At 45.6% G+C, this 140636-nt stretch overlaps 1 protein-coding gene and 1 pseudogene across 5 annotated transcripts; one reads left to right on the plus strand and one right to left on the minus strand.

The window, feature by feature from the left end:
- Positions 1 to 2208: 2208 nt before the first annotated feature.
- On the plus strand, positions 2209 to 95862 carry Nedd4 (NEDD4 E3 ubiquitin protein ligase). 5 transcript variants are annotated; one of them, XM_059268223.1, is made up of 28 exons: positions 2209 to 2338; positions 8201 to 8368; positions 9492 to 9565; positions 17919 to 17997; positions 18095 to 18133; positions 25608 to 25661; positions 51627 to 51677; positions 53247 to 53308; positions 55980 to 56085; positions 62042 to 62205; positions 65927 to 66044; positions 66135 to 66299; positions 69471 to 69536; positions 75745 to 75825; positions 76077 to 76131; positions 76223 to 76281; positions 77311 to 77376; positions 81277 to 81506; positions 82953 to 83074; positions 83163 to 83233; positions 85579 to 85674; positions 85938 to 86011; positions 86486 to 86546; positions 87732 to 87791; positions 88633 to 88740; positions 89377 to 89473; positions 92603 to 92675; positions 93117 to 95862. In XM_059268223.1, exons 1-28 carry the CDS (start codon positions 2294 to 2296, stop codon positions 93217 to 93219), a joined length of 2547 nt encoding a protein of 848 aa, XP_059124206.1. In that variant the 5' UTR covers positions 2209 to 2293; the 3' UTR covers positions 93220 to 95862. The 5 variants fall into 5 exon arrangements, with proteins under 5 accessions (XP_059124206.1, XP_059124207.1, XP_059124208.1 ...); XM_059268224.1 differs by lacking the exon at positions 66135 to 66299 and adding an exon at positions 71628 to 71747; XM_059268225.1 differs by lacking the exon at positions 69471 to 69536.
- LOC131915793 (U4 spliceosomal RNA) lies at positions 53085 to 53161 on the minus strand (annotated as a pseudogene).
- Positions 95863 to 140636: the final 44774 nt, after the last annotated feature.

Below are 140636 nucleotides of genomic sequence, written 5' to 3' on the forward strand. Positions count from 1 at the left end.
TAAAACACCAGTAATGGAATTGATTCCTGATCTTGTTTGAAATAACATGAATGACCTACTTAAAATTAAATATAAAAAAAAATACACAGTGCCGGGTGTGATGGTGCATGTCTTTAATCCCAGCACACAGGGAGCTCCAGCAGGCACGTCAGTGTGAGTTTGAGGGGCTTCTTGGTCTACACAGTGAGACCCTGGTAATTTAAAACACAACAAAACAACACAGTGAGATATTAGGAGAAAGTATTACTCTAAAAATAACAGACATATGGAATATATTCAGATTTTCTTCATCGTCTCCTCCTTCTCCTCTTCTTCCTCCTTTTGAGACAGGTCTCACTAGCTCTGGCTGCCCTGGAACTCACTTTGTAGATCAAGTTGGCCTCAAACTCAAGAGATCCTCTGGCCTCTGCCTGAGTGCTGGGATTAAAGGCAATCGTCACTGTGATTAGCTTATTTTATTCTTAACACCTAAGAACACAAGATATGTGAGTTTATAAAGCTAAAGAGTTGATTCTACATCTGCCTGTTTATTTACTTATTTGTGAGGCTGGGGGCTCCAGCCTAGGCCTTGCACATTCTACCAGTAATGTACACACTAATCCCACGATTGTGGTTAGATCTTGACTATTTAGGAATACTGTGCCCATATTTACTTGTCCCATCTGTTCTAACACAAATGATAAAATATGGATTACATATTAACAGAATTCCGACAGCTAGGATGAATGAAATGGATTCTGACAAAGTTCAACGAAATATTATGTAAACAATCAATTGCTCACACTTGTCAACATTTTAAAAGGTGACTCGTAAATTCAGAACTTGTTTAATTTTCTTTGGGAAAATTGCAATAGGAGCTGTAAAAAGCATTTATTTATTTTGTAGGTACGCGTGGAGGTCAGAGAACGACTTGCTGGATAGAGTCAGTTCTCGCCTTCCTCCATGTGGGTGTGGGGCGCCGGGCTCCTTTGTTGTGAAGCTTGCTGGCTGACCAGGGAGGGCCTTTACCTCCATTAGCTCTCTCGCGATCCCTGAAATCAGGTCTGCGAGTCTCTATTTCGGCAACATTTTGTAACTATAGAAAATACAAGATATCATGGTGGCCTGTAATCGAGGCTCGGGAGGGGTGAGTCAGAAGGAAGCTGAGTTGGAGGCTGGCCTGGGAGACACCCCAAGCCCTGTCTCCAAACAAGAGGAATAGCGGCTCTCTTTCCCTCCCCCACCCTTTCTTTCTTCCAGCTAGGCGCGCTTGGATGGCTTCCTAAGCCTGGTGGCTGGAATGGGAGCCGACTCTCCCACCCCCACCCCCACCCCCAGATTTAGGCCTGCGCATTCCCTTCCCGGGTCCTAAGATGGCTTCGGACCCGCCAGACCACGTTTTCAGAGGTGGATCCTGGCTGGGACTAAGCACGCCTAATCTGCGGGCTCTCCACGCGGGGCCGAGTCGTGCCGGGCTCCCGGGGAGACCCGTTGTGGTTGTTGTCGAACAAAAACCGCAAGATTTGCTTTACTCTGCGGAAAAGCGTCGTCGTCGTCGTCGTCGTCCCTGCGGCCTCCCCTCCCCCCACCTCCCCGCCCCCACCGACTCCCCCCTCCTTCCTAGGCGGGGGCTGCGGGCTTCAGCCACCCACCTCCCCCGCCCCCGCCCCCCGCGCGGGCGCGCGCGCCCCCGCCGCGGGCCCCACCACGCGCAGGCGCGCTGCGGAGGGGGCGCCTTGTGTCTGGAGGCCCCCGCCACGCTGGCTGCAGCCCAGCCCCCCGCGCCCGGCCCCCCGCGCCCAGCCCCCCGAGCCCGGGCCCCGCCACGCTGGCTGCAGCCCAGCCCCCCGCGCCCAGCCCCCCGCGCCCGGCCCCCCGCGCCCGGGCCCCGCCACGGTGGCTGCAGCCCAGCCCCCCGCGCCCCAGCCCCGCCACGATGGTTGCAGCCCAGCCCCCCGAGCCCGGGCCCCGCCACGATGGTTGCAGCCCAGCCCCCCGAGCCCGGGCCCCGCCACGATGGTTGCAGCCCAGCCCCCCGAGCCCGGGCCCCGCCACGATGGTTGCAGCCCAGCCCCCCTTGCCCCAGCCCCCCTTGCCCCGGCCCCGCCACGCTGGCTGCAGCCCAGCCCCCCGCGCCCCAGCCCCGCCGCCCGCGCAGCCGCGGTGCGCCGCGCCCCGCCCCTTCCCGCCGCGCGCCCCTGCACCCCCCCGCGCGTACCCGGGGTGGGCCTCAGCCGCAGCGCCCGCCTCCTCGCTTTCCTCTCCCGCCGCTGCAGCCTGGGCGGGGCGGTTCGTCCAGCGTGTGAGCTCGGACATGGCAGCCGAAGAGGCGGAGGCGCCGGGGCTCCCGGAGGACGAGGTGCGGGGCGGTTGCGGGACCGCTCGGGGGGACCTCCATCGAAGCGGGGGAGGCGGGTGATCGGGGCCCGGGCCCCGCCGCGCGCCCCGGAGCGGGCCCCGCGGGCAGGGAGCGGTGGAGAGGGGCGAGCACGAGGCGGCTTGCGGGAGCTAGGCCGCCCACCACCCCCACCCCCACCCCGGGGCCTGCTCGCCCCGCTGCCCAGGGCCATCGCCCTCTCGGGCGGCCTCCGGGGGCCCTGGCTGCGGCCTGGGCGAGCGCACCGTGCCTCTCGGGGAGGGCGATGGCTTGGGTGGGGCGCCATCCCGGGGGGCCCCCCGCATCCCGCTCCTGCCGCAGCGGGAGCGGACAGAACTTGGCGCCTTGCCCTACGATGGCTTCCCGGGGAGGCCAGGGCCAGGGTGGGAGCGCGGGGCGGTGGGATTCCTTGGACAACGTGGCAGTTGTCGGGTGGGGGGGAGCGCATGCTTTGTTTCACGGCCCTTTGTTCGGGTAAAAAAAAAAAAAGGCGAGGGCCGGAGAAATATAAATACTTTAAAGACCCCCCCACCCCACCCCACAGCTGTTGGCTTTGAAAAACCGCAGTCCTGCGATGTGAAGCAGGCGAAGCCCTCTGTTAGGAGTCGAACAACTTAATCGCGACTTGGCCTCGCGCTCACGAAATTTTCGTGAGGCCCCCTTGAGGGAGAGCTTCGATGGAGCTGGCGGTCGTCTTAAATGGGTGGGGCATGGAAGGCCTCGCAGCGTTTCACAGTGACCCTTTCAGATTGTGTGTGCGTGTGTGTGCGTGTGCCCGTGTGCGCGCGTGTGCATCAGATCTGCGAGTTCCTGCCGCTCAATCGAGCGGTCACATGTACCTTTTATCAGGATCGGACCCCGTTAGCCCGAAATCCCCAACCCCCCGATTTCTATTCTTTTCTCAGGTACCTCCAGACGCTGTTGCAATGCTGCATTCTCTGAGCAAGTTGGCGCCCTCCATTTTCCCCCTTCCCCGAAAGCTTTGTGTTTATCAACAGCGGGCACTTTATTAATGTAGAATGATGGCTGCGGGGTATTTTGAAAACCTTTTTTTTTGTGTTGCGGTTAGAATAAGATTTCTTAGGCCATCCTTGGATTTTTCTACAAGGGTGGAGTGGAAGACATTACGTGAAATATTTGATTTCTTAGGCGGTCCTTTGTTTTTTTTTCCTCCATCGGTGGAATGGAAGACATATTACGTGAAATATTTGGTTTCTTAGGCGATCCTTTGTTGTTTTTTTCCTCCATCGGTGGAATGGAAGACATACTACGTGAAATATTTGATTTTTATTGTTTAGGCGATCCTTTTTTTCTTTTTTTCTTTTTTTTTTCTTTTCTCCATGAGTGGAATGGCAGACATTTTACTGAAATAAGCCAAGCGTAGAGAGATGGGTATTTAAGATTCTACCCATGGGAAACCTAAAACGTTTTTGTTATAAAAATTGTAGGTAGAGGGGCTGGAGAGATGGTTTAGTGATTAAAAGCGCTTGCAAAGGACCGAAGTTCAGTACTCAGCACCCTTATGGGGCAGCTCATAACCTGTAATTCCAGCTCCAGGAGATCTGATGCCTTCCTCCTGCCTTTGGCTCCTGCGCAAGCGCATGGACACACACACACACACACACACACACACACACACACACAAAAGAATAGTCTTTATTTAAAAAGTTGAGAGTAGATTGGTGATTACCAGAGGCCTGGAAGAGCAGTTTTGGGGGCGTGGGAGGCAGGCAAAGGCTGTTAGTGGGTACTGAGTCACAGTTGGAAGCAGTGAGTTCTTAAATGCACGGTGGGTTGAATGTCTACATACTTCAGAATGGCACAGGAGGGGCTGTAGAGATGGCTCAGCAGTTAAGAGCAATTGCTACCTTTGCAGAGGACCTGGGTTTGGTTCCCAACATCCGCATGGTGGTTTACAACCATCTGAAATGATGCCCTCTTATGACCTCTGGAAGTCAGCCATGGACACGGTGCATATGAATACATGCAGCCAAGACACTCTCCTCCACACAAAATAAGTAAACCTTTAGAAAAAAGTTGAGTTCTCAGGTCACGCTCAGACTGTGGTGATGGGCAGAGGGATGGTTCTAGTCCCTTAGTCCCCAGAAGCAGTCCTCAGCCTGCTCTAGCTAGGGGTGATAGTCTGACTAGTGCCCGTTACTGTTGTGTAGACGGAGTTAGATAATGCACACTGCGTAACCACCCAGTGTGCAGGACCTCAGGCTGGCATCCTGCCCTGTCCTGGGGCTTTCTCTGGCTACATGGAGGCTGGCTCTTCCCTCACCTCCTTCCAGCAAAGCCAGCTGATCACAGACTAAATATTCCCCCAATCTCTTGTCCCCGTATCTGTATTCCTGATTACCTTTTTCATTTGCCCAGCTGAACTAAAAATCGGAGCGGCACCTAGTAGGTGCTCAGCAGTAACTGGGGTAGAAACTCCACCTCTGTAGTAGGGACTGTTAGAGTCCCACGATGAAGGAAGGTCTAGATGTGTGTTCCATGGCTCAGATTTCCTCCATCTTTTTATGTCTATTCGTGCACATTAAGGAAAGCCAGTGAAGTAGGGGATAGAGACAGACATGGTGAGCATCTTCCTCTGCGGTGGTAATTGGGTTATTAATATTTACTCAGCAGACGTTCATTACTGTTCTGTGTGCATTGTGCCAAGCACCAGGGATACGGAAAGGGTAAAAGACTGCCAGCCTCCAAGGACTTCACTGTCTGGTGGAGAGACAGAAGTGTTCTGCTTTCTAGTTGTCGTTGGCAGCTCATCGATGTCATTTGGCATTTATTTTCTGGTTTATCACAAAACTAAATGGGGGCCTGGAACCTATACCACCCTCACCCCACACCCCCACCCCTCCACACTTTTATTTAAAGAAGGAAACATGGCTGCTTTGCCACCTTTTGAACTCATAGACGAGTCTGGGAGTAGGCAGCCCTCCGCTGTTGATTAAAAGTGGTTGGGCTGAGGGTGTGGCTTAGTTGGAGTGTTCGCTTAGTATGCCTGAAGCTATGGATTGGATCCTCAGCACTGCATAAACAGATGTGCTAGCCCATACTTTAAATCCCAGGACATGGGAGACAGGGGCAGGAGGATTTCTGTGAGTTTGAGGCCAGTATGGCCAGGACAACCAGGGCTACATAGAGAGACCTTGTCTCCGGGGAAAAAAAAAGTCTAAGGTATTTTATCAGTCCATCATAGCACACACCTGTAATCCCAGCACTTGGCGAAGCTGAGAGCCAGACAGTCACCTGACTGTAAGACCAACCGGTGCTAATACCGTGAGCTCCTATCTCCAAAAGAAGGAAATAGATTCAAACCCATTTGAAACAAGGAGAAATGCATAGAAATGGCATGAAATGTGCAGAATTGTGAGGGTTAAAGCATGCTGAAGTGGATCTAACGCCTCTCCCACTTTCCACGAGTCTTCGTTCTTCCTTGTCTGCCCTGTGGAAAGAGGTCCTGTTTGCAGACATTTTACATTACAGCATTAGCTAAGTGAAGAAGTGTGATAGCTTACACGATGTGCTCCAGCGGCCCTTAGGATTTACAGTGGGAAGCAGCTCCTGTCACCCTCTTCGTCCTGAAACGGGCTCACTGTGTAACCTGGGATTCTGTGTGTAGACCAGGCTGGCCGTGAGCTCAGAGACCTGCCTGTCTCTGCCCCCTAGGAGCGCGCCGGGATTGGAGGTGCCAGGCATTTCTCACCAGTCATTGATGGGAAGGAAGGAAGTGGACCAGGGGATGGTTACCTGATATCCTTCCAGCCTCCTCCTCCCCGGGGTACTGCTGCCAGACCTCTAGAGGCTGGAAACTTTCCTAGTTAGTGTTGGTGAGAAGTAGGTTTCTTAGTTAGATGCACCTGCTGCAGATGGGGGTGGAATCAGATGATTACCACTCCATTTTTGACTTTCTCTGCTGACAAGCATCTGTGTGCGAGGATTGAATTTTCCTACAAAAGAATTACAGTGTTGAGGCTGGAGAGAAGGCTGAGCAGTTGAGAACACTTGCTGCTCTTGTAGAAGACTGAGTTCAGTTCCCAGCACTCATTAGGCAGCTCACGATTGCCTGTAACTTGAGCTCCAGGGGACCTTGTACCACCCTCTTCTGGCCGCCACAAGGACCCCCACACAGACACACACATACAATTAAAAATACTAAGAGTAAACCATAACAAAAAAGGAGGCCAGTGTTCGAGGCTGGAGGAGAGTGGTTTATGGATCAAGTGCCTGTCTGGCAGGACTGGTTTATGGAGGTGATAGTACACACGGCACAACTGATTTATGGAGGTGATAGTACACACCTGTAATCCAAGTGTCTGGAAGTGGAGGCGGGGTCACTAGAGTTCAAGATGAGATTCTCCTGCCTGCATCCTGCATGTAGGCATGCTCTCTACCAGTTCAGCTGTGTCTCCAGCCCTGACTCTTTCCTAATTAACACAATAGGAATACTAGGAAATTCTTTTGATTTTTTTTCTGAAATAATAGAAATTAAATTTACTCTGTGTGTGTGTGTGTGTTCATGTGCCATGGTGCATGTGTGAAGTTAGAAGACAAGCTTATGGGAGTCAGTTGTCTTCCGCCCTGTGGGTCCCAGGACATGAACTCAAGTCACAAGACTTGCAGCAGGCACCTTGGAGCCATTTTGCTGACTCTCGTGAGCTTTTAAGGTTTTCTTTTTCACTTTATCCTTACCTGGAATTTTGTTTCTTTTTTTTTTTTTCCTTTCATGATTTTTTGAGATGGGGTTTCTCTGTAGTTTTAGAGCCGGTCCTGGAACTCACCTTGTAGATCAGGCTGGCCTCAAACTCAGAGATCTGCTCAGCTCAGCCTTCCTTCTTACAGCATCCAGGACCACCAGCCCAGGAGTGGCCCCACCCACGGTGGGCAGGGCTCTCCCCCATCAATCACTAGTTACGAAAATGCCTTAATGGGGCTGGAGAGATGGCTCAGTGGTTAAGAGTGCTGACTGCTCTTCCAAAGGTCCCGAGTTCGATTCCCAGAAACCACAGGGTGGCTCACAACCATCTGTAATGAGATCTGGCGCCCTCTTCTGGCCTGCAGGGACACATTCAAACAGAACACTATACATAATAAATAAAAATAAATCTTAGAAAAAAAAAGAAAATGCCTACAGCCTGATCTTAAGGAGGCATTTTCTCCACTGAGGTTCCCTCTTTCAGATGACTATAGCTTGTGTCAAGTTGACATAAAACTAGCCAGCATACATAGCAAATAACAAGTTGGATGTGACTATGTCTGTGTGTCCATAAATTAAAGAGAACGAACACAGTGTTAGCAGGCTGTGGACCGCGTTTGTGGAAGTGGATGTTGTATGAAACTGCCCTACAGATCCCTTAGGCAGGGGTCCAGAACAGTGGGAGGGAGAGGAAGCTGACGGAGCCAGCCAGCAAGCCAGGTTACTAAGTCTCTCATCTTGACTGTGGATTCCAGCCTTGATTTCCCCTCTATGATGGACTGAGGAATTTGTAAGCCAAAAAAAAAAAATCCCCTAAGTGTATTTTTTCTCAGAAGCCGAAATGAATCCATACCTATCCTCTTTTGATTTAAACTGTTTCTAATTTATAGGACAGTTAAGAGAGGGTGTATAACACATACTTCCATAGCCATGAGCTCAGTCCACAGCGTGATAACATTGTGTTCATGCATAGACAGACTCACATTTGACTTTTTATTTGCTAAGCTACTTGAGAATTAAGTTACAGAATTGGTGCCGTTTCCCCCTAAATATTTTGATGTGTACCTTTTTAGATAGAAAATACAATATTTGGTTAATTGGTTGAGAATTTCATAGAATGTATTCTTTTTAAATTTTTACAGGTGTGGGAATTTTGCCTGGATAAGAATGAGGAAGATGGTGTTGGATCCCCTGGAAGTAATGTTACAGACGATTGTGAACCACCTTGTGGGTGCTGGGAGTTCAATCCGGATTCCCTGGAAGAGGATCACCTGCTCTTAACCACCGAGCTGTCTCTCCAGTCCCACAATGTATGTTTTTAAGTTTTGATTTATGCGTACGAGGGTTTTGTCTGTCTGTGTGTTTGTATACCATGTGTGTTCCTAATGTCAGTAGAGACCAGAAGAGGACTTCAGATTCTGGAACTGGAGTTATAGACAGATGGTTGTGAGCCACCATACAGGTGCAGGGAGTTGAATCCAGGTCCTCTGGAAGAGCAGCTAATGCTCTTAACTGCTGAGCTTAACTGCTCAACTATTTCTCCAGCCCTACAACTCTCTTTTTCTTTCTTCCTTTTTTATCTTTTCTGGAGATGATCTCACTATATAATCTTGACTAGCCTGGGCTATCTAGACCAATCTGGTCTCAAATTCAAAGAGATCTGCCTAGTGATTCCTCCAAGGGATTAAAGTGGTGTACCACCACACCCAGCCATATACAGTGTATTTTGATCACATTCACCACACTAACTCCTTCCCCTAGCTCCCCTCAGATGATATGTCCTTTTTTTTTTGTTTTTTTTTTTTTTGTTTGTTTTTGTTTTTTTTTTGGTTTTTCGAGACAAGTTTTCTCTGTGTAGCTTTGTGCCTTTCCTGGAACTCACTTGGTAGCCCAGGCTGGCCTTCCAACTCACAGAGATCCGCCTGGCTCTGCCTCCCGAGTGCTGGGATTAAAGGCGTGCGCCACCACCGCCCGGCTGATATGTCCTTTTTAAGACAAAAAAGTTCTCTCATAAAATCTCATCCTACTATGATAAGCAAAATAATTGGTATTTGACATAATACAGTATGTGTACTGTTATTTATACCTATTTGATGAGACTTTAAAAATAATTAACTTTTCTTAGTAATTATTACAAATGATTGTGAGCTTTTGATTTATGAACACAGCAACAGTGGTAACTTCACTAGTTACAATTTGTCATTAGATTTTTCTTGTAAATGTTAAATTATTGATTGTAATAACTTTAGTTCTTTGCATGTGATCAACTTTATCTAAAAATAGTAATTTCTGTTTTTTCCTTTATGTAACTTTTAATCAGATTAATTATTTTAAAAGTCTTCTCTAATTTGAGTATTACTATTGTATTAGGTTATTATTGTACTAGGTAACTCACAGTTACATGAAAATAAAACAGAACTGTGTGTGTTGTAGGATAACACGCGCGTTGTGAGAGTGAAGGTCATAGCGGGCATCGGCCTGGCCAAGAAGGACATCTTGGGAGCCAGGTACGTACAATACATGGGCTTGGCAGTTTAAAACTGGGCATTTCTTAGGTTTTTTTCTTGAACTTTGATTAAATAAAAATTTGAATGATAATATTAGCAAATTTTGAGGCACAGCGAAATCATTCCAGATTATATTTCTTGGTATCTGAATTAATGAATTTGTAAAATTAAAGATTTATTATTGAGTTCTGCTCCAAGAAATGTATAAAATCTCTAAACCCTTTAGCGGATAACAACCATACCCGGGATAGACTATAAAAAGTAGCTCTCTGGGCATAGAGTGAAGAGAGAAGGCCGTCCTGGTAGGATCTACACCTGGAGGAAAGGCTAGAGTCATTTGTCATTTTAGCAGTTAGTCTGAGCCAGGCGGTGGTGACACACCATTAATCCCAGCACTTGGAGGCAGAGGCAGGTGGATCTCTGAGTTCAAGGCCAGCCTGGTCTACAGAGGGAGTTATAGGACAGCCAGGGCTACACAGAGAAACCCTGTCTGGAAAACAAAAAGGAATTAGTCTGAAGCTTCATAGAATCATAAGCTGGAGCAGTGGCTGGTCGTTGCCACAGCCTGAAAATCTGGAGGGTGGTGGGCTCCGTGGGGGAGAAACAGAAGATGGACTCTGAAGGAAGCATGGCAGTGGTGCAGATTCTGGAAGAAAAAGGGCCGCACTCCGCTGATGTCAAAGGTCTGAGCCGAGGGTCATTGCCCAACAAACAGGGTTTGTGACCCTTGTCCACACAAGATAGATAAACAGAGGAAACATTCTCTGCAGCCCAGCTTACACTGTCCATGGTACAACATGTCACCACCTGGTCTGCAAAGATCCAGGGAATGGAACACAGAAAATAAAGAGTATATGAACAGGATCGGGTGGCGCATGCCTTTGTTCCCAGCACTTGGGAGGCAGAGGCAGGCAGATCTCTGAATTTGAGGACAGTCTGGTCTAGAGTGAGTTCTAGGACAGCCAGTGCTATATAGAGAGACACTGTCTCCAGAAAAACAAAAAATACAAAAAAAGTAAAAAAAAAAAAGAAAGAGTATATGCTCAAGGTAAGTCAAAACATTAGAAGTCTCGGGTATGAAATAGAGACCAAATAAATAAACAATGAATTAAAAGGAAAATTCTACAGGTATAAAACGGTATTTGAAATTAAAAATGCATGGGTTGGGCTGGAGAGATGGCTCAGAGTTTAAGAGCAATGACTGCTCTTCCAGAGGTCCTGAGTTCAATTCCCAACAACCACATGGGGGATCACAACCATCTGTAATGAGATCTGGCGCCCTCTTCTGGCATGTAATCATACATGCAAACAACACTGTGAATGTAATAAATAAAAAAAAAATCTTAAAAACATTATGCCGGGCGATGGTGGCGCACGCCTTTAATCCCAGCACTTGGGAGGCAGATCCAGGCGGATCTCTGTGAGTTCGAGGCCAGCCTGGACTACCAAGTGAGTTCCAGGAAAGGTGCAAAGCTACACAGAGAAACCCTGTCTCAAAAAACCCAAAAAAATAAATAAAATGCTTAGGTGGTTGTGGTAACAGAATGTAGAGCAAAGATGAACTGAATGTATATCAAGAGGAATCATTTACCAGTTAGAAGTTGATAGATATAAAGGAACAATCTGTCATCACTAAGCTCCAGAAAGAAGGGAGAGCTAAATAATGAAAACATTTTTAAAGAGTAAGTTTTGGCCAGGCAGTGGTGGCACACACCTTTAATCCCAGCACTTGGGAGGCAGAGGCAGGCAGATCTCTGTGAGTTCGAGGCCAGCCTGTTCTACAGAGCGAGATCCAGGACAGGCACCAAAACTACACAGAGAAACCATGTCCCAAAAACCAAAAAGAAAAAAGAAAAAGACAATAAGTGTTGAAGCTGGGCAGTGGTGACGCACATCTTTAATTCCAGCACTTGGGAGGCAGAGGCAGGTGGATCTCTGATTTGTGGTCTACAGAGTGAATTCCAGGACAGCTAGAGCTACACAGTGAAACCCTGTCTGGGGTCGGGGGAAAGGATAAGTGAAATCAGTGAAACACAGTTTTTTGTATTAGCAAAAACATCAGGGGCTGTAGATGGCTGTACTGCTCTATAGAGGACCATTCCCAGTGAACTGCCTGTGACCAACTCCAGGGGATCTGATGCCCTCATCTGGCCTCAGCAGGCACTGCACTTAACATGCACATGCATCACTGAATTACTGAATTTGTAAAATTAAAGACAGTGATAAATACAGACATTTGATGCCAGATGGAAGATCACATCCTCAGAAAGGAAAAAAAGATCAGAAACAATATCTGGAATCTACAGATACTTTTCTTTTAATTAAAATTAAATTTGTGTATGTGGGTGTTCTGTCTTTGTGTATGTATGTGTATGTGTGCCTGATGTCCACAGAGGTCGGAAGAGGGTGTTGAGTCACCTGTAACTGGAGTTACCCATGGGTTTGAGGTGCCATGTTTGTGCTAGGAATCAAACCTGGGTCCCTTGCAAGAGCAACAAGTGTTCTTAACCTTATCCAGGGTGCATTGGAGTCATGGTTCCCAACCTTGTCTTTTGGATTCATATTATAGATAAAAGGAACATCCATGGCAAGTACAGCATAAAGAACGGGTGTGTCTGCTGTGACCCTGTAGGGAAGAATAGTGTAAGAGCAGAAAGCATGAGTGAAGGGAGTCATTAAGGGTGTGGGATAAAGACTTAGATAAACCACCCACAGGGACGCAAGGAGTTACAGGTTTGTAAAAGCACAAGTTTGGTTTCTGTTTTTTGTTTTTTGCTTGTTTATTTTGAGACAGGAGACAGAGTTTCTCTGTAACAGCCCTGGCTGTCCTGGAACTCACTCTGTAGACCAGGCTGTCCTGAAACTCAGAGATCTGCCTGCCTCTGCCTCCTGAGTGCTGGGATTAAAGGTGTGAGCCACCATTCCTGCCTATAAAAGCAAAAATTTTTAAAGTACAAAACAAATACTGTTTTTTGAAAGGGAGTAGGGTTAGGGAAGGAAAACATAGAATGAGTTATGACTTGTATCCAGTCATGTCAGTAATTCCATGAAACGTTAATGGAGAGAAGTAACACAAGGTGGGGTTATTACAGGAAATTAGAAAGTAACACTCGTTAGACTGGTTAATACGTGTCCCATTCCTGTTATTCCAGCACTCGGGAGAATTGTGAGTTCTAGGCCATCCTGAGCTATATAGTGAGGGACACCTTCAAAAATCTGGCCTGGGGTGGTCTATGATGAATCCCTGGTAGTGAGAGATGTATGGGGGTGGGGAGGGCAGAAGGATCGTGCCATCATACCATCAAGTAGAAGGTATGTTGGCAATATTTAGAGGCTGGGGAGATGGCTCAGGTTTGGTTTCCAGGACCTACCTCACCTGGCGCACAGCTATCTAGAACTCCAGCTCCAGGAGATCTGCTGCCCTCTTGTGGCTTCTGCAGGTACTGCATGTGTGCACATATTAAGTGAAGCTACTCTTTAAAGATAGACTTAAAACACTTAAAATAATGACACAGCTAAGTTAGGAAAAATGGATTCAAAACTGGTATGATAAAGATTAAAGAGTATACTTTTAAAATCTGATGATAAGGGTTCACCGCGAAACTTTCCAGATCAGGATTATAATAGTTAAAATGGGCTCAAAATTTGACAATTCAAGGAAAAATGGAAAATTCTATAATGGTAAAGACACTCATGCCTTTCAAAATTGTTAAAACAGATACTTTAAGAAATATCACACGAGCCTGGAGAGAGAAAGCTCAGCAGATAAGAGTGCTTCCCAACACCCATGTCTGTCGGCCCACAGCTGCCTGGGACTCCAGTGCCAGGGACTTCCAAAGCCTCGGCCTCTGCAGGCACCAGCACTGGTGCACAGACCCCTACACACAGACACAGACACAAATCCCCCTGTACACACACAGACCCCTACACACAGACACAGACACAAATCCCCTGTACACACACAGACCCCTACACACAGACACAGACACAAATCCCCCGTACACACACAGACCCCTACACACAGACACAGACACACATCCCCCTGTACACACACAGACCCCTACATACAACACAGACGCACAAATCCCCCCGTACATACACAGACCCAGACACACACATACATATAATTAAAAATGAAAAATCAATCTCTGAAACAAAGGTTTAAAACAAATTTGTATAGTCTTTGTATAACTGGCCTGAAGAACACCCTAATGGCTGCAAATGAAACATTCTTGACTGTAAGTAGATGTTTAAATGCACACAGTAAGTTGACAGTCACAGGACATGTGAGGATTATGTGTCTCTTGCTGCCTGATGATAGGAATTCACAGCTCAGTGTCCCACCTGAGCACGTGCTTATGATCTCAGTGGGGGTGGGGTGTCAGAAGCTCCTTGATTCTTTAGTTTGACCCACTGCTTCAGGGTCTTACCAAGTGGCTGTTGTGTGTTTGTTTGTAATTTAGTCACGAGGTCTTGCGGGGATGTCTATAAACACCAGCCCTGCCCTCATGGTGCTCTGGGTATCTCGTATTTTCAGAGTGCCTTTGTGGTCCACCCTCCTGTTGTAGAACCTCAGGCCACCGGATGTGCTTCAGGAAATTTGTGTATCTTGGACAGTGTGCTGTGACTCTTGTCTGGTCTGTGTCCAGGTTATTCCCACCTAGGGAGCCAGTCTCGGGGGAGAAGTTAGTTTCAGATTGTCATTCAGGTAAACACAAATGAGGCAACTCAACAAAATCACAGAAACAGGTTATAACTTACTAGATCTCAGAACAGCAAAGTGCGCCTCACCGGGCCAGTGATAACTGGGGAGGCCCTGGGTGTGTATGTGCCAGTGTATGTGGGCAAGGGCATGGCAGGCTGAGGTCTTTGGGGGGTCAGAGTGTAACCCATGTTAATTTCCATCAGGGAGTTCTAACTGATGGAGTTCAGAGCAGGCTGCTGTGAGTTTTGTGGGCCATGCTGCCCTGAGAAGTGGTCACTATGATGCATCTGCATATTCCATACTGAGTGTGGGTTCAGTGGGCTCACGTATTGTCTAACTGATGTGTGGCTCCCAGGAAGTAAACATATAAGTCAACCACACCGAGGAAAAGGAGGGAAATAGAGGTCTGTTACATTGTATTTATTTATTGTGTGTATGTGCAAACACTGAACATGAGCACATGGCATGGCATGGCATGTAGATGGAGGCCAGAGGACAGCTTGTATGAATCAGTTCCCTTTTTCCACCATATGGCGTCTGGGGGAATTGACCTCAAGTTGTAAGTCTTGGAAGGTACCTTTACCCACTGACCATCTCACTGACCGAAGACTGTGACCTAATGTGTTGTACACTTAAAGACCTAAGAGATATCTTGGGTCAGATGAAATGTTCATACCGAAGGCAAGAAGCAGTCACATATCTGCCAAGACTTTTAATTTTAACTATCTTATATATCTTACAACTAACTCAATAGTAATATAATTAAAACCAGAACCACTGAATGGACCAGACATTAGAAAATGTCTAAATGGCAATCTATATCTAGGTAGGTTAGAGTTAGGGTTTTTCTTTTCTTTTTTAAGATGGTCTTCCTATGTAGCCCTTGCTGACCTAGAGCTTCTATGTAGACTAGGCTGGCCTTGAACCTAGTAGCGCCTGCCTCTACCTCCTAAGTGCTGGGATCAAAGGTGTGCGCCATCACACCCAGCAGTTTTTACAGTTTTTATTTGACGTTATATATTTAGTCGTGAAGACTATGGATCAGATTAGAGAGATACAGAGGCAAGGAGGCCAGGTGAATACCTTAGGGAATATCAGCATGAAACTTGCAGCCAATAGGAAAGAGGCTTAAGAAAGACTGAGAGAGGGAGGGGTGTGAGCTTGCCTAGAATGCACAAAGTCCTGGGTTTGATCCACAGCACCCCGTGGACTGGATGAGGTAATGCGTGCCTGTAGTCCCACACTTGAGATGGAGGTAGGAGATGGAGGTCCTTCTCAATTACACGGAGAGATGAAGGGTATCTGGGCTACATGATAGCCTGTCAGGGGGAGAGGAAGAGAAAAGAGGAGTTTAGGGTAGGGTAAGAACCCAGAGATGAGTGTTTCAGAGCATTTTCAGAATAGATCTGAGGACAGACAGACAGTAGACTTCGTGGTTCTACAGAGCCTTAGGAATGTAGGGGGGAGGAAGGGAGGTCCCCAAGGTGGTGGTTCTTTTCTGTGGAGCAGGGGCTACAGCCTCAGCCGCGGCCCTCCCCTACCGTGTAGAACGTGGAGAAAAGGATAATAGCTGATCCTGATCCACAAAAGCTGTTTTGAGCAGTGTTTGGTGTGGAGTAATTGCTGTGTGAGTGTTATTACCAAGCATTCTCTTGCACAGTTTAACCGAGAAAGGAAGAAAAAACGTGTTCCACTTTGCTAGAGGAAGGAGGGTGAATCAGGAATAGAGTAGTTTGAAAACAACACATTGGTAGACCTAGAAAACTAGGTCTAAGGGGAAGCTGGAGGGTAAAGAGGTTGGTGAAATGCCCGCTTCTGGGCTGGAGAGCGCTGGACAAGTGGATCAGCTCCACACAGAGGAGAACAGGAGGGAGGGTGGGTTCTAATTAGTGCCAGTGTGTTGGGAGTGGGCTTTGTGAGTTACAGTGTGAAGGAAGGGTCTGAGCACACGGATTGGAGAGGAGGAGGGAGTGAGAGGGGGGTCAGTACCAGCTCTGAAATACACAAGAGAAAGTGGAGATTTGACGGGGTGAGCAGGCTGTCCTTACTCAGTCTCTGTACTCTGCAAAAGCCCATGTGTCACAAGATTGTCCCCTTTCATGTCTTCTTTTAGTAGGGTTTCTGGGATTGGAGAGATGACTCAGCTGTTGAGAGCACGTGCTGCTCTCGCAGAGGACCTGAGTTTTATTCCTGGTACCTATGTCAGGTAGCTTTGTGACTATAGCTCTAGGGGACACACACACAAACACACACACACACACACACACACACACACACACACACACACAGAGGAATAAAAAATAAACTAAGTCGCCGGGTGGTGGTGGCGTACGCCTTTAATCCCAGCACTTGGGAGGCAGAGCCAGGCGGATCTCTGTGAGTTCAAGGCCAGCCTGGACTACCAAGTGAGTTCCAGGGAGGTGCAAAGCTACACAGAGAAACCCTGTCTCGAAAAACAAACAAACAAACAAACAAACAAATAAATAAACTAAGTCTTAGGCCAGGCAGTTTTGGCGCACGCCTTTAATCCCAGCACTCGGGAGGCAGAGCCAAGCAGATCTCTGTGAGTTCGAGGCCAGCCTGGACTACCAAGTGAGTTCCAGGGAGGCGCAAAGCTACACAGAGAAACCCTGTCTCGAAAAACAAACAAACAAACAAACAAACAAACAAATAAATAAACTAAGTCTTAGGCCGGGCAGTTTTGGCGCACGCCTTTAATCCCAGCACTCGGGAGGCAGAGCCAGGCGGATCTCTGTGAGTTCGAGGCCAGCCTGGGCTACCAAGTGAGTTCCAGGAAAGGCTCAAAGCTACACAGAGAAACCCTGTCTTGAAAAACCAAAAAAAAAAAAAAAAAAAATCGAAACAACAACAAAACCCAAAAAACTAAAAAAAACCTAAACAACAAAAAAAAGAAAACCGAAAAACTAAGTTTTAAAGAAAGTAGAAGGGCTTCTATAACATGTAATTTTATTTTATTTATTTATTTATTGAAGTGGGGTCTAACCCTGTAACCCTGGCCAGCCTCAAACTCACAGAGAGCTTCCTGCCTCTGCCTCCTGACTGCTGGGATTAAAAGGTGTGCCCCACCATTCTTGGAAATACGTAATTATTTTTAACTGCAGTGTATTTTATTTTAATGTAATTAAAAATTTAATTTGACGACTTAAATTGAAGATTTACTTATTGTCACTCACATATATGTCTGCATGCTTACATGAGCTGATTGCCCCATGTGTGTGTGAATCTTTGCTATATGTAACAAGGTTTACACCCTGAGATGGTTTGGAAACACCTGTGGTGGGGAAAAGCTGGTTTTACAAACCCCTGAGTTAGCCGCCTACGCTCAAAAGAGACACTAGGGTTCAGAGACACTTTCAAAATACCTAAAAAGTTTGTAAGTCACCAGAACTATGGGTAAGAGATCTGCACTCTAAATTGTTGCTGGTTTTACTGACCTGATACTTAAGCTTTTTAAGAAAATGTAAGTTTTTGCAAATGCTTAGCCTGCATACAGATCCCTGGCTTTTAAGCATACAAAGTAATAGAAATAATAAAATAGTAGCAACTGTTAACAGAGAAAACTCTGAAAATCTGATAATGTGAACAGTTGGACTGAACTACCTACCAAAATGTCTTTGTTTTTAACAGTGATCCTTACGTGAGAGTGACATTGTATGACCCGATGAGTGGAGTCCTTACCAGCGTTCAGACGAAAACCATCAAAAAGGTTAGATTTAGCCAGCTTCCAAAAATTTTTAATAAACTTTGTTTTTAATATGACAAATTATTAACAAATAAATAACACTGTGTTTATTGTCTTTTAGTCTTTGAATCCGAAATGGAATGAAGAAATACTATTCAGAGTAAGTATGCATTTTCTTTTATTAAAAAGAATAAAATACATTTTTTCTCCATAGGTAATGTTAAGTACTCACAGTATTTTAAAATACATCTTAGAATTTGCCTCGCGTTTTGATTTTTATTTATTAGTTGTGTGTGTGTGTGTGTGTGTGTGTGTGTGTGTGTATATGTAATGTGTGTGTGTGAGTGAAGGCATGCACTTGACGTGGCGAGGTCAGAAGACAGCTCGGGGCTTGGCTCTCCGTCCACCTTTTTGTGGATCAAACTTAAGCTCCAGGCTTGCATAAAAAATCTATAACCTGCCGAGACATTTCACTGGACCCCCCCCCCCCCAGTTTTTTTTTAAAGATTCATTTATTTATTATGTATGCAGGCCAGAAGAGGGCACCAGATCTCATTAAGGATGGTTGTGAGCCACCTTGTGGTTGCTGGGAATTGAACTCAGGACCTTTGGAAGAACAGCCAGTGCTCTTAACCTCTGAGCCATCTCTCCAGCCCTGGACCCAAAATTTTTAAAAGAAAATTAAATTTTTTTTCCCTGAGATAGGGTCTCACTGTGAACTGTGACTTTCCTGGGACTAGCTGTGTAGACCAGATTGTCCCTGAACTTACAGAGATCCATCTACCTCTGCTTTCTGAGTGCTGGGATTAAAGGTGTGTGTGTCACCATCGCGGTGGTGGTGGTGGTGGCGCACACCTTTAATCCCAGCACTCGGGAGGCAGAGCCAGGAGAATCTCTGAGTTTGAGGCCAGCCTGGGCTACAGAGTGAGTTCCAGGACAGGCTCCAAGTTACACAGAGAAACCAAACAAACAAACAAAAGGTGTGTGCCACCATGCCCAGGTACCCGGCAAACATTTTTAAGGAGAGTGAAAATTAGGGGTTGAAGAGATGGCTCCGAGGTCAGAGCACTGGCTGCTCTTTCAGGAGACCTGGGTTCAATTCCCAGCACCTGTGTGGTGGCTCGCAACCATCTGTCACTCCAGTTCCAGGGGATTCAGTGCCCTGTTCTCATCTCTGAGTGAACCAGGCACACATGCACTTACACACTTAAAGTAAAACTAAATACATCTCTTAAAAGAGTTAAAATGAGGAACCCCTCTGATGACGTGGTAGGAACCATTAATCTTACTATGAAAAATAAATGTCATGTGATGGTGGGTGAAATATACTCTCGTGAGGCTTGGATCACCCCGTTCTAATAAACTCAAGTGATGGAAACACTTTGAGTCTCTTTCTGCACTTCAGCAGAACCATGGGGGTGGGGAAGCTGCTCTGGTGGCTGTGGTGAGTAGATGCTGCTGTTACACACCCTTCCTTACCCTGCCCCCCTCTCACCTCACCTCAGAGTCCAACCCCGTTATTCCAGCTCCCAGCAGATTCTCGGGCCTGTCTCCCCACAGGTGGGAGGTGCATTACCAGAGTCTTGCCTGAATCCTCTCTGCTTGTATTACTTAAAAGAGTTGTCCTGCTTCAGTTTCCCCTTTGCCCATGGGTTCTTCCCATTTCATTTCTCTGGTGAACTCTGCACCACGCGGACCTCGCTCACACCCAAGGTCACAGTGATCCTCATCTGCAGAGCTCTGATCTTTCCCACTTGGTGCAATGCTCTTCGGAGTAAATATTATTTTGTTTTATTAAAGCAAAAAGGAAATTTGAATGTGGCTGCAACTGGGGGACACACTTAGTTTCAGACAGGGAAAAGGAGCCTCCTGCCTGCGTTGTTCAGGCCAAGGTTACGTTTGGTTTCCTGAGTTTTGCTCCGGGGAAACAGAAGGAAGACATTGCTGAAGCTGCACACAGGAGCCTCTCTCTGAAGGTCCAGTGCCAGCGCCAGCAATGTGCTTCTGGTGTCCACGTTCAGAGACAGCTCTCCTTCATCCACTCAGCACAACCAGCATTTGAGGCCGGTCTGAGACTTTGGATTCTTGAAGAAACGCCTGGTGTTGGTTAGAGTCACTGGGGAAAAGTGAAACTTACTTTTGGGTTACTCTTGGAGCCAGAGGCTGCCCTGGATGGTTCCCTTGGCATCTCTATTGCTTAGGGATTTTCAAAGTCCTCCCAAGGTGGCTCAGTTGCTTATTTAAAATTTATTATTACTTTCCTTACTGTATTTTGCTGTGAAGTTTGTGCATTTTTCAGTGTACCAACATTTTCTTTGCACACCATTCTCTCTCTCTCTCTCTCTCTTTTTTTTTTTTTTTTTTTGAGAGGATTTTGCTCAGGCTCAGCTCTTTAGAGATCCACCTCTTCTACCTCCTGAGTGCTGGGATTAAAGGTGTGTGCCACCACACCCCGCTCTGCTGTTGTTTGACTAGTAAACAGCATATCTGTGTCTGTCTTGTTTCCATTTTCATTTATTTAGGTTTTTAGGACAAGACTTTGCTGTGTAGATTAAAGGCATGCACCACCACACCCAGCTGTTTATTTTTAATTCATTTACTTCTTCCACGAAAGCGCTGACATAAAGATGTTACAGAAAGGAATGATCTAAAAACTCAAATTCTTCTGTTCACCTTCATCTCTGCCTTGAGATTACTTCTTTGTTGTTCTTGCTTTTTAACCACAAGAAAACGTGAAACTTGACTATAAAAATGTCCTTAATGACTTTAGAGTTTTTTTTTAAATTAGTTTTTTAGGTTAGCATACAAACTAAGTCGTTCCCTAATGGTGTGTTCAGATATTTGTCTTTGTTCTTTGTTCTCATGTCCCCTCCCCCACAGCCCTCCTGGCACTTCCTGCCAGCACCCCACCTCCCCGCTGGCTCCCTTCCTTTCTCTTTCTACTTTGTGACCACAGGGCTTCTCTTGCCCTCTCCATTTCCCGCCCCGTTCAGATCTCTTCCTGCTTACTGGTTGGATGAGTTGATTCTTTCAGAGTTTAGTTTTCCGGCTCCTTGTTTACACAAGCAGTTCACCCTCTCCTCAGGCTCTCTTTTCTCTGGCAGTGGTTTTCTTTGCTCTTCAGAAGCTTTTTAATTTCATATCATCAATCCCATTTGTCAATTTTTGTGATGATTTCTTACATAATTAGCATCTTTATTTTATTTATTTATTTTTTCCTGGAGCTGAGGACCGAACCCAGGGCCTGGCGCTTGCTAGGCAAGCGCTCTACCACTGAGCTAAATCCCCAACCCAGTTAGCATCTTTATCAGCAGCAGAAAGTCCTTGCCTGTGCCTGCATCTTGAAGTGTGTGTGTTTCCTGGGCAGATTCAAAACTTCAGGATTTACATCAGGTCTGTAATGGATTTTGAGTTGATTTTTGCACAAGACAAGAACAAGAGATAAGGGTCTGGTTTCGTTCTTCTACTTTGGGAGTCCACCCAGGATTAAAGCAGTTGTATTTTCCCCAGAGAATTTCAACAGTTTAGTCACACATTGGGTGGCTCTTTGTGTGGTTTGAGTCGTCAGTCTATTCCCTTGGCAGCATACCTGCTTAGGTGCCAGGACCATGGCACTTTGTTACTATGTAACACTCTCCCTTCTGCTTAGCATTGATTTAGCTGTTTAAAGTCTTTTTATTTCCAAGTGAATCTTAGGATTTTTTTCTAATTCTATGAAGAATTTCATTGGGGTTTTGATGGGGATGGGATTGGTTTTGAAGATCGCTTTTGGGACCAGCCATTTTCACAGCATTAAATCTTTGAGTCTCTGGGAGATTCCCCCCGTTTTCTAGTTTCTTCGGTATCTTGAACTTTTCATTGTAGGGGCCTTTCACCTCATAGGTTTTTGAATTTTTTGGTTAGATTTTTTTTTACTTTATTTTATGTGTATGAGTATTTTTCTTGCATGTATGCATGCAAAGCACACATCTGCCTGGTGCCTCTAGGTCAAAAGAAGGTATTACATCCTCTGGACTCATTGTGACCCACCATGTAGGTGCTGGGCACTGAATCCAGGTCCTCTGCAAGAGCAGCCAATGCTCTTAGCTGCTGAACCAGCTCTCTCTGGCTCCACAGTTTTTGGTTTTTTCTTTTTTAATTACTAAAAAAATTCTTGCTGATATCTAGAAAATCTATTGGATTTTGCATGTTGATTTTTCTGGTGGAGTTTTTAGGGCCTTTGAAATAAATCATCAGTCACCTGCAAGTAGCCACAACCAGACTTCTTCACTGTGCACCTTTTCTTTCTTACTCTTATTGCCGAGGCCGAGACTTCTAGTGCTAAACAGAACAAGAGTGGAAAGTTGGCACCCTTGTCTTGCTCAAGATTTTCGAGACTGCTAACAGTTTAGGGTAATGTCGGCTATAGGTTTGTTGTGGCAGCCTTTGCTATGTTAGGGTATGCGGTTTCTACTCCTACTTTCTCAGGGAACTTTGCCAAAGGCCTCTCTACATTGGTTGAGATGATCACGTGATTCTCCCCTTAGGTCTATGTTCTGATTCAGCTCACTGATTTGCCTGTGTTGAGTCAAGCTTGTTTGCTCTAGGGATCAAACTCAGATTGTCAGGCCTACATGCAAGTGCTTCTACCCTCTGAGCTGTGCATCTCACCAGCCCCTTTCTGGGTTTCAAGAAAAGATTTATTTTAAATTTATGGTAAGGTGTGTAGGAGAATTGAGTGCGATGAGGTGTAGGATTTCCTGGAGTTGGAGTTAAACCAGTTGTAAGCCACATGATGTGGGAGATGGGAACTGAACTCGGGTCCTGGAGGAGCAGTAAGTGCTTTTAACCACTGAGCCATCTGAGTCCTTCTCCTCCTTTTTAATATAAGCATCTCCATACCTGTAAACTTTCCTCTTAGAACTGCCCTACCTATACCCCAAAGACTGATAAGACTTCCTTTCATCACCATTGGTTCAAAGCCCTTTCAGGTTCCTCTGAGTTCTTCAATGATGCAATGGTTGTTATTCAAGAGTATCTCAGAGTGTGCGTGTAATTTCTTAATTTCTGGGTATTATTACAACAATTTCTATTTTAATGGCACTATGGTCTGATAAGATACAAGAGCTTACATTGATTCTTTTGTATTTAGTAAGGCTTAATTAATTCATAGCTTAGAATGTGATTCTGTTTTAGAGATGGTTCCAAGGGCTGCTGAGAAGGATGTATATCCTGTATCTTTTGGATAGAATATCCTGTAGATATCAACTAAGTCAGTTTGATCAGTGACAGACTTTAACTCTGAGCTATCTGTGTTGATTTTTAGTTTGGACGATGATTCTAGAAGTGAGAAGGAGTACTAACTAAATCAACCACTCTTACTGTCTGAGTCCTATCCGACAGTTTATGTCCTTTTGTGTTTGTTTTATAGAATTGGGAGGAGCCTTAGTATTTGCTGTAAATACATTTACAAGTGTTACATCTTCTTGATGAATTGTTGCCTTTATTAGTATGTAGTCTTCTTAAAAAACAAACAAACAAAACCAGAAAGAGCTGACTAATTTGGCAGGACTTTACCTTGTCAGATACTGGAAGAACTGTACCAGTTTGCTTTGTTTCAACTCACTGCGTAGACTGTGCAGCGTCCTTTGTTTTGAGGAGGATGTGGGCGTTTTGTTTGTTTTGTTTTGGAAACCGATCATTAGATCTAGTTTTAAACCAGTCAGCCGGTCTGTGTCTCTTTGTTGGTGAGTTGAAGCCAGTTACATTTAAGCTTATTATAGAGAGTCCTGTACTGGTTTCTGTAATTTTGTGGTTGGTGGATTGCTGTGTTTCTTTACTTGCTCCCTGTTAGTATCAGGGTGCCCCTGTGTACTGTGTTAAACATGATGGGTTCCTTCCTAGCTCTCCATTGTTCGTCTGGTCCTCTCCTGAAGTTACTCTTTCCTGTGCTATTGAGAGTGACTATCTTTCCACCTCGTATATGTAAAGCATCTTCTCTAACCTGGCTTGATGATCTTGAATTGCTTGTGTGGCAATGTCCTTCTTTCTTCACCGAAGTAAATAGACAGCTTTGCAGGTCTAGCACTGTCGGTGGTGCGCACTTACTTTCAGGACTTAGGATGTATCTTTCCACACTCTCCTGGTTCCAAGCTTGCTAATGAGAGACCTGGTATTATTCTGATGTTTCTGCCATAGGTGAGCTTTTTCTCTTACAGCTTTTCATGTTAATTCTTTGTATTCGTGTGTAAGACGAAGATCAGGAATAGGACAAGCCACAGCCAACCTCATCTCACCAATACCTCAGTCTCCAAAGAGATCTACTTCCTGTATACCCACGCCTCTATGCCTTTCTGTTCTGCCACCTCATTTCTTCTCTCCACCCAGCTACATCACTTCTTTTCCTGTCCAGCTCTGTCACTTCCTGTCTGTCTGTACAGATCTCCAGACCTTTATGGTTAGTGCTGGGATTAAAGGTATGTACTACCACGCCTGGCTCCGTTCCCAGTGTGGCCTTGAACTCACAGAGATCCAGATGGATCCCTGCCTGGCTTTTTCCTCTGATCCTCACATAAGCTTCAATTGTGCACAATATTTTGGGGGACACAATATATCACCACATTCTTGTGTGTGTGTGTGTGTGTGTGTGTGTGTGTGTGTGTGTGTGTGTAGATGTGTGACCGTTCAAGGGTTAGGATGGAACAGGAAGCACTCTTATTTGAAGAAGAGCCCCCCCTTCATTTCAATACTTTCTTTGGCTGATGTGATGGTTATCTTTGTCAGCTTAATACAATGTAAGGTCTGCTAGACAGTGGTGGCACACACCTTTAATCTCAGCACTCCGGAGGCAAAGGCAGGCGGATCACTGAGTTTGAGGCCAGCCTGGGTTACAGAGTGAGTTCCAGAATACCCAAGGATTCACAGAGAAACCTTGTCTCTGAGCTTCCCCACCCTCAAATACAATGTAAAGTCACTTGGGAAGAGAGTCTCAATGAAAGACTATCTAGATTGAGCTGGCTTGTTGGCATGTCTTGGGATTGTCTTGATTACTAATTGATGTAGGGAGATCCAGCCCACTGTGAGTGTCATCATGCCCTATGAAGGCGATCCTAATATGTGTAAGTATCATGCCTGGGACTTCAAGCTTGCATAGTGAATACTATATCCACTGAACTCCTTCCTAAATATATTTTTTTTGTTTGCCTTTTGAGACAGGGTCTCACTGGGTAGCCCTGCCTGGTCTGGGACTCATTCTGTATAGCAGACTGGTCTAGAACTCACAGAGATCTGCATGCCTCTGACTCCAGAGTGTTGGAGCTAAAGGCATGTAGCATCATGCGCTTCTTAAATGTATTTTTTTTGTAACATCTTCAACCTCTGGTATATTTAACAAAATAGTTTCGTTTATATTTGATATTAAGTAGATTTTCTAACTATGGAAATATTTCAGCAAAAATGGAAGATAGTAGCTTTGAAAAAGTCTACGTATTGTTGCAACAACAGAAAGTGTTTGAACTCAGGAGACCATGGGTGACATGACTCTGGCCTCTGTAATTTCACTGCATAACGGGTCAACACGCGGCCACATTTTGAAGATGTTTCTTGGCGTCTGTGGCTAGATATTCATGTTTTTAAAGAAAGATTGTTTCTCTTAGGTCCTTCCACAGCAGCACCGTCTTCTGTTCGAAGTGTTTGACGAAAACCGTTTGGTAAGTGGAGTCACACTGCATGAGAGTGAAGGATGCTTCGAGGGCGGCCTTCAGGAGAGTGGGAGGAGAGTGTGGGAGCCTGGGGTCGGAGACAGAAGGGCAGCCTACGGCGGTGCCTGGAGTTGATCCTACCATTCTGTTCTCTTCCCACCCACCTCTCCTGGTTATCAAAGCCTCTGTGACAGAAGATGGAGAAGGGGAGGCCCCTCTTGTTTTCCGTGCCATGTCCTCTGAATCTTAGCATGTCTGCACTTGTGTGTATTAACACAGTGTTGTATCCCCCCCCTCCCACATCCCCGTTTGTGTGTGCGTATGTGTGTCCCCCCGGGTTCAGTGGAGTTCAGAGAACCTCTGCTGTCATTCCTCAGGAGACTCACAGCTTTTGTTTTGAGACAGGGTCACATTGGCTTCGAGCTTTGCTAGGTCGGCAAGGCTGGCTATACCTCAGAGTGTCCTGGAACCTGCCTGGCTCCACCTCCTATCTCCCCGTGCTGGGATGATAAGTGTATACCACTACACCTATCATTTTATGCTGGTGCTGGGAGTCAAAACTCAGGTCCGCATGTGTAAGGCAACCCTATGGTAGCTTTTCTTGAGGTTACCTGTTTCAGTGTCCATCCACTCTCTTATCCCGACTCACTCACAAGCCTTTCCACACTGAGGGGATGAGCGTCATTCACAAAGGCCAGAGCAAAGCCAAGCTGTAGTGCTTTTGTTGTTTTTGAGACGGGGTCTCCGTAAGTATCCCCAGCTGTCCTGGAACTCACTGTGTAGGTCAGGCTAGCCGTGAACTTGCAGTGACTCTCCTGTTTAAGTGCTGGGATTACGGGCCTGAATCTCCGTGCTCAGCCTGGTGTCATTTTTATTAAACGATCATTCTGCCTCCTGCCTTCCTGAAAAAACATCTGGAAGCTCTGTAATTTTCCTGCTTTTCCCTCTTTAGGATCATTTTCAAACCTTTCCCCGCCTGGCTTACATTTATATTTTATACCTGTAAGGTCTGACAAAATAACTGAGAAGTCCGTCTGAAGGAGTGAGGACTTACTTGGCTCATGCTTTTAAGGGTTTTAGTCCGTGGGCACTTAGAACTGCGAGGGGGCCTGCGAGGAGACAGAGCATCACGGGAGAAATGTGTGCTAAAACAGAACTGCTCACCTTTGTGGTGGCAGGGGGCGGGTGGGAGGGTGTCACATCCCATTTAGCTGTGAGTATATAAATGAATCTGTTGATGAGATCAGTGTTCTCGTGGTCCAGTCACATCCCAACTCTGAACAGTGGTGTGAAAGATCAATTTTGCACATGAGCTTTCAGCACACAGAATCAAACCTGAACACATAAAACATACTGTTAAGTATCCAGTCTTTTTTGGTTATCTAGTATAAACACCAAAAGAGGAATGAAATGATCTGAATCACTCTTGTTTTTTTTAATTTTTAATTTTTTTATGTACATTGGTGTTTTCCTGTGGAACTGGAGTTACAGTTTTGAGCTACCATATGGGTGCTGGGAATTGAACCCGGGTCCTCTGGAAGAGCATCCAGTGGTCTTAACCTCTGAGCCATCTCTTTACCCCCCTGAATCACTTTTTTAACTAACAAAGAAACTGAATTTGAGGGCTGGAGAAATGGCTTAGTGGTTAAAAGTGCCAGCTGTACAATCATGAGACATGGAGTCTAGATCTCAGAACCAGGATGGCAGACCGACCAGGTGTCCTGCCAGTGCCAGTAACCCCTGCTCAAAGGGGAGTGGAGCCAGGAGGATCGCCTCCGATTGCTGGAAGCCTACCAGAGAAACTATGAGGCCTGGGCTAGGGAGGAGACTGTGCCTTAAAGAAGCAGGTGGGAGTGACAGAGGAGGACACCCACACTGTGTGTGTATCTGCACATACGTGTATACGTAAACTCAAATAGACACACACATGAACGAATAGATAATTTTTAATGAAACTGCTTTAAAAAAAGAATAGTTAGATTGCATAACCTTTTTTTTTCTTTTCAAGAAATGGCAATTCAAGTCTGGCCTGTTGACACATACATGCCTGTAATCCTTGCACTCTGAAAGCTGAGGCTGGGGTATTGAGAGTTCGAGGCCAGCCTGTACTAACGTTGGGAGACCCTGTCTCAAAAAATAATTAAAAACAGGAAATGAGGGTTGTACTAGTGACTGAAGATACTGCAATGAAATCTTGACATCACAATAATCAAAGTGACATTTTTACCAAGGGGACTCTTTCTTACCAACAGCCCATACGGTACGTGTGGCTGATATGGGCAGTTGTAAAACCTTTTGGCTTTTGCTTATATTTTTGCTTTTTTCTGTGATATAGGAATTTTTTTACTTTTCTCTTGTCAGTCTATTATCCTGTGATGCCAGGTGAAATTGAGTCTTGGTATGTTTTTTGAAAGGCTTATTTATCTGTGTGTGGCGTTTGCATTCTTTTTTTTTTTTATATATTTTTCGAGACAGGGTTTCTCTGTGTAGCTTTGTGCCTTTCCTGGAACTCACTTGGTAGTCCAGGCTGGCCTCGAACTCACAGAGATCCACCTGGCTCTGCCTCCCGAGTGCTGGGATTAAAGGCGTGCGCCACCACGTTTGCATTCTTTTTTTTTTTTTTTTTTTTTTAAACAGACAGAAACACACACACACTTTTTTTTTTTTTTTTTAATATGTATACAGTGTTCTGTCAGAAGAGGGCACCAGATCTCATTACAGATGGTTGTGAGCCACCATGTGGTTGCTGGGAATTGAACTCAGGACCTCTGGAAGAGCAGGCAGTGCTCTTAACCTCTGAGCCATCTCTCCAGCCCACGTTTGCATTCTTAAGTGTGGAGGCCGGAGGAAGGCATCAGCCCTATTGGAGCTAGAGTCACAGACATTTACAGGACACCTGACTGATTATGTGTGTGTGGACTTCTGAACTCTGATTTTTTTGTGATGTCGAAGCAAGCATTCTTAACCATCTCTCCAGCTCTGGTGATTTATTTTTAAGCTATGAAATGTACATACGAATAAGAATACACAGTGCAAATAAATTTAGTAGCAAGACAAATGTCTGTGTACAAATGCTTCAGCTGAACATCTGCAGCCGCAAAGGCCTCTTGGCCTCTTTCCAGCACTGTGGCTTTTTCTTCCCCCATATGTGCTGGCACTATCATAACTTTGATGTTTAATATTCTTTTGCTTTCTAAAATATTTTATTATGTACACACACACATATATATATCTTTGAAAATATTATTTCCTTTTGCATATTTTTAAAAGGTTTGATTTATATTTTAAAAATGATGTATATATGTGTTTCTGTGTCTGTGCACATAAGTGCAGTGCCCATGGAGGCCAGAAGGTGGCATCAGGTCTCCTGGAAGTGGAGTTACAGGCATTTGTGAGCTGCCTGACATGGGTGTTGGGAACTGAACTCAGGTCCTCAGCAGCAAGACCTCTTAATAGCCAAGCCATCTCTCTAGCTCCCTTTTGCATATTTTTAAACTTATACGTGTAGCACCTCTGAGGGTGTTTCTGACAGGCTTTTTCCTTAGTGTTATATTTGTGAGATTGACTTACAGTGACACATATTTTACCCAAAGTTTTCCATCACCTGCAGGTCATAGTACCATCCTTTATGCATTAACCCTCCGTATGGAATATCAGACTTGGTCTGAATTGCTTTCCTTGTTACTGATTGATAGGTGTCCTTGCTCTGTGTTCTTGTGCTCATGTCTGAGTGAATTTCTAGGCTGGGGATTGGGAGCTGAATTTCTGATTACTTGGACCGCCTGGTGCTTGAGTATGTACTACTTTAGTCAAGGTATTTGAAGGTCACCCATAAAGAAGGACAGCTTCTGCTTTCTACTATGCCTGGTTTTCTAGTCCTTCCTTACAGTGACCGTCACGGGTGTGACCGTTCCTTCACTGCCAACATGGATATTTGTCAAACACTGTGTGTGTGGTACTGTACTGTGTGCCATGATGAGCTGGGAGGGTAAGAGAAATGCCTTTGGTATTAGTGATTAAACACTTGAAGACAATAAATGTGGCACTTAAAACTTCAATGCTTTTTTTAAAAACCTGTTTTTATTCTTATGTATGTGTATGTACTGCTGTGTGCAGTGCCCACAGAGGGCAGAAGAGGGTATTTGATCCTGTGAGGCAGGAGTTACAGTCAGTTGTGAGCTGCCCAGCATGGGCTCTGGGAACTGAACTCTACAAGAGCAGTATGCAGTCTTAAATGCCACATCATCTTTCCAGCCAGCTCCAAATAGTTAAAAACGTTAAGGAAAATCCAAGCCATGTATTAATCAGGATGTAATAGATCCCACTCCAAGGACTAGTTCTGTATGGTTTTGTCTCTGATTGGCACATTAGTGGTAACCCTAGGCAAATCAGAAAGTGTTCTCTCACTTTAGAAAATGAGGATCCAGAAACGGTATGGACGTGTATTCCTGTCATCCTAGCCTTTGGGAAGCAGAGGCAGGAGGATCCAAATTTCAAGCTTGTCCTCAGCTACATGAGGAGACATGGAGTCAGCTTGGGCCCCTAGGAGATCCTATCTCCCCCCTCCCCCCCAAAAAAAATCATTTAAAATAAAAAAGCAGATGTCAGTATTTGCCTTGCTTGTCTCATATAAGACAGTGGCTCTGAAAATACTCAGAAAAATCTTTTTTCCTCCTAGACAAGATCTCACTATGTAGCTCTCTGTTCTGAAACCAGACTGGCCTCGAACTCACAGACAGGCCTGTCTCTTCCTCCCAACAAGTGTTGAGATTAGAGGTGCGTATTAGTCCAGCTGTTTCTATTTAATTTAATATTTATTGAGGCAAGGTTTCATGTATGTATCTCAGTCTGACGTCAAGCTCCTTTGGCATCTAAGGATGATCTTCAACATTTGATCCTCCTGCCTCCACCTGCCCATTGTGATATGCTTTCATACCTTGGGCATTTGTGGAGTTGAAGATCAGATTCTGGGCTTCTTGGATGTTAGATAAGCAGTCTGCCAACTGAACCTCATCCCCAGCCTCAGAAATTTCTTCATGATGATACAGATTTAAAAGGTGGTGGTGGCGCACACCTTTAATCCACCACTTGGGAGGCAGAGCCAGGCGGATCTCTGTGAGTTCGAGGCCAGCCTGGTCTACAGAGTAAGATCCATGACAGGCACCAAAATCATACGGAGAAACCTTTTCTCCAAAAAACAAACAAAGCCGTCATTTAACATTTAGCATGGTACCTATTCTTGTGTTAGGTGTATCTGTTTTGTTGATCCTCATGTGTGCTGTAGAAATAGAGCTTTTTCAAGAAGTGAATGTGAGCAGCAGTCAGGGCCAGTGGTGTGCTGAGCATCACCCCATACCTCAGCACATAACTGAAGTTCAGAAATCCTCTGATGCAGTGGGAGCCATAGCCACGATAGCATCCAGCCACAGACCTCCATCACTGTAAACGTCTGTCCGTGAAACTGACTTGCTTAGCAAATCTCTTTGGAAAAGTAGGGTGGAGAGCACAAGTATAATTTTAGGTAGAAATAATTTCCAGTCATCTGGAAAGTGTTTCCTGAATCATACATGATACTTGCTTTTGAGAAAAAATGGCGCTACACTCCTTTTTTTGGACTGATTTTAAGGCTTGAGGTGATGGTGGCCGTGCTGGTCCATGTTCTTCTTAGTTACATACACAGGGGTAATGTGCCTTCAGGATGATGTGCCTGAAAACAAAAAAACAAAAATAAAATGGTGCGCAGGTACCTGTGTGTCATTACTTTCCGAGCCACACCTGCACACCTCTGCCACTGACGGCTTATGGGTAGAGACACTGTGCTTCCGAGACTTAGTAGTTATTCTCACTGGGATCTGATGGGGGAGTGGTTTACAGAGTTGTACAAGCTGACAAGGTCTGGAGGCTGGGAAGCGGAATGAACGTAGGAGGATTTCTCTATGGGAGACAGAGGCAGATCCTTTTAGAGGCTGGAGAATTGGCTTTGTGGTTAGGAGTAGATACAGATGATCTGAGCGTGGCTCTTTGCACCCACGACAAGCAGCGCACTGGAACTTTCTCCAGAGGGCTCTCGTGCCTCTGAGGATACTGCACTTATGTATCTATGTGCGTGCGCGCGCACACACAGACACACACACAGACACACACACACACACACACAGACACACACACACACACACACACACGCATGCACAATGAAAAATATTTTTTTTTTTTTTTTTTTTTTTAAAGATTTATTTATTTATTATGTATACAGCATGTATGCCTGCACACCAGAAGAGGGCATCAGATCTCATTACAGATGGTTGTGAGCCACCATGTGGTTGCTGGGAATTGAACTCAGGACCTCTGGAAGAGCAGTCAGTGCTCTTAACCTCTGAGCCATCTCTCCAGCCCCACAATGAAAAATATTAAAAACAAATCTTAAAACCAAAAAAGCCAGGCAGTGGTGGCACACGACTTTAATCCAGCACTCTGGAGGCAGAGCCTGGTGGATCTCTGTGAGTTCAAGGCCAGCCTGGTCTACAGAGTGAGTTCCAGGACAGCCAAGGCTACATAGAGAAACCCTGTCTCAAAAAACTTTAAAAAAAAAAATTAAAAACAAGCAAACAAAATTGCCCCTTTGAGAAACCTGTCTGCTCTCTTGAGGCCTTCAGCTGACTGGATAAGTTTCACTCACACTGTGGAAGGCCATCTGCTTTTACTAAAAGACCACTGGTTTTCATTTTCACATCTTTAGAAATACCTAAAGCAATGTGTAGATTGGAATTTAACCAAAAAACCAAGTGTTATAATGTGGTCAAAGTGATAGGTACAGCTACTTGCCACAGTAGACACCAGTCCTCAAGGTTCATCTACAGTTAGTTGTTGTACCCAGAGTCCCACAAAGACCATCAAGAGACCAAATCTGATGCAAAAGCAAAGGGTCTTTTTACTGTTTTAAGTTAACCCAGGGCTCTCTGTGCGTCTGATGCAGCAGCACAGCAGGAGAGACCCCATAGCTAGGGGACAGGGTATTTATAGGGAGTAAAGGGGGGGCTAGGGGTCTACACACTACACAGGAATAGACTCAGGATTGGTTATGTGAGTGGCAGTCATGTTAGTAACTTTTAATTGGCTAGGGTTGGGGATTACCATTTTGGAGGAAGCCTGGACAAGTCCCAGGCTTTGTCCTTGAGCTGATGTGGAGGCTGGCTGGCCTAGCATGTACTGACTTTGGGGGCTGACTCAGTGGCCCAGGCTTGGTACATCCTATCTCCTTGTCCATGCTGGCAAGGGCATCAGCGATTAATTGTCTTTTGTTCATGGCCCTCTCAGAAACTGCTTGCTCAGTCTCAGGAAACTGAAATTGAGGCCTGATCTCTGAGAGAAGACTGAGCAGCCTATCATTGCGTCACCTAGAGCCTGTCCACACAGTATAGATGATAACTTTAGTCTATGTGGAAATGAACAGTGACCAAACAGCTCGGCGTCCTCAGCTCAGGCACTGTTCCGTGCTTTCCAGACTCTGGATTTCGACAGGAAGAGCTCAGAGCCCTCCCAGATGAGAGCTGCCAGCACATCCCGTTCCTCCAGCTTGAGGTCAGAGTTGGCACTGCCCCTGCTAACTGCCGTGTGGCTCCTACACTGCCTTAGACCTGAGCCCACGAAGCAGGGTATTCAGCTTTTTGGGATTTCAACACATGATTGTCTCGCCTGACTCCTTTGGCTAATTTCTCTCTAAATTCTTCAAGCATCATTGCTTGTCTTTTTCCTGTAGAACTTTTAAATAGTCCTTTAGAAGTTGCAACTGGATTATCTTTTTGGTTGTTGAGACAATATCTCATGTAGCCCAGGCTGTCCTCAGACTTGCCATTTTTTGGAAGATGACTTTGAACTTCTGATCCTTCTGTTTCCACCTCCTGAATGCTGGTGACAGGCCCGTGCCACCATACCAGGTTTATAGGGTGCTAGGGACCCATGCCTCCTTCATGTAAGGCCAGCACTCTACCAGCTGAGCTACATTCCTAGCCCTGGATCAGCTTCAACAAACAAAACCCACCAAGCTAGAAGAACAAATGGGGTATTCAGGGTGGCTGCAGTACCAGTATCTGCCCATCACCCCCACTCTCTCTCCCCCTGGAGTAACTTGGTGCCTGTTTTATCCTCAGTAGGATCAGGGGGAGGGGGAGCCTGGTTGTGGTCCTCACAGTCTGGAAGCTCGAGATCTCTTGCAAAGCTGTGTGTCGGAGAAAACATGTCTAGTACCTGACATCTGGGATTGTGTTATATTAATAGTCCGAGTTTTTCTCCATACTGTAAGTTTTATCCTGAGGCCTGTTGTACTGGTTATCCAATTACAAGTGACCTTTTTAAGATGGCAGACTCCTAACTTAATCTAAAAAAAAGTTAAAAGGAAGAAATAAATTAGGACTTTTTCTTCTTTACAGAAAAATAATAATCAAGGAGTATTTACTAAAGTCTGTAAGGCATAATGTATTAAACTAGAGCATAATTATTGTATTACTAAACTATTATGCACCTTCTAAAGTGTGATGTCTTATTCCAGTCAAATAAAATTTAACAAATTCTAGTTTGTTATGGCTTACCTGGTTAAAAATACTATTAGAAAATTGGGATTGAAAACAGTTTTCTTTTTTAAACAAAAGTATGAGTATATGTTTTACATATTTGGTTTTACCTAGGGAAAAATACCTTACTTAGAAAAGTACCACTTGGGTGTAGTACCATGTGGAGTGAACAACTGGACCATTTTCTTTTTACTTTTCCTATGAATGAGCCAGTATATATTTTTTGCTAGAGTTCTTGCTATAAAATTCAGGTAAGGAGTTTAAATATACCCTAGAGTATTACTTAAAAATAAATTTGTTTCTTTCAAACAGAATACCAACCTTGGTCTCTGACATTTAGGAGAGAAATTAAAATATTAAACTTTTATTGCCAAGTAAGCTGAAAATACAGTAAAGGTTAGGTAAACACAAATCAGAAATATATCTATATATACACAGAAGGACAGGCCGTCTGAAGGACAGGCCATCTACTGTTCTCTGCTGTGAGAGTTTTATCAGCACTTGTAATTCTACCTCAAAGGCAGTGCCAGCAGGCAAAAATGTAAACAAGTGCCTGCTGTGTTTATAGAATGAACTATGTGGCGTGGTTTGTGTTTCTTTAGAGGTATCTAACAGCTGCATGGGTTGTTTCAAAGCACCGGTAGGGGCCAGCAGAGAACTCTTTCAGAACAGATTTGGCATTGAGATATGTTTATTTGATGTGTTAAATCCTCTGTAGACTTCTTTCCTTACCACAACACTCTTTAAGTGAATGAATTGCACACAGTGAAATAAAATGTCCAGTGTGTCCGAACTATATTGGGGTATAGCTTTTCTGTCTAATCTGCATATATTTTTAATGGAATGTTTGCCTAGTCTATTTCTTGGCAGGGTTTTAATAGTCAAAAAATAAATGGCATCATTTAAAGACTGTACTTCTTGGCTGCAGCAAGCCTTAAAATTACAGGACAAAATGGTTGGTGAAAGCTTCTCTTTGGCCGTTTTTTAAATTTCCCCTTGAGGAGGTTATTCAGTGTTTACAGCAGTGTTATGAGGCTCATTTTCTAGTTCAGTTTGTCAACTTTCACTTTCATAATTGTGTTTTGCTAAAATATTTATCTGTTTAATTTAACACTAAGGTTTTACCCCCTCCCCTAAAATTTTGGTATTTCCACATGTATTCAACTGTTTGCACTTACTCTTTAAAAAATATTACAGTCCATATTCCCAGCTTTAACTAACCTGACTAAATCCCTCAGTATGGCTATTTGGAAATTCAATCTTCAATTTGATACTCAATCACACGGGTTTTATTCCTACCCACTTCCTGTAATCCTATACCTTTGGGTGAAAATATTCGTGGTCAGGATCGCTGGAGAAAGTGTAGGCACTGAGATTTCTGGAGTTAAACGTTCATTTTGTCGGGCTGGGGAGAAAAACACGGTTTCAAGTTGAAATGCAAGAACTTGTTCTTGCGTTACTCATTCATGCAAATTGGCGAAGGTATAATTGAAACAAGGTTGGCTGTGTTTGAGTCAGGGCTGCAGCTGAGCTCAGCTTAAAGGTCGCTGGAAATCAAGTGCTTTGTCAGTGCAGGCGTTCTGACTCCGAGCGATTCTGGACACTTGGGAAAAGTCAATTTCGGGCATGGGTCGCCCTTTGCTATGAAGTCCAGTGTCTCACGTTGTCCTAAGGTTAAGGACTCCTCCTGACCAGCTCTTTTAACACCACCGTGGTTTTTCTCTGGATGCAGCACAGCTGCTGCTAGCCTGTCTCCAGACAGAGGTCTTTGTTTTGACTCTCAGCCCTGAACATGCTTGGAAATGAGAACAAATGGCACAGAGTTTACGATTGCACTTTGCATCCAGAAGAAGCAAGACTTACCCTCTGTCAGAGCCCTCCGGAGATGCCTTGGAGAGCCACGTTCACACACATGGCACAAGGCCACCCCGAATCTCAGTGGCCAGCGTGGTTCAAATGAGGCTCACCCCCAGACAGACACCACTGGCTCCGTGGATAGAGCAAAGATCCTCTGACAGTAGTGACAAAAAGAGCAGCTGCCTGCAGATCTCGCTGCAGCCCAGGTATGGAGGGAACCTTCCGTCCAGCACTGTCGTAGCTGACAGGGACGGTGCCTCCTGTGTTGTGAAGGATGGCATTTGCAGCAGCACCGGGGTTGGCAGTGAACTGCCCAGTGCCAGCGTCGGCAGCCTCTTAGGTACTTCTGCCGTGTGCAACGGCAGCGTCAGTAACTCCTCAGCCAGTGACAATGGGGCTTGCAGCAGCGACTGTGGGTCGTGTGCAAGCATCACAAGTGGGGGCTCCTACAGCAGCAGTGACACCAGTGGCTATGAGACCTTCTTCAGTGCAAATTTACCTTCTGACAGCACCTCCACCAGAAGTGCGCCGGTCAGTACAACTCCGCCTGAAGCTGTGTGCAGAAGTCCCAGTGGGGTTCCGTTTACCCAGGCGGACCTGGACCATGGAGCAGAGGTTACGAAACTGCCAGTGAGCAGGAATGCAAAGGTCCCACTGAAGCGCTGCACATCTTTGGTCATTTTTCCCAGGAGTCCTTCGAGCACCCCGCCGGCATCCCCGACTAGCAGGGGTGCCTACCAGACCTCACACCAGTTGGTGGTGTCTCCCACCGAGACTGCACATCACGACGATGGATCTGGCACCAAAGGCTCTCTGTCGACAGCTGTCAACGGTCTTCGATTATCTAAAGTGGTTTGCACTCCGGGAGAAGTCAGAGATGTACGGCCACTCCACGTCAAGAGCTCGTTGCAAAATAAAATTGTTGTTTCGAATAATAGGCCCAAACAGACTGTGTGTGAGAAGTTGTGTGAGGGATTTTCCTGTGTTTCTGTGCACTTGACCCAACAAAAACCAGCCACATCAGACTGTGAAAACTCACATGGTGGTTGCACATCAGAGAGGTCGGAACTCCAGATCCAGCCTGATTCAGACCATGCCGTACTCACGCAGAGGTTATCTCCTTGCTTACCAACCATACCAGACATGGATTACCATATAAACATCCGTGGCCAGTTGGAAAGACCAAATTCACAGATAAGCAAAAGCCATGCTGCTTTACAAAGAAGTGTTTCACTGGGAGGGCCATACCCGAACATTTCCTGTTTATCCAGCCTGAAGCACAGTTGTTCGAAGCGGGGACCATCTCAGTTACTCATAAAGTTTGCACCTGGGAATGACAGTAAAGTTGATAGTTTGTGGAGAGAGAGAGATTTGTCAAATGAGCTGTCTGCTGTCTGTAAGGTAAGTGTCCTTTGGTCTTGATAAATACTGATTTGAGTGAGCGACAGAAACCATTCGTTAGAACAATATCTTTTCCTTCTGGCCCTTAGTGAGAGTGTTTGTAAGGATCCACTTTATATTTGTAAATCTGAAGAGCTCTCTTTTGTTTTCCACTCTGTTATTTTACCAGTGAATAAACTACTAAAAATAAAAAAACTTTCCCGTGGTGACTTAAATCATGAAATTCCTGTAGAACTGGCTGGGTCTTGTAACAGTCGATTCCGGGGTGTTTGTTTTCACGCACGGCCCCATGTGCGCTTCCCACCTTCAGAAATGGCCATTTCCTTCTCTCCCCTCTTTAATCATTGTAGAAATAAAGGCATGATGGAGTTCCTTTAAAAAAATGTAAGCCCCAAACACCAAAATGTGACTACCTGCTTATAAACGAACATAGAAGAAATACCTTTAAAATGTGTGCATTTGTAAGATCGGGGATAAAAAGACTGTTACGTTGCATGTTTTCAGAAGAGGAAAACTAAATGGGTTTTGTGTTTATATATATCCTAACCACAGGAGTGTTCTTCTACCCTGGTTTGTCTTGAGTTTCCAGTTAATGCTGCCTCCCAAATGTAACTCACTTTTTTCAACAGTATTGATTTCTAAGTTTTACGTGTTTGAATTGGCTTAAACTTACTAGTTAATTGCTATAATTTTCTATTTACTACATTAGTTTGTTGTCTTGACAGTGTTGCTTTATTTTATTAGTAATTTACCTCTTAACAGACCTGAGCCAGATTGGCTCTTTATATAACTTGGCCTTTCCAAAGCATTTAAAATGTTTTGAACTAAAGTAGCCTTTACAATGTCTGTATTTGGAAGGTCTTGCTAAATTCCAGGAAATTTCATTGTTTTTCTGACTCTATTAGCTCTAGATTGACAGCACAGAAATCCAGATAACTCTAGACAAGTGTAGTTAGAAAACGAGGTAATTGGTTTCTCTCTTTTGAAATCTAGTAATAGAATCATTGTTCCCAAGGTCAATCTATGCAGATACTTTACTGGGGATAGAGATCAGATTTCAAATTTCTGATCTATGGAGTTTTCATTCCATTTACAAATTCTTCTCAGTTTTTAGGGCATTGTAATCTATTTAATCTCCCACCATCACCACCACACCAAAAAGAGGAGAACTGGGGGCTTAAAGCAACATTAGTAGTCGGCCGAGGCAATTGGTATTACTTACAGACTTTATATTCAACCTGAAGAATTCATTGACCTGGAAAGAATTAGAGAAATAGCCCCAAGACAGTTGTTATTGTGGTAACATTGTCGCTTGTCATTGATGCTTACAAAAGGGGCACTTTCAATGTATCCAGTGAAATAGAAAGTAAATGTTAAGTGCATTGCTAAGAATATATATTTTCACAGACCTTTAAACTCTCTAGCAAACTAATAAATACTGCTTTGTGACAACCTAATGCCTAGCTTTGTGCCCAAACTCTGTTGTTTTTGAAAGACTCCAGAAGGTACCATGCATCTGAGAACTTTAAATTGTTCTTCAACATGCACTGAACAATTTCCTTATAAAAATAATTAACAGTTATAGTTACTGTCTACTGTGTCTAAATTGATCTCACTGATAAATGGCAGGACGAGGTCTTGTGCTAATTCCTTTTCTAAACAGAACGGCCACAGTAATGACATTGCAGAAGCAATACTGTGTTTATCAATAATGATATATTAATCGAATTATAGTGGTTTATTGTAACTCACTTATAAATAAACAGCTCCCAAAATATTTCTCCTGTCTCCACTTAGTCTGGGTTCATGTTCAGATACGCTGAGTCTGCATTCACATTTAACAAGTTGATATTGGAGTCGCTCTTGGTAATGTCAGCGATCTGTACTAAGCAGCAGAGAAATCAAATGACTGCGTTGGGCAGTGACCCTGGTGTCTGAGGAAGAGAGGCCTCCAGTGTGTTTAGCTACCAGCTTCCAGCAGCCTTGTGTCGGGTTTATAGCTCTTTTATAGTCCCAGCTCGCTTAACGTCTAGTGAAGACTTCTAGCCTGTGGCTAAGACAGAGGATCCTCTGTCCTGACAGCTGAAACCCTCCTGGTGTCGCCTCTTGTACTTTGTGTGTGCACTTGAAAGGCAGTATTGTGTAGGTAGGGCAGTCTGATGACCCCTGACTTGCCTAGAGAACTGTGGTGTTTCGTGTTGAGTCTAGCAGTCTGTCAGCTTATTGAAGAGGAGCTAAGGGTTCTGAAAGTCCTGTCAGTTCTGAACTCTGTCGTAGCAGCTTATTGGTGGTTAGTTCGCTTTCCCCTGGGTGTTCGGTTCTGAATCTCCTTCGTTATGTTGTTAGGATGCGTAGAGCCGCCTTCGCCTTGTTTAGTAAACTGGCTTGTATGTGCCTCCCATCAGCCGTCTGTGTTCACGTTTCCGTTAGAAACGTTTTCTTTTCCTTTCTTTTTTGTAATTAAAGGATTTCTGTTTGTTGTCTACTATTTAATCCTAGATAAGCATATTGCTTAAGGCTAAAGGAGAAGATCTTAAAATATTTTTATGTCTTAATTATTATAGTCATTACTAATCTCAATGTGATACAATTCAGTCATTTCTTTCATAATTCCTCCTAACATTAGTGTTTTAAATTTTGCTTATTTTAGCTTCCATTTTTTCCAGTATTTTAAATTTTATATAGTTTAATGGACATTATCTAAGGACATTTAATCTTTCTTTTTAAAAACATATAAAACTAAAAAAATGTATGTATAAATATAAATGCTGGAACTGTGATCCAGCAGTGTAAGTAACCAGTTTTAGAAATTTGTCCAAAAAAAAAAGTATGTTTCTTAGAACTGAAGAATTATAATATGAGGTGTTCAGGCCTGGCTTATTTGCTTGGAAATTCTATGTATTCTCTCCAGATACATCATTTCTAATTCATTGAGCACACATTTAAACATTAGACACTGTCAATAAAAGGTGGATAAAATATAATTTTGACATTGTATTAACAGAGACAGACAGTAAAAAATAAATATGTCACTAATGAATGTTTGACATGGTGGGATTGAGAGTTGCATGAGAAAGAAGCATGGCATTGAAGGGACCTGTATAAGCCTTCACAGAGGAAGCAGGGGACAGTAGGGCTGGGTCTTGACAAGTGAATTGAAGTTCACCAGTAAAGTCCAGATAGATATTCCAGGGCAGGATTCTCCATCCCAGCACTGTTTATGTTTGCGGCCAGAAAATTCTTTTGTTGAGGGTGAGGCTGTCTTGTGCGCTATAGGGTGATGAGTAATGGGCCTGACCATCACACACTAGATAACCAGTTATACACCCCAACAGAGTGCCAACCTAAAGTATCCCCAGGGCAAAAGTACCTCCTACTAAGAACTGCTACTTTAGACAGAAGCTTTGGTGCATGAAGACCGGAGATGTGCAAGGGCCCTATGATGTAAATCGCTCAGTATAACTCAAGTGAGAGGCACAGAGGCTGTGAGACGAGCCGATGCTAGGGTTGGGGTTGAAAAGAAAGTCTTTTGTATCCTGTTAACAGACAGAACTTAGTTGATCTTTGTTTTATTTAAATAATTTTAAGTGTGTGTGTCTGTGTTTGTGTCTGTGTGGGTATGTGTATATGAGTTCAGGTGCCCTGAGAGACCAGATGTCTCGAATCCCTTGGAGCTGGAGTTACAGGTGATTGTGAGCCACCTGACATGGATGTTGGGAACCCAACTCAGATCTTCTGTAAGAGCAATATGTGCTCTTAACTACTGAGCCATCTCTCCAGCCCCATCAATGGGCATCTTTATTCAAAGGTGTTCACTTTTGTGTTTTTAAAAGATAATTATTTGTGGCAACGTGACTTTTGAGTGAATCTAACTTTCCTTCCCTAGTGTGTTTGGGTCAACACTCATGTTGTGAACTACTATCACAAGATAGTACAGGAGGTAGGACCGGACTGAGTATGAGAAGGATGTGGTGCAGGTCTAGAGAGACCCTGGTAGTGCTGTCGGGTAGAGCTTCTGCAGTAACGAGCTGATCCTGGGGAGGAGCTGGGAATCTAGATTAATAAGTAGGAGCGTGCTTAGTGCTTCAGGTAAGGATGCTGTAGCTGTGTCCTGTGAGGGAATAGAAAACCTCAGGTGCGAGCTCAGGGTTGCTGTCATAGCCACAGTGAATCTTTAGGAGTATAATATTTTACTACTTTAATAAATACTTTAGAATATATTATTGTTTTGAAAATTTCAATGTGTTTTGATCATATTCACCCCTCACTGCTACCCCTAACTTCTCCCAGATCCACTCTTACCTGTTCCCCCTCTCAACTTTGTGTCTTTTTTTTTTTTAAAGTAGCCCACTGATTCCAGTTTACGCTGCCAATATGCTCGTGGGTGTGGGCGGTCCACCGGAGCATGGGCTAATCAGCATTGTCCTGCCTTTCCCAGCCTCTTGCCTGACACCAATAACAAAATGGAGTCGACAAGGTGGCCCAGCAGGTAAAGTCATGTGCTGCCAAGCCTGAGGTCCTGAGTTCACTCCCTAGGACCCACATGGTAGAAGAAGAAATCAACTCCCACAAGGGCCCTCTGACAGGCCAAGCGTTTTAAGGCGACTTCCTAGACACTATGGGGCGTAGGCAGCTGCGTCAGTTTCTTGTAAGATGTGGAACCTGCTTGTGCTAGCTGTTGTAAACCGTTCTGGATCATGAAGGGTGACAAGACAAGATTAGATCTGGAGAGGCCAGGCCTGGGAGCGTGGCCAAGCAGGAGGCTTGGCAGAGTTGCTGGGTGTGGCCAGGCCACATGCTGAGGGTGGGGAGGTGTTTAGCGGAAGGGAAGACTGGAAGAAGGGGAAGCATAGCCCCAGAGCATCCTCCAAAGTATTGCTGGTGTCTGCTTCAGGCTCCGGTGTTGGCCCGTGTGGGGGGCTGGAGGGCTGTAGTCAGGTGATGACAGGTGCTTAGAGATCAAAGGAAAATGTCCAGAACAGCAGAAGAGCCCGTCTGTGACCGGATCTGGGGGTCATCCAGATGGGGGTAGCAGTTTGCTACATCTCACCTTAGCTGAGATGTAGCAGGTCTGAGCGTGGAAAGGGAAGCATGGCATCCAACAGTAGCTCAGCTCGCCAGCCAAAGAGAACACCTTGACTAAGTGAGCCCAAGGCATTCCTACAGAAGGTCTTGGATGCCTGTGAGTGGAAGAAAGGATCAGGCCTTCTTGACTTAGAGAGATCGCAGAGCCATAAGCCATGGTGCTTTCTAGATAAAATATGTTGGCCAAGTAAAGAATTTGCATCAAGAATATTATGAGGACATGGCCACTCCTAGGTAGGGTTGAGGATAAGGATTGTTTGTAGGTATTCGGGAGAGCATGGCCAGAGGCATCTGGAAGGGTCCAGACTGCCCTGGGCTGGGGTGTGTGTGGTGGTGGTGGTGGGGTGGGGGAAGCAGGGGGCTGGGGTGAAAGAGGACCAAGAGAGCACATAGCCAAAATGGCTGACTCATATTGGAATCCGAAGCTGGGAAGGGCAGCCCAGCTCCTGGACTGGAGAGGGTTAGGGTGGAAGGCGAGGTGGTGAGAACTGGGACGATCCACAGGTGCTGAGTGAGACTTGACAGATGGTACCATACACAACATCTTTATGTGTGGAAGGGAACATTCCCTTTAATTCCTCAAGGCCAGCTTGGTGACACTTAACTTTAATCCCCATACTTGAGCAGAAGCTGGTGGATGGATCCAGGACAGCCAGAGCTGTGTAGAGAGACCCTATCTCAAAAAATTAACAAAACAGAAACATGTCCCTCAGTGCTTAACTTGTGCTCCAGCGCATCAGGATGCAGTGACTCTACTGTCTCCGTCATCATGTATTACTGTCTACATTACAGTTTCAGATATCAGTGATGATGTAGTTTCCTGATACTATATGTAAAATAATTGACACCTAGTTTATATCCAGATGTTTAGACCCTGAGTTCAGCCATTAAAAGTGGACACACAAAAGAGCGGCTGCCTTTGTGTTTAGTATGCTATCAATCTTAATGTAAATAATGACATTAACACTTTATACATTATTAGATGGTGAAGTGAGTTCTTATCACATAGTGACATTTCATTTGATGTTGAACAGTATTATATACTGTTCTTTTGTTAATGGAAATAATTGGGTATTAACCAAAATCTGCCATTCGGGAGCATTTGTGTTATTTTTAATTTATTTGTTTTTATGTTATATGTATGAGTGATTGGACTGCATGTATGTAAGTGCACGTACATGCCTGGTGTCCCCTGAACCAGCTTGTAAGCCCCTGTTTGTGTTGCTTTAAAAATGGTTCTTATGTTGAGTTTTTCCTTCTCAGCATGAGGACTGAAAAGTATAAAATTTGCATGTTCTGTTTTCTTCCACTCTTCTGGCTTCTTTAAGCGATATTTGAATCCTCTAAACATACTTTTGGCAAGCAAGTCAGTACACTATTCAGACTGTTCAAGTTTAAACTGCTCAGTGTAGTTAATTGAAACATTATATACTGTAAGGGCACAGTTGTTACTTCTCTTTTAGCTACCGTAAGGAGAAAGTTTGAAAATTATTTTTGTATACTTTCATAATGCTACTGAAAATGGTATATTACTTTTCAAGTATAAATCGACATTTTAAAAACATAGCAATTGCTCTCTCCTTTGAGCAGTTTAAGTAACTTTGTCTGGGGCTTGGAGAGGTGGCTCATGGGTTAAGAGTGCTTTCTGCCCTTGCAGAGGACAGATTTGGTTCCCAGCACCCACATCAGGCAGGTCACGACAGGTAGTTCACAGTTGACAGTGTTGATTAATGAATAAAGTCATGGCCCCTTTGGGATGAGGTAGAGAGGATTTGCTGGCTGAGGGTGACCTGACAGCCTGGCAGGGACAGGTAACCAAACTATGCTATTTAAGTGATGACTGAACGCTTCTCCTAAATGAATATCTCGTTCCTGGGGTGAGTGCCAATGGAATATTGTGATCCTGACTCAAGGATTAGTTTCCACATAGACTCTGATTCATAGCCTACGCATTCCACTAACTGGTACCCTAGAACTCCATGCTTTCTGCAAGGCAAATGGAATGGAGAAAGACTTTAAAGGGCATTGCAACAAAGGCCATCGGTCTAGTTTACAGTTAGCGTTGTTTATTAACAAGAGTTCCACTGAGCCTGAAGTTGGGATCCTCCTAATAGTTGCTAGAGATTTGAGGAACTATTTGTTAAGCATGATCTTTCCTCATGACCAAGACTCAGCCCTCTTACAGGGTCATGGAGCTTAATGGACACTAAAGTCCATAGCAAATGGGTTCAATTAAATGAAGTTTTTATCAGAAATAATATGAGCCTCACGTAATTAGCAAAAATTATTCTAGGGTTTGAAGAGCTTTTAACTGAGATGAGAGGACAACATAATTTATTATATTTATTATATTCTGCTATAATACAGAATAAACTGACTACTCAAATTCCAGGGTGTGTGATGGCCCCTATTAAATTTTTATCACGGTGACAGCGTGCCAACTGAAAAAGGTTCAGTGTCACCTCTCTAAGGACTTCCTCTCTGTTCTGTGTCTAGAGTTCCTCCTGACCAAAGTTGGCACTTTTTAGATTGGCCATATAATTGACTTCCATCTCTTTTTATTTCTTTCTCATTTTATTTTTCTAGAAAATTATTCCCAAGTTTGCCCTTTAATTTTAACTTTTTAAAGTTTTTTTTCAATTGTTAAAAGCTTCAGTGGGGGGAGTGGGGTGCGCTTCTTTTTTGTTTGAGACAGGGTCTCATGTTCGAAGCTGGTCTGGAAGTGACTGTGCACCCAGGAATGACCTTGACTGAATTCTGCTGCCCCCGCCTCTTCAGTGTTGGTTTTAACCAGGCACGCACCACCCCACCTGGTTTATGCCGTGCTGGGAGTCCACCTTGGGCTCTCTGCTGCTGGTCAAACACCGTACCTCCTGAGCTACATCCTCTTCTCCAGGTCTTCTATTAGACACAGAACCTTGATCTGTAGCCCAGGCTGGATTAGAATTCACTGTGTACACAAGGCTAGCTCCAAACTTAGAGCAATCCTCTTGTGTCTGCCTCTCAAGTGCTGGGGCTCCAGGTGTAAGGCCCATGCTTGTCTTTTCTTATTTTCTGATCCTTCCCTTACTGCTTGTACAGGTTCCTCTATTGCCGAGAATCCTTGGGTTCCAGCGTCTTAGTTTTGTTTTGTTTGGGGTGCTGTGCTACATTGTTCCTTTACTGTCATTGCAGTTAATTCTTTATGGGGCACTGTTCACCATGTGCCTGTTGTTCTTTATTGTTGTTTGAGACAGTGTTCCTGTTCCTAGCCCTGGCTGTCCTGGAACTCACTATGTATAGACAGACCAGGCTGGACTCAGACTCAGAGCTCTGCCTGCCTCTAGCTCTTAGTGCACAGGCAAGATTTACAGCCTGTACCACCAGACCAGGCTGTTTGTTGTTTTTGAAAGAGAGGCAGTGTGAAGTGCTTTTGGGTTCTGTAATGTAGTGCTTTTCAAAATGGGGGGAGGGGAGTGCTTCTATAAGTAGTAGTCTCTGCAGCTGTCTCCGGTCACTCGGGTCACTTCCTTTCTTCAGAGAAGACACCTTGTATTGTTGTCCCGTTTTATACACACAGTGATAGACACAGAAGGTGATTTCTTTCTGTTGGTTCAGTAACCATTAACTCGGGGTAAACGGGATCATAAAAGTGGTATTTACTTAATCTGATTCTCAAGGTGTTGATGGAAATTAACTTGCAATAAATAAGATTGCCTCACCCTCATGTTTATTGTCTGATATACCTAGGTACATTCAGGAAGCCTATCTACTCCCGGAGCGACTAAGTGAAACAAATGTCACAATATAAAATATGATTTCGTACCTTAATCAGATGGTGGCCCCAGATGCCCATGAAGATGGGTAGTGCCTAAGGAATGATATCCAAGCTTGTCCTCTTGTCTACATACTTGTGCCCACATATGTCTCCACAAGTGTGTTGACAGTAGGACTAGGTGATAGATGGTACCACAGTGGCTTCCTGTTGGAGTCTAGTGTGTGCCACTTACCCTCTTTATGTCTAAAAGCCTCAACCAGGAGTTTTAACTGAAGGAAAGCTTGATGGAGAGTCTTCCACAAGGCGTTAATTGGTGAATATATTTCATATGCCATAAAAAACTGCCAGCTCCTTCCACATGACACAGGAAGGGATGAATGTTCACGTGGGTGACTCGGGCCCTGTGGACTGAGCTCAGCACCGTTATGTTCTAATGTACCCTTCCTTGTTCTACCACAGGCTGACAGGACGTTCCCCCTGCAGTAGGAAAACCCAACCAGGGAAAGCTGCTTAGGAAAGGTTATTTTGGTAAAAACACACAGCAGAAGGAAAAAACAAGTGTCTGGAGGGAAAATTCCATCAGAATGAGTACAACCTGATGAATAATGTTCCTGGCTGAATAGCATGAGGCCCAGGTCAAGGCCATTGGGACCGCCATCACTGAGTGATAGCTAAGGCTAGAGATAGGACCTAACATTCCTGGAAGATCCATTTTCCTTTTATCTGTTTATCTTTTCCCAACTTGTGGCCAAAGGTGTTTTCTCTGATGACTTTCTCCATGGGTGCACATGTGTGCACATGCTTGTGGAGCCCTGAGGGTCATATCAAGAGTCATCATTAGTGGTCCACCCACTCTGCTCTTGGAGATGGGGTCTCTCAATCAAGGCTGGAGCTTGCTGATGTGACTAGTTTTATAGCCAGTGAGGGAGAGAGGGAGCTCCCGCCTCTTTTCCTCAAGGTTGGAATTATAGGAGTTGGGCCTCACCAACCTGGTATTTATGTAGGTTCTGGAGAGTCAACTCTGGGCTTTACATTTGCAGGCAAGCACATCAGCCACTGAGCTGCGCTCCCAGCCCTCTGGTGACGTTTATTGACCTTATAATATGCCCAGCGTGATTCACCTCCTGTAACACCATGTATTAATTCCACCCTCGTGCTCCTTAACACCTCGTGAAACTGCCTGTGCCATTAAAAACTATTTCTTCTACCAATATTTAAACCTTTTATTATGGAGAATTTCAGACATACACAAAAAAGCAGAAGGAGTGATGGGCGCCTCACTCAGTCCAAACACTGTTAACATTTTCGATCATTGTGTCCCATCTCTGTCTTCCTTTTTATTTTACTAACTTTGTTTTGTGACTCCCTGTGTCATTCTTGAAGGATGGTGTGTATTTGCTGATAGTTAGGGAAAATACTACTACAATCCCAGCAAACAATTTTTGCTTATTAATGTATTTTGTTACAGAATACTTTGATAGGGCAGCCTACATAAAAATACTAAAAGATACCTTACTTTGTTTTTTAAGGTTTATTTATTGTTTATGTTTGATTGCTTAGTTGTATATATGTAAACATATATATTCTTGGTTTGACATGCAGTGTTTAATATATATTAATATATAACATATACTAATACTAATTAACATATTAAACAATACATGTCAGCAAACCAAGAAAGGTTGAAGAGGATTTCTTCATTTCCTTCATGAAACTGGAGATTGGGAGGACATGGTTACTTGTGCCTGTAACCTCAGCAGGCTGAACTAGGCCACATAGAAAGGTCTAGTCCAGTCTGAGCTATACAGAGAGAACTTAATCTGTAATACATGTATGTATATATGTATGTGTGTGTGTGGGGGTCTCTTGAAGCAGAGTTTTCATGTCCTGTTCATTTTTACTAGTTAGTAACCGTGCGTCTCCCGGAAGCTAAAGCATTCATAGGGCTGCAGCTGGCTCTGGGTCAGAGCACTTGCTGCACAAGTGTGAGGCCGGAGTTCAAGTCCCAGAACCCAGGTAGGAAGTTGAGCATGGCCACATGTACATCTGTACTATGGGGGACAGATACAGGAGTCTTTGGGTCTCACTGGTCACCAGCCTAGGTCCAGCACGAGACCTTGTCTCAAAGGAATAAGGTGGAGAGTGACGTGTGAGTGTGTGTGTATATATATAATATATATTATATATAATATATATAGCTCTCAGAACACCACCGCTTCCTGGCCTCTGCATGCACACACGCGTGCACATGTGTATAAATCACATACACCACAGTTTCATATTCACAAAGAGAAGAAAGCATGTATAATTTTAATAGAAATTTGTTTTAAAAATGAGTTTGGATTTTCCCCGTTTTTATGTTCTAAACAGTCTTTTGGGGAACATATCATTGAAACCTTGAGTATTATTTGGTAACCAGACGGTGCTGCTTAGAGTCACTGCGTCCCGAATTCTTGCTCATATTTTCAGGCCGTCTTAAATACCTTACCTTTCCCCAAGTGTGGATTTGCTCTTGAAGCAAGCTGCTTGCCCCTCAAATGTCGGAGATGACAGCCACAGAGACATACTTGATACTCAGGGTGTGGAACAATTGCTTGGCCGGGAACGCGGTAATGAGGATCACAGATGCACTTGCCCTCATAGGAACGAGTTTAAGACAGTTATTTTTCCTCGGTAAATGGGAAAAGCACCTCAGGTGGCCCCGTGTTCACAGCAGCCCTGTGCCTGGACTTTTCAGGGGAGGCCCCTGGTTCATATCTTCCTCCTCAGACCACCAAACAGATTGTTAGTGTGGGAAAGTTGTTTGTTCTTCTGATATTGGAAGTTCAGTTCTTTGGGACTGTTTTATTTTATATAGTAGTTCTGAAACTGCTCAGAGACCGGAGGGATGGCTGGGGGAGGCGCTTGTAGCATAAACTGGGAAACACTGTCTAATCCGAGAGCCCACTCCACAGAGTTGTTCTCTGGCCTGTGTGCGGTGGCGTGCATGCACCGGCATGTGTCCACTCCTTTCCAGTCTTAGATACACACATACGATACTAATTTAAAAAACTTAAAACCTCAGTTCAGGGTGGGCAGATGGCTCAGGCATTAAAACACTTGCTATGAAAGCATGGAGTTCTGAGATTGATCCTCAGACCCTTGTGAAAAACCGGGTGTGGTGGCATGGGTGTATAATCCCAGCACTGGGGAGTTGGAGGGTTCATTAGCCAGTGAGCTCCAGGCCAACCAGTGAAAGGCAGACATTGTCTCAAAAAGGAAGTGGATAGCTCTTGAGAAATTTGAGAGAGTGCGTGCGCACACACAGACACGAAACTCCATCCAGATTATCTGCTTTAAAGAAGGAATATCATGGGGCTGTGGCGATGGCCCTGTCAGGAAAGTGACTGAGACCTGTCAGCATGGGAACCTGAGTTTGGAATCTCAGAACCTCATAAAAAGCTGGGTGTCTCGGGCCGGGCGGTGGTGGCGCATGCCTTTAATCCCATGCCTTTAATCCTCCTTCCTCTGCCTTCCAAGTGCTGGGATTAGCTCTCCATTTTTTGTGTTGTACTTCTGGGTTTGAACTCAATGTCTTTAAGTTTGCAGAGCAAATAATTTGACCCTCTTGGGCGCCTCCCAGCATCCCAGCTAGTGTTTTTCATGCTCCTCTTTGGACCTGCACTTCCCTCGGTGCCTTTCACCCTGTGAGTTCCCCTCCCACTTCCGTCCACCAGCCTGCTGATGGCAAACCTATGTCCTTTCATCTGCATTCAGCCTATTTGTCTTCCTTTTAGTTTTGAGAGATGTTTCTTTGCTACATGAAAATTCACATTTTGGGCGCTTGATAGGCAATATTCTTTTGTCTCCTCTACTCCAGTATTCTTAATGGGTAACCTGCCATCACTTATATTCTTTTTTAAATTATGTATGTATGGGGGCTGGAGAGATGGCTCAAATGGTTACAAGCACTAGTACTCATCTGATTCCCATCACCCACATGGCAAGTCCTAACTGTCTGCAACTCCAGTGTCTGGAGATCAGACACCCTCTTTTGGCCTCTCCAGGTACTGCAAGCACATGGTGCATGTACATACATGGACGCTTAACCACCCATATGCTTACAATAAAATGTAAGCCACCCAGTATAGGAGCTGGGAACCAAACTTGGGTCTTCTGGAGAAGTTGCCAGCACTCTTAACTATCAAGCACTTCTTCAGCCCCACCATGTGTGTTTTTGATCCCTGTGTATAGTCTTTTTGGTGTTTTTGTTTGAATTTGGCTACTTTCAAGATTTTCCCCGTATCGCCAGCACATAATAATGATATGCTTACTCATCCCTTCTTTATAGTTATCAGTGTGGGTTCAGTGAGTTTATCGAAACTTAAGCTGTTTTCCCAAACATGGAGAAGCTTTGCCTGCTTTTAGTTTTTCAAATAACGTCCTGTCTTTTTTTTTTTTTTTTTTGGTTTTTCGAGACAGGGTTTCTCTGTGTAGCTTTGCGCCTTTCCTGGAACTCGCTTTGGAGACCAGGCTGGCCTCGAACTCACAGAGATCCGCCTGCCTCTGCCTCCCGAGTGCTGGGATTAAAGGCGTGCACCACCACCGCCAGCTCATCCTGTCTATTCTCCCCGTTGTTTCATGTCTAGTAAGTTTCTGTGCGAATGGTTCTTAATGGAGAGAGTGTGTTGTGTTCTTTCCTTGACAAGTGCTCACCCTCATTGTAGCACTTTAACCAGTTGGATTATAAATGCTGCCTCCGCTCTGGTGAGCGTTGCCTGGTGTCAGTACTCAGTCCTTTGAGCCTGTACCTTACCTGGGGGTCGAGGGGTGAGTTTCAGGGATCAGCGAGGGTCAGGTGGACTTTATACAGAGATTTGGAGAGCTGTCATCTTTTTTGTGAGGTTTTTCTCACTTTCCAGTAATGTTGCTGACTCTACCCTTAGTTAGCTCTCCCACCTCCTACGCCAGACAGAACATTGCAGACGTTTGCTTTAGGACTAAGCACTCCATGAGTCCTCCCTAGCACTGTTCTTTGTTCAGCGTGCCTCCTCCCATTTCTATTGCAATCCTGTTCTGCATTCGAGGGCTTTGCACTTTGCCTAAGTACATAATACCAGCATTATGTGCCAAAGGACTGGCGTGTTACTGATGCCACGCCATCCCAGACAGGGCGCCACATGACTTTGCACTGTTTTCCTTGACTTTCCCTCCATGCCTCAGCGGATTAAACAACTTACTTTTTTGTGAGTGGGTGATGAGTTTCTCTTTAAAACATAATAATAAAATTGAATATATCAGTAATGCTGTTTCTCCTTTCTTTTACAGACAAGAGATGATTTCCTGGGTCAAGTGGATGTCCCTCTCTATCCTTTACCGGTTAGTATAGGTGTCCGTCGTTTTGTGTTTGTGATTTTTTGTTTGTTTATTTGTTTGTTTTTCGAGATAGGGTATCTCAGTGTAGTTTTGGTGCCTGTCCTGGATCTCACTCTGTAGACCAGGCTGGCCTTGAACTCAGAGATCCACCTGTCTCTGCTTCCTGAGTGCTGACATCGCTGCCTGGCCTTTGTTTGTGATTTTTAATTTAATTTTGATTTAATTTAATTTTTAATTTAATAACTGCCAGTGTTAGTCTTTAGTGTATGAGCTGTTTCCTAAAATTCATCTCAATTTTCCATTTCACTCTCTATAAGATTTCTTTATATGAGCTCCAACAAGCAACAGACCCGCTGGGATTGTTAGCCAGATGAGAACAGGATTGAAAGGAGAGGGTTTGGAAGTACCCTTCTAAGTAGAGCATCGAGAGCCTAGGCTCACGGAAGGAAGTAAGGCACTACACCGCAGTGGAAACCCCAAACCCTGAAAACCGCCTTGGAAATACAGCAGTGGGAAGGGCTTAGGAAGTGTTTCAGAATCCAGTGTTCAGGGGGATCAGAAGTAAAGAGGACTGTCACAGAGGACCTGAGTTCAGTCCTAGCACTTCCCTGGCAGCTCACAACCACCAGAAATCACAGGCCCATGGGATCTAGTGCCCTCTTGTGGCTTCTGGTGCATCCGTTTGGACATGTTTGATTTCAGTTGAAGTTGGAAAATGGAAGTTTACAGAAGCAGTTAGTAGCAGCACACAAGTAAATTGTGTAGGGAAAAGAAGCAGGAGGGTTGAGATTCCCACTGTCCGGATAAGCCAGACAGAAGGCCAGATGGAAAACCTTAGTCAGCATGGGTGGATCAAAGGGAGTCAGAAGATAGAGTGGAAAGAACCAAAGAAAAGAACACCAAAAAGGTAGCCCGTTCCTGTAGTTGTGACACGTGGCAGGCTGAGGCAGGAGGCTCTCTACTTTGAGGCCGTGGTGGCTTCATAGTGAGACTTCCTTATAAATACATGAGTCAGTGAAGTTTCAAGGTAGGAGGGTGGTTAGTGCAAGCAGCAGAGATGGGAAGCAGAGGGCTGAGGAACTTTGAAGATGGAGAGAAGCCGGGGCTCCCCCGTCACGGCCGACGCCTGTCCCTGAGCAGTGTTGAGTGCCTTAGCTTTCAGGAATACATTGGACCCACTCTTGCCTTCCAGGCCGTTGATGTTTTTGTTCTAGAATGCTCTCTATGCTCTAACCAAGCCAACCTGCTGACACTATACCTATCCCATGTTCCTCTGGGCCAGCATTCTGCCACACTGCAGTGTTGCTCTCCTGACTGCCCCCGCCTGCCCCCACCCCGCACGTCCCTGCTCCGCTGGGTCCCCACCTAGTGCTGGTGTTGCTGCTCACCCTCCTCACAAGTTCAACCTGCCTTTTTTTTTTTTCAATTAGCAATAATCGCACCTTGGGTAAACCTCATTGGTTATGGTACTGCCACTGAGCAAAGCTATAACTGCCTTTTCTCATTCTTCAGTTATGTCTTTCATTATGGGTCATAAATATTGAAAATACCTGATCCCCTTTCTCATTTTAGACGGAAAACCCGAAAATGGATAGACCATATACATTTAAGGATTTCGTTCTTCATCCAAGAAGGTGAGTAAATGCAAGGTTATAGTATATTAAGCTTAAGGTTTTTGAGATTTTTGTTTATCTCTATTTTATGTATATAAGTGTCTACCTAAATGTGTACCACATGTGTGCAGTGCCCAAGGAGGCCAGAAGAGGGTGTTGGATCCCTTAGGACTGGAATTACTGACTGTTGTGATCTGTCTGCCATGTGGCTTCTGGGGATTGAGCCATGGAGCCATCCCTACAGCTACACACATTAAGTTCTTTGTATCTTCATTAAACCTTTACCCTCCCTTTTGAAAATCTAGGATTTAAACACCCTATAAAAAAGCAATTCAAAAATACTGTATTTTTAAAAGCTTTAGTTATTTTAGATTGTAAAATACACTGAGGTGATCTGAAGAGATGATCAGTGGTTAAAAGTTGACCCACCACTCTGTTGGGTGACTTACCACTGCAGCCTCAGAAGATCTGATGCCCTCCTCTGGTCTTCTTGGACACAACACTCACACACATAGATGCACATACAAATAAAAAGAAAATAAATCTGTAAAACTGTAAAATACTTGGTTCACATTGCAAATAAAATTATAAAAGAGATAGACAATAGGAAAAACAACCCCTCATATTTATCACATAGATAGGGGTAATTCATAATGTCCAACCCCATATTTATCACATAGTTGTAATTCATAATGTCCAAGTTGATAGGCACAAAAGCAAATTCAAGAAAAATTAACTACATTTTGAAGATTTTAATTTAAAAAAATATTTTAGAAGACTCATACATTCAGAGAAAATAGCAGGAAGAGAGCATAGATTTTAAAATCCAAGTAACATACTTGCAATACCATTTTCCTGAACTGAATTACATGGAATATGTTTTCTGTTTGTTTGTTCATTTTTGGCTTTGGTTTTTTGAGACAGGATTTCTTTGTGTAGCTTTGGAGCTTGTCCTGGAACTCACTCTGGAGACCAGGCTGGCCTCGAACTCAAAGAGATCTACCTGCCTCTGCCTTCCGGGTACTGAGATGAAAGGTGTGAGCCACCACTGTGCTGCCATATGTAATCTTTTAAAAAGACCTACTTGTTTTGTTTTATGTATGCAATGTTTTCCTGAATGTGTGTGTGTGTCCGCCCCACATGCATGCAGTGCACCCGAAGAGGTGTCTGATCCCCTGGGACTGGAGTTACAGCCAGCTGTGAGCTGCCTTTGCGTCCTGGGAACTGAACCTGGGTCCTCTGCAAGAACTGAAAGTGCTCTTAACCACTGAGCCATCTTTCCAGGCCTCCAAAATTTTAAGTTGTAAATGTAAAATCGATTACCCAAGTAAAATCGATTGAAAATGTGTGATTCGCCGTCATGAGTCCAAGTAACAGATGGAGGACATCTGGGGAAATCGTAGCGTTTACTTGATTTCTTTCAAACTAAGAAATGCATTTGAAGAGTATATTATGGACACTTAATTCTTTTTTCATTTAAAATAACTGCTTTAACCTAGTCTTTATAATATAAATTTAAAACAAAGTAAAGGAACCCATGCTTTGTGGTTGAGCTACTATTTATGCTCTCTGTGAGAGAAGTCCTGTATTTAATTCCTGTAGAAGTCTAGGAGCTGCATCTCTTTTCTTCCTTTAGTTTTGTACAGATTGCAATGGGTGCATACAAAGAACAGCTAAGCAAATATTTTCCCTCTTGTTTGCTTGCTCTAGTAGCCAGCCCTTCGATTGCTAGAAACTCTGTATAGTATGTTTTTCTTAAATGAATGAATGAATGAATGAATAAATAAACAAACAAAGCCGGGCGGTGGTGGCGCACGCCTTAAATCCCAGCACTCCGGAGGCAGAGCCAGGCGGATCTCTGTGAGTTCGAGGCCAGCCTGGGCTACCAAGTGAGTCGCAGGAAAGGCGCAAAGCTACACAGAGAAACCCTGTCTCGAAAAACCAAAAAATAAAAAAAATAAAAAAAAAATAAACAAACAAACAAACTGCATCTCCTATCTGCACTGAGTGTGCTCCCCACACTAAAGCCACCTGGGCTTCCACTGTCCCCCATCCCTCTCCCCCCACCCGGCTTGGAGCTCTTAACTGAGGAGCCTGGGTTTTCTCTGATCCTCCCCTTAACCATCCAAGCATCTTTTTTTTTTTTTTTTTTTGGTTTTTCGAGACAGGGTTTCTCTGTGTAGTTTTGCGCCTTTCCTGGAACTCGCTTGGTAGCCCAGGCTGGCCTCGAACTCACAGAGATCCGCCTGGCTCTGCCTCCCGAGTGCTGGGATTAAAGGCGTGTGCCACCACCGCCCGGCCAAGCATCTTTTTTAATTTTATGTGCAGTGGTGTTTTGTCTGCATGTATCTCCGTGTGAGGGTGTCAGATCTTGGAGTTACAGACAGTTGTGAGCTTCCATGTGGATGCTGGGAATTGAAACCAGGTCCTCTGGAAGAGCAGCCAGTGCTCTTAATCCCTGAGCCATCTCTCCAGCCCCCCATCCAAGCATCTTACCCGTGGTATAATGGGCTCCCTTTCTCCCTCTTCACCCCTGTTCTCTCTGATGAATGTCTTCTATCTTCACAGAAGCTTGACCATGAACCCCGTTAGTAGATCCCCACAGAGCCAGCAAGGTCTTCCCTAAACTCACCAAACGAATACTTTCTTCTTGGTATTCAAGTTTTGTGAATAATTCTTTTCTTTTCCGCAGCCACAAGTCACGAGTGAAAGGTTACCTGAGATTGAAAATGACGTACTTACCGAAGAACAGCGGCTCGGATGAGGAGAACGCCGATCCAGCCGAGGAGTTAGAGGAGGTGAGAGTCCCTCCCAGGGACTTTGCTTACAGCGCTGCAAAGGACCTGTCTGTTGGCATTCCACGTGCTTGGTAGAAAGACAGTCTTGTTCAGAGAAACTAACACACGTAATAAAAGTCACTGGGATTTGATTTGAACAATGTTCCTTAAGCAGCTCTTTCCTCTGAAGATATCTCTGTAGAGGGGTTGCTGTTGGTAAACTTAAAGGTTAAAAAATAGGAAATGCAAGAGTTACCAACACAAGTGTTTATTATAATTACATCATTGACTGTGTTTACTTTTTCAAAGCCATATCGTAGTCTCCTTTAGAATAAGAAAATGATTAAGTATTTGTAAAGCTAAATAATAGACATCTTACTATATTAGAATTATTATATCTCATTATATAATTACATTATTATAAAAAACCTCTTATGATATGTAATTCTTGTTACTTTTTTTGTCATGTTTATTTGAAATAAGTATAAGTTCATGAGTTTCATGGATGTCAGGAATAACAATGTCCAAGCTGGGTGCCTGCACAGAGCTCCACTCCTCTGGGTATGTGGAGGAAGAGAGCCTAGGGTGGAGTTGGCTTGGACGACTGAGCAGCAGGCACAAGCCCTATTCCCTGCAGCCATGGGACCTGTGAGAGACACTGACCTCTGGGTCTGTTAGGTTGTTCTTTTGTGGGGAAGCAGGGCTTCTTCCCTTTGAAAGACAAAGCCCCTCCTTCCTAGGGTCCTTCAGAGGCAGAGTTCATGGAAAGGTAGCTCCATCTTTTCAAATGCAAACAGGGTTTGTCCCCTGACTGTTCTTTGTTTTGTGTGTGTTCCTCCCCAGTTTTGTCTCTTCAGCTGAGGGTCTGCTCTGATCCCCAGGATAGCTGTGAAACCGGACCTCTTTGAGATCTGGGCTCTAGCTCATGTGCCTGGATACCTTGATAAACGTTCTTGGGGCTCAGCGGTTAAGAGCACTGGCTGCTCTTGCAGTGGTTCTGAGTTCAATTCCCAACAATCACATGGAGGCTCACAACCATCTATAATGAGATCTGGTGCCCTCTTCTGGCATGCAGGCAGAACACTGTGTACATAATAAATAAATAAATCTTTAAAAAAAAGAAAGAAAGAAAGAAAAATAATGTTGTAGAGCAGGGAGTGAATGAGCAAAGCTTTTGGTATTTATTTAATGCACTAATGAGATTTTTGCTTTGTGGGAGAATGTCTGAAAATAGAATGAAAGCTGTTCTTTCCAATCACAGAATACAGATGACCCCTAAGCTGGTTTGTTTGTTTATTGTGTGTGGTTGCTTAGCTTGCATGTATGTCCACCTACTATGTGTGTACACCTGGTACTCTTGAGGTCAGAGGTGATGTTTTAGATCCCTTGGGACTGGAGCTACAGGTAATTGTGAGCTGCCATGTGGGTACGGGGAATTGAACCCGGGTCCTCTGGAAGAGCAGCCACCTCTCCAGCCCCTGTTCCTATTCATTCATTTTCCTTCCCTCCTTGCCCCCCTTCCTTCTTCCCTCTGTGTGTGTGTGTGTGTGTGTGTGTGTGTGTGTGTGTGTGTGCGTGTGCGCGCGCTAGTAGAAGTCAGAGGACATCTTCTGAAAGTTCGTTCTCTTGTCCCCTGTGAAGGTCTCAGGGACGGAACTTAGATCATAAAACTTGACAGCAAATGCCTTTACCTCTGGAACCATCTCACTGTCCCAGATTTTAAGCTTTCAAGAGATTTGTGGGGAGAGGTTTAAATGTGTGTACGTGGCATTGTGGTGCAGAGGGTGTCTTGCATTGTGGAATTCCGTTTGAAATGAGGACTGCTATGAAGAAAGAGACGACTTTCCTAGAGACTTGAAAATTTAGCCACGTTTCATTCTTTCAGAACCTGTTCTGGGGTTTGCCTGCACACGGATCACAGGCACCTCATTCACAGTTCGCTTCTGTGGTAGAGACTGGCTTTGCTTCATGCTGTGGCCTCCCATCGCAATGTTTGAATTCCTTCAGAGTCCACCTTATAATTTCAGGAGATGTAAGCATTTCGTTTATTTACGAAAAGGCCAAGGAATTCAAACACACTAATGTGCTTATTTATCTTATGGGCAGCCAAAGACCCGAGAAGTCTTGCCTGGGTTTTTGACATCTAGTTTGTGACTAAATATTTAAAATTCTGCTATTGGAAGAAAACAATTATAATTATGGAGAGAGGCGCTCTGGGTAGCTTACATTTCTGGGTGCGTTGTGGCTCTGAACAGCAGTTCTGTAACATTTCCTTTTGTGCTCCTGGTGCCTTAGAGTGATCTGTGTGGATTTTACAAGATGAGGGTGACTGTTTGTCTACGTAATCTGTCCTCGATTTCTGGCCCCTCTGAGTCCATTAAATTGTAGGTATTTGCATATTGGCTTTGAAACTAGTAATTAGGATTCCTTGACTCGTTGAAAAGTTATTTCATGAGGAAAATAGATAATCCGTGTTTCTTAGAGAGGAATTCTAATCAAAGACTGAAAACATTATCTTCTCCAGTAGTATTTGGGGTACAATTATACTTCCTAAACTTGAAACCATTTCAGTTTTTTTTTTTTTTTTTTTTTTGGTTTTTCGAGACAGGGTTTCTCTGTGTAGCTTTGCACCTTTCCTGGAACTCACTTGGTAGCCCAGGCTGGCCTCGAACTCACAGAGATCCGCCTGGCTCTGCCTCCCGAGTGCTGGGATTAAAGGCGTGCGCCACCACCGCCCGGCTCCATTTCAGTTTTTAAAGCCCTAAATTAAGTTACATTTTTTTCTTTTTTCTTACTGAATTTACATGGACACCACTAAAGCAGATCTTTCAGAGAGAAATATACATTTTTCAAGGAAGCATTTTGGGGCCGGGAGCTGGCTCAGTGGGTAAAAGCACTGGCTGCAAACCTGAAGACCATCCTCTGAACCCATGTGATAGCATTCCTACGGCGAGATGGAAAGATGGAGGGGGCCTGGAGGCCCGAGGGCCATCCAGTCAGTGTGGGTTCCTCAGTGGCACAGATGGCAGGAAAGATCATGCCTAGCAAGGCAGGAGGAGAGAACCAACTCCAAAATGTGTCCTGTGATCTCCACATACATGGCATGCAAGCACCTCTCCCCCCCCCCCAGTTTTATTCCTCTCTCACAAACACACTCTCACACATACACACAGTAATGAAATAAAGAAAGAATTTGGTACTATGTCCTAGCTTTAAATAGTCTTACATTCCTTTTTTTTTTTAAAAAAAAAAAGTATGTCCCTGCTTGAGTTATGTGCAGTGTGCATGCAGGTGCCTATGGAGGCCAGAAGACATCAGATCTCCTGGAACTGGGCTTAGAAGCACACCTTTTTTTGTTTGTTTGTTTTTTTGTTTTTGTTTTTTCAAGACAGGGTTTCTCCATGCAGTTTTGGTGCCTGTCCTGGATCTCGCTCTGTAGCCCAGGCTGGCCTCAAACCCGCCTGGCTCTGCCTCCCGAGTGCTGGGATTAAAGTCGTGTGCCACCACTGCCGCCCGGCTTGTGAGACACTTTTCAGTCACCTAGTGTGGGTGCTGGAAATGAAAGAGCAGCTGGCTGCTTTAACCACTGAGCCATCTCCCCGTCTCTGATAGTTACTTCCCGCAGTGGGAAGGTCCTTTTTTAAGTTCCCTTTCTTGTTCCTGTCTCAGTCACAGAAGGCTGCTTTCATTGGGATATACCCCTGCATGTATGCCTATGCCTTGGTCACAGTCGCTGCTCCGTCTTCCTCCCTGTATACACAAGATGAGAGGTTCTTTTATAAGGTTCCATATTAGGATCATGTACAGGATAAGAAAACAAAGAATCAAGATGAAGTGAGAGAGGAGAAGAAGAAAATGGAATGTGAGGAAAATGAGGCACCAGCTTCCATAGAAGTAAAAAGAAAAATAGATAGAAATAAATGAGAAGGGACTTTCTTTAGCTTTCCAGGTAGAGTCCTCCACCAGGTAATTCTCCTGTCTCCTCTTTCCCTTCCTCCCACATCTCTTCTTGACCCCCTCTTGTGGGGTGCAGCCTTCCAACAGTGCAGTAGTCTCTTCTCAGCTTGCATCTGTCTGCACATGCAACACAGGCTCTTGTGAATTATTTTTAACTGTCATAGTACCAGAGACTGTTCCAGAGGGTCTTCCTTTGCTTTGGTTTAGCAGGGCTTGGGCACACACATGTTCATGGTTTTCAAGTTAAGTGTATAAGTCTTCTCCTCTGTGCTTTCTGAATTTGCTGTCATATTTAAAATTTTTCTGCGCTTGGAATATATTGCTTTAAATTTTTCCAAATTTGTTTTTTTTTTTTAAACATTTGAATATTACTCCGTTTGTAGTGTAGGGATCCAAATTAACTTTTTTCCTAACAGCGGCCCATTATCTAAACAATCTTCCTATTTCCCCACAGATTAAAAATGTGTTTGTCATATGCTGAATTCCTCTGAACTTTGTTCTTTCTGGGTTTCTTGGTCTGCTTCTTCTGTGCTGTGTGTAGCACCCTCAGCGCTAATGACTGCAGCCCAGACTGTTTTCTTACAGATTCATTTCCATGCCTTTCTTCTTCCTTACAGTGATGTTGGTTACGTCTTGTTTGTATTGCCATTTGAACTTGAGAATTGACTCTTTATTTAAATATCTCTACCATATAATAATTTTTGTCAGAATTTTGACAAAATTGGCCTGGGGAGATTGCTCCTTCATGCCGGATGTATGTGGTATTGTGGCTGGAACCCAGGGCTTCATCCACTGGCTTTACTGAGTTACATACCCTGGCCCCCTGTTGTGTTTTTTTTTTCCCCCATGGTGAGGAGGTTTCTCTTGTATAGTCCTGGCTGTCCTGGAACACTCTTTGTAGACTAGGCTGGTCTCAGACTCAACAGAGATCCACCTGCCTCTGCCTCCTGAGTGCTGGGATTAAAGATGTGTGCCACCACCACCCTGCAAGAGATTTTTTAATTTTTAATTTTTGTTATTAGGTGTCTGTGTGAGTACTTGAGTGCATGTACCTGCAGAGCCCCAAGCTACCAGGTCCCCAGAACTGGCGTTATAGGCAGTTGTTAGCCACCTGATGGGGATTCTGGGAACCAAATTCAGGTCCTCTGCAAGAATAATATGTATTTAATCACTAAGCAATGTCTCCAGGCTGTGTTACCAGGTTTTTAATATAAAAACATGTCATATAATTCCTTACTTTAACTACCTTAGGGCATTATGCATTTTGTCTCTTTTTAGTCTTCACCAAATCCCTGTGCATTTCTTTTTTTTAATCCCTTATTTAACTTTGTTGTGACCTGACCACAATGCCTGTCCTGTGTCCGGGGACAAAGAAAATGCAGACATGAGTATAAGAGTGGTGTGCCCATCCCCACACACCTCGGGGTAGTGCGTGTTTCTCAGTGACCCTCCTGTTTCTGTTGCGCCTCTGAGGATTGGACCTCAGGGGATAGCTCTTTTCATGTCTCTGGTGTTTGTTGGTTTCCACCCTAAGCAAGGCATCTCTGTAGAGAGACGATGCCAGCGAGGCCCCTTCTCTGCCTTATTCAATTGCTTGTGCCTTAGGCAGTGGCCAGGGTCAAACTGGTCTCACTTGTGTGTCTCATTTCCTCGGTACCTTCGACATCACCTTCCTTCTTCAGGTTTTTAAAGGGTTTAGAGTCGCTTTTTTGTTGGTGGTTCATTTTTTGCAGGTGGAGGGGGTGTTGATTTGTTGTTGTTTTGTTCTTTTTATTTCTGTTTTGTGTTTTAAGCCTTTTGAAAAGTTTTAAAGCATTCTCAAAAAAAATTTAAATGCTTTTCATTTTGCAGGAAAGCCTCGGTTACATTCTGGCCTCAAGAGTTGAGCATGCACTAATTTTGTTTATGCATAATTTCTGAATTGCACATGTGAAATTCTTCTTTAATTTCCTTCATTTATAATTTATACATTTTAAAAAAATATCAAGTGTAACTTAATTGCTTCCATTCTGTTTTTCAGCCTGACTGGGTTGTTTTGGACCAACCAGATGCTGCTAGCCATTTGGAGCATCCAGAACCTTCTCCCCTCCCTCCAGGATGGGAAGAGAGGCAGGATGTCCTTGGGAGGACCTACTATGTAAACCATGAATCTCGACGAACACAGTGGAAAAGGCCTAACCCTGAGTATGTGCCCATCTGGATATATTTGCTGCTACTTTGCATGTTGATGCCATGTCTTGAGTAGGTTCATAGAGACACAGGGGTCACTAAACTGTAAGATAAGTGTTACTGAAAAACTGAGGTGTTTTGTTTTGTTTTGTTTTAATGATTTGATAGTATTTGAAATCATTTGAGTGCCAACAAGATGGCTTAGTGTATGAAGGGCACTTGCCACCAACCCAGGTGTGATCCCCACGACCCACATAGTGGAAAGAGGGACCAAATCTCAGAAGCTGCCTTCTGACCACCAAATGTGTGCCATGCCATGCTCACATCTATACACACACACAAATGACCTGAGGGTGCAGCTGTGGCTCAGTTGGTAGAGGACTTGCCACCATGCAGGAAGCCTGACCTCTATCCCTGGCACCACATACAGTGGATATGGTGCTGCACACCTGTACTTCCAACACTTAGAGCTGGAGGCAGGAGGATCAGAAGTTCAAGGTCATTCTTAACTACAGCAAGGTTGAGACCAGCCTGGACTTAGGTATTGTATGTGTATGAGTGCCTTGCCTGCTTGTTTGTATGTGCACTAAGTACATGCACATGTCATAGAAATTCTTGAGGTGGGCTGTTAAAATCTAAAATCTGTATTTTCTGCAATGTTTTTGTGCTGATGGAGATTGAATAAGTGTCTCATTCATGCTGAGCAAGGATTCTGCTCATTTCTGTCATTTTTAAAATATAAATTCTTTTTGTTTGTTTGTTTGTTTGTTTTTTTTTTTTTTTTTTGGGTTTTTCGAGACAGGGTTTCTCTGTGCAGCTTTGCGCCTTTCCTGGAACTCGCTTTGGAGACCAGGCTGGCCTCGAACTCACAGAGATCCGCCTGGCTCTGCCTCCCGAGTGCTGGGATTAAAGGCGTGCGCCACCACCGCCCGGCTTACTTTTTTTTTTTTTTGGTTTTTCGAGACAGCGTTTCTCTGTGTAGCTTTGCGCCTTTCCTGGGACTCACTTGGTAGCCCAGGCTGGCCTCGAACTCACAGAGATCCGCCTGGCTCTGCCTCCCGAGTGCTGGGATTAAAGGCGTGCGCCACCACCGCCCGGCTATATAAATTCTTTTTAAATCATAGAGGAACCACTAATAATGGTCCTATATTAAAGATCCTTCTCCAGTTTGGACAGTGGACACAAATCTTCCCACATGGAGAGAGCAAGGACAGAATGACCTTTGATATGTTTGAGTTCATATATCCTTAAGTGACTTTTTTAGTACAAATTGTACATCTGGGGTTGGAGGTTTAGCTCACTAGTAAAGTGCTTGGCTAGCAAGCTCAAGATCCCAGGTTCAGTCCCCAGCGCCAAAACAAATGAGCAAACCAACAAACACTGCCCATGCTTCCAGACTCTTCCGTGTCAAACACCATCTGTCTTTCTTCTCCTGAGGCCTCACCTGGCTGTTCTCAGTATTTGGGTGTTTGACACACACTTAGTTTCTCTTACTACTCCATTAACCTCCTGATACTGTACATCTGGTATTTCCCAAGAACGTCAGTCCTGTCCTCAAGTCCCTCCAAAGTAGACCAGTGGTCACACTCTCCGCCACAGAGGTATCACATTCCGACTGGAAAGTAGGAGATTCTGCAAAGCCACCCTCTTGTCTTTGACAGGCAGACCTGCTGAGCAGAATCGTGCGTGTGTCTTTCACTGTGGCTGGTGTAAAAATCAGATGGAAAAGAAATTTTTTAAAACATTCCTTAGAAGGAAACGTCACAATTAATGTTTTTACCAGCCACAGCAGAGTAAGATGATCTGGTGGCTGAGTTCGTTGGGGAAGCAATGGCTGTGGGCAGAGCGACAATTGGACCCAGCTCCTGTGCTCTGTGGACTAGTAAGAGGCTGTGCTTGGTCTTTACAAGCAAGAGGAGAAGCTAAGTGTTCGGCCCCCAGCTGTGACCCACGAAGGAAGTGTGCCAGGCCTGAGATTGGCTTGTTACGAAGTCATCATAGTGTTTACACCCATCAATCACACAGTACCCCCAACTGTCCAGTGTACTTTTTGTTCTTAATTTTTATTTTATTTTGTGTGTAGCTGTTTTGCCCACTTGTGTGTCTGCGTGTAAGAGAGCATGAGATTGCCTGGAACTGGCATTTCAGACAGTTGTTCAGCTACCCTGTGGGTACTGGGAAGTGAACCTGTGTCCTTAGGAAGAGAAGCCAGTGCTCTTAACCACTGAGCTGTCTCTCCAGACCCAGGATTTGCAATTTTTTTAATGTATCAACTTGAAAGTAATCACATCTAAGAGCTGGGGGTAGTGGCGCACGCTTTTAATCCCAGCACTTGAGAGGCAGAGACAGGCAGCATCCACCCCAATAAGTATATTTTTAAAGAACTAGTTTTCTGACTGTCCTGGTCTAATATGACATCAAACAAATTAATGTTTTGGGGGCCAGTCAGATGGCTCAGTGAGTAAACCTGACAACTGGAGTTGGGTCCTCAGGACCCTCAAGGTAGAACTCGAGAACCAGTCCTGTCCGGTTGTTTTCTGACCGCCCCATGCATGCCCCTGACATTGCAGGTATGCACACATACACAGGTAAGTGCTTATCAAATGTTTTAATTAACATTTTTGTTACTGAACATGGGAATACAATTCCCGATTTGATAGCCTATTTCTATTAACCAGAAGTAACTGGGATAATGTAACTCAGAAATGCCTAAGGTTTGTGCCTTTCCTGGACTCAGATCCCGATCTGTTAAACTGTCCGGGATCCGGTCCTTGCACCGTCTGCGTTGGCCTTGTGCATGTGCGTGGAGAGGATTGCTCCTTGTTAGTAGACCAGTTCTATCAGTTATTTACTTCATTGGTTTGTGATACAACTGTAGCACTGCCTTGGGTTTCAGTCTCATGCCAAGAAGGTAAAATAATAGTAAATGCGTTCTAAAGTCATCTGTGGGGGTCAGTTTTGTCAGCGTGAGGCGTGCTAAGAGTCAGCTGGGAAGAGGGCCCCTCATTTGAGGCGTTGTCTCCATCCGATCTGCCTGTGGACATGTTTCAGGCTTTTTCTGGATTGATGATTGATGTGGGAGGACCCAATCCCCTGCTGGCGCTGCCTCCCCAGAGCAGGTGGTCCTGGGTTGTATGAGAAAGCATTGTGAGCCAGCCATGGGGAGGGAAGCACGGCAGTCAGCAGCAGCTCCCTCCTTGAGTTCCTGCCCTGACTTCCTTGACGACTGGAACCTGTAAAATAAAGAAACCATTTCCTCCCTGAGTTGCTTCTGGTCACTGTAACACTATCCTAGGCACAGTGATGAAGGAAGTATCAGCTGTTCCTTACACATTTGCATGAGTCTTTCCACTTCTCCCTCTGCCCTAGTCCCCCAGACCAGGTACCAGTGTGCTGACAATAGGATCAACATGTTGAAATAGCTTTTGGGCTGGAGAGATTACTCCTCCGTAAAAAGCATTGACTGCTCTTCCAGAGGCCCGGGTTCAATTCCCAGCACCCACATGGCATTTCACAACTATCTTTAACTCCAATTCCAGAGTACCTGACACCATCATACAGATAGATATACATGCAGGCAAAGCACCAATGCATATAAATAAAAATTTTTAAAAAATAGCTTTTGACCAAAACCAGTCCATTTAATCAAAGTATTTACTAACCGCACGCATACTCTTCGGTTATGATTCTAACTGTGGTGAGGCAGGAGTGATACCTTCTTACACTTCTGCCCTAGGGATGACCCCACAGATGCTGAGAACGGAAACATTCAGCTGCAGGCTCAGCGGGCATTTACCACCAGGCGGCAGATATCGGAGGAGGTGGACAGTGCCGACAACCGGGAGTCCCCTGAGGTATGAACCCTTGTCTTGTTCCTGTTTCCAGCACGTCTTAAAGCAGTGGATGAGTGTCTGTGTGGCTCAAGTGGATTCTGCTCTTTTTAGAATTGGGAAATTATACGCGAAGATGAGAACGCTGTGTATAGCAGTCAGGCCTTCCAATCACCTCCGTCGGGTCACGTAGATGTGCAGGCTCGCCTTGCAGAGGAGTTAGATACCAGACTCGCTGTGTATGGAAATCCGGCCACTGGCCAGCCAGTCACCAGCTCAGTAAGATATCTTAGATTTTGTCATGGCTTTGTGACTTCATATTATAAGTATGATTCAACAGCTCTGTTTATGTAAACCTTTGTCTTAAATAGCATATAATCACAACATGTTGGGACTTTATAGTGTAGTGGTTTTTTCAGTTATCCCACTAACGGTATGGAGCAGAGTGTGGATAATCCTAATGTTCACTGTAGTCACAAGGTCCCTTACTCACCATCCTCCAGGCAAACCCACCAGAAACACTGAAACCAGAGCTGAGTTCCTTGCACATTTCAGCAAGAGAGAACACACATGATTGGTGAAAGGCTGCCAGGGAGGACAGTGGATGTTGGCTCCTTGTTGGATAATTGTAAGGAGGGTTTAAGGAGACAGGACTTGAGTTTGCATGCTGTTCGGAAGTGGAAAGAGCTGTGTGCTTGGGTATCTCAGATCTCCCCTGAGATGACACTAACTCAGTGAGGAGGAGATAAGACTGGTCACTTACTTGCCATGATGGGGCAGCTGTTCGTTGTTTTGTGGCTTAGCTAGGGTTTTTAGTTTGCCTGTGTTCAGGCACAATTTAGAAGGCATCTTGAGTTTGCCAAGACCCTACCTGTGTGTGCCAGGCTAGTTCGTGGGTGGTGGAGGATACTTGTCTCTCTTGATTATGTGAATGGTTTTGTTTTGTTTTGTTCTGATTTATTTTTATGTGTATGAGTGTTCTGACTGCATGTATGTGTACCATGTACATGCCTCATGTCCTCAGAGGACAGAGTGAGTACCTGATCCATCCCCAGGAAATGGAGTTGGAGACAGTTGTGAAATACCGTATGGGTGCTGGAACTGAGCTCAGGCCCTTTGGAAGAGCAAAAGGAGCTTTTAGCCACGGAACCATCTCTTCATCCTCTCTGTGAGGTTTTACCATTACATCACAGATGTCACCAGTATACATGTGTAAATAAGAGCCCTGTGGATGAAATGAGAGAGGGGATGGTTTCACTCGCTGTCTGCAGGGTCCAGGAGCAAGCATCCCAGCATACACTACCCCTGTGAGAAACTCTGGCTGGTCTTTTTTAATCTGTATTATGATGCAGATTCAATAGAAGGCAGAGTTGACTCTCTGTGGATACTCTGGTCATTCTCTGCTTTGGTCAGTAAGTGACTGTTTCCTGTGGCTGGCCAGGTGCTAGGCACCATAAATAATCCCTCTCTGGGAGTCCGTTTGCAATAAAGCGGACAAAAGCCCTGGCTTGCACACGACCTCCATTCTAGTACAGGGGTCATCGATGTGCTCTGTGGGCCAATTCTGCAGCTGCCTGTTGCCATCAGTCAGGTGTCATTGGAATCCAGCTGTTCCTCCTTGTCCATGGCCACGCTCACACCATATCTTAGAGTCGAGCAGTTAGAGGAACCAGCATTCAGTGTTGGACCTCAGTGGGCAATGGTTTCGAACTTCCAGCACCTTCGAGAAGCTTCCCTACACAGCTGAGTGTACCTACCTATATGAATGTCCATCAGCTCACCTACCCATCTGCCTCCTTCCCTTTCTTTCTCCCACCTGCCTGTTCTGTTTCCCATTCATTTAATTAATTCGTCAGGGGGCTGGGGAAAGAGTTTTTTGACTTCCAGAATAGGTATGGGGAGAGAGACTGAGTAAAGTGTTTGCCATGCAGATGTGAGTCCCTGAGGACAATGCTTGGAACCCATGTAAAATAAAAACCAGGTGTGATGCCGTAGACTTGGCATGCTTAGGCCATGTACAAGTGTCACCAGTTAAGAGTATTCTTATCTTGTGTTTAAACCTGAGACAATATTGAGGTCTAAAAACAATAAATGGATCTCCCTTCTTAACTTGAAATTATGTTCCCTTGGTGACTATTAATGGCTTGGTATATAGTATCCTAAACATTTTAGATACATTCATAAACATACATGTATACACATATACTTTAAAAATAATTTACAGATTTATTTTTAGTGTATATGTGTATACATCTATGTATCTGTATACGGGTTTGTGCACTTGAGTGTTTTACCCGTGGGGGCTGGTGGAGGGCATCAGATCCCTTGAAGTTGGAGTTACAGGTAGTTGTGAGTCACCTGATGGGTGCTGAATTCCAAAATCTGGTCCTCTGGAAGAGGAGCAAGTACTCTTAACTACTGAGCTATCTCTCCAACCCCTCTACCTAATTGTAAATGGTCTATTTGTATGTGTATTACTGTTTTGTGTTGGTGGGTTGGTGGGTTGGGGTGTGAGAATCAAACTCAGCCTTATGCTTACAGAGCATGTGCCCTTCTTCTGAGCCACATCCTCATCCCCGTGAGATCATCTTACATATGCCTTTATGGACTTTTTTTCACTTGCTGATTGGACTGTTTCCATGAATATCGATGTACTTCTTTTAAAATCACCAGAAACAATCTTCAGGTTCTGGTATGGCTCTTATACAAGTTGTCTTGAAAGTATCCACTGTTTTCCTGTTGTGATGAACTTAGATTGTTTACCATCTGTGTTACCATAAACAATACATTTTAGGATATTCTGATTTCATGTATGTTTATTATAAGTTTGGATGTCATTTAATAACAAATACAAGATATTTCAGTTAAGTGTTAAGAGCTTGTGTATCAAGGGAAAGGGGATGAGGGAATATAGGATTTCCGGGAGATAAGTCATTGGAGTGGAATGCCCAGTGGTGGACTGTGAGGCCGGGTGTGACTGGAGATGAGGAAGCGGCGGCCCAGGGCAGGAGTGCTGTGTTTGGTGCTGTACATTGAGTGGTAGCTGAAGTTGTGTAGGAGGCCTGCAGCCAGAGAACCAGGGGACTCGAGCAGCCCTCTGGCAGCAGCAGGAAGTTTTTGTCACTGTGAAGGCATTAAGGTGACAAATGGGGAGAATTTGATTTAGGGAGAGCAGGAGCCACACCATCACCATCAGGAAAAGTGAATGTAGTGAACACTAACTAGAAAGACTACCGAGGCTGAAGGAATGAGTTAGCACAGGCAGATCCAGGTCCAGCAGAGGGGTCAGGAGAAAGTGCACACACAGAGCGGGTAGAGGGAGGAGAGAAGGAAGGCATCCTCCTGTGGGCCTCCCTGAGCTCAGCGGGCTTGCTTTGCTCCATCACCATCACCCTCATCCTTGTCTGCTCTGAGGGAAGACCTAAAGCCTTACCTGTTTCCTCCCTCAAGAATCAGTCCAGCGGAAGTGGCGGCTTGCAAGCCTGTATCTTTGAGGAACAGCCTGCACTTCCTGTGGTAAGTTTTCTCCTCTCCCCTCAGCCAAGAGTCAGCAAAGACTCGGTCATTTTTTTAATTATTGCGTATCTCAACACTGAGTGTGAGTGACTGCCGAGCAGGGTGAGGAGACACAGGGTACAGTCTTGGAGTCAAACCTCAGAACCGTGGCTCATGTAAAGCAGGCCTTCTACTGATGACGGTGGGTGGGATTTGGCTTCTCAGCTGGGCCTCTGTGCTGCTGGGAGCTGCTAGACCACTGCCACCTCATACATGATACCCAGCAGCCAGCTCTGCCCTGTGTGTGAAGCGTCTAGTCAGAGACCTCCATCACTCAGGCCAGTGTGTGTACCAGTGGCCAGGGTGGAGTTTTCCTTTCCTGGCGCCTCCTCTCCGGTGGTCTCAGTCCCCACTCAGCAGAGACCCCTGGCATTTAACAGTCATCTCTCACCTCTGTCTTCTTTCCTACTCCCCTCTTTATACCAAGTTCTCACTGCTTTGTGTGGTCACTTTGGTTTCGTTTGTGACAGGATCTTCTGACCCTCCTGCCTCCATCTTCTAAGAACTAGAATTCCAGGCGGAGGCACCATGCCTGACTTGTGCTGGGGATCAAACAGATAGCTTCTGCTTGCTCGCCAAGCTCTCCAGCAATGCAGCTCTATCCCCAGCCCCTCTTGTTTCTTCAAATAGAATTAAATTCGGGGCTTCTGCCTTTTCAGCCCTCCTTCCTTGCCTGCCACCTGCTGCCTTCTTCCCAACTCCTGGCTATCCTCAAAGTCCTGTTTCTCTTTCTGTCTCCTCTCTGCACATTACGCTTCTCGTGGGAGTCCCTCCTCACTTTCCCACCAATCCTCACACCTTTGAGTGGCCGTCTGTGTATCAGTTAGGAGAATGAGGTTTGTGCCTTCATGGCATCCATGGGGATGCTTAGGCTCCAGAATCATCAGCTCAGGAATGGCTTACCTGTCTTCAGAAGACGGTTCCCTACTGAAAACCTTTCCTGTAGTGAGACTTTCTTGTGGGACTGCCAGCCTACAAATGACATGGAGACTTCTTATTAATTATGAAAGCTTGGCCTTTAGCTTAGGCTTGTTCTCAACTAGCTCTTACAACTTAAATTAACCGTTTCTATTAATCTGTGTAACCCGTTTCTAGTGATCTATGTTCTGCCACATGACTTTTACCTCTCTCTCTCCCATTCTGTATGTCCAGCTTGTTCCAAGTCTGGCTGGCATCTCCCGTGAGACTGGATTCTTCCTAAACTCCCCTCTCTCCCCAGAAGTCCCACCTGTTCTCTCCTGCCTAGCTCTTGGTCATTCAGCCCTTTATTAAACTAATCCAAAGGTGCCTTAGACAGGGATACATCTTTACAATGTGTAAAAAGATTATCCCACAACAGATTCCTTCCATCTTGTGCTAAGGATTAAGGGCCACTTGCCTCGTCACCATGACAATAAATCATAGAAGCCATAGAGGGACTACCCTGTTACTCTGTTTTGGGATCTACATCCTGTCTTGTCTGACCTCCTCTATCCCACCAGAGAATGTGTAAGCAGAGACAAGATCTCACTATGTAGTCCTGGCTGGCCTGGAACTCACTTGGCAGATGAGGCTGACTCACAGAGATGCCCTGCCTCTGCCTCCCTGCACTTAAATGGGGTTTCTGGGGTTAGTGTGCTTCTGTTCAGATACCAGCTGTTTCCTTAGATGCAGTCTCAATTTACAATCTGCAAAGTGCGCCAGCGTTAGTAATTATCTCATCAGTGTGTGTGTGTGTGTGTGTTTGCGTGCGTGCGTGCGTGCGTGCGTGCGTGCGTGCGTGCGTGCGTGTGTGTGTCCCTAAGTATATGGCTTCTAGCGTTCACATGTTTTATCATGTTCATTGTCTGTTTTCTTTCTTCCCAAGTGAACTGCTGTTTTTTATATATTTTAAAATACGATTTAAATACATTGTTTAAAATGTATCATCTGCCCATTTTCTGTTGTGATGAGTGATTTTAGTCCAAAATAAAATAAGGGTCGTTTCAGAGTGCTAGCAGTGAAGAAATGAAGGCCAGGAGCTTCCATCAGGAGCTCTCCCTGGTTAACACAGAGTTTTTTTGTTACCGTTAGCTTTTGCCTACTTCATCTGGATTGCCACCAGGTTGGGAAGAAAAACAAGATGAAAAAGGACGGGCCTACTACGTAGACCACAATACCAAAACAACCACGTGGGCCAAGCCCACAATGCAGGTACTCTGCACTCTAAGTGGGTCTTCTTCCAGCTTCCCGGGTGAGCTCAGGCAGCACACTTCCTGTCGACTCCAATCGGGCATAGGAGAACAGAGTAGTAGTCTAGTCCAGTGTATGCATGGACTTCCGGTGATTGTGCTGTTGCGTCCATGCATGTGAGAAAGAGTGTGTGTGTGTGTGTCTGTGTGTGTGTGTACGTGTGTGTTCATTCATTCAAGAGTGCATGCATGTGTGGAGGCCTGAAGGTGACACCATGTGTATTCCCCAGTTGCTGTCCATTCCATTTACTGAGTCAGGCTCTTGTGCTGAATTGGAGTTTTGGCTGGGACCTGGTCTCTCTCAGACACTGGGACCATCAGCTGCCCGCCATGCCCACCTGGCTTTTTTGTGTGTGCTGTGGATATGAACTCTGGTCTTCACACCCATGGAGTGTCTTATCCATGGAACCATCTCCCTGGGCCCATGTTGAGAGAGTTTGCTAATGGGTAGTCTTGGTGATTGATACCTCTGAACGAAATTAATGCTTATGGAGCTGAAGAATTGGTTGAGTGGTTTAGAGCACTTGTTGCTCTTGCAGAGGACCCAGGTTTGATGCCCAGCACCTACATGGAGGCCCACCACCATTCATAACTCCAGTTCTAGAGGACTCGATGCCTTTCTTTCTGCCTTCGTGGACACTGTGTGCACTTGGTGCACACCCATAAGTACGAGCAAAACACACACCTATAAAATAAATAACATTTTAAAAGAAGTTTATGATTGTGACATCTTCCTTGTAGCAGGCTGATGTTTATCTTATCGTTTCTTTCGCTGAATTTCTTCTTTTTACTCTATTATGGAAGTTGGACACCAGGCTCTGTGTCTGTGTGTGTGTCTGTGTAGATCAAAGGACAGCTTACAGGAGTTGGTCCTCTCTTGCCATGTGGGTTCTGGGGAATCAAACTCAGGTCCTCAGGCTTGGCAGCAAGTCCCTCTGCCCACTCCCCCTTCTCCCTGGCTAAAGCTGCTTCTGTGCTGGGCTGTCCCACTGTGAGTCTTAGCGGGCAAGGCTAGTTCTCTGCCCTAGGCACTGTACCTCCTCACCGCTCTGCTACAGAGGCTGTCAGCTGTGGCTGCTGGCAGATGTGCCCATAGTGGTTACCAGACATCTTACTGGGTATTAGTTAGCTGAGAAAATTAGTATAACTTAATTGATAGAAAAGTTGACTTATACACAGAGAAACCCTGTCCCGAAAAACCAAAAAAAAAAAAAAAAGAAAAGTTTACTTAAAATTCAGGGGAAAAAGATTAGAATGTTGGTGATTTGGGCCTGGAGGGCTGGCTCAGAGCTCTTGCCGCTCTTCCAGAGGACTCAAGTTTAGTTCCATCACCTCTAGCCTCTCCACAGGCCCCTGTACTCATATCCATATACAGACACACACACCACCTCCACATCATAAAAAATAAATGTTTGGGACTGCTTTACAAGAGTGCCTCCTCTTCATGGGTTAAGCTAGCTATTTTAATTATATTATTTATTTGTGAGTTCTCTATAGTTTTTCAGTCTGACTTAATTAATATGCCAGGCCACAGTGGAGACCAGTCAGCTACCATCGAGCCAGCGCTGCGCAGGCCTTTAGCCACAGCTCCCCACCAGTGACCCTGCTCAACAGGCGAATCCGCCATCTAACACTGAGCAAAGATTCCTTCCTAAAGGTTGGGAAGTCCGGCATACGCCAAATGGGAGGCCTTTCTTTATTGACCACACCACCAAGACCACCATGTGGGTAACTGCCGTGCTCCTTCTTTAAGTTGATAACAGCAATTGCTTCTGTGACTGTCATGTGTTAGTGCGTCTGGCTTTCCTCATAGTCAGCGAAGTACATGGAAAAGTCTTAGTTTGGACCTGGGTTTCTTTTTGTTGTTATTGTTTGAGGAAGGGTTTTATGTAGTCCATCTTGACCTAGAACTTGCTGTATAACTGAACCTGAACTTGAACTCTTGATCTTCCTGCCTCCACCTCCCAAGTCCCACACATGAGGCCGTGTTTTCTGCTGGGAATGGAAGCCAGTGCTTTGTATACGCTAGGCAAGTGCTTTTCAACCAGTCTCTCTTTTCTTTTCTTTTTTTTTTTTTTTTCCCCCCCCTGTGTAGCTTTGGAGCCTGTCCTGGATCTTGCTGTGTACACCAGGCTGGCCTCAAACTCACAAAATCCATCTGGCTCTGCCTCCTGAGTACTGGGATTAAAGGCATGTGCCACCGCTGCGCAGCCCAACTGAGTCTTAATAATATATTCAATGTTCAATGTAAATTTATGCTTCTTTTTGAGATTATATTAGATTTTATGAAGCTATTCATAAACTCCTGTTTACTTCCTGTTTCCAGGTTGTGGCTCACTGGTCATAAATACTTAGAAAGATTTTTAGTAATAATTTTTTATTTTTGTATGAGACTTTATATTTTCAGAGCACTTTCAGGTTTTTATCTCATTAATATTAGCAGAAAGACTCTGTAAAACTAGGCAGGACAGATTTGTTGTTATTGTTAGAGTTTATTTACATATTTTATGTGTATGACTGCCTATACATATGGCTGTGCACCCATGGAGGCCAGAAAAGGGTGTCAGATACCCTCAAATTAGAGTTAGAGATGGTTGTGAGCCACCACATGGGTGCTGGGAGCCAAACCCTGGTCCTCTGAAGGAACAGCCAGTGCTCTTAATTGCTCAGTCCTGATATTTTTAGCTCATCACCAACAAAAGTTCTCCAAATTTATAACTCGAGATTTAGTAACTAATTTAAAAGGTCAACATAGCTTAAACAAATCTAAAAGAACTTAACTTGACTAATATAATAATATTAAAGCAATTATACATTAACTAATCCAAATAAATTTAACTTTGTTCTCTTTTTTAAGATGTGAATTGATCTTACTTTCTTTTAAGGCTACCCTCCTGTCTTTCAAGGAAAAGAAATCAATTGTCAAACAGATACCACAACCTATCCTATTTATTTATTATACCCATGCATTTATTTATCCTGTATGTGTACATGTGTGTGGAGGTCAGAGGGCACCTTGTATGAGTCTGTTCTCTCCTTCCATGTGGTTCCCGGGTATCGAACTCAGGTTGTCAGGCTTTGGGCCATGTCACCAGCCTGGATGTGTTCAGTATAATACACCATCTTACACCAGTTTCTATACAGAGAAAAAAATTGATGTAGTTCAGGTTCCAGCAGACTGGATGGTGGGCTTTCTGGGGTGAAGTGGGTCTCAGTGAAAGACGTCAGTGCTGATCTCCCGGGAAGTGATCTTATCCACCTCCCAGAAGGACTACCTCACACTGTTGTCTTCTAGAAGGAGAAATAAGTGAAGGAATTAAGACTGAGTGAGGTGAGGTGGCATGCGCGTGTAATCCTAGCACTTGTGAGGCTGAGGTAAAAGGGTCAGGACTCTAATGCCAGTCTGGACTGTGTGAGAGCTGTCTCAAAAACTAAAAAAAAGAAAGAAATACAATATCTAATTTATTTCTTTATTTTTCCATTTTCATGTATGTGTGCTGCATATGTGTACATACGTATGCTTGCTGCCTATGTGCATGTATGCATGCGTGTCTGTGTGTGAGTGTGATGTGAATGCATGTGGAGACCTGAGGTTGATACCAGAAATCATCCTCCATTGTTCTTCTCATAATTCCATGAGGCAGGCTCTGTCACTCAAGCCTGCAGCTTGTACCACTAGTCTCCCTGGCCAGCTTGCTCTGGGATCCCCTTTCCTCCATCCAAGGCTAGAGTTACAATGGTGTAATTACCGTGGTGCCACCCTGGCATTTACATGGGTTCAGGGGATCCAAATTCGGGTCCTTCTCTGTCATGGCAAATGCTTTACCAAACACTGAGCTGTCTCTCCTACGCCAGAGTGAGTGCTTTAAATGTCCATCGACTTTTCAAAACAGTTGTATCACATTGGAATCATCATTTTAAAATTTGTATGGTTTTCTTTTTGTCTTAACCAAATAAAGGACGATCCAACATCCAAAGTCCCTGCTGATCTAAAAGCGAAGACACCAGTCGACCCGTCCAATGACCTCGGACCTTTACCTGTAAGTTCTGCTGCTGAGCTAGCGTGACGACTCGGCCATTTGTACCTTCAGATGTAGGATTATCTAACTGTTTCTAAACTGTTGAGTCCTCTGCTCGCAGGGATAGGTGGAAAGTAAGCATACAGCCAGTGCCAGTGTTTGGGGTTTTCTTTTGTTTGTTTTTTAATTTTTTTTATTATGGGGTTCTTTTTTAATAACCTGTATATCTAAGGCCTGGTGCTGAAATAATTGGAATAAATGTTTCCTTACAGCCCGGCTGGGAAGAAAGGACCCACACAGATGGAAGAGTCTTCTATATAAATCACAGTACGTACCGAGTCCCTCTCTCTTGCAGTTCTGTCTGCTGCTTGGCTATAGACATGAGGAGGAGGAATATCTCTTTCCTTTTCCCTCTTAGACACAAAGAAGACCCAGTGGGAAGACCCTCGGATGCAGGACGTGGCAACAGCTGGACCAGTAAGTCGCCTGCATCGCAGTGTTCCCGGTCAAGGGTGGAACCGAGAGGAACAGCCTGAGTCAGGATGAGTGATTTGTAGTCACATAGCAGAAGCCCACTATCTACACCTTATTCATATCTGTAAAACTATTACACTGTCCCATGATTACACTACTCCTGAGTCAGGTTAACTACAGGAAAATCACTTTTTATTTTAAAGATTTATTTATTTATTATGTATACGGAAGAGGGCACCAGATCTCATTACAGATGGCTGTGAGCCACCATGTGGGTGCTGGGAATTGAACTCAGGACCTCTGGAAGAGCAGTCGGTGCTCTTAACCTCTGAGCCATCTCTCCAGCCCCGGAAAATCACTCTTATATAGCCACTTTTTCCATTTTTTTCTTCAGATTTTGTTTGTTAATTCACAAAATTAATAAGAAATTGAACTTGAGGTTTTGTAGATTAGTGTCTAGTATCTCAGTGTGTACTTGCTTAAAATAATGAGTAACAAAGGGAACTCCTGGGAGTTCAAGGAAAAAATGCACTTTTCAAACGATCCCTTTAATGGCAAAAGCACTTTCAAAGCCTTTTCAGAAGTAGAATTTTTGTTTCTAAATTTTCTCTGCCTGAAAGATTGATTTGCTTCTGGCATGTCACATTTTAAGAATATTGTATGGGCAGGCAACGGTCTCACATGCCTTTACTGTCATCACTGGAGGATCTCTGGGGGCCAAGGCCAACCTGGTCTACATAGAGAGCTCGAGGATAGCCATTGATACATAGAGAGACTCTGTCTCTTATTAAAAAAAAAAAAAAAAAATTGCATGAAGAAATTTTAGCCACAGTGACTTCTGAATGCAATTTTATCTTAAAGAGAAATTTTGTAAAAAATATTGTTTTCTGTTTGCTTTTCTTCAAATGAAACATTAATTTCCAAATAATTCTTTCTTTGTGTATATACTCTTAAGATATCCATGGGGAGCTAATAATGCTGTTGCAGATAAAACCAACCTAAACTTTGTTTTTCCAAATTTTCCAACTAAAGGCAGTGCCCTACTCCAGGGATTACAAAAGGAAGTACGAGTTCTTCCGCAGAAAGATGAAGAAGCAGGTTAGTGACATTGTATCAGCTTCTCAGCCATTGGGAGGCAGGGATGATGGGAGACTGTAGGAAGCGGTCCAGATGCATCCTACTGTGTTTGAAGACTCATAGGGAAAGGGAGTGTGTGGGTGTGGGTGTGGGTGTGTGTGTGTGTGTGTGTGTGTGTGTGTGTGTGTGTTTTAAAGAAATTTTTAAAGAGTGGTTTATTTTATTGTGTGCATGAATGTTTTGCCTATGTGCATGTACCTGATCTGGTGCCTGTGGAGACCAGAAGAGGGTGCTGAGTCTCTGAAACTGGAATTAAGAATGGTCGAGTCACCATGTCAGTTTGAATCTGGGTCTTCTGCAAGAGCAGTGAGTGCTCTTAAGCACTGAGCCATGATCTTTCTCTTTCTTTCATTTTTATTTTATGTGCATTGGTGTTTTCCTTGCATGTATGTCTGTATGAGGGTATCAGATCTTGGAGTTATAGACAGTTGTGAGCTGCCATGTGGGTACTGGGACTTGAACCCAGGTCCTCTGGAAGAGCAGTCAGTGCTCTTAACCACTGAGCCATATCTCTAGCCCTAGCCCCATGATAATCTTTTAAAAGATTATTTTTTTATCTTTCCTTTCTTTTTTTTATTTTGTAATTTGATTGAATTTTACATATCAGCCACAGATTCCCCTGTCCTTCCTCCTACCGCCCCAGGCCCTCCCCCCAGCCCACCCCCCATTTCCATCTCCTCCAGGGCAAGGACTCCCCTGGGGATTGAGCTCAACCTGGTAGATTCAGTCCAGGCAGGTCCAGTCCCCTCCTACCAGGCTAAGCAAAGTGTCCCTGCATAGGCCCCAGGTTCCAAACAGCCAGCTCATGCACTGAGGACGGGTCCCAGTCCCACTGCCTGGATGCCTCCCAAACAGTTCAAGCTCATCAACTGTCTCACTTATCCAGAAGATTATTATTTTTAAAGGCTGGACATGGTGGCGCAAAGCCTTTAATTCCAGCACCCAAGAAGCAGAGGCAGGCAGATTTCTGAGTTCAAGGCCAGCCTGGTCTACATAGTGAGTTCCAGCACAGCCAAATATGTAGTGAAACCTTGTCTCAAATGAATGAATGAATGAATGTTTAATTGTGGGGGGGGGGGGGTGAGGTGTGTGTGTGTGAGTGCAGTTATCTGAGGAGACCCGAGGCATTGGATCCCCTAGACATGGAATTACAAGCGGTTGTGAGCTGACCAGTGTGGATGCTGGGAGCTGAACTTGGGTCCTTTGCATGAGCATGCTTTTAACTGCTGAGCCATCTCTCCAGTCCTAGGAGGTGTACATTTTGGATAACTTACTAAACAGCATACTTACATTTGCTTAAGTGTGTTTCCTTCATAGGGCTTTGTCTTTCTGACTTTGTGCTTTGGAGATTTTCTTCTTGCCTTGTGTTTGATTGTGTTCAAGACTTTTGGATTCCTTTCCCACATTGAGTGTTAATAGCCACCCATTCTTCATAGCTCTGAATACAAAACATTTCCACATAATTTAAAAATTAACAGTGAGCAGATGTCCATATGGTAGTATTGTTACTTATTTCCTTATGTTTGGTATTTATGTTCACTGCACTTTTTCCATCACCAAACTGCAAGTATATTTAGAATTAAACTCATCTGCCCATCCTTTGGTGTAAGGAACATTTTAAATGTCTTCCTCATGTGCTGGTCCTTTCTGTCTTTCCCTGCAGTTTAGGAGCATGGTCACTAGGTGGCAATGTTGGGTTGTACTTTCTAGGGTTCCAAGCTGGTGACTTCAACGGATTCAAAATGGTGGGTTGGATACCAGACTTTTTCAAAATTTGACAAAATAAAATACTACATTTTTTTAGTATAAATATTATATTTCCCAATAGAATTTTTAAATAGAAAAGGAATTTTAAATTCTCCAAAACTTTGGTGTCTAAATTACTCTGAAAATTGTCTTCTAGTTTTGGGCATTCTGATTTTAAAGCATTTGGTGAGGGAGATGGGTAAGATAGTCCAGTTGATAATGTGCTTGCTGGACACTCAGCAGGCAGTGGCAGGCAGTCTCTTGAATTCCAGGCCAGCCTGGTTTACATAGAGAGTTCCAAGACAGTCAAGGCTACACAGAGAAACTATCTCCCCCCAAAAAAACAAAAACCAAAAAAAATTCAAAAGATGGGAACTTGGGCCTGGTGACGCACACCTTTAATCCCAGGACTTGGGAGGCAGAAACAGGCAGATCTCTGTGAGTTTGAAGCCAGCCTGGTGTACATAGAGATTTACAGGCCAGCTAGGGATACATAGTGAGAACAAACAATTCAGTAAGCAAGGTGAACCATTGAAGAAGACATTGGATATTGATTGACCTCTGGCCTGCACATACAATATCCCACATTTATAAATATTAAGTACATAAATCACGGGTGTTTTGAAACAGTCTGGCCTGGAACTCAGGCCAAGAGCTCAGTCTTACACACTCACACAGACAGCTGTTCTTAGGAGCTCCTGTAAGTTTGGAAGTGACAGTATTTCCAGTTACCTCTACCCACACTGTACTGTACAGTCCTTGAGGAAATACATCTGACACCGAGTTTTAGTTCTCTTTCCCATCCCTAGCCCCACTGTGGGGCCTGTCCCAGAACAGGGCACTTAAGTTGCCTGGTAATTAGTCTGTCTCTCTCTCCTTTTTTTTTTTTTTTTTTTTTTTTTAATAATTTTTATTTTTATTTTATGTGCATTGGTGTTTTGCCTATGTATATATCTGTGAGGGTGTCAGATCTTGGAGTTATAGACAGTTGTGAGCTGCCATGTGGGTACTGGGAATTGAACACAGGTCCTCTGGATGAGCAGAAAGTGCTCTTAACCACTTAGCCATCTCTCCAGCCCCCTGGTAATTACTGTTTGAAAACCTCTTTTCTCCAGTTCTACCACTATTTAACTTGCCTGAGCAGCAGAGGAAACCAGTACACTGCTTATATTGCTTCTGTGAGCTGTTTATTTCGTTCCCGTGGGTCTTTCTGTTTTCCCTAAATATACCAGCAGAGTCATATGTGTGCTCCTGAGAACTTGTCTGTCTGTGAGCTGACAGAAGCCTGAGAACTTCACTTCTCCTAACAGTACCCACTAGACACTTGTCACAGAGCACTCAGGGAGAAAACACTCGGGTACATTGTAGTGTTTTCCGTGGGGTCTGAGGCATGGTTACCTGCATTTGTCTCTGAAGCATGGACGTAGAAGAGACGAAGGAGCCAAGTGTCCTACAGTCAGAGCAGAGGTCCTTTCTGTTTCTGTGGTCTCAGGTTTCTTCATGTTAAAATGGAGACAGTACTTATTATTATAGTGTTGTTGGAAGAGTGATGAGTGAAGCCATCAGATAGAGAGGACAGTGCCTGGGACAGGAGTAAGGACAGGCTGGTAGTGAGTGGCTGGCATGGGCAGGTGGCCAGCTGTGGAGCGTTGATGGCAGAATGAGCAGACCATGTACAACATGGAGTGCACTACTGAATGGCAAAATGCCTTTTAGGGTTTATTTTCACCAGCTGTAGCTTCTTTAGACAAAGAAGTCAGAAGTGATTAGGGGGAGAAAAAAATCTACATTCTGCCACTGTAGAAGAATGTTAAGACCATAATTCCAAGCTAAATGTGGGGACACACACCTGTAAGTCCAGGAGGTGGAGGGGTGCTGATGCTAGAAGATCTTGAGTTCTGGGCTAGCCTGAGCTATATAGCAAGTGCATGGCTAACCTGGGTGACAAGAATGGACCCTGTTTCTTGAGGAAGGGAGGAGATGAAACGGTCAGTACACCCAGGTGGGTTTTTTCTGATGGATTACTTAAGAAAGGGAAAAGGACTGTGGGCACAGGGTGGAGTGTGGTAAACACACTGGGCTGATCTAAACCATGTCTCTCTCCTGGCTCTGCAGAATGACATTCCAAATAAATTTGAAATGAAACTTCGCCGTGCAAATGTTCTGGAGGATTCTTACCGGAGGATTATGGGTGTGAAGAAAGCTGACTCCCTGAAGGCGCGACTCTGGATTGAGTTTGATGGCGAAAAGGGACTTGATTATGGAGGAGTTGCTCGGGAATGGTTCTTCCTCATTTCAAAGGAGATGTTTAACCCTTATTATGGGCTGTTTGAATATTCTGCTACGTAAGTTTTTCCTTATTACCAAGTCTCACTGTGTTGCCCAGGGTAGCCTTGAATTCCTGGGCTTAAAGAATCCTGCCTCAGCCTCCTGATTAGCTCAGACTATACCTACATGCCACCACACCTGGCATAAAGACTTTAAATGACTGTGTGTAGAAGGTAGGGGAAAAATCACACTCTCCAAAGTTAGGTTGCATGTTAGAAAGCGTGGGCTACATGATTGGTGTCATGGGAGACTGTAACTTGTATGTCAGAGGTGACTTCTTAAGTTGTGTTAAAATGTATGTAACATAAAAATTACCATTTTCACTTTGCGTGTGTTTGTGTGCACTGTGGATTGCACATAGTTGGCAGGAGCTCTTCCACAGAGCTCCCACCCCAGCCCTCACTTAGCTGGCATTTCAAGTACATTCTGCATCATTGAACTCTTGTCCCCCCCACCTCCCAGCAGCCCCCAGGCTACTCTTCTCTGTGAATCTGACTGTTCTAGTTACACCAGACACGTGGAACCATGCAGCATTTGGCCTTGGCATATGCATTATTTCACTTAGCATACATATGTCAAGTAACATTTCATTGGAAAACATGAACAAACCTCTATTCGCCTGAGATAGGGGGCAGACAACAGACAAGTTAGGATGCTACCAGAGCCCAATGTGGCAAACCATGAAATTGTTTGGATTACTTTCAGAAGACAGGTGAGGGATTTTTCTGGTGGCAGGGATAATGCAAAGGCAACTGGGTAATAGAGAAGCTCACCCTCACCTGGGTGAGGACCCACCAAGGCTCTGTCCCTGTCCCTGGAGCTCCCTGCATGACTTCAGGTAGCTCAGTTGGTCAGCATTCCCCTCCCCTGGAGAGGGCTTTGTGCATCTTGTAAGTTTTGATAACGTCCTGGGTCTTTGTTTTTTATTTCATTTAATGTGTTTAGGTGTTTTCCTACATGTGTGCCTATGCACTAGAAGCATGCAGTACCTTCACAGGCCAAAAGAGGCCATCAGGTCCCTGGAACTGGAGTTACAGATGCTTGTGAGCTGCCATGTGGGTTTTGGGAATCAACCCCAGTCTTCTCCAAGAGCAGCAAGTGCTCTTCAGCACTGAGCCATCTCTCCAGTCCCACTTCCTGAGTCTTACGAGCCCCGCCCTCTGTCTAGGAGGGAGTGTTTGAAGTCAATTCAGAGGAAATTGTTGTACAGCCGCCTGTCTTCAAAGTCCAGCCATGTTATACCAGGCATCAGGGTTTTCTCTTTGTCTTTTGAACATAAAAATGAGTAGGTTTTGCCTTTGGGATTTTTTTCTATCTTGACCGAAATGGATATTTTTTTTAAAGGCTATTATCAGTAGAGGAAAATAAAAAAAGAGGGGACATTTTCATAATCACTTGCCTGTGTAAGTTTTTTTTCCCTATGAAATGTCAAGAATTTCAAGAAACGTGGTTTGTCTTTACAGGGATAATTACACCCTCCAGATAAATCCAAACTCGGGCTTGTGTAACGAAGATCACCTCTCGTACTTCAAATTCATCGGGCGTGTGGCTGGGATGGCAGTTTATCATGGCAAGCTGCTGGATGGTTAGTGTCATATAGCAAACTTGTTTTAATGTGGGTTTGATGTTGTTGTAATTGATAATCATCTTAAATCTATTTTGTTTTTTACAAGGCTTTTTCATCCGCCCCTTTTACAAGATGATGCTTCAGAAAATGATAACGCTGCATGACATGGAGTCCGTGGTAGGTCCCTCTTACGCACTTACTAGGCTTAGAGAATTGGGGCTCGGTGGTGGTTGTTCCAGTGCTGGATTTCAACACTCCAGGGCCTTGCACATGCTGAGGTAGTGCTGTAGCACTAAGCTACTCACACTGTCCAGAGAACTGGTTTTCAAAACAGAAATTAATCAATTTCACTGTTTCCTCAAAATGGAAATGGGGACTGAAGGGATGGACCCGTGCCTGTGTTGGGCACGCTCAATTGACATCATCTCGCCACATAAAAATCTGGGCATGGCTGTGTGGGTGTCTGTAACCTCCGAGCTGTGGGAGACAGAGGCTGGAGGATTTCTGGGATTTGCTGCCCACAAGCTCAGTTCCAGGGTCAGCCCTCAGTTCCTATGTCTTTGGGATCAAGTGAGGAAAGACAGAACAGGACACTTGTGCACAGTGGGTATGTGCTCCATTCCCCCTACACGTACATGCCTAAGACTCACATACACCATACATGGTCATTGACCCACAAAAATACACAAGTGAACGTTTTCTAGCATGTAATACACTGGAAAGAACTTTGCAGTGAGTGGTTGCATATCCATTGCCCACTCTTTCTCTGATGAGATAGTTTTCCTGTCTCATACCTGTGTCCATCAGTACATCTTTGATTTTTTGTGCATTGCAAATATTAGTTATACCTTCTGAATTATTTTATATTTATCTTTTACATCTACATATTTTTGTTGATGTGTTCATTTGGGCATATAAAGGGAGTCAGTGATCTCCATCATGTGGATTCCAGGGATTGAACTCTGCTCCTCAGGCTTACCTGCTGAGCTGTGGCCGACTGGCTGCTAAATTTTAAATTTTTTTATGTATTTATTTTTATGACATTTATTTATCTGGGGGATGGGGAGCATTGCTTGTACCATGGAACACCTGTGAGGTCAACGGACAGTTCGCAGGAATCGCTGCTGTCAGGTGGGTCCCAGCAGTTGAACTCGGGTCATCAAGCTTTTAAAGATTTACTTTTATTTTATGCATATGAGTGTTTTGTCTGCATGTATGTATGTGCACTGTGTGTGTGCCTGGTACCCTCAGAGGCCAAAAAAGGATGTTGGGTCCACTGAAACTGGAGTAACAGATGGTTGTGAGCTGTAGTGTGGGTGCTGAAAATTAAACCACAGTCCTCTGCAAGAGTAGGCAGAGCTCTTAACCACTGAACCATCTCCCCAGGTCCCAGCTGATTCTTTGTTAATGTTTTTTACTGTTGTTTGAGACAGGGTCTCAGGGAGCATAGACTGGCCTCACACTCACCGTGTAGCTAGGGATGACTTCTGACCCTCCTGCCTCTGTCTTCTGGGTGCTGAGATTACAGGTGTGTGCCACCACACCTGGTTCATGTTTTTCTAGGGATCACACCCAGGGCTTGCACATGCTAAGAAGTACTCCCTGAGCTGAGCCACATCCCCAGCTCCAGCATGTTCTTTGGAAACTGTAAGAGCACAGTTACTGTGTGGGTCAGTTAAGATTTTATATTTAATTCGAACTTTTCTTTAGTGTGGGCCAGCAATGAACTCAGACATTTCAAGTACAACCTCACAATCCCAGGAGGGAGATGTCTGGAAATCCAGGAAAGTTAGATTTATTTGGAAAATGTTTTACTTAGCCCTGTGATTAAAATCTCTACAACCACTGCCTTCACACAGAGAACTGGGCACCAGGTTACCAACTGGCATGTTTTCACTTGGGCAGCTTAGCTCAGTTTAGGTGTCAGTGGTGAGATGTGCAAGTAACATTTTTATCTTTTCCCCGGTTAACCAGATCCTTGCTACAGCGTGTGCATGTCTGTGTGCTCGCTCACTCTGTGTGTGTGTGTGTGTGTGTGTGTGTGTGTGTGTGTGTGTGTGTGTGTAGACATGCTCATGCACTGTGTGTGTATATGTGTATGCATATGGGTTTGCACTTGTGGAGAACAGAGACCAATGTCATTGTCTTTCCCCTTTTCTCCATCTTATTCTTTGAGACAGTGTTTCACTGAACCTGGAGCTTACTGATTTGGCCAGGCTGGCTGACCGTTGAGTTCCTGGGATCCTGGGGTTTCAGGTGTATACCCTGTGCCCAGCTTTTCGTATGGGTGCTAGGGAGTCCAAACTCAGGTCCTCAAGCTTGGGACGCCAGCACTTGCCTGGCTGCCATCTCCCCAGCAGCACCAATGTAGTGGTGTGGATGTCCAGCTGTCTTTATACAGATGTTTTAAGTGCAGCTTTCCTGTGCAACTCTGTGGATGTCCTTGCCTACAATGTACAAGGTCCTGAGTTCAATTCCCAGCACTGCAAAACTAATTAATTAAAATGTTATTTTCCTTCTAGGATAGTGAATATTACAGTTCACTGCGTTGGATTCTTGAGAATGACCCAACAGAGCTGGACCTCAGATTCATCATAGATGAGGAACTCTTTGGACAGGTCTGTACACTTTCAGATAATACATCGCTTGCAAAACCAATGCTGTCACCGTCCCGCACCCGAGACACTTTCTGAGCTCTGGTGGCAAAGCTCTCTCTCAGCCAGTATTTGGGCTTTGACGGTTGATTCATTCTGTATTCATTTTAGTACAAGTAATATTTCAGTTTTCTTAGCTTGTAGCTTTTGAATGGATTTAATTTAAAACACCAGGCTTCTGGTGTAACTCATTTACACTTTTTTTTTTCATATCATGTTTAATTTAGACACATCAACATGAACTGAAAACTGGAGGCTCGGAGATCGTCGTCACCAACAAGAACAAAAAGGAGTATATTTAGTGAGTCCTTTATTCTAAGGGTTTCCTAGAGACAATTCTCTGCTGCTTTTTCCCCCCTTGTTTCCTTAACTTGTTCTCTTCCCTCATGATCAGAATCTCAATTTTCTTAGAAAAAAACACACCTTAGTTCTCCCTGTCTCTCTTCAGCTTTTGCCGTGGTCCCAGCTAGTCTGTCTGTTAGAACTGGAGTAAGCATGTCTTCAAAGTGTTTCTTGGAGAGCCGGGCGGTAGTACTGCACGCCTTTAATCCCAGCTCTTGGGAGGCAGAGGCAGGTGGATCTCTGAGTTTGAGGCCAGCCTGGTCTACAGAGTGAATTCCAGGAAAGACGCAAAAATACACAGAGAAACCCTGTCTCAAAAACCAAAAAAAAAAAAAAAAAAAAAAAAGAAAAGAAAGAAAAGAAAAAGATGTGTCTTGGTTTATGTGCAGGGAGAGAAAATGTTTTTGTTGTTTGGTTTTTTTTCTCCTTTCAGCCTTGTTATACAGTGGCGATTTGTGAACCGAATCCAGAAGCAAATGGCTGCTTTCAAAGAGGTAAGTGTGATCGTCTGCTTGTCTTCCGTAACTTCAAGGACCCGCCCATAACTCCGAGTATTGGGCCTCATTGGATCTGAGACGGAGAAGATGTGGCGGTCTCTTTAAGCCACTCTCAATATGTTTTTAATTTAATTTTATATTTTTAAACTAGTGTGCACATGCACGCCTGTGGAGGCCAGTGAAGGATCCCCTGGAGCTAGAGTTCCAGGCAGGTGTGAGGCGCCAGCATAGTTCCAGGGGCCAAACTCAGGTCTCCCGGAAGAGCAGTGTGTACCCCTAACCACTGAGCCACCACTCCAGCCCCTTGAGGCATATATTACATTAACAAGGTACTACTGGAGTAGATGAACAGTTGAAATACAGTCATTCTGATCAGCAAACACTGAGAAGGCTGGGGAGATGCTGACCAGAACCCCCAAGTAAATGCTGGGTGGGTGTGGCGGCTCCACTGTATCTAGCCTTGTTAGGTAGAAACGGGAAACCCCCACAACCTCATGTTATGTGTTTAAAATGATGTGCGCGCGCACACACACACACACACACACACACACACACACACACACACACACCCCTGCAGTTTTTTAGAAGCAGACAAAAATCAAAGAGGATAGAAATGGGAAATGTTTCCTGGGCAGCTGCAAAGTTGACCTTGGCTCTTCCAAGGTCAGTGCAGGTGGCAGGTAGTGGAGGGACGGTTGGAGTGTGCACAGTTGGATTTGGCTTTACCTACTGTATGTCCTGGCTGTGAAAGGAAGAAGAGCCAGGTGTTTTTAAGGCAGGTCTGGCTTGGACAGACTGCGGAGGGTGAAGGATGGTTGGGAGGAGGGAGCTGAGGACGCAGTAGCAGGTGATGAGGCCTGCAGAGACCTGGCCTCCCTCTGCAGGAGGCGTGGCCAGGGTAGGAGCTCGGCTCTGTTCAGCCTCAGTCTTTCTTCTGTTCTGTGAGGAAGGATGATGAGAGAGGAGGAGGCTTGAAGTGATGGAATGTTCCAAGGCAGCCACTTTGAGACAGACGGACAGAGCATGCTGACCAGGGCGCCTCATTGTCTCACTGGGATCACAGTCAAGAGCTCACGAGTGTATAGTGGCCTCTGTAGAAGGCAGAGTGCTCCCATGCTGCAGGGTGCTCAGGTGTGAAGCTGAGCCTGCTAACCAGCTTTGGACACATTCCTTTCCTTGCAGGGATTTTTTGAACTGATACCCCAGGATCTCATCAAGATATTCGATGAAAATGAACTGGAGGTAAGAAATATTTCTGTGTGTCACTGGGAATGTAGTTCAGTGTTAAGAACCCCAGGCCCCGAGTTCAGTCCTCAGCACCACGGGTTTGGGGGGCGGTGAGAAAGAAGGTGGAGTGGAGAGGGACCGGGGAGGCGAGTGTACAGCTCAGTTGGTCGGGTGGTAGAGTGGATGGAGAGGAGGGGGGGAAGGTGCTCAGGGTGCGTGAGGCCCTGGCGCCATCCTCGGCAGGAAACCAGGTGTGATGACGTGCACCTATTCCAGCTATGAGAGCTGGAAGCCAGATCAATAGCTCAGTGTCATCCTCAGCTACGTTATGAGTTCGAAGCTAACCTGAGGGCACTACAGGCGACCCTGACTTTAAAAAGAGAACTGGAGGACCACCAAGGTGGCTCGGAAAGAAGGGCATTTACCACCTAGCCTGACAGCTGCAGTGTGATCCCTGGAGGAAAACCAACCGCCACCAGCTGCCCTCTGACTTTCACACTCAAAACAAGGCATACACATGCCACCACACACACGACTGTGTAAATAAAGAAATAGATGGAATAAAAGATTGAGAGAGAGAGAAATACTTTATGTTAAAGTAGAGTTTTGGCTGGGCATAGTGATGCACGCCTTTAATCCCAGCATTGGTGGGGGGCAGGGGCAGGCAAACAGATCTCTGTGAGTTTGAGGCCAGCCTGATCTGTCTAATGAGTTCCAGAATAGCCAGAGCTACACTGTGATACCCTGTCTCAGAAAAACAAAAACAACAGAGCTCTGTACCAGTTTTCCTGATGGAGGTTCTGACTACATTTTTTTTTTTTTTTTTTTTTTTTTTTTTTTTTTTTTTTTTTTGCAGCTTCTCATGTGTGGCCTGGGAGATGTGGATGTGGGCGACTGGAAGGATCATACAAAGTACAAAAATGGCTACAGCCCAAACCACCAGGTCATCCAGTGGTTCTGGAAGGTAATCCAAACTTACTTGTTAGTAGATTCAATTATATTATGCCACTTCTATAATAACATTCGGGGTACATAGCACAGGGGTAACCCAGAAAAGCACACCAGCCAAGCAGGTGTAACTTTTAATTTTGTGTGATGTGCCTTTGAGTGTGATTCCACCCTCCCAGTTATTCAGAGGTAAGTAGGGAAAGCATTCAGAATTGTGGTAAATGAGCTGAAATAGACACATTAGCTTTCCACCAACATGTGGATTCTTTCAAGAGCTTGTAATAACCCACAACGTGGCTCCTTTAAATTCTCTGATAGTTAAAGGTTTGTTTTTAATTGTGTGTATGTGTGTGTGTGTGTGTGTGTGTGCGCGCACATACACTTGAATGAGTTTATGTGCACTACATGTATGCAGTGCCTGCAGAAGCCAGAGGAGGGCGCCAGATTTCCCTGGAACTGCAGTTACAGACCGTTGTGAGCCATCTCTGCAGCCCCTAGAGAAATAAGGTCTTGGAAGTATGGTTTTTGAGAATGAGAAGAACAAAATTAGTCATTATTAATTCTCTAAATTCAGATAGCTTCCCCCCCCCCCCGGATAATTTTTCTGTCATTTCTAGGACTCTCCTCTAACAGAAGTCTTTCTGCTTTTCAGGCTGTTTTAATGATGGACTCAGAAAAACGAATTCGTTTGCTTCAGTTTGTTACAGGCACATCCCGTGTGCCTATGAACGGGTTTGCTGAACTCTATGGTAAGGATTCTGTGTAGATCTCAGAAATGCAGACCTTGACTGTCATTTTCATGGCCAAGAAGTCTTCCGGCTTCCTCCATTTTCACGGTGTTTGCTTAATTTTAAAAAATTAAAGTTGAGCCGGGCGGTGGTGGCATACGCCTTTAATCCCAGCACTCGGGAGGCAGAGCCAGGCGGATCTCTGTGAGTTCGAGGCCAGCCTGGTCTCCAAAGCGAGTTCCAGGAAAGGTGCAAAGCTACACAGAGAAAACCTGTCTCTAAAAACCAAAAAAAAAAAAAAATTAAAGTTGAATGCTTAGAAAACAACTTGGTTGGTAAAGTGTACACCTGGCAAGCACAGGAGTCTGTCCCAGAACTAATGTTAAAATGTTGGGCATAGTCGGGCAGTGGTGGCACACACCTTTAATCTCAGCACTTAGGAGGCAGAGGCAGGCCAATCTCAGTGAGTTCGAGGCTAGCCTGGTCTACCAAGTGAGTTCCAGGACAGCCAGGGCTGTTACACAGAGAACTATCTTGAAACACCAAAAAAAAAAAAAAAGTTGGGCATAAAATTCTTTTAAATTTTTCTAGACAGGTTTTCTCTGTGTAGTTTTGGTGCCTGTCCTGGATCTCACTCTGTAGACCAGGCTGGCCTCGAACTCATAGAGATCCACCTGCCTCTGCCTCCTAATTGCTGGGATTAAAGGTGTGCACCACTGCTGCCCGGCTGAAGAATTCTTTCATTGTTTATTAAAGTGTAAAATCTGTGCACAGATATTAAAGAGTAAATGGGGAACCTAGACAGAGTTGCAGGCCACCACTTACACCTGCTGCTTCCTCCTTGCTCCAAAAAAGGACTACCCCTTCCTCAGTCACCTCCATCCCCAGTGAAAACCCCGCCTCTTGGACCAAAATGTTCCTCTCAGTTGGCTAGCGGACTGGTGGCAGAATTGCTCTAACATTTCCCCCTTTTTGTCTAAATAAGAAGGAAAAGTCTCTTAACATAGTAAAGCAATATACAATAAGAATTATTATCAGCCGGACAGTGGTGGCGCACCTTTAATCCCAGCACTCGGGAGACAGAGCCAGGCGGGTCTCTTGTGAGTTTGAGGCCAGAGTGAGTTCCAGGACAGCCAGAGCTGTTACACAGAGAAACCCTGTCCTGAAAACAGGAACGGAGAGCGCAGTGGCATGCCTTTGGTGCTCTGAGCTGTCCCATTGTTCTCTTGGTTCACTATACCTACTTACTTGGTTATTTGTTAGTGTGAGGTGTGCATGTGCGCATGACACCAGCAAATATGTCTCAATACTATCCTCTACTTGAGGTGTCCACAGGGGGCTTGAAACATTCTCTACAGATAGGGAAGAACTCAAAGATTTCTTTGGAACTTGTTAAAAACAAAAAACAAAAACCCAGGTTTTCCAAAGCTTCCTTGATCATGGGATCTTATTTTCTCCTTGTGGTTTGGTGTGAACTGTGGGTAGAGGCGCTCAGTAGGCTCTTCATTCCTGTGGGAGATGTCAGGACCCCAGAGAAGAGCACAGCTCCCTCTCTTTCAATTTTTCACTTCATTTTATGTGTAACGGTGTGTTCCCTGCATGTGAGTCTGGGCACCACGTGCTTGCATGGTGCCCTCGGAGGCCAGAAGAGCGTGCCAGATCCCTCAGAGCTGGAGTAACAGGAGGTTATGGGCCACTCTGTGGGTGCTGGAACCTAATTTGGGTCCTCTGCAAGAGCAGTGGGGGCTCTTTACAACTGAGCTCTCTCTAGACACGGCACTGAGGGTCTAGCTGTGAATCTGACATGACGGGTGAAATCTAAAAAGTTACTCCTTGGAGAAAACTTACTGCTGAGAATACTAAATACCCTCTTGCTGCTTCTGGCAGCTGTACACACACATTTGGAAGTGATTATGAGATGTAAGGAGAATGGAAAGTCACAGATCAGGATGTGAGCCTGATTATCTGGCGGTTGGGGTGTTGGGGATTAGAGAGAGCTAACTGCAAACTGAAAAAGAAAGGCAGTTTCTAAAATGTCCGAACAATTGTAGATCATGTACAGGCTCACATGTACGCAAAATGCTCTATACCAGTGGTTCTCAACCTTTGAGTCTTGACCTTTTGGGATGTTGCATATCAGATAATCCTGAATATCATGATCTTTACGTCATGACTCATAACAGTAGCAAAATTACAGTTATGAAGTAGCAACAAAATAATGTTATGGTTGGAGGTCATCACAACATGAGGAACTGCATTAAAGGGTTACAGTGTTAGGAAGGTTGAGAACCACTGCTGTATACAAGTGTGCACATGCTCAGAAAGACTCTAGAATCTGGTGTGTGTGCTCACACTTAACCATCCCAGTACTTGGGAATCTGAAGACGAGGGTTGAAAGACGTTTAAGGCCAGCCTCAGCTATGTTGTGAGGCCCGGCCCAGCCTGGACTGAGGGTGAGACCCAGTCTTGATCAATAGACAAACAAAAAAACAGGACCCCTGAGATGCCTCAGCAGTCAAGGCACTGGCCTCCAAGCTAGATGACCTTAGTTCAATCCCCAGAACCCACAAAATAGAGAGAACTCCCACAAGTTCTTCTCTGACCTCTACATACACACCTTAGCACATGTCCACTAAGGTACACACCACAAAATAGTAAATATTACTTAAAGTTTTTAAAGCTCAAGACTGAGACCGGCTCTAGTCAAGTGCTTTTATGGCCTAACAGACAAAAGAAACCACAGAAAGCCCTCCCCAGACTTAGCAGCTAGGATATGCATGACCTACATTCTTCAGTTCCACTTTATCCTGTTATTTTTCTAGTTTTACAGTGAAGTTATATAAGAAAGGAGAGGAAATATTTTTTCAATGGGAAACAAGAGTCTTCACTTCCTCTTGTGTGCCTGTGAAGAAAATCCTAGTTGGAGATGCAGCTGGGTCAGGATTAGCTGCAGGTGGGCCCCAGTGGGGCAGAGCAGCGCCGCACTCACAAATGAAATGGCGGGCAGTTTGTTTTATGACTCACCAGAGAATCCAAGCACAGCAGACTTCTGTGTGTGCAAGTTCTGTATAGAGGAAAAGTGTGTTTTTGCAATGTCTAGGATCTTGTCGATAAAGTATATTAAACCACAGAAACTCATCTTTCCCATAGGCTCGAATGGACCACAGTCCTTCACAGTTGAACAGTGGGGCACTCCTGATAAGCTGCCAAGAGCGCATACCTGGTGAGTAACTGGGCAGAGTTCCCCCCTATTGGCCTAGGAGCAGCCCCTGGGATGCTCTCTTGGGATGGGTGTGTGCCAGCCTTAGAAGAGAGGAAGAAACAAACACAAACCCAGAAACCCATGCTGCTTGGACTCAAAATCCAAATAGTTAAGGACAGAGAAGCCCATCTGAACTGTTAGCCCCCATTCCATGGGTGATGGAAAAAGTGCTAGAACATTCCATCTTGGAGGCTAACACAGTCAAGGAACCCACCTATCTGGAGGGAGGGGAAGTGTGAATACAAGGCTGCATTGAGATCAGGAGATCCTCCCTGCCTGTTGTGACCTCTGAGATTAGTGATGGAACATACTCCTGACAAGTAGCAGTGGTACTGCAGTTACTATGGTGACATTTCCTGCATCGCTGTGTTGGTCCTAACCAGATCCTCTCCACCCTTTCAGCTTCAATCGTCTGGACCTGCCGCCCTATGAGTCATTTGAAGAACTTTCGGATAAACTTCAGATGGCGATTGAGAACACCCAGGGCTTTGATGGGGTCGATTAGATTATAGTAAGGAAGGGACAAGCTGTGGTGTCTCAGCCACCATAGTTTTTAAGTAAAAGCAAAATTGCATCTTAACATTTTCCAGAGTACTTCTAAAAGGTAGTTGCTGGCTCTTCCCAGAGAGACCAGAGAACAGTGCATCCGTAGTTTCTGCCACCACCATACTGAAGTGTTCATTTGTCCCGTTCTTTGTCCTGTTGTTAGGGTTCACGCGACAGGACATTTGAGTCCTGTGTGCCTGAGTTCTGACCATATCTCATGTTGCTAGGCACATCTTTCTGTAACTACTGAGATTCCAACTGTGAAATATCTGTAATGAGTATCTGGTGGAAAAATTCGATGCTTTTTTGAGATGAAATTTGGACAAAGATAGTCTTCAATATTGAGTAAACTGCGACACACTTAGTGTTACTTGTCGCTACTTATTCTGTAGAACTTGCCTAGTGTACCTTATTGCCTAGATCTTTGGGACAACTTTGGAAGATGTGTCACTATGTTTTTAGTCACTTAAGTCACTTGCAAAAAAAAAAAAAAAAAAAAAGTATTACTCTTCACTCGGCTGTATTTCACATTTGTTAGCATGCAGCTTGAATCTCCAGCGATTCAGAAGACTAGCGGAGCAAGCTTTATTTGCCATGTGTAGTGAGTATTAGGCCTCCCTTCTGCCTGTGCATCCTCAAGGCTTAGTCACAGGCTACAGTTATTATGTGTTAGTGTATTTAGAATTCCTCCAAATACAAATCAAGCTCCAAAAAGCAGTGTTTCTAAGCATGCCGTGAAGAACCGAGTTACATGTATGACTTGCCCTTACCAGCCACTTCACGCTTGCAGTCACGTAGTACATACGTGTTTACGGAGTTCATTATGTTTACAGATTAAGCGAATTTCTGTAGTTGCATTTTTATATTTTTAGTATCACATTAGTATAAAAGGATTTGTTTAAAATAACCAAAGAGTAGTTCAATGCATAATTTGTATAAATTTGTTACCAGGTTTCTTATGCTTTCTAAAAAATACTGTTTACTATGAGAATTATGTTTTATTAAAAGTCAAAAACCCCTGAGGCAAATGCTACAGGTGGTGAGAACCACATTGAAGTGTAGGAAGAGAACCCATGCATGAATCAACACACGTAGACAGTGCCAGCTGTGTGCCAGGGCCTGAGATAAAATTGTCAACAGTGAAATCAGCTCCTCCTTCATCCGCAAGGGACCTAGAGACACGTAGATGACTTTGTAAACAGTGAGAAAGTAGGAGTGAGCAGTCTGGGAAAGCAGAAGGAGAGGGAGGCGAGGTCCCACTCCGCCTGCAGAGCATGTGTACCCAGACTCCTTTTATTCATCCTTTCATTGGTGTGACAAAATTGAAGTCTGCTTTTCAATGTGCTTGCATACGTTAATGTAAGCCTGTCTTCTAACCCTTGTGGATGCAGATTAGTGCCCTGTGGGAGCTGTCAGAAGTACACAGGGCCATTGCTTTGAGCTTGTTGGCTCTAACAAGACAAGTGCCTGTCAGCGCATGGTAGGGATTTCAGTGACAGTAGCAAACACACTTCCCATAGGCCACACCATCCTGTGGGTCAGGGAAAGTAACCCCCATGCCAGTGCATGCTCGCTTCCCAAGTGTCTTTACCAAGTCAGCCAGGCATGGCCAGCCATCTGTGCAGTCTTGATTTTATCGTTGACCATCTGTGTGAACCTGCACTGCTGGGCTCCAGTTACTTATCTGTCAAGTATGAATAACTGAATAACCATGCCCACCCTTTTGTCTTTTGAGGCCGTGGTAAGTTCTGGAATGCTTTCCTGCTGGCCACCAGAGTCTGAGTCAGGTGCCCAAGCTGCCTTTCCTCCCAGTGTGTTCACCCCAAAACAGCGATCTAGAGTAGGGGAGGATAAAAAGCTACAACTGATCCCAAATCCGTGCTGGCATATGTTGTATTCGTGTATGGATCTTAGCATCAGAGTTCACTTTCTCTACAGTGGCAAAGCAACACTAATATGGGCTGGTGTCTTATTTGGATTTCCCCCATTGTATGAACTAAGGGTAAAACTGTCTTGTGAGATAGACTTGTACACACTTGTTCGGTGCCACCTCTGAGAACATCAACAGCAGAGCTTAGGAAACACAAGCTTTCTTTTCATTAGGCCGGTATCCCTCTGGATGGTCCAGTGACTTCACTAGAACCTGGTGTTAAGAGTCCAGGTGCACTCTCCCCCCCCCCCCCCCCCCCACAGCCCCTCATGCCAGTCTGCATGAGACTGTCTCAATGACATCCTATTGCTGGGGAGTTGTGGAGTCCCTTCCACGAAGTGAAGGCTGTGGACTTTTCTAGAAAAGTCCTTTAGCCTTCATTTTCTCTGATTCTTACCCCCAAACAAATGAAACACACTAAATTGCATTAATAATGCAAACCCAAATACCATTTGTTTTAGCTTTTAATTTATAATGCCCAAGTTATTTCTTACAATTATCAAGTTAAACACAATTGGGTTTGATGATAAGCTATTTGACCTTGTTTTTCAATTTTTTTCTTATGGTAAATGTATATCCAGATTAATGTATCAAAATCTATTGCATAAACTATAAAATCATTTTCAAATCTCAATTCCACAAATAAAGTTCTATTCTAATTTTAAAGACAAAGCTGTGGCTCATTTTACATAGAAATGTCTTCAGCCTACTTTACTGAGGGACATCTTCAGGTTCTCAAGACGGACTTGACGTGTGTGTGTGTGTGTGTGTGTGTGTGTGTGTGTGTGTGTGTGTGTGTGTGAATGTCTCCTGCAGTTTTAACTGATGGACAGCCTAGCTCCACTTCACAGAGCTGACCTCTGGCCTCTAGGCAGGCAACCATAGGAGGCAGTTTAGTGCTCCCCATTTGGTTTGGGGTTACACATATCCCCCTATAGTGATGAATTCAAGTCTAGTTCCTTCCCCTGCGCGTACTGTGCATACAAACCCCTCTCCAAACAACACACCCCAAAACCCCAGCACCCCCTTGGAGCCTCACCTGCCTTTGCCTGAACATTCTACTCTGAACAAGAGTAAGCTTCCTTGTTCCTGATAACAATCAGATTTAGTATGCAAGCGTACACCCAACATACCAAAGTATGACCATTAGAAGGCCTAGTCTGGCTTGAACTGGTTTGGGGAGCTTATGCAGTAAGGCAAAGCTATGTCTTCTAGTAAACTTTGGGGAGAGTACCCTGTTTACCATCTGTGACTGCATACTGGGTGTGCATAGGACTAAAATCAGGTGCATTGTGGGAAAAGTGTTAGATGACCTAATCTGTCAATCAAAATAAGGAGCCACCCAAACTTCACCCTTCAGTGGCCAGCCCCTCCTTCCTTAGGCTGAAGCCTGGGCCCTTGGATCCTCTCACGCCTCTGTCAAGCTTCACAGTACTCTCCCTTTGCTCATAAAGAAATTGTTGAGAATTGTATCAGGCCTCACTCAGGCACCCTTCCACTCCTGATCAGTGAAAACCCTCAGTGTTTGTATTTCTGGGAACACTCACCTCCTTTTTCCATCACTTCTTTGGGCTACGTGACCTCATCATTGATACACATGAGTACCAATAACCCCAATTAGTGATTATTTATTTACGTAAGTTTTGCAAACATTTGGGCAGCTTAGGGACAGCAGGCTTTTCATGCATTTATTTATTTTAATTATTTATACATGTCTGTGTATAACAGACCTAAGAGCAGGTACCCTCAGAGACCAGAAGAAGACATCAAATCCCCAGGTGCCAGAGTTACAGTTGTGAGCTGCCAGATGTGGGTGCTGAGAACTGAATGTGGGTGCTGTGAACTGAACTTAGGTCCTCTGCAAAAGCGAGTGTTCTTAGTCACTGAGAAGAATGGATTCCCTGGGAGACTCCCGGATAGCTACTCATTGCCGGGAGAGGAGGTGTCATTTTCTTGAGTGGTGTAGGCACTGACATTGACCATGCTCTGGTCAATAACCTCCCCTCTCCAAAAAAAAAAAAAAAAAAAAAAAAAAGGTACTGTGTTGAAATTAATGATTTTTTAAAAAGATAATTTTAAGTTGTGTGTGTGTGATGTATGTGTTTATGTGCATACACATGAGGATGTTGTTGCAGGCCAGAGGCATTGGATCATCTGGAGCTGGAGTTTCAGATGGTTGTGAGCCACTGTTTAGCTGCTGGGAATCAAACCCAGGTCCTCTGTAAAAGCATCCAGTGCTCTTAACCACTCAGCCATCTTTCCATTCCCTAATTCTCTCTTATATGTTGATCAGTGATCCTTGAAATCTGTTTTCACAACCTATTACATGTTGTTTTTGCTTTTTGTTCTTTTGAGGGTCCTACCACCCAGCTCCCAAAATCACACACAGAATCTTATTCTTACTTATGAATGCCCAGCCTTAGCTTAGTTTCTAGCCAGCTTTCCTTAACTTACTCTGTCTCCCTTTTTCTCCTGGGCTTTTCCCATTCTCTTACTTCCATAAATCTTACTCTTACTCTGTGGCTTGCTGTGTGTCTGGGTGGCTGGTCCCTGGAGTCCTCCTCCTTCTCTGGCTGCTGGATCTTAGATCTCTCCTCCCAGATTTCTCCTATATATTCTCTCTGCCTGCCAGCCCCACCTATCCTTTCTCCTGCCTTGCTGTTGGCCAGTTCTTTATTAGACCATCAGGTGTTTTACACAGGCACAGTAACACAGCTTCACAGAGTTAAACAAATGCAACATAAACAAAATAACGCACCTTCCAATATTCTACTACACTTGCATTTTTTTCTTTTCCTACGAAGAGCAGGAATTTTTTCCTGCCAGCTGCACCAATGATATTGGCATGGATGATTAAACAACTCTACCATATTATCATTGGTAATTAAACAACTTGTATTTGTGAAGATACCTTAACACAAATACTCTTCAAAGAAGTAAGGAGTTAGAGGAAAAAAGGAAAAATGAAACTGAATGAATTACCCGGGTATGCTGCTCTTCTTTCGAAAGGAAAGAAAGGAAAATCTTTCTCCTCACAGTTTAAGACAGGATGGGAAGTTCTGGAGATTCTGCTTTAAAAATGGCCGAGTCAGACGAGGAAGGTGGCTTAGCCATGAAAGGCTAGGTTCACAACCCGAAATATAAAAACACTGAGGTGTCTAATTCTGTAATACACAGTGTGCTAGCTAGTTTTATATCAACTTGACATAAGCTAGAGTCATTAGAGAGGAGGGAGCCTCAATGGAGAAAATGCCTCCATAAGATTGGGCTGGGCTGGGCGGTGGTGGCGCACGCCTTTAATCCCAGCACTCAGGAGGCAGAGCTAGATGGATCTCTGTGAGTTCGAGGCCAGCCTGGGCTACAGAGCGAGATCCAGGACAGGCACCAAAACTACACAGAGAAACCCTGTCTTGATAAAACAAAACAAAACAATCGGACTGTAGACAAGCCTGTAGAGCATTTTCTTAATTAGTAATGAGGGAGGGCCCATCCCATTGTAGGTGAGGAAACCCCTTGGCTTGTAGTCCTGGGTTCTATAAGTAAGCAGTGCCTCCAACTACTCCTGTCCTGCTTGAATTTCTGTCCTGACTTCCTTCAATGATGGACAGTGATGTGGAAGCGTATGCCAAATAAATCCTCCCCAAGTTGCCTTTGGTTCTGGTGTTGCATCACAGCACAAGAAACCCTAACTAGGACACTCTATTCCTTGTCAACACAAGGAAGGCTGCATAAACGGACTTAAACACCGACCGGTGGGACTCAACACTCCAGTCACTCCTCAGTTAAGCCCCTGATGCTTCGTCTCAACACCATGGAGGGCAGATTGGCCTGAGGTTAACCTTACCTAACCCTCGTGTGTTTCCTTGGTATGTAGAGAAACGAAAGGCCAGAGGTGTTCCTTTTTTTATCTGAAGGTTGCTACTCTTTGCGGCATTAGTTAATGGGTCCAAGTCAAAACAGAGTCCAGGGGCAGGAGAGATGACTCAGAGGTTAAGAGCACTGATTGCTCTTCTAGAGGTCCTGAGTTCAATCCCCAGCAACCACATGGTGACTCACAACCATCTGTAATGAGATCTGGTGTCCTCTTCTGGCCTGCAGACATACATGCAGACAGAATGCTGTATATATAATAAATAAATAAATCTTTTAAAAAATGTTAAAAAAACAAACAAACCAAAAAAACGGAGTCCAGAAGGGAGGGAAGCAGGAGGGGGAGGGCAGTGGGTGGGCTTCCCACCCTGGCATCACTGGACCATCCTCTGCAATCAAGTGGCTTTGGAGCAGACATCTTCCTCCTAGTCCCGTTAGCCAGAGACTAAACACACAACAGTAGGTATGGCAGCACTGTCCAGTCGATTATTTGGACCATAATTTAAGTTCTGTGGGGAAAAAATTATCAAGGCAAATCATCTGTGTTCCTGAAAATAGTTTTCCATTTAACAAGATTTTTTTTCTTTTTTCTTTTTGTTTTGTTTTTTGAGACATGCTTTCTCTCTGTAGCTTTGGAGCCTTTCCTGGAACTCACTCTGTAGCTCAGGCTGGCCTCGAACTCACAGAGATCCGCCTGCCTCTGCCTCCTGAGTGCTGGGATTAAAGGCGTGTGCCACCTCTGCCCTGCAACAAGAAAAATTTTTAAGTGTGTGTGTGTGTGTGTGTGTGTGTGTGTGTGTGTGTGTGTGAGAGAGAGAGAGAGAGAGAGAGAGAGAGAGAGAGAGAGAGAGAGAGAAGAGAGTCTGTGTATGTGCACCACCTGTGTGCAGTGCACACAGAGGCCAGAAGAGGGCGTCAGATCCCCTGGAACTAAAGTTACAGATGGCTGTGAGCTGCCTTATGTGTGTTCTGGGAACCAAACCCAGGTCCTCCACAAGAGCAGTAAGTGCTCTTAACTGCTGAGCCATCTCTCCAGTCCCAAAACAAGTGACATTTTACACAGAAGAAAGTCAAGAATAGTCACTCAAACTAAGAGGCAATAAACTCAGCAAACCACAGCTAATCTCTGTTTAAACAAACAGGGTTTTCCCTGATGTTAGACTTGAAAGTGCAGCCCAGACAAATGACTTTGTTAATACTCCATCCCTGGGCACCAGTCCAAGAGCAGCATAAATATTCTCCCCGGCTGATGACAGTGAGATATCTTATGTTTAGCTTCTGATGGGATAACCATGTTCTCAGTGATGAAGGGCTAGCCCCCAGCTGCGTTTGCTTGCTTAATGTTGCTGTTGCTCATGATGGGGGAGTGCTTGCACTGCGGTGCTGCTGGTGTGTGGGTTGTGGGGTTTTTGTTTTTTGTTTTTTGTTTTTTGTTTTTTTTTTTTAGCCAGGAGGATTCAGAGACATTTTCACCTCATCTACTTCTTCAAAAGAATTGTGAGAAGAGAAAAAAAGAAAATTATAGGAAGACAGTCACTACCAGGATTCTAGAATCCATGGTTGCCCAGGAACTCCGTTTCCTTGCTTGCTCCATTTCTATTGGGGGACAATGTGGAAAGGAATTGGGGGGGAATGTCAAGACCTCTAGTCAGAGAGCAGGTATGATGGTGTACATATGTAATCCCAGCATTGGGGAGGTGGATGCCGGAAGATCAGGAGTTCCAGCTCACCTTCAGCTACATAGGGCATTCTAGGGCAGCCTGATCTACATAAGACCCTGTCTCAAAACCAATAGAAAAAGACTTGTAATTAGTCGTGTAGACAATGCGAAGGTAGGAGAAAGAAGAAATAACACAGACTTTGGAAGCTATGCTGAGACCTGTGTGAGGACCCCAAACTGCAGCCCTAACCAATGGACATGTACGCGATATATAATTTTAAATTTTCTAATAGCTACATTCAAGCAAGTAAAAAAATAGAATGGGAAGTCATTTGTAATGTTTATTGAACCCAGTGTATACAATACACCATTTCAATATGCAACCCATATACAATTGTTAATGAGTTGATTTTTCACCTGGGGGTGAAATTAGGTCTGCAAAGTCCAGTATTGTCTTACAGCATACCACATCTCACTTCAGACTGGCCACATTCCAGGTAGCCACGTGTGGTTGGCACTTGTGTATCAAACAGCTCTGGCATTGATGTGGAAGGCTGGAACTGTATAAGGAGAGACAGTGAGAAGCTGATATGCTGGATTCACTCTTCCTCAGGCTCCAGGAAAGCCAAAGGCTGAGAACCAAGCCAAGCTCTACTGACGTTGCTTTCTACAGCTCCAGAGTTTACACTTAGAAGGTTCAGAATGTCTGTCTGGTCGGATGGGGATTCGTGTTTCCACTTCACTGAGGTGATACTAATGGCAACTTGGGTGAGAGGCTGACACAGAGTCTGAGGGCGTCTTGGTCACTGTTCTAGTGCTGTGAAGAGACATGTGACAAAGGCAGCTCACAAAAGAGAGCATTTAGTTAGGGGCTGCTTACAGTTCCAGGGACTCAGTCCATTATCATCATGGCAGTCGAGAGCATGGCAGCAGGCAGGTAGGGTGCCGGAGAAGCAGTTGAGAGCTACAGCCTGATGTGCAAGCAGAGAGGGAGGGAGAGATGGAGAGATGGAAAGAGACTGAGGCTGGGCCTGGCATGGGCTTTTGAACCCTCAAAGCCCACCCTCGTGACACACTTCCTCCAGCAGGGCCACAGCTACTCCTAATCTTTCTCATTTTTCCAAATGATTCCACTTCCTGGTAACTAGGTCTCCAAACACAGGAGCCTATATAGGGGCCATTCTCATTCAAATCACCACAGTGGGGAAGAATTTGAACCCTCAACTCATGCCAACGTCTGCCAAAGTGCGTGCTGGAGAGGAACAGGGGTGTGGGGCGAGTCCTTCTAGGGCTGGGGTGTGACTCAGTTGGTGGAGTGCTTGCCTATCATGCAGGGAACCCTGGGTTCCATCCTCGGTACTGTAGCAACTGGCCGTGGTGTGCACGCCGGCAGCAACCCTGACACTCACGAGGAGAGGCAGACACGGGAGCATCAGAAGTTGAAGATCATCCTTGGCTATACAGCAAGTCTATCCTGGGATACATGAGATTCAGAGAGAGAACGAGAGAGAGACCCTGAGCTGAGGTTGTCCCCAGCAGCCATGCTGAAGGCAGTTGTTGAAGTGTGTAGAAGCAGGCCTCAGTGAAAGGGGCCACGCACAGCACAGTTGGGAGGTGAACAGGAATGAGGTGGTTTGTCTAAAAGACCGAGAAACGGGAGGTGACAAAATAGAATGCCAGAGAGGGCAACTGTTTGAGGCAAGAGCTCCCAGGGGCTGGGGTGGCAGGGGTCACTGGGAGCAAACCTCTGACATGCAGGGGAAGGCAGAGGCTGTGGGAGAGACATCTGTTTGTTTTTTTGGCTACGAGGATAATAACAAGATGCGACCAGACCAGGAGGGCTAATGGGGTGCAGATGGAGCACTGGCTGGGAGCTGGGTCCAGCTGGAGGCTTTGAACTGGAACAGCTCGCTCATTTTCAGCTGTGCGTGTGGCCCGTGAAGTAAAACAAGGGGTTCCTCACAGATAATTATGAGTTACTCCTGGTGGTGGTGGTGGTGGCGGCGGCGGGGGGGGGGGGGGGGGGGGGGAAGAGCAGAGATGATCTTGGGGTGGAAAAATAGAAACAGAGGATTGTGGAAACAGCCGATCTGTGTCCCATGGGCGATGGCCATGGTGAGAGCTGGTGTGTGTGCCATTTGTTCACCTTTTAGGTGACTCCCCCATTCCGTAAGGGCAGCAGGTAAGAAATCAGAATCTCCTGTTAGGCTGGTGAGACATCCTCCATGCACACACGTGTATTCACTTGGGCAGTCTGACGCCCACTGGCGGCTAGGGTTCTGTTCTCATCACCTGCATTCCCCTCTGAGGGTGTCTGAGCTCCCTACCCCAAGCCTGAGCACCCCAAATAATGGCAGTCTTGTTCTACCTCATGCTAGCATCTAGGACTAGGAGGCCACTGCTGTGGGGAGCCCAGCCTGCACCTGCAGAGGACTTGGGGAGGGTCCGTGCACACAGCACCTTCAGAGGACTTGGGGAGGGTCCGTGGACACAGCACCTTCAGAGGACTTGGGGAGGGTCCGTGCACACAGTACCTGCAGAGGACTTGGGGAGGGTTCAGTGGACACAGCACCTGCAGAGGACTTGGGGAGGGTCCGTGCACACAGCACCTGCGGAGGACTTGGGGAGGGTCCGTGGACACAGCACCTTCAGAGGACTTGGGGAGGGTCCGTGCACACAGTACCTGCAGAGGACTTGGGGAGGGTTCAGTGGACACAGCACCTGCAGAGGACTTGGGGAGGGTCCGTGCACACAGCACCTGCGGAGGACTTGGGAGGGTACACGACACAGCCCTATTACCTCCATGAAATGATTGGGTAGATAGAGAAATCAAGCAGGCCAGGTGGCCCAGGCAGGAAGAACAGTGAGATGCTCTCAGAGCCTTGAGAAGGTGGTGTGGAAGAGGAAGTAGAGCCCGGAAGTGAGTTACTATAGCTGTACAGATGCAAAGGCCTCTGAAGGGTGAGACCTGAGAATAAGAGTATACACTGCCACCCATTTGCTAAGAACTGACCTGAATCATTTCCACACTGAAGTTATTCGCCAGGGCTGAGGAACAGCTCAGCTGCTAGAGAACTCAACTAGTATGCACCAGGCTTTCCCTGGCTTCTATCCCCAGCACTAATACACTGGGGGGGGGGTGATATGCACCTCTAATTCCTTTACTCTGGCAGTACCGGGGGAGGAGGATCAGGAGTTCAAGGTCATCTTCAGCTACATGTTGAATTCATATAGTTTTTGGACTACATGAGACCCTATCAGAATGGGAAAGAAATTAGAAGCCAAAGGAAAAAGGATTTCTTGGCCCCAAATGAACCCATAGCCAACTATTGTTCCAGAGTTGGTTACTTAGAAAAGAGACACTTTCCTTAAGTTGGAAAAGAGCCCCCAAGGCCTGCGGGAGCCATACTCTACCCCAGCCACCTTGTCTTGGCTCCTGAAGCCAGTCTTGGGCCAGGGGAGTCAGCCAGGACAGAGGTTCAGGCAGGCAGTGTGTTCTCCACACAACACAGGCCACTGGGCTGGGCCATCTGCCTGAGCTCTCCCTTAGGGCTGCTGAGTAGGAGAATTTTGCAATTCTACACCACAAAATGCTCCTGAATATTGAATTACCCAAAAGATGCTGAGTGTGCGCGGCCACGGGTACAGAGAACACTTGCCTGACACCCTACGGGGCAGCCATAATTGTGAGGGTTGAAATTACGTGGGTTACCTCATTGAATATAAGAAATGTTGTTTCGTGGAGGCCATAGAGTCTCTGCCGGGGCGGCAATAACTATTTTCCTTTGACTCAGCCTCAGTGTGCCCTGCCAGCTGTGTGGCAGAGGGACAGCCTCACTCTAAAGCCTGTTTGCCAAGTTATGGGGCCTCGGAAGTGTTTTGAACTGGTGGGATCCAGTCCCTTAGCCCTTTCAATTGGCCGAGTGCATGCGCACAATGGCACTCATACATACTAGGGTTGGGAGGGTGGCTCAGCCCCCCAAGTGAGAGGATAGTTTCAAACCCCATGACTCTCTGACTGTAGCCTGCTCTTCCTGGTGAGGGCCATTGAGGAGTATTGGCTTGCAACTCCGAATCACTCTGACGTTAGGATGGTGCTTTTAATTCTCTTTAACACGGTTTTCCTTTTTCTGTCTCATCCACTGAATGCCAGGGAAGTTGGTAAAAGCACACACCCTCATTCTCATCTGAGAGGTAGGAAGGAAAGCCAGCAGCCGGCAGGCTGGCTCGCCGTTGCTCACCCACTGAGTAAATAAGAAGCAGGTCTAGAAGTGAGTCAGTCTCTTTGGGTGGTCCCCGGACTCAGGCTTTAGACAGATTCCAAGCTCTGTGGAGGCCTAATGTGCGCACCTTAATCTCCCATGCCTGGCCTGTAAGTGAGGCCGGAGACCACCCTTCTATCTGGAGTGGGGCCCCCTTCCTTTGCTCCACGTGGGCATGTTTGCATACATATATGTGTGTGTGCTGTGTGTGTGCATGTGTCCATGTATTGTGCCTGTACACATATGTATGTGTGCACATGTACACAGTCCTCTGCGGCACAGCTGGTGCCTGGCCGGGCCCCACATCCCTACACTACACTCTTGTCCTCCTGCACTCTATTCTGAAAGAGTCTGTCTCAGATTATCGACTGTGGGTTACATCAGCCTTCTCACCCGAAGAAGAGAGAAGCTGTTTATGTTTCTCAAGAAATTGTATGGTTTAGGTGGTAAGATCTGGCTTCCTGCAGAGCACTGAGAGGCAGATCCAAAAAAGAAAACAACCCTGTGTCCCTGGCATTTCCTGGTTGCCCACAGCCCCCCTCTGCAGCTGACATTGATAAAAAGCTCATCAAAGGAATCAGCCGGCCTCACTGTGGGCTTTGAAAACGTTACTTAGTGTGTGAGGCGGAATCCCATTTACGACGCAGATCACTTTTTCCACAGAGAATGTGACATACGTTGTCTCCATCTTGTTGGATATCACATTCCTAAAATCTCAACACAGCCTCCTCGAAATCAGTTGAAAACAAATATATTTTAAAATGTAATTTGACACTCCTGGAAAATTCAGTATTACTCTTGAACAAATGGAAGACACCCCTATTCTTGCAGGGAATGATTCAACATTACAAAAACCATTATAACTCCAGATCCAGGGGATCTGACGCCCTCTTCTGGCCTCCATGAGCACCTGGAATTTCTTATTAGCTTTCTTCTGTATTTATTCCGCCAATTGTCTTTATCACGTTTCCATTTATTTACAGACTCTTTGTAACTGCATGTCCGTGGAAGTGGCTGTGTTCCCTGTAGACCTGTCTCTAGGATTTCCATCTGGACAGATTGCTCACAGCCCATCTGGAATCCTGAGTCTCTTCTACACTGGACCCAGTCATGGCTCCTTTTGCAATTTGCTTCCTTGTTTTTCTTTCTTTTTATTTTCCTCTTTAAAAGATTTGTTTATTTGTGTATATGAGTGCTCTATTTGCACGTGTGACCTCATGACAGAAGAGAGAACTGGAGCCCATTACAGATGGTTGTGAGCCACCATGTGGGTGCTGGGAATTGAGCTCAAGTCCTCTGGATGAGCAGCCAGTGCTCTTAACTACTGAGCCATCTCTCCAGTCCGCTTCCTTGTTTGTCCAGAACACATCTTAGGGTAAATTCCTAAAACACAGATCGCATAGAGGTTATAAAGTCTCGAGAGGATCTTGGCTTTGTCCTCATGTTCAGACGATAGTTGGGTTGGGTACAGATTTCTAATTAATAATGATTTACCCTTATAGTCTTTGGCATTTGTCCTCTTAAGTTCTACCGTTAATGGTTGTGACCACCACCCGAAGGCACATCTCTTCAGACATGCAGCTTTATTTTCCCTTTAACCACTTACAACCTGCATTTTTGATTTTGTGAGGGATCATGATACATGTATGTATGAATCTACTTATTTATTTAATTTTTAAAGATCTATTTATTTATTACGTATACAGTGTTCTGCCTACATGGATGTCTGCAGGCCAGAAGAAGGCACCAGATCTCGTTACAGATGATTGTTAGCCACCATGGGGTTGCTGGGAATTGAACTCAGGACCTCTGGAAGATCTGTCAGTGCTCTTAACCTCTGAGCCATCTCTCCAGCCCCAAATCTACTTAATTAGAGGTAGGTTCTCACTATGTAGCCCTGGCTGACCTGGAACTCACTATCTAGAGACTGGCTGGCTTCAAACTCGCAGAGATCTGCCTGTTTTGCCTTCTGAGTGCTGGAATTGAAGGCATGGACCACCATACCTGGTCCATTTCCTAGATTTATTGTTCAAGGTGTGTAAATATGAAGAGCTGGGATTATACCTGGAGCCTCTCAGAAGCCAGGCAAGTCAATGACACCCTCGGCGCCAGTGTGTCCATTAACTCTTACGTCACCTGTTACCGTAATGCTAGTCAGTTTGAGAACTGTTTTTCCTCTCATAGTCTCCTCTCCGGCCTATTTGTGGTTCTTTCTGGAACTTGACATTCTAACCTTGGGCTTAATTGGTCTTCTATCTCTCCATTTTTGTATGTTTTTTTTCTTTTCTTTCTTTCTTTCTTTTTTTTTGTTTTGTTTTGTTTTGTTTTGTTTTTTGAGACAGGGTTTCTCTGTGTAGTTTTGGTGCCTGTCCTGGATCTCTCTCTATAGACCAGGCTGGCCTCGAACTCACAAAGATCTGCCTAGGCTCTGCCTCCCAAATCCTGGGATTAAATGTGTGTGCCACCACCGCCCAAGGCTGTATGTTTTTTATTTATGTATTTTATGTTTTGTATTCATGTATTTTACTTTGGTTTTTTGAGGCACAGTCCTGGCTGTCCTGGAACTTGTTATGTAGATGGAGCTGGCCTCACAAAGGTCCACCTACCTCTGCCTTCTCCTACGAAAGCTGAGATTAAAGGCATACGCCACCACACCTGGCTTTCATGTTTCTTAATGTTACCATCTGAGAAGTTTCTTTTCTCTTTGATTGAGTTTCTCTTTCAGCAATCTGTGTTGTTTTTCCAGACAGCATTTCTCTGTGTAGCCCTAGCTGTCCTGGAACTTGCTTTATAGATCAGGCTGGCCTCGAACTCACAGAGATCCACCTGTCTCTGCCTCCTGAGTGCTGGGATTAAAGGTGTGCGCCACCACCGCCCAGCTTCAGCAATTGTTTAATGTCCAGGGCTTCTTATTTTTCTTATTTTAATGTTCTCAAAAGATTTTTTCGTGTGTGTGTGTGTGTGTGTGTGTGTGTGTGTGTGTGTTGTGTGTGTGTGTGTGTGTATGTGTGTGTATGGTGTCCCAAGGCATGCCTGTGATCAGAGGACAACTTGTGGGAGCTGGTTCTCTCTTCCCACTCTGTGGATTCCAGGGATTAAACCCAGGTTGTCAGGGGTGGCTCAAACTCTACCCACTGAGCCATCTTGCCAGCTCTATTTTCTAGTATCCTGTCTTGTCTGATGGACAGATGCCCTCTGACAATATCCACGGACTTTCATTTTAAGTCTCCTGTTCCCTGATTTAATTTTGCTCCCCCCCCACCCCCCGGGATGAGTTTTTCTGTGTATTTTAGTTGTTCATTCACTCGCGCTAGCCTGTGGGTGCTGCTCACGTTTCTGTCTGTGTTTATGGGAAGAGCTGTAGTTGGGCAAGGTGGTGTACCAGGGCAGGAAGCTAGGCACAGGTGTGAGACCTGCCTGATCTACAGAGTGAGCCCCAGGCTAGCCAGGGCTACCCTAGTGTTAACCCTGTCTCAAAACAGCAGAAGGGAAAGAGAGAGAGAGGAAGCGGCCGGGGGCAGGGGTGGGGGGAGGACACACACACACACACACACACACACACACACTCTCGACAAGAAGGGGTGAGGAGAGGGAGACAGATGTGTAGGTCTGCTAGCCACAGCCATCCTGGGCTACAAAGGCTTAATTTTGGTAGGGAAAAGCTATAAAAAAGAAAGAGAAAGAAAGAAGAAAGGAAGGAAGGAAGGAAGGAAGGAAGGAAGGAAGAAAGAAAGAAAGAAAGAAAGAAAGAAAGAAAGAAAGAAAGAAAGAAAGAAAGAAAGAAAGAAAGAAAGATTAAGTGTTTAAACTTTTCCGACGGTGCAGAGCCGAGCTTCCAAGCATTTGTGGCTAGGAGAGGATGGCGGATCTGCTGTGTCAGCCCAGCCCAGCTTCCTTCCTCAGAGCCTAGCTCAGGGGAGGCTCTGGCCTGGACCCCAGCCTCAGCCCCTGCTGGGACACTTGTGTGCGCGACTGTAGGGCCACAGACCCAGGCCTCCTCCGACCCAAGCTTCTGCTGGACGCTGGGCCTTCAGCTCGGGCGAAGCCAGCTGCTGAGGCCGGCCTGCTGCTGGGTTTCAGGAGCTCTGGGCCTTGTGCCTGTGGGGCCAGCGCTATAAATAGCCCTGATTACAGCGTTGCCCCTTGTTAACTGCTGGCACTTTACGGCTCTCCATTCAAAATAGGCCTGCCCAGTGTTTAGTCTCTCTGGGGGGCCGCTGTAAAGGCCACCTCGTTTCACAGCTAAGGAGAGTTACAAGGCAGTTAAAATATTTTTGTCTCTTCTCTCTTACAATGATTATTCCCCTGTGGTGGCCACAGCAAAGCGCTTGCTGTCCCTACTACCTTCCAGGGACAGAGGACTCCAGGGACAGCATCCAGCCACACTAGCTTAGACTAGTTTAGAGTTTGAGTCACAGCTTGTCTGTTATTCTTTACAGACTGAGAAGAAAAGTCAAGAATGGTATGGTCTGAACACACAGGCAGGCGGCTGTTACTGACCTCGCTAGGAACATCTCCCTGTCCGGAAGATAAATACCTCTTGTGGGGAAAGAATTATATGCCCAAAAATCCTGTGCGTTACCCCTGTGATAACTGAAGTTTTTGCACAAATAATGTATGTTCTAGCCACATGGAAGTGTTTAGAGAAAAGCACCGTCTAGCTCTGGATTGTAGTAAACAATAATATATTAATGCTGGCCATGAAAATAATCATTATATGGAAAGAGGGGCTATCATAATCTTGATATTGACCTGGATGTGTACGGCATCCTCTTCAATGCTCAAAATTCCCCATTGACTGGGGTCTGAGGAGGTGGTTCTGTGTCTTGCAAGTACCAGGACCCGAGGGCAATCCCCACCCACATTAAATAAACACCAAGTGTGGTGACATGCGCTTGTAAATCAGTGCCGGGGAGGAAGAGATAAACGGATCCTGGCGGCTCACAGGCCACATAGTCCAGCCTATTTGCAAGTTCCAGAAGCCTTATCTCAGAAGGTGGCAGTCACCTGAGGAACAGCAGCCATTCCCATGCCCCCACACCATCCTTACCACTCATAAGCACACCCGCACGCACATACAGGAACAGGAAATCAAATCCCTGTTTTGACTCATCAGGGCTGTCACCGGGCAGGCCAGGCATGCATCACTACCACAAATGACCACACAAAGCCCGAAGAAGTCCTGAGGTGAGGAAGTTGCCTAGGTGGCACTGAGAGGCCCGAGGAAAGGCGAGGGGGAGGCGGGAAAGAAAAGATAATGTAAACGATTCTTCAACTCAGGCAGAAAAGATTCTGCCGAACAGTAATCCCAGCCATTATGAAATTTCTAGGAAGGAAAGGATTAGATGCAGATGAGGCACAGATGTGACTGAAAAATGCTTCTGCTCTCCCCAGAGGGACCAGCGTAGGCGCTCAGAACTACTGAGATGATGCCAAGAGGGCTTGCATCAGAAACTCAGAGGACGGCTGAAGTAAACAGGCCCACATCCCTTGTTTTATGGATGAGATGGAAGGCAGGGTACATCCGATACCGAGTTAGGGATAATTGCAGCCACCACAGTATTCCCTGAAGAACCAGGTACAAAGCAGGCCCTTGTGCCCACTAGGAGCAGTTGGTACAAGCCACAATCAGGTACAAGACCTCTTTCCAGATCTGTCGTCTGGGGGGCAGAGCTGACCCTGGCAGGGCCTGGGGTATGAAAGAGAACACCCTTCCTAGCTGACCTTCCCAGCAGGCTGCCCCTGGGACCAGGGATGGGGGCCGCATGGTGGGAACAAGAGCCCCAGGAAGAACCTGTGGAAGAAACCAAGGCAAGCTAAAGGGAAGAGGGTAGGAGGAACATGGCCAGCCCTCTGGAGGAGACAAACAGACCTCAAGAACTGATGATTAGGACCAGGGACTGCAGCTGTCCACCCAACTGAGCTGACAAGGAATGACTTTAATTGTAGGAACATGCTAAAGATAGGCAGCCTCTGAGATAAGTGAGATTTCCCGAGTTATTCAAGCTGAACGAGGAACTGGAAAGAGAATGGATGTAGGGGTGGTGTGTGTGTGTGTGTGTGTGTGTGTGTGTGTGTGTGTGTGTGCAAGAGAGAAGTGAGTGGGGAAACAGGGCCCTTATTCCTTTGAGGATAATCTAATATGTATGTATGCATGTACTCTAATTCTCTCTGGGTGTGCATGCATGCAGGTGTGCGCCAAGGCGTGTGTGTAGGGGTCGGAGGACAGCTTTTGGGAGTCTGCTCTCTCACGTGGTTCACGGGGATCAAATTCAGGTCACCCACTGAGCGGTCTCACTGGCCCAGTCTATTCTGTTTAATAAATATCTCCTGAGTCTGCACTGTGTTGCACAACACAGGAACTACTTTCTCCAAAGAAGACACTGGTCTGGCATTTGTGAAAAATCTCACAGAGAGCCAGCAAGGTGTCTGGAGAATGTTATTTACTGACTGACTTCTCACTAACCCCTTGCCTTCTTAAGATGCCATGCCACTGCTTCCTGGAGGCCCCCTCCACAGGCCTCTAGCCAAAGAACAGGGCCTGTGTCCATTCAGGAGCTCCGGAGACATGAGCAGATGGAGCGGCAGCATTTTCCAGACACTCTGGAGCCTCGGTTGAGTTTCTGTTGCTCGAGACATTTGTGTGTATGAAAGGCCACTGGGACATGTAATTAGCCGTCACTGAAGCCTCCCTGATCTCTCTTTTCACGTGGAGGGTGTGAGGATATACTTGTGCTCAGCCCTAAGGAAAGAGTCAACAGGTAGGAACCGGTTCATGTAGTTCCTCCTCTCCGTTCTACCATGACTGCTGTCAGCCCCCTGCTCCAGCCTTCCATTCGCTTTCCCATGAAGTGAGAAGACTGGACCAGATCAAAAACCAGTCCTGGGATCTCTCCCAGCTCAGAATCTTCTAGAGCCTCCAACAAAATGTCGGTTGTTTTCCTCAGCTACGCTTGAGGTCATTCCCGCCAGAAGGTGGTGCCACTGACCCGTGTTTCCAGCAGAACTGTGGGCTGGCCCTTTGCGAAGCCCCTCTGCTTTCAAAGGCTGCAGGAAGCTCCCCCGTTCGCCAGCTGCCGACAGATCAATCTTAAAAAGAATGGTGCTCATGCTGCCAGGGTGTGGCCGCCCTGTCTGCTCCTCGGCTTGCTTCAAGCACATCAACATCGTCTTCCTTTGGACAGTCATCTGGCTTCTGCAACTGGCTATCGGAGCTGGGGATGAGCATGCGCTATTGAATCGCACCCATGATCAGCCATTTGCACACTGTTCAGAAGGTACAAATGGCCACCGAGCTTGGCAATTGCCTAATTGCTGCCTGGGGAGCATGGATACAATTTTGCAACTTCAGATCTCTGGCAGCAGCTAAGCTAGAGGGGCCCAGAAAATGTGGTTTTCTAGTCGTCTCAAGTTACTGTGAGCTGGGTCAGTATTGTGAAGAGGGATCGGGACAGAAAAAAAGATGTTAGGCCAGCAGGGCCACATCCTTGATGCTACCCCAGAAGACAGTCCAGAAGACATAGAGTGAATTTGAAGTGAAAATTCCCCAACAGTACCCTAGGCTTTGATTTTTTTTTTTCTCACACGTTAAACAGAAGAATGAGGGGAAGAAGAGAAGGAGAAGTGGGGGGTAGTGGTTGGGAGATACAGCTAGGTCAGTAAAGGACCTGAGTTAAATCCCCAGCCAGTCAGGGTGGCACTTGTAATCCTCCTGCTGGGAAGGAAGGGACAGAGGGGTCCCTGAGGCTCACTAGCCACCCAACCAAACTCCTCGGTGAGTTCCAGCGCAGTGAGAGACCGTCTTCCAAAGCAAGGTGGATGGTTCCTGGGAAACAATGCTAAGGTTGTCTTCGGGTTTCTATATACAGGGCCACACAAGTGACCCCTCTCATACACACAGGAAAGAGAAGGGGGAGAGGAGAGGGAGCGGGGAAGGCTGAGAGGGAAGAGAAGAAAGAGATCAGGGGGCGGGTTGGGGATTTAGCTCAGTGGTAGAGCATTTGCCTAGCAAGCACAAGGCCCTGGGTTCGATCCTCAGCTCAAAAAAAAAAAAAAAAAAAAAAAAAAGAGATCGGGGCGAAATGTGGGTTTGTGAAATCGTTCTGATTCAAATACATCATCTAGCCTTCCTTTCATAAAAAGTAAATACCTTTAAGGTTCGAGTAGAAAATACAAAGGTATCATTTGACCTTTGCTTCAAGAGTGCTGCCTCTCCTTGGCGTATGTAAGTAAGCTCTGGCACTTCCTGGTTGTCAGGCTGGGAAATCAGATTATCCCTCGGACAGATTGTGACCTTGTGAATGCTTGGTTGGCAAAACTCGGTTCTCTGGTAGTGGCCTCAGCAGAACGTTTAAGATGTATCTGTTTGGGGTCCGTGGAGATGACTTGGTGGATGAAGTACCTCCTTGTGGGCATGAGGATCTGAGTTCAGATCTCCAACACCCATGGAAATGCTGGGCGGGGAGGCAGAGAGAAGAAAATCCTGGGGGTTTACTGGCTGGTTAGTGTGGGGTTTCTTTATGTATATGAGTGCTCTACCAACTTCATGCCAGAAGAGGGCATCAGATCCCACTAGAGATGGTTGTGAGCCACCATGTGGGTGCTGGGAATTGAACCCAGGTCCTCTGGAAGAGCAGCCAGTGCTCTTAACCTCTGAGCCATCTCTCCAGCCCCTGGCAAAATTTCTTTAATCACCTGAAAAAAGTCAGAGAAAGGCTTGTTGATTCTCTTTGTGGTGAAGGAAACAGAGAAGGCAGAGTGGTTCCTCCCTGGTCCTGTGGGTCAGAGCTGACCCTATTGTTCCAGGTTGCTGAGAAATCCCATCCCATGCTGTACAGTTACCTTGATGATCGTGTGGCTGTCAGTAAGCAAAATGATTCTTGCTTGTTGGATTTCTGAACAAGCGGAAGGGGCTGTTGAAGACTTTCCAACAGAGCTGGAGGAGGACCAGGAGGCCAGTCCTAAGACTGGGTAACTAGAAGTGTTTTATTGAAATATATCTGAGGGGGCTAGAGGGTGCTCAGGGTTCAATTCTTAGCACACATCTCTGGTGTCTCACACTCACCTCTAATTCCAGGCACCTGCCACATGTGGCGTATGAAAGTAAAAATAAAATTAAATCTCTTAAAAGGATGCATCTGAGGGGAGAAGTCAGCTTTTTCTGGGACGGAGGTACACTTGGTACCCTTCAGCTCCAGCCACACTGTGGCATATGATGTGGACTTGACACCCCAACTCTTAGCTATGGATGCAGTCAGAGGGACTGTGTGCCTTGTTCTGAGTTACACCGCTCTGTGCTCTGTGTGTGATGGAAAGAGAATTGAAATCTGAGACCATCTTCTTTTTGTATGCCTTATGGCACAAGTGATTGACAAATACAAAAGTGTCCCTCATTCTATAACACTGGCTTCCTGCTAGGCACCCTGTTAAGTCCCCACCCACATGGGGTGGTGAAGAGAGAGTGTATCACTGGGAAAACAGGTGTAGGAAGTGGGCCAGGGAAGCAACAGAGCTCTCAAAGGTGAGCTGCCTTGGGGCCCATGGCGAAGAAGCAGCTGGCAGGGTTGGTCCCTCAGACCTGCACCAGAACCATTGTTACAGATGGACTTAGAGCATCCCTGGAGAAGATGGGTTCCCTCTCAAACTGGACACCACTACCCAATACCAACTCTGCAAGGCTGCTGAACGTCTTCTGGCCACATTCCCTTCACACAGTGTACTGCTCAGGAGTGTGGCTTCCATGTAGGTCCACACGTCACATCTGTGTCTGCCTAGTTACTGTATGAACTTGTTCCTCCATTTCCTCATCACTAACAAGAGCTGTTGTGTCCGAGTTTTGTTTTTTTGTTTTTTGGTTTTGGTTTTGGTTTTTCGAGACAGGGTTTCTCTGTGTAGCTTTGCACCTTTCCTGGAACTCGCTCTGTAGCTCAGGCTGGCCTCGAACTCACAGAGATCCACCTGGCTCTGCCTCCTGAGTGCTGGGATTAAAGGCATGTGCCTGAGTTTTGTAAAGATCACTTGAGATTGTTGAAAAGGTGTGTTTAGCCCATGGCTGGCATGGCTTAAGCATTCTACATGTTTTCTTTTTATTTTATTTACACTTTTAGTTGTGTTATTCTTTCTGACATTTTAAAAGATCCATTTATTATTGGTGAGTGTGTGTGTGTGTGTGTGTGTGTGCGTGTGCGCGTGTGCACGCGCCTGCATAAGTTTATGTGTACCATGTTCATGTATATGCAGGTACCCACAGGGCCCAGAAGAGGGCGCTGGTTCTCCTGGAGCCAGAGTCACATATGGTTGTAAGCTGCCCATTGTGGGTGCTGGTTCATCTGCAAGAGCAGCAAATGCTCTTTTTTTGAGGCGGGTAGTTGAGACAGGGTTTTTCTGTGTAGCTTTGGCTGCCCTGGAACTCTCTCTGTAGACCAGGCTGGCCTCGAACTCACAGAGATCCGCCTGCCTCTGCCTCCCGAGTGCTGGGATTAAAGGTGTGCACCACCACACCTGGCAAATGCTCTTAACTGCTGAGCCGACTCCCCAGCTCTCTGTCATTTTTTAAAAACTCTTCCCCTCTCTACCCCCAACCCGAACCCTAGTCCCTTTTATCTTGCATGATGGTTGGAATCTGAAAAGCCCTCCGCAGGATCATGATGAATCCTTAGCTTGTGGTGTGTTGTGAAACCAATGGAACCTTTAGAACACAGTCTCAGTGATGGCAGTGGGGCATTATGGGTGGGCCTTAATGATTCTACCTTCCTCCCCCGTCTGGTCAACCATGAAGTCAGGAGTTGACCACATGCTCCTGCTACAGTGAATTTTCCCCAGCCTTTCCCACCAGGATGGGCTACATCCTCTGAAACCATGAACCAAAATAAGCCGTTTTTCCCTTAAGTTGCTCATCCAGTTGTCATAGCAACTCAGAAGTCACTAAACACAATGAAAACCGTAGGATCATCTTAACAGCTGCAAAGTGAAGTATCCCTTCACGATAAAAACTTTGAAGAAGGTTGTACTAGAAGAAGGGCAGAGCTCACATGCTCAGCTGTGGTTTGAATCACTTGACTCAACCTCCCGCCACCCACGGCTCCGAGAACATTGTGGGAAAGGAGGCTGAGAGAAGGTGAGAGCTGGTGGATGGGGGGGAGGGCTGTGAAATGCTGTTCTCTGGACATGGCATGGCCGTTGCCCAGATGAACTCACAGCAGCTATAGTGACCTGCATGAGATCACGCCAGCGGCATTTGTGTACCTGTACACACACACACACACACACACACACACACACACACAGAGACAGAGACAGAGACACATACACAGAGAGAGAGAGAGAGACAGACAACACACACACACACACACACACACACACACACACACACACACACACACACTCTGGAGAGAGAGAGAGAGAGAGAGAGGTGTGGAGGGGATCCTATTTCCTACACACGGTAAATGCTGAAGTATTCCAAGGAACACAGACAGGGAGGGACTCTCCAGTTGCTCTGTTATCTGCTTCGTTCCAGAGTCCTTTGAAGTGTGGGGAGGTCACCCCTCCTCGATGGGGGTGAGTGGCAGAAGACAGTGAGTGTCCGGGAGGCCTGCCTGGTCTCAGCAGCTGGAAACAATCCTCCCTCTTCTGATGTGTTTGCTAAGTCTTGTCTCTGGTTCTGAACGGAGCGACTTCTTCCTATTGTAAGTTAGGGTTATTTATACCTGTGTCTGTGCTACTGACCACCCTCCGAGGCCAAGAGTCTCCTGTCCTCCCTCAGGCTCTAGCACAGGGCCACGTAGTGGACCAGCTGCGAGAACTAATGATGGAAAAGGGGATGACCTGGGTAACCATGGAGACCGTGCTATGGGGAGTTTTAGGACAGGCTCTTGCATTCCCAGTATGCTTAGAAAAGCCCTACCGTGTGCTAGCCTGGGCACTGCAGCGAGGTTAGGACAGTGGGTAACCCTGATTGCAGAGACCTTGTTTCAAGTCTCCCTGGGACAGCCAGACACACGAGCAGAAACAGTAGTCCTTCAAAGATAGAAGAGAAAAAAATAACAACTCAGAAATAAAACCACCACACGCATCATGCAGAGAACAAATACCTAGTGAAATAATATTCCTTGAATAGCAGTTGTGTGTTCTAGAACTGTGGGGGGCCAAGGGCAAATCCCGGGGTTGCAGTAATGAGAGGTGACTTCAAGAAGCGGATGGGGGGGCTGGAGAGGCGGCTTTGCAGGTAAGAGCACCAGCCACTCATCTGTGAGACCTGAGTTTAACCCCAGCACCGACATGGCCGTTCGCAACCATTTGTAACTCCAATCCTAGATGCTCTCTTCTGGCCTCTGTAGGCGCTGCATGCATGTGATGTACAAACACCCATTCGTATAAAATAATAAAGATTAAAAAAAAAAAGCAGGTAATAGCAGGGCGTGGTTGGGTACATCTGTAATCTCAGCATGCTGGAGGCTGAGGCAGGACTGTCTGAGGCCAGTCTACGTTACATAGTGAGACCTTGTTAACGAGAAGAGGAAGGGGAGAAGGACAGGAGATGGGGGAAGGGAAGAGACATGCTGGATTGTTTTGATGCGTCTGTCTAGTTTGCGGCCTACCTGCGGACACACCCGAGCGTCATCTATCTAGTCTACACACTGCAAACTGTGGATGCTGCCCTCTGTAAAGCCCAGGTGGGTCCAAGCAGGTGTGACAAAGAGGAGAAGCTGACCCCATCAACAAGACCTGGTTTTCGGAGTCCTCACTGTCTCTGACCGTGACAAGTCCCTCTAAATCTAAAGCTCAGCACTGTTGAAGAGAAATCATGCCTCGGTTTTCTTGGCTATCCCGCAGCTTCTATGTGCGGGAGCCTGTTGGGAATGAGGGACACATAGCAGCAGAGAGGTGAACAGAGGCGCTCATCGCCCTCCTGCAGCCAGAAGAACAAGGAATATCCAAAATGAGAAGTCCAGCGCCTGGTCCAGCAATGGTTCCTGGAACAGGCATTGACGTCCTCCGGGAAGCTGATGGCACCGTGGTCTCATTGCTCAGGCCCGGTCTACCTTCTCTCTATTTTGACACAGTCTCTGTCACCTTCTCCACAGTGAGATCGCTGTTCTCGGAAGCCACAGTGGATGCCTGATCACCAGCCACCATGTGGTTTTGTCACCTCCTAACTTGACTGGGCCTGTGGGCGGCCAGGGAGCAGAGTGCCTACTCCCAGCATTCAACAAGGGGGCCCTGACTGAACCAGACACCAAGATTCATTTCTACACAAACCCAAATACCAGTTCTAGCTTGGTCTGGGCTTGGGCTTGTATCCAAAGGCACAGTGGCAATCTGACCTCGCGCTGGGCTTTGAGAGGAGAATGAGGGTCACACAGCAGTGTCTGATGGCCCGTGGCCACCTGGTCTCTCACATCAGGCATCTGCTGTCCTTGAGTTAACAGGAACCTGGTGCATGTCCAAATATGTTCTTCTCACGTGTGCTGGTTAGTTTTTTGCTAACTTGACATTAGCTAGGGTTATCTGGGAAGAGGGAATCTCAATTGAGAAACGTCTCATAAGATCAGCCCGTAGGCAAGTCTGTGGGGGCATTTTCTTGATCAATCATTGACATGAGAGAGTCCAGTTCACTGCGAGTGATACCACCCCTGGGCAGTGCCACCACCGCCCGGCTTTGGTCAGTGTTTTATCACAACAACAGAAAGTAAACTAATACATTGAGTGTGTGTGTGTGTGTGTGTAGGTGTGAAGGACAGAGGTCAAAGTTGGATGTCTTCCTCAATCACTTTCCACTTTACTTTTTTAATTACTATGTTATTTTTGCGTGCGTGAATGTTTTTCCTGCATGTATGTCTGTGCACCACAAGTGTGCAATGCTCTCAAAAGCCAGAAGAGGACATCAGATCTCCTGGGACTGGAGTTATAGACTGTTGTGAGCTGCCATGTGGAAGCTGGGGGCCCAACCAAGGTCCTTTGCAAGAACAGCTAGTACTCTTAACCTCTGAGCCATCTCTTCAGCCCCCTACCTTATTTTTTGAGACAAAGCCTTTCAAACCCTAGAGCTCACTGATTGGCTAGACTAGCTGTCCATCAAGGCCCAAGGATCCTCTTGTTTCCTGCTCACCTGCACTGGGATTACAGTGGACACCTCTGTGCCTGGCTTTTGATGTGGGTGGGGATCTGAACCCAGGTCCTCATGATCGTGCAGCAAGCACTGGATCCATTGAGGCATCTCCCCAGCTCTGTTTTCTGATATTTTTCTCCTCCTCCTCCTCCTCCTCTTCCTCCTCCTCTTCCTTCTTTTTTCTTTTTCTGTTTTTTTTGAGACGGGTTTTGTTGTGGGGTGTTCTGTATGTTAAATGTGCTGCTCTGACTGGTTGATACATAAAACACTGCTTGGCCAGTAGCCAGGTAGGAAGTATAGGGGGGACAAGGAGAGAGGAGAATTCTGGGAACAAGAAGGCTGAGTCAGAGAGATGCTGCCAGCCGCTGCCATGAGAAGATGTTAAGATACCGGTAAGCCACGAGCCATGTGGCAACTTACAGATTAATAGAAATGGGTTGATTTAAGATATAAGAATAGTTAGCAAGAAGCCTGCCATGGCCATACAGTTTATAAGTAATCTAAGTCTCTGTGTGTTTACTTGGTTGGGTCTGAGCAGCTGTGGGACTGGCGGGTGAGAGAGATTTGTCCTGACTATGGGCCAGGCAGGACTGGAGAAAACTCTAGCTACAGGGTTTCTCTGTGTAGTCTTGGCTGTGCTGGATCTTGCTCTGTAGACCAGACTGGCCTCAAACCCACAGAGATGCGCCTGCCTCTGCCTCCCAAGTGCTGGGATTAAAGGCGTGCGCCACCACCACCCGGCTTTTCTGATATTTTCTAAATGTGAAAACATCATGGTATTGCTTTGCCACAGAAAACACTTCCAGAAATGTTATCAGGACAGTTATCAAATGTTACTAAGGCAATGTCTACCCAAGCAGTGTATCTACAGCTGGACTTAGGATAAGCCCAGGGCATCCTGCACACCTGTCACCTTCTGGCTCTTCGTGGCAAATCTGAAGCCCTGCATGCCTGTCAAGGGCAAGGCTGATGCTGCTGCCCCTCTGTGCTGAAGTACCCCACAGACCCCACTGCCACTGTTTCCTGCAGTGGGCCTGGATGACCAGAAAAATAACCAAGACTGCCATCCACATTCGGAGTCCGATGTATTTGGGGTCTGTTCCAGGCTTGCCTGAGGCAAATTGCTCATAAGTTCCAACAGCAAGGTGGTGTGACCTTTTATCTCACACATCTCTGAGTTAAGTGTGTTCCAAGCTAGGCTCCATCAAATCTTGGTCTATTTAGCTACAGCTGAGCATAACTGCATCCTATTTGCCCTTTGGTCTTCTGCCAAGTGAGGACGCCACTGCAAGGCGGCATCTTGGATGCAGGGAACAGGCCCCAACTAAAACCGAGATGCCAGTCTTATACTCCCAGAATCCAGAGCCATGAGAAAATTAACTTCTGTTTACTACAAGTCCCTTGCCTTGGTCTGAGTGCTTCGTTATAGTAAGACAAATGGACCAAGGCATAAGATATCCTTGGTTACACCAATGTTCCTGGACCTGGGATGAGAACACAACCCATTTATCTGATCCTAAATTGAAAACATTGTCCATAAGTGAAGAATGCACTTGATATCCAAACCAGCATTATGACTCGGCATGCTCTAAGGCAGCCGCTGTTTACCTGCAGGAGTTCATGGCTCATTGAAATGCAGCTCACTGCCGGCTCCAGGAATCTGAAGGATGCTTCACTGTGAATACATAGCCTTCTGGATCATCAAGACGTCAACAAAATGAGCCAGTGAGGTGCCTCCGTGGTAAAAGCACTTGCTGCCCAAGACTAACCACCCGAGTTAATTCCCCAGAAACTGCAGTGGGGACAGACAGACAACCAACTCCCGAAAGTTGTCCTCTGACCTTCAAATGCATTGGCACCTTACACACACACACACACACACACACACACACACACACACACAAATAATTATTTTAATCAAATCATTATAATGTGTAAGTTAGAGACTATATATATATATACTTTAAAAAAATTCACCTTAATTACAGTTTAGCCCTCACTTATGATTCAGTGTATTAACATGTTAAAAATACCCCTTATCAGCCAGGCTATGGTGGCACACGCTTTTAATCCCAGCACTCAAGAGGCAGACCAGCATGATTCTAAGTTTGAGGCCAGCCTGGTCTACAAAGTGAGTTCCAGGACAGCCAGAGCTATAACACAGAGAAACCCTGTCTTGAAAAGCAAAAAAAAAAAAAAAAAAAGAAAGCATGCTGGGAATGTAGTCAGTTGATAGACTGTTTGCTAAGCCCTGAGTTCAAGTCTCCCAGCCTTGTTTTACAAAGAAAATGGACACGATGGGGCTGGAGAGATGGCTCAAAGTACTGTTCTTGAAGAAGACCAGAGTTCGGTTCTCAGCACCCATATGGGGTAACTCATAACCACCTGTAATTCAAGCGTCAGAGGGATTGATGCTTTCTAGGCTCCGTGGGTACTCACATATGCATAGCCACTTACAGAAAATTTAAAATCTTAAAAAAACAAAAACAAAAACAAAGTCAACCCCTGGGGATGGTGAAACATGATTGTAATCCCAGCATTAGGGAAATAGAAGCAGGAAAATCAGGTGTTCAAGGTCATCCTCAGCTACCTAGTGAGTTCTAGGCCAGCCTGGGCTTACTGGAGACCCTGTTTCAAACACAAATGAGACCAAAATGAGGAGTGTGAGGTGCTCAGGATGGTCCTGGTGTGCATCCAGCATTCTCCTGATCTCTATCAGACCAGGTACCTTAAGACCTTCCCAGGCTGGGGCTGGGGAGACGGCTCCGTAAAGTGTTAGCCATGCCAGGGTGAAGGCCCGAGTTCAGATACCCAGAAACTGAGTAAAGCCAGATCCAGCAGGACATAGCTGTAATCCCAGCATGGAGGCAGAGACTGGAGAATCTGTGGAGGTTTACCAGCCAGCCAGTCTGCTGGATGCTGCAGCACACAAGAGATCCTGTCTGAAGCAAGGTAGAAGGTGAGGACTGACACCTGAGGTTGACCTCTGACCTCCACATAAGCACCATGACACTTGTGTGCACAGAGGCATGTGTGTGTGTGTGTGTGCGTGTGTGCATGCACACACACAAAAGATTCTTCTTTTAAAGACCTCTCAGTACCTCCCGTCTAACTGAAGAGGATGAAAGCCTTCTAGGATAATGCAGGATGCTCTAGAGAGAGGTCCAGGGAGTGGTCCCTCCATTCACCATTACTCTTCATTATATTCTTTACTTATCACGATTATTCATTCAGCATCCACAGCATCCCTGGTATGGAGTACCAAACAGTTCAGGCATCACATCACCTGCACCTCAAGAGCCCTAAGGTCTGAGGGAGACAAGGGTACAGACAAAACACAAAGCTTAGCTCGTTGGGAATCAGAGAAGAAAATGGCAGGGACAGGGAGGGCTTCGTGTAAGAGCATCACAGATCCCACAGGAAGCTGGGAAATGAGGACCGCGGGAGTCAAAGCGCCGGAGGAATGCAGAAATGAGTGCAGATCCATTTTCCCCCTCCGGCTTTTGCTGAGGGGTTCTCCAGAGCTCTCGTGGGCTGGGAGGACCAACTCTTCCTTAGCATCATCAGTTTGCTCTGAAACCAGGGATGGAATCAGAAGCTGCCCTTCCCCCAGCCCCTCCCCCCTTCTCCCTGTGGAGTGCTTTCCTGCCCTAGGACCCCGTCCCCCTACCCCCATTGCCTGGGTTTGTTGGCGCCGGAACAGAACCCACAGAGCCTAGGAGGTTTTTCTAGAGCAGGAGCATGAGATACCAGGGAATGTACTGCTGACCATTAGGGGCCCTGGCAGGGAAGCCTTGTCTGTAAGGCATCAAGCAGCCTCTGTCGCCTGCCGCCAGGGGGATTATCAACCCCGTTGGCTGTTTTGAGGTTATCGGTTTAAAATTCCTACCTGGCCTGGAGGCTGCGCTCGGCCCTGCATCAGCCTCCTCCAGGCTTGAGGTTTGCTTGTGTGGCTCCGTTAGAGGACCGTGCCTTTTACTCGGATGTATGTGAGGACCTGCGTTTTGCAAAGCCAAATCCAGGCTTCGCATCACACTCATAGGAAACTGTTATCCTAAGACAACATCAGTTCTGCGCTGAGAAAAAGAAGTTTTTGAGAGCAGGGCCCGGCTCCTCTCGAGCCCACCGCCACCCCGCACAACTCTGTCTGCACTGAGCGGTTAGGACAGCGCAGTCACGATCCTCTGAGCCTCTTCCAGGTCATCACTCTCTACCCGCCCTCGAACCCACCACTGAATCACAGGAGCAAATAAACCCAGAAGATGCCCCTCTGTGAGTGAGGAAGAGAATGGAGGGCCCCGTGCAAGAGGCTGGAATCAGATACTGTCGGGGAGATTTGGCAAGATGAGTGAGTGTGCGTCTGTGTTTGCGTGCATGAATGTTTTTCAGAGTCCATGGGTGTGTGTCTGGATATGTCTGTATGTTTCTATCACTGTGTGTACATGTGTACGTGCAAGTTTCTGGTGTGTGTCTCTGAGTATACGGATGTTTGTGTGTGTGCATGTGTTTCGATGTGTGATGCATGCCGATGTGGTGGCAGATCCAGATATCTGTGGCCATTGTGACCTCAGAGAATGAGTGTGCTTCTCTCTGCTCACCTACTGTGGCGTCATCTTGTCTTGGCATTGTGTCCTCTTTTTTTTTTTTTTTTTTTTTTTGTTTCTCGAGACAGGGTTTCTCTGTGTAGCTTTGCGCCTTTCCTGGAACTCGCTTTGGAGACCAGGGTGGCCTCGAACTCACAGAGATCCGCCTGGCTCTGCCTCCCGAGTGCTGGGATTAAAGGCATGCGCCACCACCGCCCGGCCATTGTGTCCTCTTAAGGGCCTGCATTATATTAATCCCTTTAGGGGTGCTAGAAGTATATGGCACCCTAGAGAGAGTCCCTGTGCAGGGGTATCATATTTGGGGGGATATTTTGAACGCAGGGAGGGTCCTTGCAGAGCGGGAGTGGGTGGGTGGCACTGGGAACAAGCTCTGTGGACAGGAGAAACCTGTTTATCTTCACACTCCAGAGAGGCCATCAGTTTTCCTTGACAGCAGTACTGTAGAGAGCACATTCCAGAAGGGAGCTGTGGGTTCCCCCGGCCAAGTGGCCTTCTCCTGATGAGCAGAGGGTCTAATGAGATAAATGGGAGAGAGCAGCAGGACGCCTGTTCCATCGTTCCCCCCCAGTCTTCAGAAGAAACTGATCAAAGGGGAAGGGGTATTTGTGAAGAGCTGAGAAAACTTGAAAGACAATCACAGCGGGCCTGGATATTTGTTTATATTTGTCAGGTTTCTGAGGCAGTCTGCCTTTCCTCCAGCCCGCTGCCTCTAAGTCTCCCCTAGGGTGTAGCTTTTCTAAATCCTGAAGGATACGTGTGCATGCTTGAGTGTTCGTGCCTGAGTGTGTGTATCTGTGTGTGTGTGTGTGTGTGTGTGTGTGTGTGTGTGTGAAGAATATATATGTAAGGGGTCTACATTTATATCTATCTATCTATCTATCTATCTATCTATCTATCTACATCTAATTCTGGATAATAATTCAGGACCTTATCCAGTATACTTTTGTGAGCCAAGAAAAAAGCTGAGATGATTCCATCAGATTTCACCATTTTTAATGTCTATAAAAGCAAAACTTCTCAACCCTGGTCTTGTCTTTGTGTCTTAGGCCTCAAAAAAGGAAGGTTCATGTTAGGGAGAAATCAAATGTGTGTGTGTGTATATGTGTGTGTGTGTGTGTGTGTGTGTGTGTGTGTGTGTGTGTGTTGAGGGGCATTTTTTTTTTTAGATCAAAGAGTTTCATTTGGTGTCTGTCCTTCCCTCCTCTCCCTCCCAACCCCCATCCCAGATCTGTTTGCAAAGAGCTCAGATCTTTTTTTTTTTCCCACACACAGACTGACCTGATAGTGGAGGAATGAGTGGGGGAGGGGTCCACTCTGGTATGGGATGTAGCTCCTTCTGCACCAGTGGGCTCTGATCTAAAGAAAATTCTGGTAGGAAGAGACTGCACACTCTCCGTACGGAAAGGGAGCATGAGAAATGCGACAAGGCTCCACTTCGGTTTGAGGGCATCATCCTCACAGCTGCACCCACGACCCCAGCAGTAAAGCGGTACACTGAGCACTTGAGTGTACCAGCATTGGGCTGAGTTCATTTCCTTCCGTTGGCAATACACTGTAGTAGGCATCACCCCCGGGCTCCTGATGATCTTACCTGGCCAGAGGTTTCCACTTGGTCCTGATGCCTTCACATCTGAGCTCTTAGTCCCTATGAAGTCCATGTTGCCATGCAGTAGGATGCATTTAAATCTAGCTGGGAACTTCTCTGACATGTGTTGGGCAATCCACTACGCAAGACAATGAAACAGAATTAGGAACATATGTTGATAAACATGGAAGTCCTGTGAGAGAGACTGGCTGCGCTGACAGATGGAGATGTTGTATTCATCACTGACTACCCCACATCTGGAAGCAGAGGCTAGCCTTGAAATCCGATGTATTCCAGACGCGCAAAGCCCTCCCCCCTCTCCCCTTGGAAAAACCTTTGCTGGGTCCTGCTGTGCCCTCCAGCTACCATCCTGTTCTCTCTTCCTTTTCCCTGCCAAACTTTCTGAATGAAAAATGGAGCCACTCACTCTCCCATTTCCTCAGTCCCGCCCCACCCACCCCCTGCATGCCTGTTTCCTCCCCTGCTCCCTTAAAACCTTCAAGAGGTCACAGACAGACTAGACTACTCATTTCTAGTGGCATTATTTCTCCACCTTCATTCTCCTTGACATTACCCAAGCGTTTGATCCGCCCATTGCCACCGCATCCCCTCTGATTCCGTGATCCTGCCCTGTGTGGACCCAAGTGTCTCCACGGTGGCTCTCCCCCCTGAGGGCCCTTAGCCCCCCTTCCTTCTCTCCCTGGCCTCTCTTGGTGATGTCACCGATTTCTTGCTGCTCCAGTTAAAGAAGACACCTCAGGGTGGGGTTCAGAGGGCAGAGAATGGGACCGGAGCCCCAGCCATTGCTCCCTGTGCCAACTGGGGGGGTTCTAGAGAATTCACTGAGTTTTCCAAGCCTCGCTTTCCCGCTCAGTAAGCTAAGGATGACAGTAGATACTGAACAGGGCCCAGCCAGCCCTCAAACAGCATGAAAGACTTAAGCATCCCGCAGAAATGAAAGTATACGATAAAGGCATCCTTATCGTTACCACCATTGTTTATTTATTTTAATTTTGTTTTTGTTTTCTCAAGACATGGCTTCTCTCTATACCCCTGGGTTTCCTGGATCTTGCTCTGAAGCCCGGGCTGGCCTCAAACTCACAGAGATCCGTCTGCCTCTGCCTCCCGAGTGCTGGGATTAAAGGTGTGCGCCACCATGCCCAACCCATCACCTTGTTTTTTGAGACAGTTCTTTTCATTGAACCTGAAATTCAACGATTCAGACTACCTGGCCGGTGAGCTCAATCCTCCTGTCTCCGCTTCTCCAATGCTAGTATGACAGGCACACACCGCTGTACCTGGCTTTTTACATGGGAGCTGCGGATGCAGTTTACCAACTGAAGCCTCTTTCCAGCTGATAAAAATTTATTTTTTTATAAACAACAACAAAAATCCCCAAATAATTATTCTGAGAGGTAATTACAGGTTCCAAGCAGCAGATAATATCAACTTCCAACACATGCAGCCTGAAGCAGTAACACATAGCTCTGAATTGACTTTAGAAAACATTTCCAGAGGCTGGAGGGTTGAGAGCACTAGCTGCCTTTAAGGACTTGAGTTCAATTCCCAGAACCCACATGGTAGCTCAGAACCATCTGTAACTCCAGCTCCGGGGGATCAATGTCCTCTCCTGGCCCCTGTGGTCTTCTACACACACATAAGTTTACACAAATGTGTTCATGTGCATGCACACACACACAGAGGGAGAGGAATAAATAAATACAAAATTAAATATATGTATATACAATGATGTGCATCCATTTGTGCAGAATTAACAAGGATTTTCTTTTCTTTACCTTCTGGTTTTTGTTTTGTTTGTTTGTTTTTGTGTTTGTTTTTTCGAGATAGGGCTTCTCAGTGTAACAGCCCTGATAATCCTGGAATTCACTCTGTAGACCAGACTGGCCTTGAACTCAGAGATCTGCCTACCTCTGCCTCCCAAGTGAGTGCTGGGATTAAAGGTGCCACTACCACCTGGCTTATTTTCTTTTTATTTATTTGGTTTTTTTAAATTTCTTTCTTTTTTTTTTGTTTTTTTTGTTTTGTTTTGGTTTGGTTTGGTTTTTTTTGAGACAGAGTTTCTCTGTGTAGCTTTGTGCCTTTCCTGGAACTCACTCTGTAGCCCAGGCTGGCCTCGAACTCACAGAGATCCGCCTGCCTCTGCCTCTCGAGTACTGGGATTAAAGGTGTGTGTCACCACCACCCGGCGCTGGTTTTTTTAATTTCTTTTAAGATTTATTTATTCATGTATATGAATATTCTGTCTGCATGTACACCTGTGTGCCAGAACAGGGCATCAGATCCCATTATAGATGGTTGTGAGCCACCATGTGGTTGCTGGGAATTGAACTCAGGACCTCTGGAAGAGCAGCCAATGCTTTTAACTGCTGAACCATCCATCTAGTGTTTAAATTTTTAATTTAATTTAATTGTTATGTATATGGATGTTTTGCCTGCATGTATTTCTGTGTACCACAAGGGTGCCTGCTACCTTTGGAGTCCTGAAAAAAGAATTGGGTACCCTGGAACTAGAGTTACAGATGGTTGTGAGCCATCATGTGGATGCTGAGAATCAAACCCAGGTCCTCTGGAAGAGCAGCCAATGCTCTTAGCCACTGAGCCGTGTGTGTGTGTGTGTGTGTGTGTGTGTGTGTGTGTGTGTGTGTGCGTGTGTGACTGAAGAGGCTATTGAATCCTTTGGAACTGGAGCTGTGGTGGTTGTGAGCTGCCTAGCATGGGTGCTGGGAACCAAACTGAGATGATTTGACAGCCTTTTTTGGCCTCTGTGGTCACTGAACTCACACACACAGACAGACAGACAGACACACACACACAGACACAGACACACACAGAGTTAAAAAGAATGGAATAAACCTATTTTTTCTTAGTGTAGAGAATGAAGACTAATCTTAATCCACTGCTCATTTGGTTCTATATCAAAGGATCAGCTGTCAACAGAAAAAAGAGAAAAGAGCAAATCGTGGGAGGGATTCGGGGCTGGCTTTCTGAAGACAGAGATGGCAGCCTGAGAGTGTGTCTGAGGCTCTCAGTCGGAGAACGGAGGGAGGAAGAGAGGAGAGGTGGAGCCCTCTGCAAGAGAAACAAGTGCCCCTAACCCTTAGGCTTCCTCTCCGGCCTTGAGCAGAGGGGTTTTGAGCCGGACCACTTGCTCCAGAGACCTGTGAGTTTGGTCTCAGTGCTCAGCACATTGCTGATGACACCTCCTGAACCCCCTTTGCTCTGCACCAGCCTACAGATCACAGAGAAGAGAGCTTCTTGGTCTTGAGGTCAGAGAGACCGAGGTTCAAACCCTGGCTTAGACAGGATGGATGGCCTCTCAAAAGAAAACGCGTTGATACTAGGAGAGTCTCCAACCTAGAGGTCACACAGGGAGCTTGGAGGATACAACTGCCTTTGAGTCACCCACGCTCCTGTAACCCAGTAAACTCACCAGTTCACTATGCTAACAGAAAATATAATGAAGCCATAGACCCCAGGAACTCAGATGTGACCCTGCTTGGAAATGGGGTAGTTGTAGACAGAATTCACAAAGATGAGGTTATACTCGACTGTCGTGGGTCCCTATTGTCTTTATGAGAAGGCCAAGTAAAGATGCGGGGGAGGGCACCCTGTACAGAGAAAGCAAGGGCCTGAAGGGCCACACCACAGGCCAGAGATAGGCATGGGCAGATCCTCTCCCACAGCCTCAAGAGGAACCAACCTGATGCACCCAGTTGAGATGCAGGAAAATGTCACTCAATCAAAGTCAGGTTAGGAGTCTCTTACTTGCCAGTGGTCCAGAGCAGTCTCAAGCCAGAAAGAACTCTTGACCCCAGAGAAAGGAAGGGCAGGGTTTATGAAGCCAAAACCCACAATTACATCATACCAGAGCAGGCCAGGGGCAGAAGCTTCAAAAGTTTCAGTTAGGTTGATTAAAATAATTTGTTTCATATTGTAAAACAATGGACCTCCCAAAGTGTGCTGCTCGAGAATGTTCTGCTCTGCAGGATGTGGTTAGCTGAGGCTGGGGAGCAGTTGGGTGAAGTACAAGACGGTTAGCTAAAGCCAGGGCAGATGGACTCACTCGGGGTGGTTCACAACCCAGGTGTGCTGCCCGGTTTTATGTTAACTTGACACAGACTACAGTCACCTGGGAGACCTCAGCTGAGAAACTGCCCCCACCAGACTGGCCTGGGGACAAGCTCCGGAGCCATTTTCTTGATTGATGATTGATGTGATGGGTCCGGTTCACTGTGGGTGGTGCTGCTCCTGAGCTGGTGGTCCTGGGTGGTATAAGGAAGCAGGCTGAGCAAGCCAGAAAGCAGCACTCCTCCATGGTCTCTGCATCAGCTCCTGCCTCCAGGTTCCTGCTCTGACTTCCCTCAGTGATATAATATGAAATAAGCCCCTTCCTCCCCAAGTTGATTTTGGGCATGGTGTTTTTTGTTTTTGTTTTTTTGTTTGTTTGTTTGTTTTTTGTTTGTTTTGTTTTTTGTTTTTTTGAGACAGGGTTTCTCTGTGTAGTTTTGGTGCCTGTCCTGGATCTCACTTTGTAGACCAGGCTGGACTCGAACTCACAGAGATCTGCCTGGCTCTGCCTCCTGAGTGCTGGGATTAAAGGCATGTGCCACCACTGCCCGGATGTTTTTGTTTTTTGAGACAGGGTTTCTCTGTGTAGCTTTGGAGCCTGTCTTGGAACTCACTCTGTAGACCAGGCTGGCCTCAAACTCACAGATATCTGCCTACCTCTGCCTCCCGAGTACTGGGATTAAAGGCGTGCGCCACCACCACCTGGCTTTGGGCATTTTGGTGTTTTTATCACAGCAATAGAAACATTGGATCCTCTAACTCAGACACCAGGTGACACCTTAATCTCAGTTTCTAGGATGAGACAGTGGGCTCCTGTTGTCCAAACTGCAAAACAAACAGAGAAACAGTATCCCAAACTCTGTCCCTGGTCTCTGATCCCTTGACCCATTCATAAACTGTGAGTTGCCAGTTTGTTTGCAGAAGGTACCTCAGTTGCCCAAACCGTGCCCCCAATCTCCAGTGGAGTCCACTCTCCTCCCTTCCTCCCACCCCACCTGTGGGAGCCCGTTCTCAGGTTCCTCGTGGCTTTACCCAGCAGGTCCGCATAGAGGATGATTAGGACCACAGGCCTGAGTGCAGGTGTCTGAGATGGTCTGCACTTGGCTATGCTGGGGGAGGAGGTCTTTTGCTCCACCCCTTGGCGTCTCTATAAAAACCCTGGGGCAGAGACAGTCGGGGCCTGTTGAAAAAGGTTCCAGGTCCTCTCGAGGCTCTCCTTTATTTTCTATCTGTCTATCTCCACAAGATTCTCCACAATAAATCCTTCTATCTAATATTTCCTGCTGCTCACACTCAAGAAAACTCTGGGGAACTGTGGGGGTGGTTGGGTAAACGCCCCACCCCCACCCCACTGACAGCCTCAGTCACACCCTCTGGTTTTCGTTCCCGCATTCCGAAAGCCATCTCTGAATCCCCTCCAACAGTCGCCCAATTTTCCCTCTCCACTGACATCTTCAACAGGTAATCCACATTAGCAGAGAATTTAAGATTTTTTTTTGTGTTTCATATACTTATTTTTTTGATTTATTTATATGTATGAGTATTTTGCCCATATGTGTGTATGTATACCACATGCATGTGTAGTGTCTATAGAATTCAGAAGAGGGCATCAGATCCCCTGGAACTGGAGTTATGGATAGTTGTGAGCCACCATGTAGGTCCTAGGAGCCGAGCCTAGATCCTCTACAAGAGCAACAAGTGTTCCTAACCATTGAACTATCTCTCTACCCACCCCCAGGCCATATACTTTTAAAGACTATTTTATTTTTAATTGTGTATATGTGTACACATGAGTATAGTGCCCATGGAATCCAGAGAAGGGCATCAGATCCTCTGGAGCTGAGGGTATGTGACCTGACTACCGGGACCCCAACTCTGGTCCTCTGGAAAAGCAGTGTGCACTCTTAACTACACAGCCACCATTCAGTGCCCTCATCCCATAAACTCCCCCACCCCCACCCCGCTTCCTCTAGCTGCTCTCCCTTCAGTCTTTAGTAACTGAACATATTTGAGGCCGTGGATGTTGCTCAGTGGTGGATCCCTAGTCTAGCATGTATAAGATGTTGAGTTTGGCCTCCAGTACCACAAAAATCAATGAAACATTTGGTAGACTTCTCACCTAGCATTCGTGAAGTCTTAGGTTCACAAAGTTCAGTCCCTTAGCACCACATGAACCATGTCTGGTGGTACATACCTGGGAAGGAGGGTCAGAAGTTCAAAGCCATCCTCTGCTACAAGGAAGTACATCTCAGCCTGGGACATGGTACACTTTGTCTCAAAAAGTTAACCCATTGCCAGGCGGCGGTGGCGCAAGCCTTTAATCCCAGCACTCGGGAGGCAGAGCCAGGTGGATCTCTGAGTTCAGGGCCAGCCTGGTCTACAGAGCGAGATCCAGGACAGGCTCAAAGCTACACAGAGAAACCCTGTCTCGAAAAACCAAAAAGAAAAAAAAAAAGTTAATGAATTAAATACAACCATTTTCTTCCCCTCTCCATCTTCTTGAGGTTGGACGGTAATGGCCCGTTTTACCCAGCAAGTGTCTTCTCTGAAACTGACTTATTCCTCCCTTCTTCCCATAAGCACTTTAACTTTGACTTAAGGACGTTAACTATGAGGTGGATATTTCCTGTGGTTCTGTTCATCTTACAAAGACCCCTTCCCAGGTCACAGGGGTGGGCTCTAGAGGCCGCTTACTTACTCTGTGACCTTAGGACCTTGGCCACAGCTAATGGATCCAGGGATAAGTAATTCCTCTTCAGGCCCTTCCTAGAAGCAGGACAGAGATAGGGAGCGTGGGGCTTGCTGCTAAATCACCTCAGCGGCAGAGCCTCAGAGATAAGAGAAACTCATACAGCACAAGACCCACAACTGCCTGCTTCTTTACTTCCTTACTCTGGGTCATCTACTTCTTTCTTAAAACAGACTATCTGGAGACTTACACTTTTTGCTTTGGAGGCCTTCACATCCATCCCAATAAGAAACAAAACAAAATGCTGAAGAAACTAGAAGTTACTCATGCCACTCAGAGCCATTGAGGACAGGCCCCCAGGCAAACTGCTCCAGGGTGACTTTCTGGAGGGGCTATTTCTCTCCACAGCAGCTACAGGGGGCAATGAGAGTCCACACAAAGGAGTCCTCTCAAGCCTGGCTTGTGAACCAATTAGTTTATTCTGGGTTATACATGAACACAAGAAAGGGGTTAGGCAGTCTATGAGCAGTCTCCTCCCACCACAGTTGGGGGCTCATGAGTCCCCAACCTCCCCAAGGCGGAATGTCAGTAGCCCCCATTTCATGAGAGCCCTCATATTAAGGATCACAGGTACTCAACATAATCAGGACTAGAGAGAGAGCTCAGCAGTTAAGAGGCGCCTGCTTCTGTTTCAGAGGCTCTGGGTTCGATTCCCAGTACCCATATAAGGGTGGCTCTCAACCGCCTGTAACTTCTGTTCCAAGGGCTCTTATGCCCTCTTCTGGCATCCGGGAGCACCTGCACACATGTGCACATACCCTCACACAGACTCATAATTAAAAATAAATCTTAAAAAAATTAATATAATACACATCACATGAAGTTTATTATTTAAAAAACAAACATCAACAACAACAAAAAAAAGAGGGATAAAAATTATGTCCTATCCAGCTAGGCAGTGGTGGCTCACGGCTTTAATCCCAGCACTCAGGAGGCAGAGCCAGAACTCTGTGAGTTCGAGGCCAGCCTGGTCTACAGAGTGAGATCCAGGACAGGCACCACAATTACACAGAGAAACCTGTCTCGAAAAACAAAACAAAGCAAAACAATTATGTCCTACTCAAAGAAAATGCCACATTCTTCCTCCTTTTGGCTTTTACATTCTTCCTGCCCCGTGTTCTCTCAGCTGAGAGAGGGTGACATAGATGTATGATATTTCTTTAGTTCAGGGCTGAGTGTCAGGCCATGTGCCACAGCAATAAGCATTTATTCCCAGAAGTTGACTGGTTATGAGTCTCCATAGCAATCACCATCCACTGCAAAAAAGAAGCTTCCCTGACCAAGGCTGACAGCTGCAGGAATAGATTGTTGTTGTTTTGCGGGCACGTGGAATCCATTCGACAAAACATCACTAGGAGTTTCCCCACCAGGACCTAGCCACAGGTTTTTGTTTCCACTTTCTCACCAAACACAGGTTCTCTCCTGTGGGTCAGGCGATAAGTCTGATTGGAAAAGAGTTGATCGTACCCACAACAGCTGTACCACTATAGCACCAATGTGCGTATCTTGCCCAGCATGCTGCTCGTCTTAGCACACAGGCGAATAGCTTGGCAGGACCAGTGGAAACAATTCTCCACAGCTGCATTGTGCCCTCCGGCACTATGAATGACACTCAGTGGGTAGGGGGCTTCTAACTCAGTCCCAGCCTGATTTTTCCCTGTCCTACAACCAAAGTATAGGGTGCCTTCAGCAATAGGGACTGAAGCACCCGGCTGTAGCATGCAACCAACAGCCTGTATTGGGGAAGGGGAGGAGAATCCCTGAGCAGCAACTCACAGGTAGCCCACTCCTGGCACTGGAATTTTTACCCAGCACCTACAGTTCCAGAGAGACAGAGAGAGACAGAGAGAGAGAGAGACAGAGAGAGACAGAGAGAGACAGAGACAGAGACAGAGAGACAGAGAGAGAGAGAGAGGACAACCTGGGATTGTTCTTTAAACATCCATTTTTCTTCTTTCTTTTTTATTTTTGTTTTTGTTTTTGAGACAAGCTCCCTCACTGGCCTGCATCTCCCCAGCTCTGCTGGACTGGCTGGGTCCCCCTGTTGCTGAGTTTCTGATGGCCCTGTGCTGGAATACAGTCACATGACACAACACTTGGCCGTCGTGTAGATGGTTACCGAGGATCAAACTCAAGTCCTTGTGCTTTCAAAGAAAGCACTTTACCAGTTGAGTCCTCTGTCTAGCCCAGGATTTGAATTACTTCGGTCTCTGCTTCCAGACCATCCTTTGCCCCGCTCCAAGCCCCGGGCTCCCTCCTCCATTTGTACACGGGGTATTTTAGCAACGCCTCATCTTGTCAGAAGTTTTCCGAAAGGAAAATCATCAGCCTTGACTCTAGGAATCCAGACACCTTTCCAAGTCGCAGTTGTTATTTAATTGTTGCTGAGGTAGGAAAGTAACCCTGCACAGGTAACAGCCCTCAATGCTTTTCTCTGTAAATGGAAATTAAAAGCTAAGCTTTGTCTGTGGGTGAGAGTAAATGAGAAAATGAAGTCAAGTCCTTGGATGGTAACACTCAACATATTTATTACTATAACTGACGGTTCAGATGTCATTGTTCAGTCACAGACTTTATCACACACACACACACACACACACACATACACACACACACAACCTTCATTCAGTTTCCAGATGTGCACTGAGTATCTCCCATGCACCCATTCAGTTTCCAGATGTGCACTGAGTATCTCCCATGCACCTACGACTTGCAGGTGTGTTGTGGGATGGGTTCAGTCCCTGACCTCAGCCTTTCACAGATCAGCAATCGCTGCTGCAGGGCAGGCTGGGAGAAAGAGCCGCCACAGTGCTTCAGGCGACAGAGACTTTCTACAGAAACTTGATCTTCTCTAAGGAAGACTTCTTCAGCTGAGGTAAGGGATGGGGAGAGCCTTGCAGGCATTTTGCCCGAGGGAAGAAGCCAGGAAAGGTTTAGCATTAAGGAGTATGTAGTCCAGGAAGGCTGTGGTGGGAAAAAAGGCTACAGAGGGAGCCTGGGAGCAGACTGCAAAAGGCTCTTAAACCTAATTGTAAACTTCCTGTCTATTCCCTAGGGGTAATTAGCACAATGCTTAATTAAAAAAATTTACTGGATTGATTTTCCCCCCTCCCCTTTGACATATGTGGAGACAAAGAATATTCTCGTGGATCAAAACCCACATATATTTGATGGCCAAATTTATATTTCCAGTTCCCTTTTCTGTACTAAACACCTATTGCACCTGAAATGATAAAGATTCTGCTCACCCCAGAGTCTCCTCTTCCCTGTCCACTCTTCCTTTGAGGGACAAAGGACATTCTAAGTCTTCAGATCGGGGAGCACACTGTCTTAATTTTGTTTCCTGTTGCTGTGATTAAACTACTCTGACAAAAAGAACTGAGGGAAGGAAGGGTTTATTTGGCTCTCGAATGTGTCCATCATCGTGAGAAAGCAAGGTGGCGGGAGCCTGAAGTAGCTAATCACATCGTCAAGAGCAGCGAGCAGGGAATTAATGTACACATGCTAGTGCTCAGCTCTGTTTCTCCCTTTTACCTCATCCAGAATCCCCTACTCAGGGGGTGGTGCCACCCACAGTGGGCAGGTCCTCCCACTTCAGCTAATGCAATCAAGACATGGTCAGAGACCTGCCTCAGGTGATTCTAGACTGCCAAACTGACAATAATTAAAAGTGATGATCACATGCTGGCTTTGGTGGGATCCTTGGGACACGGAAAGAGACTTGACGCATCCCTCAGAGCAAGTGTCAACTCCTGGGCCAAGATGAAGGCGTTCTGCTGTGGAAAGAGGAAGAAACCCCACACTAAAAAAAGGATGCAGCGAACCACGAGCAGGCGGGTTGCCGGCAAAGTTCTGTGCTCTGTATCTTGGCCCAGGGTAGGGGTGGGAAATGATAGGAAACAGAGATGGCTTCGGGGAAAGTCACCCTGGAGACCCCAGAGACAGCACAGTGCAGAGTGGGGACAACTACGTGAGCATTTGAGCAGCAGGACTCACATAGCACCAGGGCATTGGAATGAGTTCTTCAAACTGAGTTCAGAGACCCCACAAGGAACAAGCCACAGCTCAGCATTCACCTGGGTGGGCTGAGGTTCCAGGCAATACCAGAAGAGCCCTGCAGTCCTTGCATGTCACAGGGAGAGAAAAAAACACTAAAAAGTATTTCCTCTCACCTTCAGAGAAAAGAATAGAGCTTACAGAAAAGCAAACTTGTAGCACGAATCCTAACTGTTCTTAATAGTAAAGACCCAGAGCCAGATATCGAGGTAAATGCCAAAAGATCACAGAGACAAAGGAGCAAGTCACAGCCACCTCTTACCTCGCCAACCAACATTTTTTTTTTACAGTGTACAATAGCACCTTTTAAACTCAATGTTGCCGTATTTTATTAACATTTCTTGGGTGCCTATAAATACAAGACACCCAGAAGAGTGCCGTGGGAGAGACAGGCACACAAACGCACGTGTAGTCAGAATTCTGAACACACAGAAAACACTTGTTCATTCTGAACAAGGGAAGAACATGTCTTAGGGAGGTGGCACTTGACCTGGGCTTGGAGAGATGGGCAGGAGGTTGCTAGGGAACAGCAGCAACTTCTAGCTGTTGAGGAAGGTGGTTGAGCTTAGAATACAAAGGTCTGATGGAGCCCAAAGTGTCTCATATCACAGTCTGACTTTATGTATGGGTGCCTCCAGTCTGCAATCCATAGGGTCAAACTTTGTTGATTCTGAGTGAAAAAAAGAAAGAAAGAAAGAAAGAAAGAAAGAAAGAAAGAAAGAAAGAAAGAAAGAAGGAAAGAAGAAGGAAAGAAAGAAAGGAGGAAGGAAGGGAGAAGAAAAGAAAGAAAGAAAGAAAGAAAGAAAGAAAGAAAGAAAGAAAGAAAGAAAAGAGAGAAAGAAAGAGAGAAGGAAAAAAAGAGGAAAGGGAAACATGACATTTCTAGGTACGGTGGAGGAGAAGGTTTACTGCAGACTGTGGGAGAGCATTGCCAGAGGTGGGGACATCTGGTAGAGTCCAGGGTGGGCACGACCCGACTGAGCTGTGCCATGTGAGGAGTTGGGGGAGGGAAGAGAGAGGAAAGAGAGAGAAACCAGGTGCAGCAGCCAGGAGGCCAAAGTATAAAGAGAGCTGGTAACCAAAATGGCTGGATCATATAGGGAAGAGCAGCCCAGCCCCCTGGACTGGAGAGTTTGGAGTAAGGGGTGGGGTATGCCAGCCAAGAGGACCTGTCACAGGTAGGGACTGAGGGATGCAGGGAGAACCTGGCGGCCACTCTCCCCTTTGCCTTGTTAAATAAGCACCTCAGCCAGCAGTCTGTCCCAGGTTTGAAAGCTAACAGGTTCCCTCCCACCTCATTTTACAGGCAAGCACTTCCAACTCTTGCTTTTTCAGACTTTCGTTGCCTATAACTAGAAAAATTGCAATACGTATCATTAAAAGTTTAAAAATAATACTAACAGCAGCCAGCAGAGAGAGCTGGCAGAGTGTTAAGCCTTTCAACTCAGGAGCTTCTTCATCCTTAGTGCTCCAGCACAGGAGGACTGTTCTATACAGGGTTGGGTGCTTACCTCAGAAGCATGGAGATCTGTTATACACAGGGCTGGGTGCTTACCTCAGAAGCATGTGCATCTGTTATACACAGGGCTGGGTGCTTACCTCAGAAGCATGCGGATCTGTTATACACAGGACTGGGTGCTTACCTCAGAAGCATGTGCATATGTTATACACAGGGCTGGGTGCTTACCTCAGAAGCATGTGCATATGTTATACACAGGGCTGGGTGCTTACCTCAGAAGCATGTGCATATGTTATACACAGGGCTGGGTGCTTAACTCAGAAGCATGCGGATCTGTTATACACAGGGCTGGGTGCTTACCTCAGAAGCATGTGCATATGTTATACACAGGGCTGGGTGCTTACCTCAGAAGCATGTGCATATGTTATACACAGGGCTGGGTGCTTACCTCAGAAGCATGTGCATATGTTATACACAGGGCTGGGTGCTTACCTCAGAAGCATGTGGCTCTGTTATACACAGGGCTGGGTGCTTACCTCAGAAGCATGTGCATATGTTATACACAGGGCTGGGTGCTTACCTCAGAAGCATGCGGATCTGTTATACACAGGGCTGGGGTGCTTACCTCAGAAGCATGTGGATCTGTTCTATACAGGGCTGGGTGCTTACCTCAGAAGCATGCAGATCAGCATTGGATGAACCCATGAAAATGCCAGGCATGGTGGGGTACACTTACAATCCCAGTGTTGTGTTGCAAGCCGCAAAAATATGCAAAGCAGGATTTCAGCTGATTATGACAAAGCTAATACCTGGAAGAAGCCAAGGGTCTTCCAGAGGTCAAGCGGACGCTCAAGGAGCCTTGGTGATGTTGGCTTTTGATTATCGGCCGTTTTCTGCTGAGTTTCTTGTGTGCTATTGTAGCTTTTCCATCATTTATTGAGCACCATTTCCCCTCTACTAAATATTTAGATAACCTTGTGCGCTGACAGCTATGCACAGCCAGAACCCCAGTTCAAGCCTCCCTATAATTATCGTCATTGGCAGCATCCGGCCAGGTCCATCCCCAGTCAGAGAAAAGTACCTTATCAGAGATAAGACTTAAGCATCCAGGCTACCTGTTTGAGAAGGCCTGGCGGATGTGCCAATTAAGCCTTACTTCCTCTTTTTCCAAACCTTACCTGTAGTTCCAGATCTCCCTTTAACTATCACCAGAGGCATCTAGCTGTGCACAGGTTGCCTAGTGACCGAGCACACTTTCCCCCACCCTGCAGAAAAAACGGCAGATAGCTTGGACAGATAGGAGCCACAGGAAAAAAGAAGGCAGTTTTATTTTCTCCCATTGACCTAGCAACTTATAGATTCTTAACATTTTCTACCAATCACGTTTAAGACTATAGTTGAGCACATAAGATCCCTCTTCTTAGATATTACCCGAATTTAGCCCTTAGTTAATTCATTTCCCCATTGGTCACTTCCCTTTGGGGTTGCAAATGATAATTAATGGTTATTGCCTCCCTATGTGATTCTTATCACCCCTCCATTTGACCCTAGAAGCCTGGCTTTGCACTACCAAGGGATTACTCCTTGTAAGTAATATATACCGGGACTCCCAGGGCACGGAGGACAGAGAAGAGAAAAGAGAATGGAAGAACTAGTTGAGTAAGAACTTGAGAGGAACAAACTGAGATGGGGAAGAACTAGATTGAGGGCTAGAAGAGAGTACTAGAGGAACGAGATGGAAGATGAGAAAGAGTCAGATGGGGAAGAACAAGATGAGGAAGAACGAGATGAGAGAGGAGACGGGAGAGGAGCTGAGATGGGAAAGAACTAGATGGATGAGAACCTAGAAGGGGCAGAACTAGATGAAAGAACCTGGAGGGGACAACAGATAAATGTAAAGACAAGTTGGGCAAGAAAGGAGCTAAAAATGAGAGCAGAGTATAAGCTTGTAGAGAGAGAACTGACAGAATTATAAAGTGTATGGACTAAGGAGTTTCGTGTACATAGATTCATTTCCTTTCTTCAAAGATTAATTATCAGCTGGTTGTAGATTCTTCCCGGACCCTGGGAGGGGACTATCGAGGGACTGGACCCCCATAGTCACCAATAGTGTTGGGAAGGCAGAAACAGGGGGATCCCTAGGGCTTGCTGGTCAGTCAGTCTGGCCTAATTAGTGAGCTCTAGACCAATGAGAGACCTTGCCTTAAAGGAGGTGGGTGAGTTCCTGAGAACTTCCTGGTGACCACTGAGATTGTCCTCTGGCCTCTCTCTGGCACACACCTGCTTTTCTTACACATATAAACATTTATATGGTTTGTTTTTTAAAAATTTTTCCAACATTTTTTCTTAATCTGAACAATGCATAAATTCTACTATATTCTGTGCATATACAATGGCAGACTTTCTTTTTTTTCCTTTTTTTTGGTTTTTTCGAGACAGGGTTTCTCTGTGTAGCTTTGGTGTCTGTCCTGGAACTCATTCTGTAGATCAGGCTGGCTTCGAACTCACAGAGATCCACCTGGCTCTGCCTTCTGAGTGCTGGAATTAAAGGTGTGCACTACCACCGCCTGCTTCCTTTCTTGATTTTCAAGGCTATGCTAATCGCTCAGGGCCTTGTTGGGTCTTGGCTCCCCTCCTCTACCCTTGCTTTTGCCGCCTCTTCTAGGATTTTGTTCCAACTGTTTTCTTTTCCCTCTTCTGGATCATCCCCCATGGCTTCTGCCCCTAGGAAGATCTCTTCACCAAATCACACCCATTCTTCAAGACTGAGTTAAAATGCTACCTCCCGCCCGAAGCCTGCTGGGAGCTCTCCTCTCCAATGACTATTGCGCCTCTCTTTCCACCCACTATTACTTTGTATCTTAAGTAAAATCTGGATGTTTTTCTTCCACTTCCTCTGTTTCTTACACCTCTTGAGTGTTTTTATTGCACCTCTCTTGCTCATGGGACAAAATTTTACCATAGAAGCCTGAGTGTGGTGGCACACGCCTTTAATCCCAGCACTG

The sequence above is a fragment of the Peromyscus eremicus genome, chromosome 7 (assembly GCF_949786415.1).
Source record: "Peromyscus eremicus chromosome 7, PerEre_H2_v1, whole genome shotgun sequence".
Classification (NCBI taxonomy): Eukaryota; Metazoa; Chordata; class Mammalia; order Rodentia; family Cricetidae; genus Peromyscus; species Peromyscus eremicus.

Coding starts and splice junctions, on each gene's coding strand:
- Nedd4 (XM_059268223.1), top strand. CDS start 2,294: ATGGCAGCCGAAGAGGCGGAGGCGCCGGGGCTCCCGGAGGACGAG. Junction 69,537..75,744: donor AACAGCCTGCACTTCCTGTG/GTAAGTTTTCTC, acceptor AACCAAATAAAG/GACGATCCAACATCCAAAGT. Junction 81,507..82,952: donor CTGTTTGAATATTCTGCTAC/GTAAGTTTTTCC, acceptor TTGTCTTTACAG/GGATAATTACACCCTCCAGA.